A 144,179-nucleotide genomic window follows, 5' to 3' on the forward strand; every position below is an offset into this window, starting at 1 on the left:
ATCTACACACAAAACCTATAATAATAATAATAAAAATAATTTAGAAGAAGAAAAATCTTAGCGAAATCATACCATCTATATCTTAGACTAAAAGCACAATACAAAAGGTTTATTGGGGGGAGGAGAGGGGCGTGAATATTTTTCTTTACTTAATGAAACAAATAAATTCTCTGACGTGAATCAAGCATCTGATTTTCCTAATGCATATTGCTTCATAAGAGACATATGGTAATTACACGAAAAACACAAATGGCTTTTAGAATAAATCTCACAATGTGCAGAAATCTTTTGTAGACTGTATCCCACTGAGGGCAGCTCCGTTATTTTTTGTTATTTATGTCTCATTTTCGATGTTTTGTTAGCACACATTTGCCATACTAGTAACCATATGGACATGCAAACATTAATGTGGTAATTTTCTGATGATAACCAAATTATTTATTGAGCTAAGATGAGGATATACAGAGGGAGACTGGAACAACATAAGGTGTATCCTTCTGGACAACTAATTGTGAATCTGAGCACATTTGCACATCCTCCCGGGAGAGGCTTGTGTCAGGATATGTACAAATCACAAATATTTGCTTGGGGGCATATTATGAACAAAACACAGGACAAAGACAAAACATACACCTAAATAGCGAGCCTCCCAAAGCAGCATGGCGCTATTAAAATCTCAGTTTCTCTACGCTGTTTTCTTGTTTTACTGCACACTGGTAGAACATCAAGCTGAGCACAGAGAAGAAGAAGGTATCATGGCTTAAGTAATATTTATATTCATTTATAATGCTTATTACGCACATTCATTTTATTATTATTATTTATTTTTTTTAATTTGTATTTCTTTTGAATCGTTCTAGAAATAATGGTTTACATTTTCTATTAGCGCTGCTTATAAAATTTCTTACACCAGCTGAATCTTCTCAAGGAGATACACCAACTTTAAAGAGCTGTGGCTTCGGGATCTCACCCAGCCAATCAGTATCCTACTCTGTACTAATGAGGAGCAAATACTCCAAAACAGTGCTGTCTACCAATGGGTGTCTCTAGTTTGGCTGATATCCCGGTCATGTTTCAAAACACGTTAATGGGTCAGACATTGACTTACAGGGTAGCTACCTATAGTTGGCACGAAAGAGACAGTTCTCTTTCTTCTAGATGAGAGATAATTTGCATACATTTCCCAGGGAGCATTGCCTCTAAGACTCCCTACACTGGCTAAATCTCCGCAAGGAGTACTAGTAGCTTCCAAGAACTAATTGGGACAATATTTTTATATTATTTTACTCTACTATACAACAGTGGAAATATTTAGTAGGGAATATCAGTTTTCTTAACAGATACAGAGGCGGGGGAGCGCTCCTCTCATGAATGCAGTGACTTTTAACCGAGTCCGTTCTATTATTTCTTAAAGAGGACCTGTCACGTCATCTAACATATAAAACCAGCCGGATAGCCTACAAGCCTCTGCAGCGCTGAGTACAGCATTGGTTTTCAATTTCTGCTAGTTGCCCGCATTCCCCTGCAATTGGCCCTGTTCATTTCAGTGCCCTTTAACAGTAAACTGTGGGAGGTCCCCAGAACTAAGTGTCAATCTCAGTCATAGACATTGAGCGCCGGGTACCGCCCACTTCAATCATATAAATGTAATCCAGACATCATATAATAAAGATATTTTGCAACCAGACTTAGGGCATGACCAGACGTGGCAGAATTGCTCTGGAATTCCGCTGCGGACAGTCCGCAGCGGAAATCCGCAGCGTACACGTTTCTCCATTGCTTTCCACAGCTTTTTAGTTGGGTTCGTTTACACGTTGCGGACAATTCCGCTGCGGAGCATAGGCTGCGGTGCGGAATTTGGTGTCCGCAGCATACACTGACTGTTGCAGACGTGTAGCGGACTTGTTGCGGACTCATTGCGGAATTTCTCCATTGACTTCAATGGAGAGTCAAAATTCTGCAATGAAGTCCGCAGATGTTATGTGTGCTGCGGAGCGTATTGGTTTTACTAACTTGATAGTTATTCATTCTGGCTGGACCTATGTATGGGGCTCCCATAATTATGGGTGACTACGTGTGTGCACCCATAATTATGGGTGACTACGTGTGTGCACCCGTAATAACGGGAGCGTTGCTAGGCGAGGTCAGTAAATAGTCACTGTCCAGGGTGCTGAAAGACTTAAACGATCGGCAGTAACTGTTTCAGCACCCTGGATAGTGACTTCCGATCACAATATACATTAACCTGTAAAAAAATTAGAAGTTCCTACTTACCGAGAACTCCCTGCTTCTTCCTCCAGTCCGGCCTCCCAGGATGACGTTTCAGTCCAAGTGATGGCTGCAGCCAATCACAGGCTGCAGCGGTCACATGGACTGCCGCGTCATCCAGGGAGGTCGGGCTGGATGTCGAAAGAGGGACGCGTCACCAAGACAACAGCCGGGTAAGTAAGAATTTATTTTACTTTTACTAGGGAAAGGGCTGTCCCTTCTCTCTATCCTGCACATATAGAGAGAAGGGAAGCCCTCTTCCCCTCAATACGCAATGGCTAGTCCGCATCAATTTAATGCCCATTTTAGGCAGAGCCGCAACAGAATCTGCAACGCAGATTATGTGCGGCATTGATGCGGACAGTGGCGGAAGAAATACGCCATGTCTGGTCATGCCCTTATAGTGGTAGATAAGGTCTTGTCTGGAGTGCAGTCCATTTGGTATCCAGGAATCTAATGTGAAAATCCAGTAGGTTTCTCTGTTGAATATCACAATGACAAGTTACCTCAACGAGTGGGGGGGGGGGGGTGTTAGACGTACAATACTTAATAGAGAAGCCTACTGGATTGTAACATTAGATTCCTGGATACCAAATGGACTCAAATCTAGTTCATGGCGTAAATTCAAGTAAATGCCTCTTCCTCTAAGCCCTGGCAACTTTTTTGAAAAGCAAAAAAAGTGTTGCAAAATGTTTGCGTAAATATCTCGTTTTTGCACAAATTGCTAATTTTTAAGCTAAGATAGTTTAATGGATTCCCCCTTAATGTCTGATGATGACATGTGGAGGTCTGACCATTTAGAATAACACTTTAAGATATAAACATTTTTCTAGAACAACAGTCACAAAAGAAGGATGCATATATACAGTATATATATATATATATATATATATATATATCTATATATATATATATATATATATATATAAATATTTTTTTTTTCTATTATTTTTTATTATAACAAGTGGGGGTGCCAAAAGACAATGCCATCCAACATGAGGCCAGCCCTGAGGGGGAAACAAAGATGTCAAGCTTTTACCTGCTTTTTGAGATGTTCTGCGTTTGTTATATTCTTAGCCACAAGTATATGAATAAACATGAATAAACAATGAACAATCTTACATCTTAGACAAATTTATTTTTATTTCATATAAAAAACAGTTCTTCAGAATTATTGTGTAGAGAATCGGTCTCCAACCTGTGGTTCTGAGGACATGTAGGTTGTTTGGACATGCTGGGAGTTGTAGTTTCACAGCAAGTTAGCAACCACTGGAGTGGAGTATCAGTTCTCTGTTCTGATCGCAGTAGTATCTCAAGTGTGCGCTGTTATACCTTTAAAGTCACGTTTCCTGGACATAATCTGATTGTAGAGGATCTTACTGCTAAGAACCGCCCAAGATCTGCTACTATTGTTGGGCTAACCTCTGTTTCAATATCCATAACGCGTAATACGGCCTTCCATTGTTTTCTTTGAATACCAATGATTATCCAGAGCAGCAGAAAACCATGCTGCATGTGGCTCATTGCTCTCATTAAAGTGGTAGTCAACACAGGATAACCCTGTCCATCTGACCTATAAGGTGTTAAGGCCCTTTTACACTGGGCGATTATTGTGCAGAGGAGTGTTCATGTAACGCTCGTTGCCGATAATTGCCGTGTATAAACAGGGCAGCGATCAGCAGATAAACAAGCAAACACTCGATCATCTGCTGATCGTATCGTTTTAAAAAAGTTAAATATTATTGTTGTCAGCAGCACATCTCTCTATGTAAACAGGGAGACGCGCTGCCGACATGATAATAATGTATGGGGACGAGCGATCGGAATAACGACCGCTCGTCCCCATCCATAGCTCCGTGTGACAAGAGCAAACAAGCGCCGATCAACGATGTCTCGTTGATCGGCGCTCGCTGCACCAGCCGGTTATCGGCCGGTGTAAAAGGGCCTTTTCGGCGGACTGTATATTGATAAGGCATTTATCCTTTAAGTCTCAATTGTGCGTCATAAAAGTAGTTGTCTGGAGTTAGACAACCAGTTTCTCTAAGTAGGTTCTCGCCTTATGAGCACCTGTTCCAATCAAGAGTGTAGCTATACGTGGTGCAGATGTAGCAGTTGCACCCAGGACCTGTTCCTGAGGGCACCTAATGGCCCTTTGCCACATAAGAAGACACCAGTATTATAAATGGCACATAGTAGGCAAGGGATCCTGTAACAGATTTTGAATTGGCGTCTAGGAGCTTAAAGTTGCAGTTAGGGTATGTTCACACGCACTGTTTTCAGACGTAATCCGGGCGTTTTACGCCTCGAATTACGCCTGAAAAAACGCCTCTAATACACATACAAACATCTGCCCATTGCTTTCAAGGGGAATTACAATGTTCTGTTCCCACGAGCCTTTATTTTACGCGTCGCTGTAAAAATATGGCGCGTAAAATGACGGCTAGTCAAAAGAAGTGCAGGACACCTCTTGGAACGTTTTTGGAGCCGTTTTTCATAGACTCTATTGAAAACAGCTCCAAAAACGGGCGTAAAAAAACGCATCGAAAATGCGCGAAAAACGCAGCGAAAAACGCGACTTGCTCAAAAAATTTCTGAAAATCAGGAACTGTTTTCCCTTGAAAACAGCTCCGTAATTTCAGACGTTTTTTGCTAAAACGTGTGAACATACCCTAAATGTCTATAGGGCCCATAGGGCCCTTTAGGAAAGAATTCATATAAATCTTCGCCCGTGTGTTCTTCATATTCAGTTCTCACCCAGCATTATATAATTCCAGCAAAAATAAATAATGTCTTTTAATTCTCTAATTCCGGTCCTACGCATCAGATGAGTCGAGGATTTCTAGACTGGATCCACTGCACTAAAGAGAAATAACACTAGTCACGTAATGAACCCAGGGAACATTTATCTCTACATTAGAAATCAGTTTAAAAATACATTAGAGAATTGCTAAATGTAAATTCCCAGGGTAGTAGAAAGTAATGAAGTGGCCTGAGGGCAAAATTTGCATTGGAATCCACTTATGCTGTGGCCTGCCTTAACCCTCCACCCGGAGTATATTGGGGACTTGCATTACGAGCACTTACATCTATATACAGTGAAGGAAATAAGTATTTGATCCCTTGCTGATTTTGTAAGTTTGCCCACTGTCAAAGACATGAACAGTCTAGAATTTTTAGGCTAGGTTAATTTTACGAGTGAGAGATAGATTATATAAAAAAAACAAAAAAAAAAAAACAGAAAATCACATTGTCAAAATTATATATATTTATTTGCATTGTGCACAGAGAAATAAGTATTTGATCCCTTTGGCAAACAAGACGTAATACTTGGCGGCAAAACCCTTGCTGGCAAGCACAGCAGTCAGACATTTTTTGTAGTTGATGATGAGGTTTGCACACATGTTAGATGGAATTTTGGCCCACTCCTCTTTGCAGATCATCTGTAAATCATTAAGATTTCGAGGCTGTCGCTTGGCAACTCGGATCTTTAGCTCCCTCCATAAGTTTTCGATGGGATTAAGGTCTGGAGACTGGCTAGGCCACTCCATGACCTTAATGTGCTTCTTTTTGTTCCACTCCTTTGTTGCCTTGGCTCCATGTTTCGGGTCATTGTCATGTTTGGAAGACCCAGCCACGAGCCATTTTTAATGTCCTGGTGGAGGGAAGGAGGTTGTCACTCAGGAATTGACGGTACATGGCTCCATCCATTCTCCCATTGATGCGGTGAAGTAGTCCTGTGCCCTTAGCAGAGAAACACCCTCAAAACATAATGTTTCCACCTCCATGCTTGACAGTGGGGACGGTGTTCTTTGGGTCATAGGCAGCATTTCTCTTCCTCCAAACATGGCGAGTTGAGTTAATGCCAAAGAGCTCAATTTTAGTCTCATCTGACCACAGCACCTTCTCCCAATCACTCTCAGAATCATCCAGATGTTCATTTGCAAACTTCAAATGGGCCTGTACATGTGCCTTCTTGAGCAGGGGGACCTTGCGGGCACTGCAGGATTTTAATCCATTACGGCGTAATGTGTTACCAATGGTTTTCTTGGTGACTGTGGTCCCAGCTGCCTTGAGATCATTAACAAGTTCCCCCCGTGTAGTTTTCGGCTGAGCTCTCACCTTCCTCAGGATCAAGGATACCCCACGAGGTGAGATTTTGCATGGAGCCCCAGATCGATGTTGATTGACAGTCATTTTGTATGTCTTCCATTTTCTCACTATTGCACCAACAGTTGTCTCCTTCTCACCCAGGGTCTTACTTATGGTTTTGTAGCCCATTCCAGCCTTCTGCAGGTCTATGATCTTGTCCCAAGTTAATTTGGATCGTGTAATTGGTCTGGAGGAGGCTGAACTCTTAATGGTTGGTAGGGGATCAAATACTTATTTCTCTGTGCACAATGCAAATAAATATATATATAATTGTGACAATGTGATTTTCTTTTTTTTTTTTTATATAATCTATCTCTCACTGGTAAAATTAACCTAGCCTACAAATTCTAGACTGTTCATGCCTTTGACAGTGGGCAAACGTACAAAATCAGCAAGGGATCAAATACTTATTTCCTTCACTGTATATATTTTTGTCAGTATGTCTTCCTGAGCTACACACACCTCATCTCGTTGCTCAGCTTTTGTTGCTCAATAGTTTCACCTTATATAATGCTGCAGTGATATCTTGCTATTGGAGAATACAGAAACACAAAATATAAAGTGTAATCCCCCATCACTACCACTATTTGGCACAATTGTCAAGGAAAGATGCAGCTGGCTGTAAACTTCCCCTCCAGTGACCACTACATGTAAAATGTAGTATTCAAACGACCGAGTCTGTCAGAGGGAAAAACACTGCTTGTTAGCGGCTCTCCGCTCTGGCTCGTAGAGGGGGGTGTGGGCAGAGGACCCCCTTTATGATATCCATATACCATAATAGGGCATATCAAAAGGGGTTGTCAAGATGAGACAACTTAAAGGAACAGTGTCACCACAATTTTTTTTTAAATATGTTAAAGATGTTAGTGCTTTATTAAAAACGTTTGGATTAATTTGTGTGTTTGTGTGTTACTTTTTCTTATTTTTACACTTTTTCTTCCCTATGGGGGCTGCCATTTTTTTTTCCATTTCTGTATGTGTCGATTAACGACACATACAGACATGGAATACGGCAGCTCCAGTCCCATAGGGACTGCGAACGGTGCCCGTTCCATCCACTAACACGTACGCCGCTGTGTGGGAACGGCGCATGCGCTGCTCCCACACAGTTCAATTTGAAATGCGCGCCGTCCGGCGCCATTTTCCTGTGGACCGGAACTCGCGGCCGGACAGTAAGATTACTACTTCCGGTCGCGGCTTCCGGACTTGTGCACATGGAGCAGCAGACGGAGCGGATGGACCGGAGGGAGCGGCGGCGACTGGAGCAGGTAAGGGATTTCTATGTATGTTCGTGTTTTACTGTGTGTTTACTAGTGTATGTAAACCTTCTACACTGTGTGTTAGCTCAAAAAATGGCGACACACAGTGTAGGAGGTTAGACCGTTCAAACCCCTCGTTTCTCCCGGCACTAGCCAGGATAAAGGAGGGGGAGATGCTGAGAGCTCACTAGAGCGAGGGCTTTTTACCCAATTTTGCAGCATAAAGCAATGTGGTTGCTTTACCACATGCAATGCTGCAATTTTGGGAATGGCTCCATCTAGTGACCAGCAATGGGAAATATTATAAATTAGAATCCAATTGAATCCAATTTATAATATTTCCTGACTCGTGAAAAAAAAAATTAGAACAATGTTTAATCACCTATACACTAATTGTTTAACTAAAAAAAAAAAAAAAACATGTTTTGCTGGCAACACATTCCCTTTACATTGAAGTCCATTGGTGAAGTTTGACCCCTAAACCTTGCTGAGAGATTTCTGTTACTAAAAGGATATGTCCACAAGTAGCGTAAACACTGGATTTTCCATCACAAAAGACAACGGATTTCATTGCGGAAAACCTGCAGCGTATTACAGTAGCAGCCGAGTGGATAGGATTTGAACAACTGTCATCCAAACGCTGCGTAAAAAATCAGCCGAAGGAACATTCATAAATTGGCCTGCGGTGCGTTTTTTAATCCATAGCATGTCAATTTATACTTTGGAATCGCTGCTTTTCTGTTGCGAGTTTTACCCATTGATTTCAATGGAAAGGTAAAACCTGCAACAAATAGCAAATGTTGTGTTCACTTGCAGTGATCACATGGGATGAAACGTCATCCCAGGAGGCCGGGCTGCACAGACAACAGAGGGACGCGTCGCCCGTGTCGCCATAGCTATGGAGACCGTGGTAAGAATAGGCTTCTTTTTTTTTTTTTTTTTTTTTTTTTTTTTAAAAGCCACTGTTTTTGGCAGCGGACATTCCGTCCGAAAAACTGCACCACAATTTGGTGCGGTTTTTAGCCGGAATTCCCTGTGGGTTCCAAGGCGGATACAATGTGTACTTTTACGCAGCGCATCCGCCCTCTGTGAACATGGCCAAAATGTGACACAACATTCTAAGAAAAGGACTAATTGTAACGCTGCAGAATATGTGCGATCTTAATAGATAAAGATTATTATCAGGTCTCCAGTAATAGAAATCTCTCAGTAGTGAAATAGAAATTCCTCTCTCTCAAAGGTTTTAACCCTATATCACTACAGCCTGTTTTCGTTTTTAAATTTCCCTTTTTCCTCCCCACCTTCCAAAAGTCATAACTTTTTTTTTTCCGTGGCTATAGCCGTTTCAGGACTTGTTTTTTGCGGGACAAGTTGTAGTTTTTCACTGCACTATTTATTGTACCATATAATATACTGGGAAATTGGAAAAAAATTATTTGTGGAGTGGAATGGGAAGAAAACAACGATTCCTCCATTGTTTTTTGGGTTTTGTATTTACAGCGTTCACATTGCAATAAAAACAACATCTTAAAGTTATTCTGTGGGTTAATATGATTACGGCGATACCAAATTTATATAGTTTTCTTAATATTTTACCACTTCTACAAGGAAAAAACAAATTGTTAAAATTAAAATTAGTTTTGTGTCGCCATATTCTGAGAGCCATAACTTTTTTTGTTTTTCCATCGATTGAGCAGTGTGACGGATTAGTTTTTTGCAGGGGCGAGATGTCGTGTTATTCGTTCCATTTTGGGGTACTTGCAACTTTCGGTCACTTTTTATTCTATTTTTTATGGGAGACGAGGTGACCAAAAACCAGCAATTCTGGTGTTTTCATTTTAATTTCTGTTTATAGAGTTCACCATGTGGGTTTACATTTTTAGTTATAGTGATATTGTAATCGCTTGGACATTTACGGATGGGGGAAAATAGGAAAATATTTTTTTAACTTTTAATATTTGTAATATTTTAAAGAAACTTATACTGTATTTGAAATTTTTTATTAGTCCCTTTAGGGGACTTGAATTCGGAGTATATTGTGATTTTGACAGGCTCCAATTAAGCCCTGAGCCTGCCCCACACTTCCCCTATGACATAAGTAAAAGCCAAATGTCGGCAAGGGGTTAAGCACTTTACTATTAAGACAGGCAGCCAGCCAGACAATAAACGGTGAAAAGCGGTCAGTTTAAACAAGAACTACACAAAAACATTTATAAGGACATAAACCAAGATGAAAAATCCTACCGTTTTTCGTTTCAAGGCATCAACTGTTTTTCTTACTGTACTGAAGAAATGTTCGTGCTTTGGACCACAATTTGTGCCACAGTACATCAGGGCCTTTACTAGTGATGCTGCAAGAAGAATAACCATCATAATATAGGAGTGCAGAACACAGAATTCCTAATATATTATATAGTGCCTTGGGGGTTTGTGCCATTTGATTTACACAACGTTTTTATTTTTATACTGTGACAAAAACAATAATCAAGACCAAAAAAAACTTTATTGTGCATAAGTTTTCAGCCCCTGAAAGTCAATACTTTGTGACGTTACCTATTGCTGCAATGACAGATACAAGTCTCTTGGGATATGTCTCTATTAGTTCAGCGCATCTAGACAACTGGGATTTTTGCCCATTCTTCCAGGTAAAACTGCTCCAACTGTAGTTAGATAAGTTGGATTGGTGAACGGCGTCTTCAAGTCGTACCACAGATTCTCAATTGGATAAAGGCCTGAGCTTGGTCTTGGCCAATCAAGGACATTTATATTTTTCCCCTTAAACCCCTCCAGTGTAGCTTTAGCAGTATGTTGAGGGTCATTGTTCTGCTGGAACCCAGTCTCAAATCTCTGGCGGCAGACTGAAGCGGGTTTTCCTCAAGAATATCCCTGTATTTGCTGCCATCTTTCCTTCAAGCCAACCAGTTTTCAAGTTCCGGACGATGAAAAGCATCCACACAGAATGATGCTGCCACCACCACGCCTCACTGTGGGAATGGTGTTCTTGGGGTGATGGGAAGTGTTGGGTTTGCACCACACATTGTGTTTCCTATGATGGCCAAAAAGTTTCACTTTAATATCATCTGACCAGAGAACCTTCTTCCATGTGTTTGGAGAGTCTGCTACATGCTGTTTGGCGAACTCATATCATGTTTTCTTGTGTTTTTCTTTACGTAATGCCTTTTTTCATCGACTCTTCTATCACTGGGGTCTTTGTTGAATCTCGTATTAATGCCCTCCTTGCCCGGTCTGTGAGTTTTGGTGGGCAGCCTTCTCTTGTCAGGTTTGTAGTTATGTCATATTTTTTCCATTTTGTTATAATAGATTTAATGGTGCTCCATGGGATGTTTAAAGTTTGGAATTTTTTCATGACCCAACTCTGATCTACATTCTCCACCACTTTGTCTCTAACCTGTCTGGAGAGCTCTTTGGTCTACATGTTGCTTAGTGGTGTTGTAGACTCGGAACGGGTGTTGTAGACTTTCAGAACGGGTGTGTTTATACTGACATCATGTGACAGATCATGTGACATTGCACACCGGGGGACCAAATTCAACTAATTATGTGACTTAAAAAGTTTATTGGTTTGACCAGACCTTATTTAGGGACTTTATATCAAAGGGGGTCAATATATATGCACTCACAACTTTTTTTGTTTTTTGTTTTTTTTAAGGCCTCTTTCAGATGAGTGTATTTTACATCTGTCTTCCATCCATTTTTTGCGGACAGTAATATGGAGCTAATGTTAATCAATGAGACTATTCACATGGGTGTATAAAGCGCGCATATTTTTAAAACGCAGAATGCACCGCTTTCACCGCCACTCATTGAAGTTTTTAGAGAGCGATTGAATACGGATGCATCCGTATTTGGTCCGTATTTAAACTGTATTGGGTCCGTTTTTTAAAGGGGCAGTCTTATGTCGTTTAATTATCTCCCTAGAAGACAGTCCATCACTAATACGGATCTGTAATACTGATGAAATACTGATGACATACTGATGCAAAATAATTTATGATACATCCTTATTTACGGATCCGTATTACAGACATTTACAAATACGCTCGTCTGAAAGAGGCCTAAACAATGTATTTTTTTTTTCATTCCACTGTAACAATTTGAACTATTGCAATGGACAGGAAAAACACCAAGGGGCTGAATACTTTCGCAAGGTACTGTAATAATGGGTATTACTCACCGCTGCAGCCCGAGAATAGCACATTAGTGTCATATTCTCTCAGATCCTGGGAAATCTGAAAATAAATAGAAAAACTCATGTAGACAATAAGAGAATATATCTAATGCAAGGCAATCTATTTCTCGTAATGACCTGTTTGTGGAGGGAGTCAAGGCCGTATTCACTCGGTTTTGTTGCTGTGGTAAATCAACTGTAGTGAATTGGGTTTTATTCACACATAGCGGTTGAATACCACCCAGTGTTAGGGCATGCCAGTTGTTTTCTTCTAAGGGTATGTGCACACGATAACGTCAATTAAGGCTGAAATTATGGAGCTGTTTTCAGGAGAAAACAGCTCCTGCATTTCAGACGTAATTGCTCGTACTCGCGTTTTGCGAGGCGTCAATTACAGACGTAATTTGGACTGTTCTTCATTGGAATCAATGAAAAACAGCTCCAATTACGTCCCAAGAAGTGTCCTGCACTTCTTTGACGAGGCTGTTATTTTACGTGTCGTCTTTTGACAGCGACGCGTAAAATGACAGGTCGTCGGCACAGTACATCGGCACACCCATTGAAATGAATGGGAATATGTTTGCCGACGTATTGGAGCCGTGTTTTCAGGCGTAATTCGAGGCTTAAAATGCCTCCATTACGCCTGAAAATAGGTCGTGTGAACCCAGCCTTACTTTTAGCAGTTTTGTAGAATTTAGGCCATGCTTTTCCCTACTGACTTCAAATGTGAAAACTGCTGCAGTTTTTACATGCGCTACTGAGGTTTTCTATAAAATCACTTCTAGTAACATTTACCTAAAACTATGAATGTGATTGCGGCAAATGCACTCTAATGCATTAGGGCAGACTGATCCATACTGTACAAGGACACTTCCCGAAATGTCTGTGACATCATTTGTACAACATTGTGCTACCAGAATAGGATTCAAAAAATGTAAAGCATAAATCTTTCCCTTTTGTGCTTTATTTTTCATCTGCTTAGGATCCAATCCCGGTTTTGAGCTTATGAAAAAAAAATAACCAAGGCTGGGTTCACACATGGTGATTTTGTGATGTGTGGCATTGAGATGATGGAGAAAACTCACAACAAAGCCATGACATACAGGCGTGTAGTTATAGTGGTTGCAGATGTAGCAGTCACACCTGGGCCCTGGCCTAAAAGCCCCTCTGACACATAAGGAGAAACCAGTATTATAAATGGTGCATAGTGAGTGGAGGGCCCTACAGATTTTGCATATTTTGAGATATTTTGCAGATTTTGAGTATTAGGAGCCTGTCCTTATCCCAGATTTATGGCTGCAAAATATTTACCAATCTGCCACAATATATCTTTTTTTATTGTGGAATTCAGGAAGAAAAGACACATGACCAGTCCACACCACTCCACCCCAGCATGTGCATTTACAATGAGGCATTCCTAAAGTCTTGTGAGATTACATGACCCTAGTATACAAGATCCCATAATCCTGTGAAACTTCACTGTCCAGGTCTCATTAGCAAATTATATATTTCACTAGTAATGTCCTTTTTTTTAAAACAAAGTCTATTTTTCAAAATGAATTGCGTTTTCCATAGAGATAGAATCAATGGGTCCAACCTCAGCACCACTGCTGATGAGCTGTTTTAAAGGGACCGCAGCGCTCGTGCGTGTGCTGCTTTCCATTCATTGCTCACACTTCTCTGTACTGTAAATACTGACACTTGTAGTGGCGTCTCACAGTATAACAGCCGTCACTACAAGTGTGTCGACGTTTGAAGGTATGAAGCAGTAAAAGGAAGAAAGGGAAGGCAGCACTTGCACTAGCGACGCGGACCCTTCAAATAGCTGATCGGCAGGGGTCCCAAGAGACAGAGCCCCACGAATCAGATATAGATGGGCTGTCCTAAAGAAAATACCATTAACATACCTCCCAACCATCCTTGATTCAGCGGGACAGTCCCGAATTCCCAGGCGGCTGGTGGTATGTCTCGGTGTCAACTGTATCTGCATCTTTAGGAGGCAGATACATTTGAAACCAATGCTGAAGCAAGGAACCGTCATCTCCCTGCTTCAGCATTAGTACAGTGCGGAGGAGCAGAGGGAGCTCCTCCACTCGTCGAGGACTCCCCGGGCACAGCGCTACTTTAAGCGCTGAGCCAGGGGAAGCCTTTGAAGTCACTGTCCATATATGGAGAGTGACATCATTTGCCGACGCTCTGCCCGGGAATTCCACTCCTAGTCGGAACCCCTAACGTCAATGTCCATATAAGAATTTCCATTTGTATATTCCGTGTGCCAATTCCACAACGTATTACAGTAATAGCAAAGTTGATGAGATTTAAACAAATCTCATCCACAGGCTGCGGGGGGAAAAAAACACAGAAATCAGGTGCGGAAATTGTGGGGATTCTCAATCTGCAGCATGTGAATTTTTCTTGCATAAACACTGAGGAATTTCCGCAAGGAAATTCCGGATCGCAATACCAGAGCATTTTCGTCCTGTGTGCAGGGGGCCTTATAGTTTTACATACTGATTGTTTTGAAGTGGAATATTCCTCATACATTGACCAGATGCTGCCACTGGTAAGGAGTTTTTATTAAAAGCAAACTCTGATGTGGATAACAATCTAAATGCAGTTAATGATTTCTATGAATACCTGGGTGAGGGTAAGCACTCCTGCATAATCCAGAAATGGAATCCCACTGCAGTCTAAGATCCAGGTCATTTTGCCATGTCTCTCACACTGAAATGTCCCTAAAACAGAAATGACAACTTGTATCTGTAGCTAGCTGCTATTGTGCGCTCCACTGTAGTCAATTCATGCAACATATTCTGCGATATACAGGATTTCAGGTTGCTTTAATTTAACAAATACCATATTCCTTGCTATGCAAAGGAGTAGCCACAGAAACCTCTGTCTGCTATACAGTGCACTGCCTCTCCAAGTTAAACAGGTTTAATTTAACAGCTAATGCAGTAAACACTTCTCTCCAGACAGGTGGCATGTAGTGGCAGAGCCCCCCAACCCTTCTGATTTGCCATTTTCATTGGATCTGTCTAGTGGTTAGTGCTCAATAACTGGTGTACAATTGATTTGTAGACCACTCTGTTTTTTCTCCAGTTATTTGGTTAGTCGACTACGCTATTGTTTCCGCAAAAAAATGGAAACCTTATGGAACGGAGACAAACAGAAACCATTTGCAACAGAAGCATTACCATTGAAATAAATGGTAATGCACAAGAAAGCTATGGTTTCTGTTTGTCTTTCTGTTCATTGGTTCCTCCCACGAAAAGGTCTAACAGAACCCAACGCTGATGTGAATGCAGCCTTAAAGAGAAATCCAAACGTGTCCCTTATTTCAGAGTATACCAAGGCATGAATGTGCCGCTGTGATAATGGAGACAATTGTCAATTATTTTATAGAACTGTCTGACAATGCCATAATCAAAAAGGCCCAAAAAAAAATACAACTATTCTGGATCAGTACGATCTTTACTTTTACTGTTTTATTTGTGAGGGTAAAGCATCTTCCAGCACGTGATCCGTGGTTCAGACTGTGTAGACCACTGGTGGTCAACCTAACACATAATAGGGGCCTCAGATATAGCTCTTTAATCAGTCCACAGGCTGCACATTACAGTAATAGTCCTGCGGCCACTCCTTGCATTGAAGAGATGGAAACACCTTCATGGTCACTCTCTGTTATATGATGGATTTTTGGTGAAAGATATACCCAAGTGTGAGACTCTGGAGGACATGGGCTTCGCACAAGCCCTTAACACCAAAAAGCTTCTTATTCCTGAGAAATTAATATATAAGCGAGAATCTGGATTTTCAGTGGGATCCAACATAGATATAAGTCACAAGAACACATTTCTACACCGTGTTCCAAATTATTATGCACATTGGATTTAAGTGTCATAAACATTTAATTATTAGTTTTTCAATTAAACTCATGGACGGTATTGTGTCTTAGGGCTCTTTGGATCATTGTAATCAATCTCAGACACCTGTGATAATTAGTTTGCCAGGTGTGCCCAATCAAAGGAAAACTACTTAAAAAGGATGTTCCACATTATTAAGCACGCCACAGGTTTCAAGCAATATGGGAAAGAAAGAGGATCTCTCTGCTGCCGAAAAGCGTGAAATAGTGCAATACCTTGGACAAGGTATGAAAATATTGGATATTTTAAGAAAACGTAAGCGTGATCATCGTACTGGGAAAAGATTTGTGGCTGATTCAGAGCACAGACGGGTTCGTTCAGATAAAGGCATAATGAGGAAGGTTTCTGCCAGACAAATTAATAGGATTAGGAGAGCAGCTGCTAAAATGCCATTACAAAGCAGCAAACAGGTATTTGAAGCCGCTGGTGCCTCTGGAGTCCCGCGAACCTCAAGGTGTAGGATCCTCCAGAGGTTTGCAAGTGTGCATAAAGCTATTATTCGGCCACCCCTAAACAATGCTCACAAGCAGAAACGGTTGCGGTGGGCTCAGAAATACATGAAGACTAATTTTCAAACCGTGTTGTTTACTGATGAGTGCCGTGCAACCCTGGATGGTCCAGATGGATGGAGTAGTGGATGGTTGGTGAATGTCCACTGTCACGGACACAGGGTTTGTGGACCCACTAGGCCGCTCCGCCATAGTGGGGAGGCAGCTGACCAGGTTACAGTCTAAGCGGAAGTAAATGGCAGACAGTAATGCTTGGGTACCTGAAATAGTCCGGGCGGTGGCTGTGGCTTCAGCACGGATGGAGGCAGGTGCGGCAAGTGGCGTCAGACGTGGCGGGCAGTATCCGATGAAGCGGTAGACACTGGACGTGGCAGATGACACTTGACGTGACAGATGACACTTGACGTGGCAGATGGCACTTGACGTGGCAGATGGCACTTGACGTGGCAGAAGACACTTGATGTGGCAGATGGCACTTGACGTGGCAGAAGACACTTGACGTGGCAGATGGCACTTGGCGTGGCAGATGGCACTTGACGTGGCAGATGGCACTTGACGTGGCAGAAGACACTTGACGTGGCAGATGGCACTTGATGTGGCAGAAGACACTTGACGTGGCAGATGGCACTTGACATGGCAGATGGCACTTGACGCGGGTAGGCACAGGAACAATACGGAGTACAGGAACGGTAACAGGGCACGGGTAACAGCTGGAATGGGAGACACTAAGGGACCATTTGCGAGACAGACTGGGAAAGACTAATAACGCTCAGGCAAGGATTAGAAGGCCAGGGGCCTTCTTATAGACCAGGAAATCGTGGCAGTTGATGGTGATGACGATTTCCTAATTGCGCGCGCTGGCCCTTTAAGGCCGGGCGCGAGCGTGCGCGCGCACCCTACGGGACCCAGCCGAACGGAGCGGAAGTGAGCGCTGGCATCTCCTAGGAGGGAGACGGAGGCCAGCGCTCACAGATCCATGGCTGCGGGCGTCGGGAGGTGAGTAAACCCGACGGCCCGCGGCCATGGGCGCTACATCCACCATTTCCCAACAAGGCTGCAACGTCAGCAAGGAGGTGCCGGAGTCATGTTTTGGGCTGGAATCATGCGGAGAGAGCTGGTAGGCCCCTTTAGGGTCCCTGACGTTGTGAAAATGACCACTGCAAAGTACGTAGAGTTTATGACTGACCACTTTCTTCCGTGGTACAAAAAGAAGAACCGTGCCTTCCGTAGCAAAATTATCTTCATGCATGACAATGGACCATCTCATGCTGCAAAGAATACCTCTGTGTCATTGGCTGCTATGGGCATAAAAGGAGAGAAACTCATGGTGTGGCCCCCATGTTCCCCTGACCTCAACCCTACTGAGAACCTTTGGAGCATCCTCAAGCAAAATATCTATGAGGGTGGGAGGCAGTTCACATCAAAACAGAAACTCTGGGAGGTTATTCTGACATCCTGCAAAGATATTAAAGCAGAAACTGTCCAAATACTCACAAATTCAATGGATGAATGCAAGAATTGTGAAGGTGATATCAAAGAAGGGGTCCTATGTTAAAGAGGCTCTGTCACCACATTATAAGTGCCCTGTCTCCTACATAAGGAGATCTGCGCTGTAATGTAGGTGACAGTAATGCTTTTTATTTAAAAAAACGATCTATTTTCACAACGTTAGGAGCGATTTTAGTTTATGCTAATGAGCTTTCTTAATGCCCAAGTGAGCGTACTTTTACTTTCGACCAAGTGGGCGTTGTACAGAGGAGTGCATGACGCTGACCAATCGGCATCATGCACTCCTCTCCATTCATTTACACTGCACTAGCGATATAGATATATCACTATGTGCAGCCTCATACACAAACACTAACATTACTAGTGTCCTGATAATGAATACACTTGAAATCCACCCTGGACGTCATGTGTACTCAGAATCCTGACACTTCTGACTCTTTTTTGTGAGATTCCGGCAAGTGAAACCAAATCTCGTTTACCTCCGTGATCTCGCAAGATTTCGTATCCGTTGCTGGAATCTCAGAGAAAAGAGTCAGAAGTGTCAGGATTCTGAGTACACATGACGTCCAGGCTGGATGGTCATGTGTATTCATTATCAGGACACTGTAGTAATGTTAGGGCTTGTGTATGTGGCTGCACATAGTGATATAAGTATATCGCTAGTGCAGTGTAAATGAATGGAGAGGAGTGCATGATGCCGATTGGTCAGCGTAATGCACTCCTCTGTACAACGCCCACTTGGTCGAAAGTAAAAGTACGCCCACTTGGGCATTAAGAAAGCTCATTAGCATAAACTAAAATCGCTCCTAACGTTGTGAAAACAGATCGTTTTTTTTAAATAAAAAGCACTGCTGTCACCTACATTACAGCGCCCATCTCCTTATGTAGGAGACAGGGCACTTATAATGTGGTGACAGAGCCTCTTTAACATGTAACTCGGCCTAAGTTTTTTTTGATTGAAAGAGCTTTTGATTTCTGTAAATATGACCTCCTGATGCTGCAAATTCAACAAATTACCATTTTAGTTCTCTTTACAACCTTAAAAATGTTTTGATCTCTGTTGTGCATAATAATGTGAAACAGTGCATTTTGAGTTTTTTACTTCTAAAAAAAAATCTGTTATCATTAGGAGATTTGTTCAATAAAATTCGCATTATACTCCAATGGTTGATGGCTTGAAGATTATACTGACTGTCATTTGCATCGACTATTTAGGAAAATCAGCGAAAAATAACATTTGCATAATAATTTGGAATGCGGTGTAGTATACAGCTACCATATACATGTTTTGCCACAAATAACGTTTATGGCAAATTGATTAGATATGCCATAAATGTGTGCTAGGTTGAGGTCTGACCATTGGGACAGCCGCAGGTGCCTCGTCCCTGTTCCTTGTGGAGAAGTGGCCACTTTAATTATTCTGCATTAAAGTGATTAGGTAATTGGAAAAGTTAATGTGATGGGGGGATGCAGATTCAATGTCATAGCTAGAAATTATTTGGATTGGTAACATTCTTCATGAATTCATCAATTAAAGGAACAGTCTCAGTATTCGTTACCAGCTCTTTACTATGTATCATCCTTAAATGTTTCCTCATATACTGTAATATTTAAAGTTTGTTACAGTGAAAAATTGGAAGGCCATTGAAATTCCATCACACTAGCTGTTCTGTCTGGTATTATCCTTACTAGTGTGATTCCACAGCCATATAATCCACTGATGAATGACTACAGTAACAATAGAATTGTGTTATTTCTAAGATGAAAATGGCCGAGCCCAGGAGTCCTTGAAGAATCTTATAGAGCAATTCTTTGAAATGCAAGATATAAAATGATAACACCTTTACCCAAACCATGGGCATGCTATTGTGCTACTGTCAACACCTTAAAGGGGTATTCCCAACTCAGGCATTTATGCATATCCACAAGATATATTAATTAAAACACGTATAAAAATAAGATGCAATTTATTTTTAAGAAAAATATTTTCCTTTGTATTTTTCATGTAGTATACAAACAACACTACGACAATAGTGTATAAATGTACAAAATGTGTCACCAATATGCTGAAGTCCTTTTATTCAGTAAGTCCGGTTAGACATTTTCCCGGATGAAAGATTGTTAGGATTTCGGCAGAGACCCACGTGGAGGAACAGTCGGCGTCTTACTGCTTGCTGATTTTGTACTTTTATACACTATTGCCAGCGTGTTGTTTGTATACCACATGAAAAATACAAAGGATAATATTTTTCTTAAAAAGAAATTGCATCTTATTTTTATACGTGCTTTAATTTATATATTCCGTCTATCAAAGATACTAAAAGCATCTATTTAGCACTATACACCCCTATGCTCATCTAAATAAGGTCTGCTTATTACTTCCCTATATCCACAAGATATGCCATAAATGTCTGATAGATGTCGGTCCTAGCTCTGGAACCCACACCTATACCAAGAACGTAGGGTCATCTGGCAACCGTTTCACCTGGTGAGGTGGCCGGTCGCCAATCCTGAGATCCAGCAATATGGGTTAGTAATTCACTCTCCCTTTCAGATTTTTCCTGAAATTTCTGCACTAAGCACTTTATAGTTAGTACATGCGATTTAATGGAGTAGTGATAAAGGCTTTATACCAGATTCCCTGTGGGGACTTTTTAACAGGATAGGTCAAACATGTTTCTAACTGGGCATACAAATGCCTGATATTTTCTTTGCACTATGCACTTTTCTATTGTGTCCTGTATAGTACATATTTTGGTATATACTGATATTTGAACATTTGTGCAATACTTTCTTTTGCTTGGCAATTCTCTTCTCATCTGTGGTTCATTTTTTTTTTAAAACTCGTTTTATAGGTACATAAAGCTTACACATGAGTATATACATTACACATGATATGACATTGTACAAAAAGGAAAAGGAAGAAAATTTCCAATATTCAAAGAATTATAAATAGAAATACAACAGTAATTATTACATTACACGAAAACCCTCCTCCCGCCCCCCCTACACACCCTACATTAAATAATATGAGAGACAAGAACTCTTCACTAATTGCTTATCAACATGTAAGTACAAAATCAGTGATAGAAGAATACATGGAATGCAATGAACTAAGGGTCAAAGGTGAGGAAATCCACAGGCCCCAGATCTTTTAAAACTTCCATACACATTTTCTATTCCGATATACAACCTTTTCATAGGGCATTATATTATTAACTAAAGATTTCCATTGTTTCAAAGAAGGAGGCCTATGCGAAATCCAACGTATAGCAACTGCTTTCCTTGCCAGAAACAAGGACTTTCTCAAAAATATTCTGTCATAATGAGACCAGCGTTCCTCTGGCAAAAGTCCCAGCAAGCAAACCGCCGGAGTAACTAGTATCTCAGACGAGACAATCCGACTCAGCATTGACGCCCCCTCCCCCCAGAAGGAACCAATACAGGAACAATCTCACATAAGATGCATAAAGTTAGTATCCGGCGCGTGACACCTATGACACTCAGTATGTGGCAGACGACCCATCCTGTTGAGCTTAATTGGAGTAAGATAACATTGATGAGTAATAAACAATTGAGTCAATCTATTATTAACTGAAGTGGAAACATAGATATGGGACTCCAAAGCTTCCCCCCATTCCTCACCGGATATAGACAGAATGGCCACCTGCCAAGCTGCTTCAGCCAAAAGCGTTTGGGACTTCACCTTAGCATTCAACAGGTATGTATACAACGCTGAAATAATACCCTTGGGTCCCTGTGTCCGCAAAATCCCAACTGAGAGGCCAGAGCATGCCGAAGTTGCAAATAACGATAGAAATGCATCCTATCTAGACCAAATTGCTCCTGCATTTGCGTAAACGACAATAGAATCCTATCTCTATATATGTCATGCAAAGTAAGTACACTATAGGATATCCAAACCCCCGCCCCCCTTCAATTGCTGCAACTGTGAGAACATAGGGTTATCCCAGAGAGGGGTCTCCTCAGGTGGATCTACGATCTTATCCAGTTCTTTAGCCATCTTCCACACCTGACATGCCAATTTTTGCAATAGCAACAATCTCCCCCTAACAATAATGGTTGTTGCAGAATTGATCATATATCTCGAGATTCCACCACCTCTCCCAAGATGTATTCAGAAAAAAGGTAAGAATTTAGTTACAGACACCCATGTAGCCAAATATCTCAATTGGCCCCCCAAAAAATACAGATAAAAATCGGGTAACGCCAAACCCCCCTCAGCTTTGGGACGCTGCAAAATTGTTAAAGCTAACTTGTTCCTACCCATACCTTATATAAAGGAGGACATCAAGGAGTTCAGAATTGTAAAGAACGTCTTAGGGACAGGGCCATTGGCATGTTCCATTGCATACAATCCCTTGGGAAGAAGGACCATTTTTGTGATTCATTTTTAATGCTTTGTATTTGTAATTGTTTATAATTTATTAAATAAAAATTTATGTTTTATATCTGACTTATATACTCTGTGGGCTCTCTTTTTGGTAGTATATTATATATAAGGAGTACAGTCGTGTTACTTGGAGGATTTACTATGTAGAATGGTGCATGTGTATGCCCTGTGGATAGGTTCTATTATACTATTGCCAGCGTGTTGTTTGTATACCACATGAAAAATACAAAGGATAATATTTTGCTTAAAACGAAATCGCATCTTATTTTTATACGTGCTTTAATTTATATATTCCGTCTATCAAAGATACTGAAAGCATCTTTTTAGCTCTATACACCCCTATGCTCATCTAAATAGGGCCTGCTTATTACTTCCCTATATCCACAAGATATGCCATAAATGTCTGATAGATGTGGGTCCTAGCTCTGGAACCAAAAGCTATACCGAGAACGGGGGTCACCTGGCAATCGTTTCACCTGGTGAGGTGGCCGCTGGCTGCAGATTCCACATGAAGAAGGGGCTGTGTTAAAGAGCTTGGCTGTTTCCGTAACTCCCACAGAACAGAATAGAGGATGCCGATGCACGCGAACAGCTCTCCACTAATCGAATGGCCCAAATTATCTTTTAGTTTGACAGTAATAAAATATTTTTTTAGAGGGAAGTTGATGTGTCCTGGAGTGTGAGGAATGGAAGAATTATGTCTAAGGGAGAATAGGATAGACCGAGGAAATTTACCCTGGCAGTCTACTGCTCGAATAGGTTGGGTGTAGTGTGGGCAAGCGGAAAACATGGTAAACCAAAGACTGTTAATAGGCTGAGGTGAGCAAAAAGTTCTTTTTTTTACATATAGTGGTATTACAAGTGGTATTATTGGTCACTGTTTGGTAGTATTATTCAGTCACAATATAGTGGTATGATTAGTGGCATTATTGTTCACATCTGTTGATGTTTAGCAGGTGCAAGAAAGTTGTATATACAGTACATGTGACTGCTGTGGGATGTATATGCCCCAGTACTGCAATTGTGCAGTCGCTGTTAATAGTTTCCAAAAACCATGTGAGATTTGCTGTCATGATACCAATATTACTGTAATGCTCTCTCCTCTAAATGGTTTGGTAAATTGTTATTTATGACACAATAAGGATAGCTGTAATAAATGTTTTCTTTTTTTAACCACCTTAGTTTTTGACCTATGTTAGTTCTATGACATGGGATGTAACTTCTCTATTTATATCACTTAAAAAACTTTGAATTACTGTCAATACCATCAAAAAGCCTGGAGATCAGTTGACTACAAAGGAGTTGTCATTTCATCACAATGCAGTATAATCTGATGTCTCACTTCTAAACAGTGTATAAGGTTTTCTCTCATTAGACGGTTAACCAATCCTAATAAGATTATACATTTACATACCTTTGGAGACTCCTGCGGGAACTTCCATCAGTAATGCTCCTGCTTTTTGCTAAAATACAGATGAAGTAATTAGATGTTATGACTGAGAGAGTGACTGAGAGAGAGAGTTTCACAAGAAGAAAAAGGGAATACAAATCGGCGCAACCATAGGGCATTACCTACATAAGGTGTAAAATAGATGATGTGGTGATAAGTATGCTCACCTGGTGATGTGCTCGGAGCACGACACCCCTGAAAATGTAGACTTTGAATTTGTAGTTAATCGTCAGAGAACTGCAAGCTGCGGGTTGTACCGGAAACCAAAAACTTAGACCAGTTCTTAGTAGGATACTGGGATTGTGAGAATAACACCTTGTGTAGGTGAAAAAACTCAAAAATCAACCCTTGAAGCGGCGCTGGTCCCTTAGAATGTAATTCACTGTTGGTTCCTAGTGTCGCATAGTGAAGAAGCAGACACTGTGTAGGTCAAATTGTCTTTAATAGATACAGGCGACGCGTTTCGGAGCCGAACCAGCTCCTTCCTTTCTGGGCTGCAGCTGATGCCTCCATATAATGCATAGAGGCCGTGCTGCAGAACAGCAACTCTGCTCCTATTCGCTTGAATAGGAGCAGAGCTGCAGTACTGCAGCTTGGTCGCTATTCCGTGACCGGAGTCATCTGCATCCGGCATGGACATCCGGTGCTGGAGAAGCTGATCAGTGCGGGGTCCGGGTGTCGGACCCCCACCGATCATATACTGATGACCTATCCTGTGGATAGTTTATCAGTTGTCCGTGCCTGTCAACCCCTTTATTAAGTAAAACCATTCAAATATGACCTATTGAGGATACTTGAAGACTAGAGTTCAGAAACACTGGTCTAGAATGTAAAGAAGTAGCTGTGATTGACCTATCTCCAGGATGACCAACCTCCTTTTTTGTTTATTCTGGACAACTTAGCCAAAAATCAAGGACAGCCCAAATTGTTTTTGGGGAAAAAGCAAAATGAATCATAAAGATGATAAGTAATATATGTCCATAGCTCATATTACTAATATGAACTGCATTTACTGTGAACTATACAATAATAATAATTACAACCACAATAACCTGAAAAAACACCTCCAGCGTTCCAAAAATTAAAAGATAAGGAACAGCGCAAAAAAATCCCCTATTTTTACAGATTGTCAATGAATCAACTGACTGTTGGCAACCCCACCTATCACAATGGTTAGACTATTAAATATTGTTCTCACCATATAGGAACCTGTTCTTGTTATAAATGTATGGTTCATTGCCAAGATTTCAGTGTGGAATTTCTTGGCATTGAGAAAGAAAAGCGGTGCCCCAATTGAGACAATTTTCAGTTCCTGGAAAAAAAAAAGAATACCGTAGCATGTTAAAGAAAAGAAAATAAAGCATACTGGATACACACATCACACCTCTGGCAGCAATAATACTTGACTTGTGACAGACAAACCCTCCATGTCAAAACATATATTCATATATACAATATATAGGGACCAGCAGAAAGCCTGGTTGTGTGACACCAATACATGCCACGAGCACTTCTATGACCTGTGGATGACGATGCGGGTCACCACAGGAGCAATGTCTGCCAGTCTAGACAGCCTAGATTGTCTGCAACCAGGGTCAGGATACGATGCCTCTTTACCCCCACACATTACCAGAACGCATGATGCATGTTTGTATTCAGTGGCGTAGCTAAAGGCCCATGGGCCCCGATGCAAAAGTCCTTCTTGGGCCCCCCAACTTCTTCTCATGGACGACAGCCTGCAGCTTTCGACTGCATCTCTGGGTCTCCTAAATGACCCAACGATGCAGCACAAGCAGCCAGGGGCGTGTGCATGCATGTATATGTATATGTGTATGTATATATATATATATATATATATATATATATATATATATATATATATATATATATATATATATATATATATATATATATTTACACACACACTACACACTACATACACTACCATTCAAAAGTTTGGGGTCACCCAGACAATTTTGTGCTTTCCATGAAAACTCACACTTATATTTATCAAATGAGTTGCAAAATGACTAGAAAATATAGTCAAGACATTGACAAGGTTAGAAATAATGATTTTTATTTGAAATAATAATTTTCTTCTTCAAACTTTGCTTTAGTCAAAGATTGCTCCATTTGCAGCAATTACAGCATTGAAGACCTTTGGCATTCTAGCTGTTAATTTGCTGAGGTAATCGGGAGAAATTTCACCCCATGCTTCCAGAAGCCCCTCCCACAAGTTGGATTGGCTTGATGGGCACTTCTTGCGTACCATACGGTCAAGCTGCTCCCACAACAGCTCTATGGGGTTGAGATCTGGTGACTGCGCTGGCCACTCCATTACAGATAGAATACCAGCTGCCTGCTTCTTCCCTAAATAGTTCTTGCATAATTTGGAGGTGTGCTTTGGGTCATTGTCCTGTTGTAGGATGAAATTGGCTCCAATCAAGCGCTGTCCACAGGGTATGGCATGGTGTTGCAAAATGGAGTGATAGCCTTCCTTATTAAAAATCCCTTTTACCTTGTACAAATCTCCCCCTTTACCAGCACCAAAGCAAACCCACACCATCACATTACCTCCACCATGCTTGACAGATGGCATCAGGCACTCTTCCAGCATCTTTTCAGTTGTTCTGCGTCTCACAAATATTCTTCTGTGTGATCTAAACACCTCAAACTTCGATTCGTCTGTCCATAACACTTTTTTCCAATCTTCCTCTGTCCAATGTCTGTGTGCTTTTGCTCATATTAATCTTTTCCTTTTATTAGCCAGTCTCAGATATGGCTTTTTCTTTGCCACTCTGCCCTGAAGGCCAGCATCCCGGAGTCGCCTCTTCACTGTAGACGTTGACACTGGCTTTTTGCGGGTACTATTTAATGAAGCTGCCAGTTGAGGACCTGTGAGGCGTCTATTTCTCAAACTAAAAACCACAAAAAAGGCCATACTTACTAGGTAGGTGGGTGGGTGGGTGAAAACCCGTTCCCAGCAGGACGCAGACAGGTCAAAAAATGCTATTATGTATTACACATAGTACTGACACCCCATGTACTATTCACAGCACTGACCCCTATTCATCACATTTATTTATTTTTATTACATTATTACACAGTTCTGACACTTTCATACATACATATTTCTTTTTTACCATCCATTCACACCCTAGCACTACACTGACACTCATTTATCGCACACCTTTGAGCACTTAGTTCGCCACTCCCCTCAAGACTAGTGGGAGGGGCTATCACTATTTAATGCACACTCCTTCTGCAGCATTTTTTGACCTGTCTGCATCCTGCTGGGAACGGGTTTTCACCCACCCACCCACCTACCTAGTAAGTATGGCCTTTTTTGTGGTTTTGATGTTATCTATGTCCCATTTTTTTCTGCTTGTATTTCTCAAACTAGAGACTATAATGTACTTGTCTTGTTGCTCAGTTGTGCACCGGGGCCTCCCACTTCTCTTTCTGGTTAGAGCCTGTTTGTGCTGTCCTCTGAAGGGAGTAGTACACACCATTGTAGGAAATCTTCAGTTTCTTGGCAATTTCTCGCATGGAATAGCCTTCATTTCTAAGAACAAGAATAGACTGTTGAGTTTCACATGAAAGCTGTTTTTTCTAGCCATTTTGAGAGTTTATTCGAACCCACAAATGTAATGCTCCAGATTCTCAACTAGCTCAAAGGAAGGTCAGTTTTATAGCTCCTCTAAACAGCAAAACTGTTTACAGCGGCGCTAACATACTTGCACAAGGGTTTTCAAGTGTTTTCTAATCATCCATTAGCCTTCTAACACAGTTAGCAAACACAATGTTCCATTAGAACACTGGAGTGATGGTTGCTGGAAATGGGCCTCTATAGACCTATGTAGATATTGCATTAAAAACCAGACGTTTGCAGCTAGAATAGTCATTTAGCACATTAACGATGTATAGAGTGTATTTCTGATTATGATTATCTTCATTGAAAAAAACTGTGCTTTTCTTTCAAAAATAAGGACATTTCTAAGTGACCCTAAACTTTTGAACGGTAGTGTATATATGTATAAATGAGACAGAACATGTATAGCGCTACGACCCCATAGCTATGGATAGGATTAGATACAGTGGTTCAGCAGACAGTATCACACATGATAGGATTAGATACAGTGGATCAGCAGACAGTATCACACATGATAGGATTAGATACAGCGGCTTAGCAGACAGTATCACACATGATAGGATTAGATACAGCGGCTCAGCAGACAGAATCACAAATGTTTGGATTAGATACAGTGGCTCAGCAGACAGTATCACACATGATAGGCTTAGGTATAGGGCCCAGCTCACTGACATTGCAGCTCCAGCGCTGCACCAGGAAAGGTAAGTATACAAATTGATTTACTTATTTATGTGTTAATAATTTTTTAGGTGTATTTGTGTTTTTTTATAGATTTCATTGTTGGACTATCTCAGATTCGAGGACTACTTCGGATTCGAGGACTAGTTCGATAACGCCATTTTTTTTATTCTCAATAAAATGGTTAACAAGGATTGTATGGGGTTTTTTATTTCAATAAAATATTTTTTCTATGTCCTTGTATTTTTTTAAACTTTATTACTACCGCCATAGCAATGGCCGTTGGCTGATTGACAGCGACCATTACTAAGGTGGGGCTTAAAGTTAGCCGATAAAAAGGCTAGCACTAACCCCCAATTATTACGCCGGTACCCCAGGTGTATTGGGAAGAGCCGGGTACGATCCAGTACCAGACCATCTGTAGTGATGGATGCGCACTGGGGCAGCCGCAGGCTGGCATTATTAGGCTGGGAAAGGCCAGAAACAGTGACGCTTCCTGCCCTGGTAATGCTAGCCTGCTACTGCTATGTTGTATCTGGCTGGCTATGAAAAATAGGGAAGACCCGAGGTCGTTTTTTTAAATTATGCGGGCCCCCCCCCCCCCCCCCACACACACTTTTCATAACCAGCCAGATACAATACAGAAGCAGCAGGCTAGCATTACCAGGGTGAGATGACCCTTTAAACGACCTGGGATCTCCCCCATTTTTCATAACCAGCCAGATACAACATCATCAATCAGACAGCGGCCAATACTAAGGCGGTAGTAACAACGTTTAAAAGAATATACAAAGACATAAAAATATATTTTATTGACAACGCACAACCATTGTTAACCATTTTATTGAAAATTAAAAAAGCCATTATCGAAGTAGTCCTCGAATCAATCGTAGTCCAACATCTGAACCAGTAAAAAACAGCACAAGCACACTAACCCTGTATCTAAGCTTACCACATGTTAGGTTTAGATACGGGCCCCCAGCATACAGTAATCTTATACAATATAAGAGGAATTCGTGGGTGTTGGCCATAGACAATGAAGAACGGTGTATTCCTTGTGTACTTGCTGGTGTAATTATTTTATGAGAATTCCGCCCACGGGAGCAGCTGCACTCAGTCATCATGCTGCTTGGAGATGAAGTGGCGTAGGTAGTTCTCCAAGATCTGATTGATCCTCTTGACCTGACCATTGGACTGAGGATGGTAGGCTGATGAAAAGTCCAACTTCACACCCGAGGATTCCGCAGAGTGCTCTCCAGAACTTGGAGGTGAACTGAACCCCCCGATCAGACACAATATGCTGCGGCAAGCCATGCAGGTGGAAGATGTGTTGGATGAAAAGCTTGGCTCGTTGAGGAGCAGAAGGAATGCCGGTCAGAGGAACGAAGTGGGCCATTTTCGAAAATCGATCCACCACCACCCAGACAGTACTGCATCCTGCAGAGAGAGGCAGGTCAGTAAAAAAGTCCATAGCTATATGCTGCCAGGGAGCATCGGGCACCGGCAGTGGCTGGAGCAGACCAGCATGTCTGGAGTGAGCAACCTTGTTAGCTGCACACACTGAGCAGGAAGAAACAAAGTCAATAATGTCTTTGGTCAACGTGGGCCACCAGAAATTATGGGCAATCAGGTTTCGGGTCTTACGGGTACCCGCGTGACCTGCCAGTCTAGAGCAGTGTCCCCAGCAGAGGATTCTCCCTCTGTCAGCCAGGCGCACAAAGGTCCTCCCAGGAGGGATGTCTTTAACTTGCAAGGGGTTGACAGAGACAATGCAAGACGGATCAATAATATTCCGTGGAACCTCCATGGTGTCCTCTGTCTCGAATAACCTGGACAAGGCATCAGCCCTCACATACTTGTCGGCCGGGCAATAATGGAGCTCAGACTGGAACCTGGTAAAGAACAACGACCACCTGGCCTGACGAGGGTTCAGCCGTTGGGCCGTCTGGAGATAGGTGAGATTCTTGGGGTCCATAAAAATCAGGATGGGGTGAGCTGCGCCCTTTAGTAGATGTCTCCACTCCTCCAGAACCAATTTGATGGCCAGTAACTCCCGATCCCAAATCGAGTAGTTGCGTTCTGCAGAACAGAAGAGATTAGAGAAATATCCATATACCATTGACTTGCTTTTGGAACCTCTCTGGAACAGGAGTGCACCAGCACCGATGGAAGAGGCGTCCACCACCGACGAGAACTGTCGAGAGACATCTGGATGATGGAGGTTAGAGGCTGATGTGAAGGCACTCTTCAGGCTATTGAATGCGGACTCTGCCTCAGGAGTTCACACCTTGGCGTTCATGCCCTTCTTGGTGAGGTTAGAGATAGGAGATGTCAGTGAGAAGTTTGGAATGAACTGTCTGTAAAAACTGGCGAATACCAGAAAGCGCTGTATGGCCCTCAAGCCTTGACCGTGGCCATTCCAGGACAGATTTCACCTTTTCAGGATCCATCTTGAGACCTCTATTCGAGACGATGTAGCCCAGGAAGGGTAGAGCATCTTTATCAAACACGCACTTCTCAAACTTGGCGTATAGACAATTCCCACCGCAGCAAAACTTGACGGACATGTCTCTGATGAGTCATGGGATCTGGAGAAAAAATCAAGATGTCATCAAGATAGACCACAACACAAACATAGAGGAGGTCACGGAAGATGTCATTAACGAACTCCTGGAAGACCGCGGGAGCATTACACAGGCCGAAGGGCATTACTAGATATTCATAGTGTCAGTCACAGGTGTTAAATTCAGTCTTCCATTCGTCACCCTGGCGAATCCGGATTAGGTTGTAAGCCCCACGCAGGTCTAGTTTGGAAAAAATCTTGGCACCACGTATATGATCAAATAGTTCTGAGATCAGTGGCAACAGATACTTATTTTTCACCGTGATCTGGTTGAGACCCCGGTAGTCAATACAAGGATGCAGGGAACCATCCTTTTTCTTGACGAAGAAGAACCCGGTTCCTGCCGGGGAGGAAGACTTCCGTATGAAGCCCCTCTCCAAGTTCTCTTTAACATAGGCGGACATGGACATAGTCTCTGGCAAGGAGGGAGGATATACCCTACCACGGGGAAGGGATGCACCAGGAATCAGCTCGATAGGACAGTCATACGCCTGGTGTGGGGGCAGCGTCTCCGCCTCCCTCTTGCTGAAGACGTCCGAAAATGCAGCATAATGGCCAGGCAATCCTGCCAATGGCCGAGGCAGAGGAGGCTGAGCCGAACTAATCTGTACCAGGCCAAGGTAAGCGGAAGTGAGCGCTGGCTTCTCCTGAGGAGAAGACTGGGACCAGCGCTCGCAGACCCATGGCTGCACCCGTCGGGAGGTGAGTGAACCCGATGGCCCGCGGCCATAGACATGACAATCACACATGGGCCCTCTATCTAAGCCTAACATGCGGTAAGCTTAGATACAGGGCCCATGTGTGATACTGTCTGTTGGACCCTGTATCTAAGTCTGCCCCATGTTAGGCTTAGATCCACTGCCCCAGCAGACAGTAATCTTATACAGTATAAGATTACTGTCTGCTGGGTGGCTCTTGGAAGACGAGGAGTGAAAAACCAAAACACAAAAATGGCCTAGTGATGAAAGGGTTAAAGGGGTTGTCCCAAGATAAAAAGTTATCTACTAACGACAGAATATGTGACATGCTGATCGGTGGGGTCCGACCGCTGTGGTCTCGCTGTTTTATTCATTTTCTATGGCACTGCCAGAGATAGCTGAGTGCTTTACTCGGCTATCTCCGGCAGTCCCATAGCCAGTGAATAGAACCACAGGGCGCAAGTGGGACCTGCCGCTGCATTAATTTGGAGGAACGGAACCCCGATTACCCTTAATCAGTGGGGGTCCCACCGGTCGGGCCGCCACAGATCAGCATGTTATCACCTATCCTGTGGTTAGGAGATAACTTTTAATCTTGGGACCCTTTAAGCAGCAACCTGTCTTCTTCCTAGATCCTTACCATTAAATTGCAGGCCGTGCAGGTCATTACTACAGCAGACCCACTCCAGTCTCAACAATGAAGAGGTGGAGCAAGCGCCCCCTCATTGCCCCACCTCCCTACGCTTTAGCCAACCGGGTTAGCGCACAGGGACATCATGTACATCATGTACCCCTTCCTCCCAGGCTCTCATGGACAACGCAGCCTGTCCACAAGCTGGCCAGCTATCGTCCCATAGCAGTGGGACACCCCCGGAGCCCCCCCACTGGCAGCATTTTGGGAAACGTAGGTGGGACGTGGGCAGGCTCTTCTGACTCCAAGAGAGTGCAGACTGGGGGCAGAGTCAGGGACAGGGGGTGGAGTCAGTGATGTTCGATTGGCCATGAATTGTCCAAGGATCACTGACTCCGCCCCCCCCGCGGTACTAGGAGTTAGGAGAGAGTCCACTCACGTCCTGCAATCATCCGCTCTTGGTCCCCCCCCCCCCCCGGCCGACTTCCTCTGCTCCTGGTCCCCCCGACAATTCACCGCTGTTGGCCAAGTTAGGGACTTGGCTGCACTGCACAGTGTGGTAAGGGGGGCCTCTGGGCTATCCTGGCTAAGGGGCCAGGTTGCAACTGCGGCCCCTATAGCTATGCCACTGTTTGTATGAAAATTGCTTATGGTTGTCTGTTGTAGGAAACAGAGTTTTGTGAGTGAATCCTGTGCCCTGTATAGTTGGCTCTAACATAAATTATAGAATGTTCTTTATACAAAATATACTATCACTTTAAAACAGTTTTCCAGCTAAGACAAGTCCCTCTTCAAATGTAGTCCCCATGGCAAACTGCACATTTTGTAACACTGCAGGTTTGTTCATATTCTGCCAGATGTCCATATGCCCATCCTTTTATAAAAATGCCGCTAATAATGAGTGGTTAGCACTGGGGCCAGAGTTCTAATCAGGTAATAACAGGCGTTTGCGTTTAAGTCCTTGTGCCACAGACTATTTCTGCTGCAGATTTTGCAGCAATATTTTTTGTGATTGCGCCCTACGAAATGCTTGAAAAATTTAAATAGTGGGATCCGGCTGAGGTGAGTGGACGCGAGCGCTGGCGCCTCCTGAGGAGGACCTTACAGTATCCCCACTCTTACGCCCCCTCTTCTTGGGACCAGAGCGAGAGAGAAACTTCTTCAGAAGAGTAGGGGCATTGAGGTTCTCCTCTGGCTCCCAGGACCTCTCTTAAGGACCGAAGCCCCTCCAATCCACCAAATAAAAAGTCTTTCCTCTCACTCTCTTGGTGTCCAAGATCTCCTTGACCTCAAAGATGTCCGAGGGGCAGCTGGAGGCAACCGCAGGGCTGGGAGTCTTGGAATAGCGGTTCAGGATCACTGGTTTCAGGAGGGAGACATGGAAGGAGTTGGGAATCCTGAGGGTAGGAGGCAGCTGAAGCTTGTAGGCGACAGGGTTGATCTGCTGCAGGACCTCGAATGGTCCGAGGAAACTGGGGGCAAATTTACATGACAGTACCCTCAGTCGGATATTCCTAGACGACAGGCAGACCTTAGTGCTCGGAAGAAACCGAGGAGGCTCTTTTCTCCTTGTGTCAGCCTTCCGTTTCATGCAGTCCACTGCCATTAGGATGGAGGATCGAGTCTGCTGCCAGATCTGCAAAAAGTCTCTAAACGTGAAGTCAGCTGCAGGTACCTCGGAAGTATCAGGCACCGGAAGAGGAATTTGTGGGTGCTGGCCGTAGACAATACAAAACGGTGTATTCCTAGTAGACTTGCTGGTGTGATTATTGTAGGATAACTCCACCCATGGGAGCCGCTGCACCCAGTCATCATGCTGTTTGGAGATGAAATGGCATAGGTAGTTCTCCAAAATCTGGTTGATCCTCTCGACCTGACCATTAGACTGAGGATGGTAGGCAGAAGAAAAGTCCAACTTCACGCCAAGAAGTCTGCAGAGGGCTCTCCAGAACCTCGAGGTAAATTGAACCCCCTGATCAGACACAATATGCTGCGGCAAGCCGTGCAGGCGGAAGATGTGTTAAATAAATAACTTGGCCAACTGAGGAGCAGAAGGAAGACCGGTCAGAGGGACGAAGTGGGCCAGCTTCGAAAATCGGTCCACCACTACCCAGACAGCACTGCATCCAGCAGAGAGAGGCAGGTCCGTGATAAAGTCCATCGCTATATGCTGCCAGGGAGCATTGGGCACAGGCAATGGCTGGAGCAGACCAGCAGGTCTGGAGTGGGTAGCCTTGTTGGTTGCCAATACAGCACAGGAAGAAACGAAGTTCACAATATCCTTGGGTAGGGTGGGCCACCAGAAATGATGAGCAATCAAATCCCGGGTCTTACGTAACCCCGCGTGACCTGCAAGTCTAGAGGAGTGTCCCCAGCGAAGGATTCTTCCATGATCAGCCAGGAGCACAAAAGTCCTCCCTGAAGGAATGTCCCCAATTTGCAGGGGATTTACCGAGACAATGAAAGATGGATCGATAATGTTCTGTGGACTCTCAATGGTGTTTTCTGTCTCGAAAGACCTGGACAAGGCATCGGCCCTCATATTCTTGTCGGCCCGGGCGATAATGAAGCTCAAACTGAAAGCTTGCAAAGAACAGTGACCACCTAGCTTGACGAGGGTTCAGCCGTTGGGCCATCTGGAGGTAGGTCAGATTCTTGTGGTCCGTAAAAATCAAGATCAGATGAGCTGCGCCCTGTAGTAGATGTCTCCACTCTTCCAGAGCCAATTTGATGGCCAGTAACTCCCGATCCCCAATCGAGTAGTTACGTTCTGCGGAAGAGAAGAGCTTGGAAAAGTATCCACATACCCTTGACTTGCCCTTGGGACCTCTCTGGAACAGGAGTGCACCAGCACCGACAGAGGATGCGTCCACCTCCAACGAAAACTGCAGAGAGACATCCGGATGATGGAGGATAGAGGCTGACGTGAAGGCACACTTCAGGATATTGAATGCGAACTCTGCCTCGGGAGTTCACACCTTGGCGTTCATACCCTTCTTAGTAAGGTTAGAGATGGGAGAAGTCAGTCAGGAGAAGTTCGGAATAAACTGCCTGTAAAAGTTAGCAAATCCCAAAAAGCGCTGTATGGCCCTCAAGCCTTGAGGATGTGGCCACTCCAGGACAGACTTTACCTTCTCAGGGTCCATCTCGAGACCTCGATTCGAGACGATGTAGCCCAGGAAGGGTAGAGCATCCTTGTCAAATATGCACTTCTTCAACTTGGCATACAGACGATTCTCCCTTAACCGTAGCAGAACCTGACGGACATGTCTCTGGTGCGTCATAGGATCTGGGGAGAAAATCTAGAGGTCATCAAGGTAGACTACAACACAAAAATAGAGGAGGTCACGGAGAATGTCATTCACAAACTCCTGGAAGACCTCGGGAGCATTACACAGGCCGAAGGGCATTACTAGATACTCATAGTGTCCATCACGGGTGTTAAATGCAGTCTTCCATTCATCACCTTGGCGAATCTGGACTTGTATGTAAGCCCCACGCAGGTCAATTTTAGAAAAAATGTTTGCACCACGTATACGATCAAACAGTTTGGAGATCAGTGGCAAGGGATATTTATTCTTCACCATGATCTGGTTGAGACCACGGTAGTCGATACGAGGACGAAGAGAGCCATCTTTCTTTTTGACGAAGAAGAACCTGGCTCCTGCCGGGGAGGAAGACTTTCGTATGAAGCCCCTTTCTTAGTTCTCTTTCACATAGGAGGACATGGACAGAGTCTCCGGCAAGGAGAAAGGATATACCCTACCACGGGGAAGGGATGCACCAGGAATCTGTTTAATAGGGCAGTCATATGCCCGATGTGGAGGCAATGTCTCCGCCTCCCCCTTAATGAAGACATCCGAAAAGGCAGCATAATGACCCAGCAATCCTGCCAATGACCGAGGCAGCGAAGGCTGAGCCGAATGAATCCGCACCAGGCATCGACCTTGACACTGAGGGTCCCACTAGAGAACCTCTCCAGAATTCCAGTCCAGAACTGGGGCATGCAGACGGAGCCAAGGCAGGCCCAGCAACACAGGCTTAACAGCTTTGGGCAGGACATAGAAAGTCAGAAGTTCAGAGTGAAGAGCTCCCACTTGGAGCCTCAGTGGCTTGGTCACAGCTATAACAGGATCTGGCAGAGGTAGTCCATTTACTGAAGCAACTGTCAACGGGCTCTCCAGAGGGGTGGTGGGCAATTGCGGACGGTCCACCAGATCTCTGCGGATGAAATTAGCAGCGGATCCAGAGTCCAGATACGCAGAGACCGGATGTGTTCTCTCGCCGGACACTATGGTCACAGGTATGGACAATTTAGACGGAAGTCCATCTTTACCCAAGGTCGTCACTCCAAGCAACCCCAGGTTTTGGGATTTTTGGGGGCACAGGCGCACCAGATGGCCATCGAGACCGCAATAAAGACCAGATGTGCGTCTGCGTTGTCTCTCTTGGGTAGATAACTTATACTGATCCGTTATTACCGACTTCTTAGGAGGATCGACATCTGAGGACAGCAGGGGTTGCTGCAACGTAGGGACCAGACTAGGAAGGGCTCCCTCCCGTTGAACCTCTTGGAGGCGTTCACGGATCCGTATATTAATCCGGGCAGAAAGAAGGATGAGGTCATCCAGGGTAGACGGCAGATCCCGGGCGGCAAGTTCGTCTTTAATTCTGGAAGATAGTCCGTGCCAGAATGCAGCCACCAGAGCCTCATTGTTCCATAAGAGCTCATTCACGGAGGTGTCTCCTTGGCGCAGGTTAATCAGAGAAGCCGCTGCAGATGAGACCCGTCCAGGCTCCTCAAACACCATGCGAAAAGTCCGGAGGAAGGCTTGGAAGTCACGGGTCTCTGGTCCTTGTCTCTCCCATATAGGGTTCGCCCATACAAGAGCCTTTCCGGTGAGGAGAGAAATTATGAAAGCGACCCTGGCACCATCAGACGAAAATGTCCTAGCATACAGGCTGAAGTGGATCTGGCATTGATTAAGAAAACCACGACAGGTACTTGCTTCTCATAGCGGTCAGGAAGTGGCAAATAAACACGTGGGTCAATACTGCCAAGAGGTGTAGACTGAGGATCCACATTGCCAGGAGGTGTAGTAGGAGGAACGGCAGCTTGTGCTTCCTGCTGACGTGCAAGAATGTTCAACGCCTGGAGGAGTTGTTCCTGTCGAGACCGGAGGTCCAGCATATCCGCTCGCATCTCCTGTGTCGTCGTCATATAGTCTTGAACCGACCAGTGGGGTCCATGGCCTGAGCGTACTGTCACGAAGGGTCTGTGGACCCACTGGGTCATACCGCCTTGGCGGTAAGGCAGCTGGCCAACAGGGCGCAGGTCAGAGTCTATAGCTACATAGGGTACCTGTGGCAGCACAGACAGTAGCTTGGCAGGAACTAGGCAGTAGGTAGACGTCAGGTGTGGAGAAGCAGGACAGGCGTGGTATCCAGCACAGCACGACTACAGCTAACCACGGCACTAGATCAGGATACAGTTTACAGGAACAGGAAACACTGGGAGCAGGAAACACTAGGGGACCATTGGCATAGACAAACTATAGGGAACACAACAACGCTCAGGCATTAGGGGGCTGGACCCCTCTTATAGTCAGGTACTCACGGGTCAAAGTTCGTGGTCCGGTGCGCGCGCTGCCCCTTTAAGAGCGGGCACGAGGTGAGTGGACGCGAGCGCTGGTGTCTCCTGAGGAGGAGGCTGGGACCAGCGCTTGCCGACTCGTGGCTGCGGCTATCAGGGGGAGGTTGGAGCTGACAGCCCGCAGCCACGGACATTACAGTATTTTATGCGTTAAAAGTCAAGATATTCAGGGCTTAAATCTTGGTGCACTCCACAGCAGCGTTTGCCAATGACCTCCTAGTGATAATCACTAACCCGAGACAGGACTTCCCCCATATTCTACATCTTTTTAAACCTTTTTTATGGGTATCTAATTTTAAAATAAATTACTCTAAATCTGAAGTTTTGAATATCGCGATTAGCGACCGAGATGTAGGGGTGATCAAGAACTTGACTCCTTTTCAAAGGCCTGACTCCCACATTAAATATTTAGGAATACATTTACCTGAAAATATTTCTTTGTTTTATGCATTGAATTATGCTTCATTAGCCCACAAATTTTGCTCTCCCCTTGACTCACTCAATATCCCTTTTTTCTCATGGTGAGAACGGAAAAATTACTTGAAAACGTACATTCTGCCTCAACTGCTATATGTCATGCAAACTGTGCCAATCTGCCTCCCCAACTCATTCTTTAACACCATTAGGCAAATCTTCAAATACTTATGGGCCACCGAGAAGCCAAGGCTTCCCCACAGACTCATATTAAAACCCCCTAAAGGAGCCATGGAACTACTAGACCCACAACTTTACTACCAGGCCATCCTTCTGTGTAGATGGATATCCCTGATTAGAACAGGTGAGTATTTCACCGCCTTAATTGTAGAGAGAGCATTGTTAAAACCTGATATGATGTCCAACCTCTGTTGTAGGTCTACAGTCCATAAACTATCTAATGCGACTAGCCCCATTATTAGAGGTACTATTGAGGCCTTCCGTCGGTTCTTATCTTTCAAAGACCCTTCCAAAACAATTTCTCTTCTTTGCCCGTAAACCTGTTGCCCAATGTTATGGGTTGCCCTAGCCCTATTTACAGTCTATGGAAACTATTTTGTGATATGACAATTGTTAAAACCTTTAAGGGTAGGGATATTCCTGACCTGCCCTCTCTAATCCCAAATTCACCCGGTGAGCCATTGAACTTCCTGCAAATCTCACATTTTAATGACATAGCCAAACAATTTTTGACTAAATTCCCTAAGATCTCTCAACCATCATGGTTAGAAACTTTCTTACTTCTTCCCTCCCTTCCTAGGGGTCTTCTCTCTAGAGTTTATGACTTTAGGACGGACTTCTCCTTGAGAGAGCTCCTGACAAACCAAGTTATTTATTAGGCTGGGAACAAGAGTTAGGACTTCTTGAATCCTGTAGCACTCTTATGGGTTCTCCAGGTGTGTTAGGATCCAAGAGAATTCTTTCAAAACCCTTACCAGATGTACAAAACTCCAGATTTTTTATACAGAGCTCTATTACCCACTCAGACACGTGCTGGTGTTGTAATAACCAGAAAGTGACGATGTCTCGCATCTGGTGGGAATGTACTTGAGTTCAACCATTCTGGCTAGAGGTCCCTAACGTTATCGAGGCGCTCACCAAGGTCACTATTTCACTGTCCGCCCCTTTAATCATACTATGGGCCCCTTCTGCCTTCTGACTTCTGCTCTAGACATCATAACCTTACCACACAACTTCTCGCAGCAGCAAAGCTGCTCATCCCCTTGCACTGGCGTTCCGATGCACCCCCCAATGTCAGCGAATGGCTCTCCAAAGTAGACTCCATATGTAGGATGGAATAATTATTGAGCTGGGAGCTAAGAAGTCATGATAGACTTTGGAGGTTTAGGAACCTTAGCTGGCTTTCCGTAGATCGACCTGCAAGCCATCCCAACCCTCTCCTGATAATGGTATATCTAGTTAAGGGTGGGTTCCTATTTATCTTTCTTCTCATTTAGGTCTAATGCTAGTGATGGACATACCCCTCCACCTCTCCTCCCCTTACTATTTCCTGACTAAGTTGCCTCAACTACTCTGACACTTCTTAGCAATGTCCTAGCTGTTGTGGGATTCTCTTGTATGTACATAGTTCGTTACATTTATTTAATGTCTGTTATGATTGTAATCTCTTACTGGTATTACTTGTAAGGCCTGCATGCCCTTATTCTATTTTTGCCTCTTATTTCAAATATGATACGTTTTTTCTTATGAATAAATAAACAGAAATTTTCAAAAAAACAAAAAAGAACGTGTTTTTCCCATTATTAGTAATTAATCACTTGCATCTCAAATGAGAGTTTTCTATAATGAGATTCGGTTAGTGAATTACTATGTACAGTAAGTGACTAGCTAATAATTTTATTGCAATATCATATAAATATTAACCTTACATCCCACAGTAAATGAAGGCATAAATATTGGTTATACATCTCCAGGGTACGCCATCTATGTATTACTGGTGGGAGTCCAACCACTGGAGCTCCAATCTGTCACCCCGGGGGGTGGAAGAAACGTCACTCTGGCCATGTGCTGGGTCCAGTATTGTAGCTTAGCCCCATTTAGTTGAATGAGTTGAGCTGCAATACACAGATCCATCATATTGGCAAAAGTGGCGCTGTGTCACCAAATGTCAAAAACCCTTGTAAGGCCTAATTCAAACGAGCGTGGCGCATCTTGGACGTGAAAAACGGCAGTTTTTCACGTCCGAGAAGCATCCGTGCTCAGCGCTGCGGGACACAATGTCTCGCATCCCCATAGATGAGAGTCTATGGAGGGATGTGTGATGCGTGAAAAGTAGGACATGTCCTATTTTTGCCACGGACCCTTCACACGATCCGTTGAAACAACGGCTGTGTGAACGGCCACATTCAATAACATAGGTCCGACCGTTTAACACGCTCGTGTGAATTAGGCCTAGGAGTCTCAGTAGTTGAGCCCTAGCGATTTGCCACCAATGTTTAGGCCTATACAAAACCTTTCATTATGGATTTGAGTATAAATTACAAACTCCTTACTGGATATGTGTCTTCAGTCACTGTGTTATATTCTTCATGCATATATACTACATGCAGTATTTTTGCTCTGTGGAGTTAAAAAAAATTTGATTAATTCTTAGGCCAGTGTCTTTAAAGAGACTCTGTCACCACATTATAAGTGGCCTATCTCCTACATAAGGAGATGGGCGCTGTAATGTATGTGACAGCAGTGCTTTTTATTTAGAAAAACAATCTATTTTTACCACGTTAGGAGCGATTTTAGCTTTATGCTAATTTGTTTCCTAATGCCCAAGTGGGCGTGTTTTTACTTTAGACCATGTGGGCGTTGTACAGAGGATTGTATGACGCTGACCAATCAGTGACCAATCAGCGTCAGACACTTCTCCCCATTCATTTAGTCAGCGCCTATGGATCCTTTTAGATCAGTATGTGCTATCTTATACTGACACATTAACGTTACTGAAGTGTTTAGACAGTGAATAGACATTCCTTCCAGCCAGGACGGGATGTCTATTCACAATCGCGACACTTCGCTAATGTTTCTGTGGTACTTACAGCAGAGCAAGCGTAATCTCGCGAGGTCACGCTGTAAATGACAGGTTACAGCAAGATTACGCTTTGCTCTGCTGTAAATACCACAGAAACGTTACGGAAGTGTCGGGATTGTGAATAGACATCCAGTCCTGGCTGGAAGGAATGTCTATTCACTGTCTAAACACTTCAGTAACGTTAATATGTCAGTATAAGACAGCACATAGTGAATAACGCAGTGTCGCTATGCGCTGACTAAATGAATGGGGAGAAGTGCATGATGCTGATTCGTCTAAAGTAAAAACACACCCAGTTGGGCATTAAGAAAGTAATTAGCATAAAGCAAAAATCGCTCCTAATGTGGTGAAAATAGATAGTTTTTCTAAATAAAAAGCACTGCTGTCATCTACATTATAGCGCCGAAAAAAGTGTCTAACATGTCTAGCAAGATGGGCCAAATTTATTATACAGATTGCAATACTGTGATCAATTTGGTCTTCAGACTGCCTGGTCTAAGTTTACGCTGTCTAAATCTTAGACAGCTTAGTAATTCTGCCCCATTGCCTTAATATCATATAGTATTTGTAGAAAGGACATGTAACGCTAAGCATAAAGAGGCCCTGTCACAAGTTTAATACTTCTCTATCTCCTTCCTAACCTAATAAACGCTTTGTTGTAGATAACTACTGTTTTGGTGTTTTTGAAAAACGTTTATTAGTGACAAAGTTCTGATCATTTTTACATTTATGCAATTTTTTTGTAAAAGCATAACTGGGCGTTTTTTTAGTTTCACCAAGTGGGCGTTGTAAAGAAAAGTTTATGACGCTGACCAATCAGCCTCCAGCCATGCCAGGAAGATTATGCTCCTCAGCAGCAGTCCTGGCACGGCTGGAGGCGATGTCTGGACATTCTCCCGTCGCTCCGGTGAAGGAACTGTGGGAGTAAGTGACGTCACAGCGTGATCTCGCTTGATCACGCTGTGCTATGAATAAAGCAGGGCATGAATGAAGAGAAGTGTATGACGCTGATTAGTCAGCGCCATAAACTTTTCTTTACAACGCCCACTTGGTGAAACTAAAAAAAAACGCACAGTTGGGCTTTTACAAAAAATTTGCATAAATGTCAAAATGATCAGAACTTTGTCACTAATAAACATTTAAAGAAAATAAAAAAATAAACAGTAGTTATCTACAACAAAGCGTTTATTAGATTAGGTAGGAGATAGAGAAGTATTAAACTGGTGACAGAGCCTCTTTAAAGGCTATGTATACCTCTAACAGTATGTTTTCTGTTATTAAATCAATGTTTTATGTGATAATAAAAAAAAAATTCAATTGACTTTTATTTTTTATTTTTTTCGTTTTTACGATACAGCTTCTATGTATCCTCTATTCATAAAATCTATATTAGTCGAATCCGTCAGTGAAGTGACTGACAGCTCGGCTGTGAGTGTATCTTATCTGCTGATGAACTTAGATGTGAACAATATTATTGTGATCCTGGGTGTCAGAGACACACTGCACCCGCTCTTAGTCGAGCTGTCAGTTCACTTTACTGACGGATTTAACTAATAGCGAACGATACAACTTCTAAGAATAGAGGATATAAACAAGCTGTTTGTTAAAAACTAGAGAACATTTTTCATAAAAGTCAATTGAAAAAATAATTCTAATCACATAAAAAAAAACACATTTATTTAATAATAAAAAAAAGGCTTTCAAACATGTACATAGCCTTTGAAGAGTATTTACACGTAACAACTAGTTAGACATGAATATAAAATTTAGATACAGTGAACCTTATTCTATATATAAATGCAGCAAAGAGCCAAAGATGCTGTATGGGTAACAGCATCGCATCCACAGGAGTTATGACCTACCAAACAAGGGACTACTGCGCTGCATTGCAGACTTACATACTGCACAATAGACACGCACGCAGGTTTTTTTTCAATGGGGGGGTAAAACAAAATTAAGAATCAAGCTTTGGCTTGACAAACAATGTTGTGCACACTGCTCATCCCCCCATTCTCATAGCTCCTACTACAGCAGTCTGAGCAGAGGATGCGGCCTTATTTCTTACCCTTCCTCCGACAGTCACATCCTCTGCTCAGAAGAGTTTGAATAATACCACCATAATTGTAAAGGATATGCCAGGCACAGCTTCAGGGTTAACGCCCATAGATAATCAGTCTGCACCTGCTTCTATGTCTGTGAGACGGACTCCATCTTCCACCACTCAGGGTGGCAGGCTTAGGAGTGGGAGAACCTATCCCAGCCTGGCCAGACGGAGCTAGCTCCCGCCCTCTGTCTATTTATACCTGCCTTTCCTGTTCCTCCTTTGCTTGTGATTCTTCTCGTGTGGTTTCCTGGCCCTGCTGCAGCTTCTTGTACCATTGTCCTTGCTTCATATTGACCCCGGCTTGCTGACTACTCTGCTGCTCTGTGTTTGGTACCTCGTACACTCCTGGTTTGACTCGGCTTGTTTACTACTCTTCTGCTCTGCGTTTGGCACCTCGTACTCTCCTGGTTTGACTCGGCTCGTTTACTACTCCTGTTGCTCACGGTGTTGCCGTGGGCAACTGCCCCTTTCTCCCCCTAGCTCTGTGTACCCTTGTCTGTTGTCTGTCGTGCACTTATTGAGCTTAGGGACTGTCGCCCAGTTGTACCCTGTCGCCTAGGGCGGGTCGTTGCAAGTAGGCAGGGACTGAGTGGTGGGTAGATTAGGGCTCACTTGTCTGTCTCCCCACCCCCGTCATTACATAATCACAAGCCCATACCTAGTCTACCCTCGTCCCTGACACCACTATGGACCCCCTTGAGACCCTGGCTCAGCAAATGCAGGGTCTCTCCCTACAGGTCCAGGCCCTGGCTCAGAGGGTCAACAGCCTGATGCTACCATGGTAGTCCCCCTCACCTCACCTCTTGAACCCCACCTCAAGTTGCCCGACCGGTTCTCAGGGGACCGGAAGACTTTTCTCTCCTTTCGGGAGAGTTGTAGGCTCTATTTTCTTTTAAAGCCCCACTCCTCAGGTTCTGAGAGCCAACGGGTGGGTATAATTATGACCCGGCTCCAGGAAGGGCCCCAAGAATGGGCCTTCTCCTTGGCTCCTGACGCCCCTTAACTTTCCTCGGTTAATCTTTTCTTTTCTGCTCTCGGACTCATCTATGACGAGACTGACAAGACTGCTTTTGCCGAGAGTCAGCTGGTGACCTTACGCCAGGGTAAGAGACCTGTTGAGGAGTATTGCTCTGACTTTAGGAAGTGGTGCGTAGCTTCTCGGTGGAATGACCCTGCCTTAAGGTGCCAGTTTAGGTTGGGTCTGTCGAACGCCCTGAAAGATCTGCTAGTTAGTTATCCCTCTTCAAACTCCCTAGACCAGGTTATGGCTTTAGCGGTACGACTTGACCAACGTCTCAGGGAACGACGACTTGAACGTCATGATGTTTTCTCCTCTGACTCCCCCATGATGCCTTCCGAGGTTCCGTTGCTTCGTTCCTCCCCGGAAGACTCGGAGGTACCTATGCAACTCGGGGCCTCCGTGTCCCCCCAACAACGTAGAGATTTCCGCAGGAAGAATGGTCTCTGCTTTTACTGTGGGGATGACAAGCATCAAGTGAACAACTGTCCTAAGCGTAAGAATGCAGCCGGAGAACTTCCGCGCCTAAGTGATCATCGGGGAGGTCACTTGGGCGCACAGGTATTTCCCGTAAATATGAAATGTAATAAAATCTTGCTTCCCTTTCAGGTCTCTTTTGATGGTAGGTCTGCTACCGGCAGTGCCTTCGTGGATTCAGGGTCTTCTGCTAATATCATGTCTGTGGAATTTGCTATGTCTCTAGCTATGCCTTTGATTGATTTGCCTAAACCTGTCCCGGTAGTGGGTATCGACTCCCCTCCTCTTGCTAATGGTTATTTTACACAGCATACCCCTGTTTTTGAACTCCTTGTTGGCTCCATGCATTTGGAGCAGTGCTCTGTACTGTTAATGAAGGGATTATCGTCCGATTTGGTTTTAGGCCTTCCCTGGTTGCAGTTGCATAATCCCACGTTTGACTGGAATTCTGGGGACCTTACCAAGTGGGGTAATGAATGCTTGACGTCATGTTTTTCTGTTAATTCTATTTCTCCCCCTGAGGTGGTGAACAAGCTACCTGAGTTTGTTCAGGACTTCGCCGATGTTTTCTCTAAGGAGGCCTCCGAAGTGTTACCTCCTCATAGAGAATATGATTGCGCAATCAATTTGGTACCAGGAGCTAAACTCCCTAAGGGTAGGATATTTAATCTCTCTTGTCCCGAACGTGAAGCCATGAGAGAGTATATCCAGGAATGCCTGGCCAAGGGTTACATTCGCCCCTCTACTTCTCCGGTAGGTGCTGGCTTCTTCTTCGTAGGGAAGAAGGATGGTGGTCTTAGGCCATGCATTGACTACCGAAGCTTGAATAAGGTCACTGTAAGGAACCAGTATCCCCTTCCTCTGATTCCTGATCTCTTTAATCAGGTTCAGGGGGCCCAATGGTTCTCTAAGTTTGATCTACGGGGGGCGTATAACCTTATCCGCATCAAAGAGGGGGATGAGTGGAAGACTGCGTTTAACACGCCCGAAGGTCATTTCGAATGCCTCGTCATGCCCTTTGGGTTGTGTAATGCTCCTGCGGTCTTCCAGAATTTCATAAATTCGATTTTAAGAGACTACCTGGGGTTATTTCTTGTAGAGTACCTTGATTACATACTTGTGTTTTCAAAGGACTGGTCCTCCCACATTGAGCATGTCAGGAAGGTGCGCCAGGTCATTCGAGAAAACAAACTGTTTGCAAAGAACGAAAAATGTGTGTATGGGGTGCAGGAGATACAATTTTTGGGCCAAATCCTCACTCCCCATGAATTCCGCATGGACCCCGCCAAGGTCCAGGCTGTGGCGGAATGGGTCCAACCTGCCTCCCTGAAGGCGTTACAGTGCTTCCTGGGGTTCGCTAATTATTACAGGAGGTTTATTGCTAACTTCTCGGTCATCGCTAAGCCTCTTACGGATCTCACTCGCAAAGGTGCTGATCTCCTCCACTGGCCTCCTGAACCTGTCCAGGCTTTTGAGGTCCTTAAGAAGTGCTTTATCTCGGCCCCGGTGCTGGTTCAGCCCAACCAAATGGAGCCATTTATCGTGGTGGTTGACGCGTCCGAGGTGGGAGTGGGGGCTGTCTTGTCCCAGGGTACCAGGTCCCTTACCCATCTCCGTCCCTGTGCCTACTTCTCCAGGAAGTTTTCACCCACTGAGAGTAACTATGATATTGGCAACTGCGAACTCTTAGCCATTAAATAGGCATTTGAAGAGTGGCGCCACTTCCTGGAGGGGGCTAGGCACCAGGTAACGGTCCTTACCGACCACAAGAATCTGGTTTTCCTAGAATCTGCCCGGAGGCTAAACCCGAGACAAGCTCGTTGGGCGTTATTTTTTACCAGATTCAACTTTGTGGTTACCTATAGGGCTGGGTCTAAAAAATGTTAAGGCTGATGCACTGTCACGTAGCTTCATGGCCAGCCCTCCTTCGGAGGAAGATCCTGCTTGTATTTTGCCTCCAGGTATAATCATTTCCGCTATTGATTCTGATTTAGTCTCTGAAATTGCGGCTGATCAAGCTTCAGCTCCCGGGAGCCTTCCTGAGAACAAGCTGTTTGGTCCCCTGCAATTCCGGCTAAGGGTACTTAGGGAAAATCATGACTCTGCACTATCTGGCCATCCCGGCATCCTGGGTACCAAGCACCTCATTGCCAGAAACTATTGGTGGCTTGGGTTGCCTAAAGACGTTAAGGCCTACGTCGCTGCTTGTGAAGTTTGTGCTAGGTCAAAGACTCCCAGGTCCCGACCAGCGGGCTTACTATGTTCTTTGCCCATTCCCCAGGGACCTTGGACCCATATCTCCATGGATTTTATCACCGATTTACCTCCATCTCAAGGCAAGTCGGTGGTGTGGGTTGTAGTAGACCGCTTCAGTAAGATGTGCCACTTTGTGCCCCTCAAAAAACTACCCAATGCTAAGACGTTAGCTACCTTGTTTGTCAAACACATCCTGCGTCTCCATGGGGTCCCTGTCAATATTGTTTCTGATAGAGGGGTACAATTTGTTTCATTGTTTTGGAGAGCCTTCTGTAAAAAGTTGGAGATTGATTTGTCCTTCTCCTCTGCCTTCCATCCTGAAACAAATGGCCAAACTGAGAGGACTAATCAGTCTCTAGAACAATATTTAAGGTGTTTTATCTCTGACTGTCAATATGATTGGGTCTCATTCATTCCCCTCGCCAAATTTTCCCTTAATAACCGGGTCAGTAACTCGTCAGGTGTCTCCCCCTTTTTCTGTAATTTTGGGTTTAATCCACGGTTCTCTTCCGTTTCACCTGGTAGTTCCAACAATCCCGAGGTAGAGGTCGTTCATCGAGAACTGTGCACAGTCTGGGCTCAGGTTCAGAAGAACCTAGAGGCGTCCCAGAGCATACAAAAAACTCAGGCAGATAGAAAACGTTCTGCTAACCCCTTGTTTATGGTCAGGGATCTGGTGTGGCTATCGTCTAAAAATTTGCGCCTTAAGGTCCCGTCCAAGAAGTTTGCTCCCCGGTTTATAGGGCTGTACAAGGTCATTGAAGTCCTCAATCCTGTCTCATTCCGACTGGAGTTGTCCCATCTTTTCGAGTACATGACGTGTTCCATGCCTCCCTCCTTAAACGCTGCTCCCCGTCCTTGGCTCCCTCGAGGAAACCTCCGGTCCCTGTTCTCACCCCTGAGGGGCAGAATTCGAGGTGGCCAAGATTGTGGACAGCAGGATGGTCCAAGGCTCCCTCCAGTACCTGGTCCATTGGAGAGGATACGGGCCTGAGGAGAGGACTTGGGTACCCGCTCGGGATGTTCACGCTGGGATATTGGTCAGGAGGTTTCACCTTCGTTTCCCCAGTAAACCAGGTCCACTTAGAAAGGGTTCGGTGGCCCCTCATAAAAGGGGGTGTACTGTAAAGGATCTGCCAGGCACAGCTTCGGGGTTAACGCCCATAGATAATCAGTCTGCACCTGCTTCTATGTCTGTGAGACTGACTCCATCTTCCACCACTCAGGGTGGCAGGCTTAGGAGTGGGAGAACCTATCCCAGCCTGGCCAGACGGAGCTAGCTCCCGCCCTCTGTCTATTTATACCTGCCTTTCCTGTTCCTCCTTTGCTTGTGATTCTTCTCGTGTGGTTTCCTGGCCCTGCTGCAGCTTCTTGTACCATTGTCCTTGCTTCATATTGACCCCGGCTTGCTGACTACTCTGCTGCTCTGTGTTTGGTACCTCGTACACTCCTGGTTTGACTCGGCTTGTTTACTACTCTTCTGCTCTGCGTTTGGCACCTCGTACTCTCCTAGTTTGACTCGGCTCGTTTACTACTCTTGTTGCTCACGGTGTTGCCGTGGGCAACTGCCCCTTTCTCCCCCTAGCTCTGTGTACCCTTGTCTGTTGTCTGTCGTGCACTTATTGAGCGTAGGGACCGTCGCCCAGTTGTACCCCGTCGCCTAGGGCGGGTCGTTGCAAGTAGGCAGGGACTGAGTGGTGGGTAGATTAGGGCTCACTTGTCTGTCTCCCCACCCCCGTCATTACAATAATGTTACTGAATAATATTGCGACACCATGACCACTCATTACTACCACATAGTAAATGAATAATACCACCATACTGTAACTGAATTATACCACCACACCATGACCACTTATTACTACCACATAGTGAATGAATAATACCACCATATTGTTACTGAATAATACCGCCACACCATAACCACATAGTAAATTAATAATACCACCATACTGTAACTGAATAATACCGCCACACCATGACCACTCATTACTACTACATAGTGAATGAATAATACCCCCATACTGTAACTGAATAATACCGCCACACCATAACCACATAGTGACTGAATAATAATCCCCATATTGTTACTGAATAATACCACCACACCATGACCACTCATTACTACCACATAGTGAATGAATAATACCACCATACTGTTACTGAATAATACCGCCACACTATAACCACAGTGACTGAATAATACCCCGATACTTTTACTGAATAATACCGCCACACTATAACCACATAGTGACTGAATAATACCCCCATACTGTTAATGAATAATACCGCCACACCATAACCACATAGTGACTGAATAATACCCCCATACTGTTACTGAATAATACCGCCACACCATAACCACATAGTGACTGAATAATACCCCCATACTGTTACTGAATAATACCGCCACACCATAACCACATAGTGACTGAGTAATACCCCCATGCTGTTACTGAATAATACCGCCACACTATAACTACATAGTGACTGAGTAATACCCCCATGCTGTTACTGAATAACACCACCACACCATAACCACATAGTAACTGAGTAATACCACCATGCTGTTACTGAATAATACCGCCACACTATAACCACATAGTGACTGAATAATACCCCCATACTGTTACTGAAAAATACAGCCACATTGTAATATAAACAGCTCAGCTGGTGGATACGTGCAGACCAATACTTGTAGCATAAAAACCAGAGGGTAGCATGAGCGTGGCGAAAAAAAAACCTTGGTTTAAAAAGTATGCATTTGGAAACCCCCATTTAAAAATCTTGCGTTTGTCCCTGGTTTGTCCAAATACTGGCTGGGTGACGGATTCATGCAGTTGTATTTAAATTCCCTTTGCCAAGAGAAGGCCTGGTTCCCTGGATAAAATTAGCACTCTGTACCTATTGAGTCACTCCTCCCAGTACATTTAGATTGTAAGCTCTTATGGGCAGAGTCCTTGCTCCTTTTATTTCATTATTTGTTCACTTGTTTTGATTATTTGTCAAATATGTGGAATATGTTGGCGCTATGAAAAAAAAGATTATTATTTTTTATTATTGTTCTCGCAGGGTTCCTTGACACAGGCATAAGATATTAGAAAAATATTTTCACATTTTTAAAATACATTTAATATCTTTAGTTATTTCTCTTTTAAGAGTACAGGCTAGATAATCTGAATACTGACAATATATTTATATAGAGAACAAATGCAGGAGCCAACTCAAAAAGAAACACAGGGACAATGAAATATATAAATGGGTCTTACCTGGTTAATCTAAGTACTCCAACCGCAATGCTAAACACAACGCCAAATAAAAGACCAACATTCGCAGCAAAACAGATTGTAACTAGATAGGTGCAAATCCAGATTACCTACAAATAAAGTATGGAATAATAAATTCCATCCAGCATGGAAATAAAGCTATTATAAGTAGGGTTAAAGCCGACAAACTGCTCTGTCTATTTACATTCTAATGAGTGAAAGTGGTACAACACATTTTAGTTTTGCCTTATTTGGAATATGGTCAGATGGCTACAAAGAGAGCTTAACTGGTTGTATGCACTGTATATATATATATATATATATATATATATATATATATATATATATATATATAGCATGCTGTCCAGGTCCTTAAAGCCCGTTCCCAGCTCACCATCCATTTCCTATATATGAGCCTCGTAGCAGTTTCAGGGAATGCCCCAGTAATATGAACCTCACAAGAAGCTTTCTAGGCAATGGGATCCTGGGGTGGTCCCCTGGTTCAAATGATAGATCTTGAAACTTATGAGGATTAACCCCTTAGTGACTAGCATATTTTAGGCATTAATGACCAAGCAATTTTTTTTTTTTTTTCGTTTTACCATTCAAAGAACCATAACTTTTTTATTTTTCCGTCGACATGGCTGTATTTTGCGGGATGAGTTGTATTTTAGAATAGCACCATTTTGAGGTATATATAATTTTTGGTTAACTTTTATTAGCTTTTTGGGGGGGAGAATAGAAAAAAAACCAGCAAAGCCACCATTGTTTTATGCATTTTAAATTTACTCCGTTCAGCATGCGGGATAAATAACATGTTACCTCTATTCTATAGGTTGGTCAGATTACAAAGATATCAGACCACATATGTATAGTTTTTTTTATGTTTTACTACTTTTGCACATTAAAAAAGACTTTTGAACTTTTTTACGCCGTTGACCTTGTGGTTTAACCCGTTAGTGACCGCCAATACGCCCTTTCACGGTGGCCACTAACATGTTTTATTCTGATACATACAGCTTTTCACTGCGCTGCATCAGAATAAATAAACGGTGCTGTGAAAAGGAAAAACTCCATGCTCTCAGCTTCCTCCTTTTTTTAAAAAACATTTTAAAAAAAGTTTAATAAAGTTAAATAAATAAAAACCCCAAAAGAAAAAAAAATGAAAAACCCACTTTTTCCCTTACAAAATGCTTTATTATGGAAAAAAAAGTAACAAAATTACACATATTTGGTATCGCTTCGTCCGTAACGACCCCAACTCTAACGCTATTATGTTATTTAACCCTCTTGACGAACGCTGTAAAAAATAAAATAAAAAAACAATGCCAGAATTGCTGTTTTCTGTGAATCCCATCTTCACACAAATGTGATAAAAAGAGATCAAAAAGTTGCATGTACTTCAAAATGGTACCGATGAGAACTACAAGTCGTCTGGCAAAAAAAAAGCCCTCATACAGCTGCATCGGTGGAAAAATAAAACAGTTATGGCTCTTCAAATATGGAGACACAAAAACAAATAATTTTGAAAAAACTGTTTTTACTGTGTAAAAGTAGGAAAACATAAGAAAACCATATAAATGTAGCATCGACGCAATCGTAACGAACCGCTGAATAAAGTTATGTTATTTATACCACACAGTATACAGCGTAAGTTAAGGACGCAAAAAAAAAAAAAAGTGGTAAATTGCTGGGTTTTTTTCAATTACCCCCCAAAAAAGTTAATCACAGTTAATCAATAAATTATATGTAACCCAAAATGGTGCTATTAAAAAGTACAACTTGTCCTTCACAAAACAAGTCCTTATACAGCTATGTCGACGCAAAAATAAAAAAGTTATAGCTTTTGAAATGCGACGATGGAAAAACTTAAAAAATTGCTTGGTCATTTAAATAGGCTGGTCACTAAGGAGTTGGCCAGTTTACTATTAAATGCTGTTAAATGGTGTCTTGATGCAAACAAGACACTTACTAATATGATGTCTTCAGCCCTTCGGCCTTCTTTGCCAGTTCTGGCAAGCCACGCCCCCATGTAAAAGATCCGCTATCCGCCGCTGTCACGCCTGCCTCGTCCATGGCAGCGCGCGACATGGAGAGGCAGAAGAATATATATGGACAGTGATGTCTGTGGCTTCCCCAGAGACGGAGTCCCTGGAAGAGCGCTAGTATAGGCTTTGCTCCGGGTCTCTGTGGAATCCCCTGACATCGCTGTCCATATATGGTCAGCGATGTCAGGGGCTTCCCCAGAGCCAGAGTCCTGGGCAGTGCGCTAGTATAGGCTCTGCTCCGGGACTCTGTGGAATCCCCTGACATCACTGTCCATATATGGACAGCGATGTCAGAGGCTTCCCCAGAGGCGGAGTCCCGGGCAGAGCGTTTGTATAGGCTCTGCTCCGGCACTCTGCGGAAGCCACTGACATCACTGTCCATACATGGACAGTGTTGTCAGGGGCTTCCACAGAGCCGGGGTCCCAGAGCATGGCGCTAGAAGCGCCCTGCCCGGGACGCCGGCTCTGGGATTGTCCTGACATCACTGTCCATATTTGGACACTGATGTCAGGAGCAGAGCTGGGGTCCCAGGAAGATCGCTACTAGCGCTCTGCCCGGGACTCCAGCTCTGGGGTTGCCCCTGACATCTCTGTCCATATATGGACAGTGATGTCAGGAACAGAGCTAGAATCCCAGGCAAAGAGCTAAAAGTGGCTCTGCTTTGGGACTCCAGCTCTGGGCAAGCCCCTGACATCACTGTCCATATATGGACACTGATGTCAGTGGCTTCCCCAGAGTTCCAGAGCAGAGCCTATACTAGTGCTCTTCTGCAGGACACCGGCTTTAGGGTTGCCCCTGACATCACATTCCGGTCCAGGAGGATCCCCTGGACAGTCTATGGACTGTGACATCAGGGGCTCCTCCAGCAGAGGAATCCTTGGCCACAGCATCAGCAACGCTCTGGCTAGGGATTCGACTCCTAGAGGGAGACCCAATGGAGCTATCTACTGTGTGTGTGTGTGTGTGTGTGTGTGTGTGTGTGTGTGTGTGTGTGTGTGTGTGTGTGTGTGTGTGGCACTATCTACAAGGGGTGTGTGTGGCATTATCTACAGAGGGCAATGTGGCACTGGGGCTTGCCCATAGCTGGAGTCTCGGCACAGAGCCGCTTCTAACACTTTGCCTGATGAAAACTTACTTTCATCTGAAAACAGGACTTTGGACCACTGAGCAACGGTGTTGGTCCACTGGATATTGTAAAGAGGAAGATGAGACACACCAGACCTAACAATGTAGACGAGATGAAGACCGATATCAAAGCAACCTGGGCTTCCATAACACCTCAGCATTGCAACAGGCTGATTGCCTCCATGCCACGCCTCATTAATGCGGCAATTCAGCCGACCAAGTATTGAGGGCATATACCGTACATACTTTTCAGTACGCCAACATTTCGGTATTAAAAATCATTTTTGAAATTGGGCTTATATAATATTCTAATTTTCTGAAACACTAAATTTGGGGTTTTCATTAACTGTTACCATAATCATCAACATTAAAAGAAAAAAATGCTGGAAATAGATCACTGTGTGTGTAATGAGTCTATGTAATATATGAGTTTCACCTTTTGAATAGAATTACTGAAATAAATTAACTTTTTTATATATTCTAATTAATTGAGGAGGAATAGTATATATATATATATATATACACACACACACAGAAGATATAAATACATAAAAATGAGAGAGATAGAGATAATAAAAATGGTAAAAAATTCCCCATTTCCATCTCTGAATAAAGATTTACTATATCCCCCCCCATCAAAAAAACAAACAAAACTGTGATCACTATCTCTCTGTCTACATATGTGTGTATTATATATACATTTACACACAGGTGTATATATACTGTTGGAGTGTATAATGAGGTACACTTTATTATACAGCTGTACAGTGGTAGCTGAGGTGAAGCAGCCGCTGACTGAGGTGTTGTCAAAAGATGACAGGCAGAGAAGGATGTGCTGTGCTGGGAATGATGCATGCTGGGAGCTTGTCTTTCATTTTTAATATGTCCCTCCCACACCAGCTTGCGGAGAGAGCGCTGCTACTGGACTATGGTAAGGCGGGGAGGCTACATAAATCATATATTATTTACTTTATTTGCCCTCATAACAATTCATTAGGGCTTTCTTTATTGTCTGGGGCACTTTTGAAATTGTATGCTGATAGTGGCCAACCCCTTTAAGGGGTTAAATAACATGTTAATTTTATTGCTCGCGTTTATTATGATCGTGGCGTCCAAAGGGTTAAACAGTCGCAATTAAAGGAAAGTAAGTTAATTTTATTGCTTGGGTCATTACAATCGCGGAGATGCCATAAATATGTAATTTTATTGTTTTTTACACTTATACAAAAAATATATACTTTTTATAGAAAAAAAATGTTTATTTATTTTTTACTGTTCACTTTCTTAATACATTTTTTTCACATTAATATTTTTTTTAGTCCCATTAAGGGACTTCACTATGCGATCTTTTGACCGCTGACATGATGCTTTGGTATACTTTGTATTTCAAAGCATTATTTCATGTCGGTGTAGAACTGACAAGCCTCTATTAGGACATGATTCTGGCACGGCCTAATAGGCTTATAGCCAAGAAAGGACTAGGGGCTTTTGTTAGGCCCCAGCTACCAAGGCAAAATATCTGTGGCCCGTGATCGCATTTGCGGGCCGCCGATGAGTGACAGAGGGAGCCCCTTCCCTCTGCAAACCGCATAGATGCCGCGGTCGCTACTGACCGCGTCATCTAAAGGGTTAAAAAGTCGCGATTGAAATAAACTTAAATCGCGACCATTAGAGCAGAAGCCCCTGTCATAAGAAAGACAAGCACCCACTCCAGCCCGCACGGGACACCTGTGCAGGACTTAGACTAAGCCCCCGTGAAAAGGCAGCAGCCTTGCTTAAAGAGGCTCTGTCACCAGATTTTGCAACCCCTATCTGCTATTGCAGCACATCGGCGCTGCAATGTAGATTACAGTAACGTTTTTATTTTTAAAAAACGAGCATTTTTGGCCAAGTTATGACCATTTTCGTATTTATGCAAATGAGGCTTGCAAAAGTACAACTGGGCGTGTTGAAAAGTAAAAGTACAACTGGGCGTGTATTATGTGCGTACATCGGGGTGTGTTTACTACTTTTACTAGCTGGGCGCTCTGATGAGAAGTATCATCCACTTCTCTTCACAACGCCCAGCTTCTGGCAGTGCAGATCTGTGACGTCACTCACAGGTCCTGCATCGTGTCGGCACCAGAGGCTACAGTTGATTCTGCAGCAGCATCAGCATTTGCAGGTAAGTAGCTACATCGACTTACCTGCAAACGCCGATGCTGCTGCAGAATCATCTGTAGCCTCTGGTGCCGACACGATGCAGGACCTGTGAGTGACGTCACAGATCTGCACTGCCGGAAGCTGGGTGTTGTGAAGAGAAGTGGATGATACTTCTCATCAGAGCGCCCAGCTAGTAAAAGTAGTAAACACGCCCCGATGTACGCACATAATACACGCCCAGTTGTACTTTTACTTTTCAACACGCCCAGTTGTACTTTTGCAAGCCTCATTTGCATAAATACGAAAATGGTCATAACTTGGCCAAAAATGCTAGTTTTTAAAAAATAAAAACGTTACTGTAATCTACATTGCAGCGCCTATCTGCTGCAATAGCAGATAGGGGCTGCAAAATCTGGTGACAGAGCCTCTTTAAGGCCCGATAGTGACCACTGTGAAAAGACATATTGGTGGTCACTAATGGGTTAATTGTTCATATACTCTTTGGTAACTTCACTAGACCTGGATGAACCAAGGCAATTTCAATCTGTCAATCATTATATAATAACCACAATGCAAATGTGGTTTATAGATGGATATTTGAGTATAAAATGAAAGAGTATAAGAGAGGAAATCCGTTTTTACAGCACTTACCCAATCATATTTATCAACATTCCAATATTTCTTCAAATCTCTGAACTGTATGAGCATTCCTTTCAGTCCCACAACTATTATAGCTGCCAGGACACACTGCAATGGAAATGTGGGTTAGCAGCTTTAAATTGAAATGTAGGTTCAAAAAAATGTTTCTCTTACCATAATTTCCCTTACCATAGGTAGCCAGTATAAGAGCGGTGCCACAAAATAAATGACAAGCAGGACCAACATGCATGATATCAGACAGGCCACCTGAAGAACATAGAAAAACTAGAAAGAATTACAATGCATATTACTGTATATCTGAACTTTGACAGTAAAAGTGCATCTGTCACCAAAATGCTATTTGTTCCGCCGCTGTCCATCCTTTTAAGAATACAGAATATAGTAGCTAAATGGTCGATCGTGGGACCTGACATACTCCGCTTAGATGCACTAAATCTGATTGGTCAGAGCCCTCACTGTAGCACCGGCCTTTAGACTCATGTAGACAAAAGCCGATCCTTTAGACTCATTCATTTCAAAGTGAAAGTGACTAAAAATTGCACAAAGAGGCACTAAACAAATATAAGATATAATTTAATTGAATGTCCACAAGGGTATATATCATAAACCTCCCTTTCGGATCACAGAAAACTAAAAAATTACAATCTTTCTTGTTCCTGCATTATTTCCCCTTATCTTGTGCAATTGTAGCCTGAAGCTGCAGGTTGATTTTCTAGTGCTGCCTGAGTGGGAAGGACCTAAACCTAATCCAAACAAGAATATTATACAGCCCTGCAATAAAATACAGTACAAGTGAGTTTGAGTTCACATCTGCGTTATGATTTCTGTTCTGCTCCATCAAAAACAACGAAACAAGCTCATGTGAGTATGTAAAGTTTTTTCGTTTTTTTTCAGTTACCAGTGTGAGTGGCTGCAGGGGGATTTTATCAACAGGGGAGCTTTATCTACAGAGGGGCTTTATCTACAGGGGGCTCTAGCTACAGGGGGCTCTAGGGGGGCTCTAGCTACAGGGGGCTGTATATGGGGCACTATCTCCAGGGAGGCACTATCTCTCTCCAATAGACTCTATAGAGGCACTATCTACAGGAGGCTCTATGGGGGTACTAGCTACAGGAGGCTCTACAGGGGGCACTATATATAGGAGTGTCTACAGGGGGCTCTATGTGGGGCACTATCTACAGGGGCTATATCTACAGTTGGCACTATCTACAGGGGGCACTATTTACTGGGGGCCCTATCTATAGGGGGCTCTATCTACGGGGGGCACTGTGTGCATGTGTGGGACACAGTTTATGGTGCTTTTATGATCAGGGACACTGTAAGGTGTTATTATATTTAGGGGATTAGTGTGTGGCATCATGAGAATTTTATCTTTGTTTATAGGTGCGGAAATATTTGAAAAGTGAGAAGCGGAAGACATCGGAGGGACAAACTATAGAAATGGGTCATGGCCGGGAAAAGTCATCATAATGTCTGGACCGGATGGAGAAAAAAAAGAGACAAAGAAGGACTCCAAACTGTGAAAACGTAACCTGTGAGTCACTCAATATAAATGTTTATACTGCCTCTAATCAGTACTTTAGTCACTGTATGGTCTGCAATGAGTTGATGGGTGATATAATTTTAATTTTGGGGAAACGGCAACTCACATCATATCCTGACCATTGTTCGAGCCATGCTGGGAACTGTAGTTTTACTCTGTACAAACCTATACGGCAGGGATTACACTGAACTTGCAAATGATCTCCGTACCGAGCTATATTTGTGATGGTTCTGTAAATATGTACTGAGCTTTGTTCTAGTGCTGTATATATGTACTAAGCATGGCTGTGGTGCTGCATATATGTACTGAGCTCTGTTCTGTTGATGTATATATATGCACTGAGACTGGTTGTGGCGCTGTATATATGTACAAAGCTCTGTTCTGAAGTTGTATATATGTACTGAGCTTGGTTGTGGGGCTGTATATATATATATTGCAGCGTCCACGGCCGCGGACAGTCGGGATTACTCACCCCCCAATGGCCGCAGCCATGGATCTGTGAGTGCTGCCCCGCATCTCCTCCACAGGAGACGTGAGCGCTCACTTCCGCTCCGTTCTGCTGTGTCCCGTAGGGTGCGCGTGTACGCTCATGCCCGGCCTTAAAGGACCAGCGCGCGCACATGAAAATAATCATCAATTAAACCATGATCACCCTGGACTAGAAAACAGGCTCTGCCCTTTCACTTATTGCCCGAGCATTGTTGTGTTTACCCATGTTGGTCTTGCAAATGGTCTCTTAGTGTTATCCTGTTCCCAGTGTTCCCGTACCTGCTACCTGTATCCTGTGCTACCGTTCTTCCTGTGCCTTAGAAAGTTGGAGTCGTGTTGTGCCATCGGTCATGCCTGTTGTGCTACACCATGCCTGTGTCTGCTGCCAAGGTCCCATCTGAGCCTAGCCGTTACTATTGTCTGAACTGCTACAGGTACCCGTGTGCTTGGACTATATAGACATTGACTTGGCACACTGTTTGGCCAGCTGCTATCTCGCTACGGCGGTATGGCCCAGTGGGTCCACATACCCAGAGATCGTGACATATATATATATATATATATATATATACTGAGCTTGGTTCTGTGGCTGTATATATGTACTGAGCTTGGTAGTGGTGCTGTATATTTGTACTGATGTTGGTTCTGGTGCTGTATATATATATACATGAGCTTTGTTCTGGTGCTGTAATTATATAGGATATATTTATAATAAAATTGCAGGGCAGACGGAATTGTTGCAATTCATTGTATATTTAATTGGAACCTGTCAAGTAGTTTTTAACCACTTGAACTGCCAACATGATACATAACCTGACAATATTACCAAACCTTCCCCTGTATGTTTTTTCAGATGCAGCAAAATCTATAAAGTCAACTTTTAAAAACATTGCACGCTATATAATAATTACTCTTAAAAAAAAAGTCATGGGGTGGTGCCGCTATCCTGAAGAGTCACATAGTCCTGCCTTCAGGCCCACCTTTCCATGCTTGATTGATATTTTCCTGGCTGTTGTACATCACTACCAGTCTCATCCAGCTTTCTCGGATGTGCCATTGCTGTCTACTCCATGGGCAGGCACTGTGCAGCAAGATATAGGCCCCATTCACACGTCTGTAGATTTCATCCATCCATCCATAAATACTGTCCGTAAATATGGATCCGTAGTCATTTATAGTCATCCGTAAATCATTCGCAGATACGGAATGGTGTCCGTAAATATGGTCCGTAGTGCATTTGTAATGCATCCGTATTTACGGATCAACAAAAAATCAGGGAGGCTTCTTTAGGTAATCCCCTGGCGTCGCATAGCAACGCTTCCGTAATTATGGACGGCTATGGATGCACATCCAAAGCCGTGCGTAATTACCGAAGTGCCCATAGACTTCTATTGGTAGTCTGTGCCGTAATTACGGACAAAAAAAGGACATGTTCTATCATTTCTATGGCACAGACACACATCCAGAAAAATGCAGAAAGATGTCCGTGGCCCATAGAAATTAATGGGTCTGTAATTACGGTCCGTAATTACGGATGAAAAATACGGTCGTGTACATGGGGCCTCACTCTGCAATGGCGCATCAGCAAGAGTTGGAGGAGGTTGGTAGTGAGGTAGAACAGCAAGGAGGATGTCAATCAAGATCTTGGAGGCGTCATAGAAAAGCTAGAATTGGCCCTGGCTGTACGCCACTAACACTGCCTCTCCCAGAACTAAAAACAAGCTGATCAAAGCCATTCCTGATTGTAATATTTGGGAAAGAGTAGGTATCACATTGGTGGGACACGTGTTCAGGTGAGGGCAATTAATTAATTTTAAGAATTTACAAGTTACGATGATTAATTTGGATTTGTGCAATTCACCTAAGTTGAATATAGTCATATTATATATATATATATATATATATATATATATATATATATATATATCACATAAACACCAAAATTTGAACAGCACATTCCAACTAAATGATATAAAATGTGTATGCAGGTGCAGGAGCACCTGTGACTGCAAATATACAGCAGAAAAAGAATGGCGACAGCACACTGCGAACACTAATGCCACCTAAACCACTAAATATAAATAAATATGCATTACTGCTAAATCTACTTATAATAGGGAGGTTCTTAGTGCACATTTTGATCAAAAGGTGTTTGCCCACCTGCCTTGACAAAGCGACCATCCCCAGGTATATATGTAGGCTTAGTCCCAGTTCTGGGTGTATGTGCAGTGTAGGTCCCCACCTTACAGAGATCGCCTTGTCGTGGCAGGTGGGCAAACACTTTTCTGCTATATATATACAGACCATGTGGACAGGTTGTGGATGGGGTCTATATTTCCCCAAGATTTCTGTCTTCTACTATCTGAAAACAACCAGGGAATAAATTCAGCAGAGAATGTGGTTCTCCCTCTGCAATAGGTTTTATCTAAAACCTGGAAAAGGGCCTGGTTGTTGGAGTGGGGAGAGATGGGTGGGTCCCCACTCCATCCACACAGTCCTGGTCTTGGGCTGTCTAGCTATTAATCAGGGGTCAGGTGTGATAGCCCTATAAAAAGGCTGAAGTTCAGTCACACTCTCTCTCAGCCTGGGGAAAGGAGCTTGTGAGAGCAAACCGACTGCGTTCATAACAGGTTGTATGGTCTGCATGGTTTATGGTGCCAGGCATTAGGCCTGCACTGTGTTAGTTAGGATACCTGACTGTATAATTAGTGCCGGACAGGCATAGAGTTTTCTTTTATTTGTTTTCTTTTTATTTCATGTACAACCTGTAAATAAAACTGGCTGAGGCCAGTAGTACCACATCTTTGCTGTGCGGACTGAAATTTACTGGCGTTTTTGATACCGAGTGCCCGTCTAGCTCAGGAGACGACTGTCCCGCTACCTAATTCCCTTACTATATATATATATATATATATATATATATATATATATATATATATATACAGTGGAGGAAATAAGTATTTGATCCCTTGCTGATTTTGTAAGTTTGCCCACTGTCAAAGTCATGAACAGTCTAGAATTTTTAGGCTAGGTTAATTTTACCAGTGAGAGATAGATTATATAAAAAAAGAAAATCACATAGTCAAAATTATATATATATATTTGCATTGTGCACAGAGAAATAAGTATTTGATCCCCTGCCAACCATTAAGAGTTCAGCCTCCTCCAGACCAGTTACACGCTCCAAATCAACTTGGTGCCTGCATTAAAGACAGCTGTCTTACATGGTCACCTGTATAAAAGACTCCTGTCCACAGACTCAATTAATCAGTCTGACTCTAACCTCTACAACATGGGCAAGACCAAAGAGCTTTCTAAGGATGTCAGGGACAAGATCACAGACCTGCACAAGGCTGGAATGGGCTACAAAACCATAAGTAAGACGCTGGGTGAGAAGGAGACAACTGTTGGTGCAATAGTAAGAACATGGAAGACATACAAAATGACTGTCAATCGACATCGATCTGGGACTCCTTGCAAAATCTCACCTCGTGGGGTATCCTTGATCCTGAAGAAGGTGAGAGCTCAGCCGAAAACTACACGGGGGGGAACTTGTTAATGATCTCAAGGCAGCTGGGGCCACAGTCACCAAGAAAACCATTGGTAACACATTACGACGTAATGGATTAAAATCCTGCAGTGCCCACAAGGTCCCCCTGCTCCCCCTGCTCAAGAAGGCACATGTACAAGCCCGTCTGAAGTTTGCAAATGAACATCTGGATGATTCTGAGAGTGATTGGGAGAAGGTGCTGTGGTCAGATGAGACTAAAATTGAGCTCTTTGGCATTAACTCAACTCGCCGTTTTTGGAGGAAGAGAAATGCTGCCTATGACCCAAAGAACACCGTCCCCACTGTCAAGCATGGAGGTGGAAACATTATGTTTTGGGGGTGTTTCTCTGCTAAGGGCACAGGACTGCTTCACCGCATCAATGGGAGAATGGATGGAGCCATGTACCGTCAAATCCTGAGTGACAACCTCCTTCCCTCCACCAGGACATTAAAAATGGCTCGTGGCTGGGTCTTCCAGCACGACAATGACTCGAAACATACAGCCAAGGCAACAAAGGAGTCGCTCAAACAGAAGCACATTAAGGTCATGGAGTGGCCTAGCCAGTCTCCAGACCTTAATCACATCGAAAACTTATGGAGGGAGCTGAAGATCCGAGTTGCCAAGCGACAGCCTCGAAATCTTAATGATTTACAGATGATCTGCAAAGAGGAGTGGGCCAAAATTCCATCTAACATGTGTTCAAACCTCATCATCAACTACTAAAAACGTCTGACTGCTGTGCTTGCCAACAAGGGTTTTGCCACCAAGTATTAAGTCTTGTTTGCCAAAGGGATCAAATACTTATTTCTCTGAGCACAATGAAAATAAATATATATAATTTTGACTATGTGATTTCCTGTTTTTTTTTTTTATATTATCTATCTCTCACTGGTAAAATTAACCTAGCCAAAAAATTCTAGACTGTTCATGTCTTTGACAGTGGGCAAACTTACAAAATCAGCAAGGGATCAAATACTTATTTCCTTCACTGTGTATATATATATATATATATATATATATATATATATATATATAAAACAAGGTAAGAGAAGCACCATGACAAAGAAACTAAATTGGCTGGTGCTATGCTTCAGATAATGAGGAGTGATGTCTCCCCATATGATGTATAAGAAAAATAGCGCACGGAAGAAGCACTCAAAGCAAAAAAATTTGAAATGTATTCACCCAGCAGATGCAACATTTCACTTCCTCAATGGAAGTGTTTTCAAGCGGCTTGAAAATACTTTCATTGAGGAAGTGAAACGTTGCATCTGCTGGGTGAATACATTTCACATCTTTTTGCTTTGAGTGCTGCTTCCGTGCGCTATTCTTATTTATATATATTATACCTCCCAGGATCCGGCGGGAGAGTCCCGATTTCTCACCGCTGTCCCGCCTTCCCGGGCGGTCTGTAAATGTCCCCCTGGGCGCTGCATAAGAACAGCTGATTGCTGCTGACTGCAGCAGCGATCAGAGTCTTGCGGCGGTGTTCTCACTGGGATCGATGCCGGCCTGTGCGTGGACCAGTCCTGTCACCTGACCTGTCACCTGACCTCACCAGTCAGGTGACTGGACTGGTCCACTCCCAGGCCGGCATCGACACCAGTGAGAACGCCGCTGCAAGACTCCTACCTTCTTCTGACGGTGAGTGATGGGGCTATTCACACGACCGATTTTTTTATTTTTTTTTGACGGCCCGGAAACCTGGCCGTCAAAAAATGGGACATGCCCTATTTTCGGCCGTTTGCCCGGCTCCCACAGAAGTCTATGGGGTCGGGTAATACACGGCCATCACCGGATGTGTCCCGAGTGACGGCCGTGTCTTCTGTCGCTCGTGCTCTCTCTCCTTCCTCCTCCTCACAGTGCAGAGTGCATGTGAGGAGGGGGTGGGTCTTTTTTGCTCCCTGTAGGAGTTGGAATCCCCAATCCCCGGCCGGGGATTGCGCTACAGGAGAATTGAGTGACTACACTGTCCATATATGGACAAAGCGACGTCACTCACTTCTGAAGCGGAATCCCCGACCCTGTGGCCGGGGATTCCACTACAGAAGAAGTCAGTGACTACACTGTCCATATATGGACATTGAAGTCAGTGACTTCTTCTGGAAGGGGGGGATGGGTGCAACCTGCAGGGGGCTGTGTGGCATTACCTACAGGGGGCTGTATGGCATTACCTGCAGGGGGCTGTGTGGCAATACGTACCAGGGGGGCTGTGGCATTATCTACAGAGGGCTGTGTGTGGCAAAAAATTTAAATGAAATTCATCCTATTTTAAAACGGACAGGGAAAAAAAGGATGCAAAACGGGTCAAAATCGGCCGTTAAAAACGGCAACACGGCCCGAACAGAATCGGAACGGATGCAAAACAGCAGGGAAAAACGGCCCAAAAGGCCGTTTTTATCGCCCGACACTCGGACCCTGTCGTGTGAATAAAGCCTACCTCTACCGCTCTCCGCTCTGCCGGCAATGTGGCACCTACAGGGGGGCTGTGTGTGGCGCTATGTACAGGGGGGCTGTGTGTGGCGCTATGTACAGGGGGCCTGTGTGTGGCGCTATGTACAGGGGGCCTGTGTGTGGCGCTATGTACAGGGGGCCTGTGTGTGGCGCTATGTACAGGGGGGCTGTGTGTGGCGCTATGTACAGGGGGGCTGTGTGTGGAGCAACCTACAGGGGGGCTCTGGTGGATGATTTTTCCATTGACCGGTAGCAGAGTTACACAACTGGAAAAAAAAATCCCCATCGTGTAACTCTGCTACCTGTCAATTAAATTCATCCACCACAGGGTCTCCCTCTTGATTTTCATTGTTCTCAGCCTTTTGGTTTGTCCTGCAGCTGCTGCCCCCGTGATGAGCAAATGTTATACGCAAGATAGGAAAAGTAACAAAGACAATATAACCGGATCCATAATATCTGTGATATCCAGACAGACAGTCTAGAGATCTTCAGTGAGAATGTGCGCGCGTTATTTGCAGAAGGATCTGGCCGTGATTTTATGTGTTTATGCGGAATATTGGGCGTGGTTAGGGGACGTGGCTTAAAATGTCCCTCTTTTCCGAATTCAAAAGTTAGGAGGTGTGTGTGTGTTTGTGTGTGTGTGTATATATATATATATATATATATATATATATATATATACATATACATAATTAAAAAAAAGCTGATCAAAGCCAAAAGGGCACAGTGCTACGCTGAATGCTTCTGCCGCCTCTTTATAGCGATTGGTGGAGGTTTCAGCTCCCAGACCCCCCAATGATGATAACTTCTGACATGTCAAAAGTTTAATGAAACAAAAGTTACACTTTAAAGAAAAAATGTAATAAAAATTATCTTTTGCTTACTGTTTGTATGTTGTTTATTAACTGTACATTGAAAAGACATTGTCCTGCCTATATTCAGTATGTTTTGCAGCAGTTTGTGGGTGTTATCTCCATGACACATGTTTTCCCAAACCCGAAAATATGTCAGTTGTATGTTAAAGAGAAACTCCAGTGAACACCAGAGCCCCGTGTGATGTATTAACTGAAATCATAATGTCTGACATTGTTCTGATTTTTGTATATAAAGAAATTTATCAGAATTTGCCTAAGCAATGGGTGACAACAAAAATTCTCCATCATCCTATGTGATCTGTCACTGAGAGATCCCTCTAGTGAACCTTTTAGATGACCTACAGCTATTGCCATAAAATCAGGGATATAGCTATAGGGGATGCAGGGGTGGCAGTCGCACGTAGGCACTGGTGCATGAGGGGGCCAAGAGGCTCTTCTGCCATATAAGAAGACACCAGTATTATAAATGGCACATGCCATCAGTGTCTCATACTCCAGTACATATGGTCCATAATAACATAATTACTTTTAGTAAATCTTGTACATACGTGACATTATGTTACTATAGATGAAACATCACTGCAGCCTATTAGTTATAACACTGAACTGGCGAAGGGCAGAGCACCAACTACAATGCTAACTATATTAGAAAGTTGTTCTTTTTTTTGTTTTAGTTTTTACATTTCATACAAGTTTTTGGATTTGTTCTAAACCACACGTCCCAGAAGACCCCTTTTTTTTCAACACACAATAACGATAGTTCAGAATGCTAACCTGTGTTTTCGATCCAATGCCATATAACAGAAAAGAACGGGCAGGGGCTCCTGAATTTGGTATGCAAAAGAAAAATGATGGAATAATATTGCTGAGTCCATGGGCAAAGAGTTCCTGAAACACATAAATAGATGATTCTTTGACAATAAGATATAGGTTGTTTTCAAAATGTTCTATTTCCTATTAATATTCAATGGACAGTCTGTGCATCTTAAGGTGTTGCTACTTTATGTGGTATATGTAGGGTTAAGGAATAGGAATATATGGACATTTTGGGATGCATGGCCAAATCAGTGGACCAGACATGGTTGGCAAATCTATTTACAGTAGAATTTCGTTAATGCGGCTATTGATCATCCGAACATTCTGATAAACTGGCACGTCTCCAGCGTAGACTTGCAAAAAAACAACCCTCTGTAATTTCCCGGATCCAGAAGCAGTGGAATGAGCTGAACGAACTAATAAGAAGACTATGAATAAAAGCAATAGTTGAATTTTTTTTTTTGTTAGCATTTTATCTTCGACTGCTTTCCCATCCTTACAAGTATCGTGTATATACTTCTCTACGACTTTTCGATAATCCATTACATTTTATAATCCAGCACCTATCCCACTAATGCTCTATTAAAGACAATTTACTGTATAAATTATTTTATTTTTAAAGAAGATAGAGGACTTTTGGCATGTCCATGGTTTTAGGAATGATTTTTTTTAGAAGCTGGGGGTCATTCTGCAGATCCATACATGCAGTGTTGATTATGGAGAAGAGTTGTACTATTCCACTGGCACTATTTCTGGTATTGTATTGGCAGTGGCGCTATGCTCGAATGTGACAGGAATTAAAGTTGGTGCCATTTTATGGGCACTATTGATGGCAATAGTACAGTTAAAGGGAGTGTCTGCTTAATGCTCTCTTCACCTCTGCATCGGAGCCTCCATCGCAGATTCTGTCAAATGTAACGAACATTTTCCTATAAAAATGATGAGCACCATGCTGCAACCCGGTGACCCCTTTGTAAGACAAAGTTGTCCATCAGGCATATGGCGGATCCAGCAGAGTGTTGGGGCTACTGTTCTGAACAGAAGCCACAACACAGGTGTGAACAAAGACTTAGACAACCTCATTCCATATGCCCTATTAGAGCATATAATAGAGGGGGTCCCCCACTCAGGACTGGTGTATGAGCCAGAGCGGAACCATCACTACAGAGAGCAGCTCTTCTGAAGGACCAGACTCCTAACTGATTATCTATGTTCAATCTTCTACTTTTGGTTTTGTGAGGTTCCAGATTATTTAGAACCTCTGAGCTGGGACAAAGTGCCAGGCTACAGGTATTGTTATCTCTGGACTACTGGATGAAATTAAATTTACTGTAAAGACAAAATAAGTATGATTTTACCTGATTTTCACAAACAGGGTATCTGAACTTCTTCGACGAGTTGTAAGCAAGAAATATAGACACTGCATATCCAACTAAGGCCACCCCAAATGCTTCCACAACCACATGCTGGAGAGTATCCATTGGTGGTGCCTGTGGAATGGGTATTCTGAGAAGGTAAGACAAAAACAGCCTTCACTATAAGATGCAGCATTCATCTCAGTATTCATTAAGGAAACTTAAAGAGGCTCTGTCACCAGATTTTGCAACCCCTATCTCCTATTGCAGCAGATCGGCGCTGCAATGTAGATAAGAGTAACGTTTTTTGTTTTTTTTAAAAACGAGCATTTTTGGCCAAGTTATGACCATTTTTATATTTATGCAAATGAGGCTTTCTAAAGTACAACTGGGCGTGTTTAAAGTAAAAGTACAACTGGGCGTGTATTGTGTGTGTACATCTGGGCGTTTTTACTTCTTTTACTAGCTGGGCGTTGTGAATGGGAGTGTATGATGCTGACGAATCAGCATCATCCACTTCTCTTCGTTAACACCCAGCTTCTGGCAGTGCACAGACACAGCGTGTTCTCGAGAGATCACGCTGTGACGTCACTCACTTCCTGCCCCAGGTCCTGCATCGTGTCAGACGAGCGAGGACACATCGGCACCAGAGGCTACATTTGATTCTGCAGCAGCATCGGCGTTTGCAGGTAAGTCGATGTAGCTACTTACCTGCAAACGCTGATGCTGCTGCAGAATCAACTGTAGCCTCTGGTGCCGATGTGTCCTCGCTCGTCCGACACGATGCAGGACCTGGGGCAGGAAGTGAGTGACGTCACAGCGTGATCTCTCGAGAACACGTATTGCTGAGAAACAAAATGGAAAAGATCTGGAACCAGCGCTTGATAATAATAAAAAGAAGTCTTCCAACAGGATTTCATTTCTTTAAAAGAATTCCAGCTGCAAATTGGGTTGGTTACAAAACAGTTAGCCTACGCGTTTCAGATGTATTCCACGTCCCTACTCAACTGGACCAAATCAGTACACGTGTGCTTACTAGGCTATTTAGGGCTGTAGTGAATGCAGTCCAGTGTCAGAGCTTGGAAATCCACACAAGGCTGGTTTGGAAAGCCTGATCCAAGAAACACATAGTTCTCATAGATAAAAAAAAAAAAAAACTGTTGTTTATTTAGTGCGCAGATGTGTTTTTGTTTGTTTGTTTGTTTGTTTGTTTGTTTGTTTTTGTTTGTATGCTGCCAGTCTTGTATGTGGGATAAGCACTAGTTTAATTTTGGGCTGCAATAAAGTCAAGCATGAACTTTAAACTTGAATGGTATTGACATTTTCATTGCCAGTCATATCAGCCAACCCTTATACGCACAGATCCCGACACATGTGAGGGTATGTTCACACGTCTTAATAAATTACATCTGAAATTACGGAGCTGTTTTCAGGCGAAAACAGCTCCTGAATTTCAGACGTTTTTGCAAGTGCACGCGTTTTTCGCGGCGTCCATTAATTTTTCAATGGAGTCAATGAAAAATGGCTCCAATTATGTCCCAAGAAGTGACATGCGCTTATTTGAGGCAAGCGTCTTTTTACGCGCCGTCTTTTGACAGCGACGCGCAAAAATACACCTCGCCTGAACAGAACATCGTAAAACCCATTGAAATCAATGGGCAGATGTTTGCAGACGTAAAGGAGCCGTCTTTTCAGGCGTAATTTGAGGCGTAAAACGCCTGAATTATGTCCGTAAATAGGCCGTGTGAACATACCCTTACAGGGATATTTCATTAGATTAAAGGCATAACTTGAATCTATACAATCTGTAACAGTGCTCCCATTTACAGTATCTGTGCCTTTTAGGCCTCATGCACACGACCGTAGCCATGTGCACGGCCGTGAGTTTCGGGTCAGACAGCCGTGTAGTGTCACCTGCGGGCCACCCCGCAAATCGTGGGCCGTGCACATGGCTGCGTGCATTAATTTCTAGAAGCCTAGACCACAAAACACGGCCATAATAAGACATGTCCGTTCTTTTTGCGGTCCAGGCTCCTGGGCATTGCACAGGCTGTGGAAACCACGTGTGCATGGGCCCATTGAAATGAATGGGGCCGCAATTCACCCACAGATTTGCAGGTGAATTGTGGCCGCAAAAATACGTTTGTGTGCATGGGGCTTTACATGGTGTCTTCCCAGTTGGCAGAGGGGCCATCATGCACCAGGGCCCTTGATGAACTGAAACCTCTACATTCCCTATGAGTAAGCCCCTGCAGAAGATGCCATTGATATGTAGCTCTGAACCGCGTTAGAAGTCAGTCCAAAATTTCCATCAATGACACAAAACACAAATCTTACTCATTTACACTGATTTCAGATGATTATCATATAGCATCCCCAAACATGCCTAATGTATACATTAGAGGGGTATTCCAGGTCAAAGAGCTGTTTATAAGCAGCGGACTTGGGACATCCATGTATTACATGGTCACCATTCATCTGAAGGGCTCCATGTAATATTACTTTTCCCCTGCAGAAGCCACTGCAGGGGAAATATATAGCTGGCTGGATTTATTCAGGAGCCACAGTGGCTCTCATATTAATGTGGTTGTATGAGTTACGGTACTTAAAGGTACACGCAGCTGTATAAGATTTAGGGGCATGAAAATCATGTGCAAAATAGAATTTTTTTAATGCAAGTATCTACTTTGAGTCAGTTAGTTTCTAAAATAAAATGTTGCAAATTCAAAGAAAATAAATTACCCAATTGGAATATGTCCAACAACATCAATTTCATGAGTGTTAGGCATATCAGCAAAATAACAAGCAAGAGAGGTTGAAATTATCTGTGAGAGACAGAAAAACAGTTAGTATTATATCATACATTGGGAAAAAAAAAAACAACAGAAACTACATGACCACTAACTGTCAGTTTGTAGTCTGTTGCTAGGCAGCTTCTGACAAAATTTCAAAAGTCATGTGATAAATATCAGTGAAAGAAATGTTTTAATACATGTTAAAAAAACAACAACAGGGTATTGAGTAAATAGTTACAATGGAACAAAATAACTTAAAAGGGTTTTTCCCATAATCATTATTTACCATCTATTCACAGGATAGGTGATAAATATCTGATAGGTGGTGGTCCAACTGCTGGGACCCCACCAATCACGAGAACGGGCTTACCTTGTCGTTCCCGGGAGTCCCATAGGAATGGTGCCAGAGTGCGCTTGCTTGACCACCGCTCCATTCATTTCTATGGGGCTGCCGAGAGCTAACTACGAGACTTGATAAAATGAAAAAGATGGAACCACCGGCGCTGCTATGGTGAACAGTAATGTAAAGACTTGGACGGGCATCAAGGCAAGGGTTTTATTGACGAAGGCTACGCGTTTCAACACCGGACTGGTGTCTTCATCAGGCCAATAGAGAATGTGCGGTTCAGGCACATTTATATACACAGAAGGGAAGAAAAAACCGCCAAGGGGACAGGTCAAAGGTCAACCGCATTACAGAAGTAACATATATCATGTTTAGAATAAATACATAACGTTTGGGAAACATTTGTGACATTATAATTGACATAAATACATAAAAACGAGAGTAACAGGAGTAACGGTGGTACTCTAGCATCTCTGTACTTTAGTTGTTACATCAATTTAATTACGTTTCCTTGCCATTTTATACAGACCTGCAGAATCCATCGTCTAGCGTTACGTTATTAAACTGCGATAATTGGTAATAAGATGACTTTTATCTATGTCACAAACCGACTCACAAACGGCATTATAAGCCGTACCACCGTTACTCCTGTTACTCTCGTTTTTATGTATTTATGTCAATTATAATGTCACAAATGTTTCCCAAACGTTATTTATGTATTTATGTATTTATTCTAAACATGATATATGTTACTTCTGTAATGCGGTTGATCTTTGACCTGTCCCCTTGGCGGTTTTTTCTTCCCTTCTGTGTATATAAATGTGCCTGAACCGCACATTCTGTATTGGCCTGATGAAGACACCAGTCCTGTGTTGAAACGCGTAGCCTTCGTCAATAAAACCCTTGCCTTGATGCCCGTCCAAGTCTTTACATTACTGTTCACCATAGCAGCGCTGGTGGTTCCATCTTTTTCATTTTATCAAGTCTCAATTTGGACAACAAACTTTGTTTGCTGTGTTATGGACCTGGCAGCAGCTCCAATGCGTTTTTGACACATATCAGTGTCCACTGTTCAAGGTGAGCATATTCCAAACAAGTGTGCTCCCGTGCTTCACCCAGCCTTTATTTTGCACTATGTGGCGCCGTGTCTCTTTTTCTATCCCGTTTTAGAGAGCTAACTACGGCAGGCCCATAGAAATAAATGGAGAATGATCGAGCATGTGCAGTACCACTCCATTCCTATGGGGCTCCCAGGAACAGCAAGGTAAGCCCATTCTCGTGATCGGTGGGGTTGCCAGCAGTCGGAACCATCACCGATCAGATATTTTTCACCTATCCTGTAGATAGGTGATAAATAATGATTATGGGAAAGACCCTATAGTAAAATATGTACAGTATACACAGTGACATGAAAAAAGTATTTGCCTCCTTCCACATGTCCCCAAGTGAAATTTTGATTTTAAATTATAGGTAATGTTTAATTAAAGTGGGAATCCAAGGCACCGGGTTCACTCAAAACATACATTTTATTTTTTTAGCACGAGTAAAAGCGATAGACAGCAACGTAAAGCACACTGCCCGGTCATAGAGACAAGTAAGAACTGACAGTACTTTATATTTCCTGCCCTGTACTAATATCTATGATCACTTCGAGACAGGAAGAGGTCTCATGAAGAGAACCCCTTTTTGAATGTAAATCTTCTCTAGTCCCCAGCCAAATCTGGCTATACATGTCCGCTGCTGGGAAAATATATCATTACATTCTGGTTCTTCAAATGAATGGTGTTCTTGAAATTCATTGAAGCACCATGTGAGCCAGAGCATGGAGCCGCTATTACAGTTCTGGCTCATAGACGGGGTTCATATGGACAGGGGTTGTCTTCATGAGACATCCACTTTAACCCTTACACCATCCTAGAGCACCAAGGATGCTTCTATTACACTCTTCACTATAGCATACCACCTGGGATGTTACTAAAACCACCCACTTCTACGTACCATCACGGATAAAATGTATTGACCTCTAAAACACAAGATATACTTTCAAAAACATATTACACAGTTACAGAATGTAATATTATTTTAATAAGCTACACCCTTGTTAGGACTCACCAATGTCAGGTCAATAGGAATAACAAATCTGATTTTACTTTTAAACTTTTCATTGAGTTCTTTTGTCAGAATCAGTACCACAAGGGAGAGAATGGATAAGAGCAAAGCTCCTATATGAACCAGCTTGATGTTTTTAAAAATGTAGATATAAATCTGCAAAAAAAAATAATAGAAAGGATCCTAGTTATTACTGTGAAAAAATAAAATTCAGCAACATACAGAATGACAGCTGATTTGCAGAGATATCCAATGTTGGAAAATCCTCTTGGGCAATATTGTGAGCTTTCGAATAGTGGAAGAGCTAAATATCTCCACTGCTGACCAATCCTGTTTCATCATTAGAGTAGAACCTAAACATGTATGACCTGCATAATATATACAATAAAAGACATCTATGTACAAACACTAACAATAAGTGTACATTGGAGTGGATCTGCACTTTATACTTACGTAAAACATTCCCAAAGGTCCTGATATATAAGGTATCTTCATGCCTAGCAGGAACTTTACTTGTGATGTCACCACATGAGTGGCTGCGCCTGTTGTCATTGCACTAACTACCGGTTCTGATAATAGGATGGTTGTACAACCCAAATTCAACAAAAACATGGACATCTGTAATAGAAACAACAGCATTTCAGAGACATCTCTTTTGTCATCTACTCCATAGAGTCCATTAAAGCCAAGCTCTTAATAGATCTCTGCTCGGACTATAGTGTTCCAAGCAAGTTGTCCATAGTGGACAATTCCTTTAAGCAAATGCATACAAAAGATAACAGAGTCATGCACTATTTATAGTATGAAAGTAGAAAATATCATATTTTTATTGTATCACAAAAAATGGGAAATATAAAATATACAGGAGATCCAGACAAGATTTGACTGTATAGGGGCTACTTTAAATAAAAAAAATGCCAATATCACAACAGTCTATATCTCATACATAGGTATAGTACAATAGTAGAAACATGTGATATCATTTACATAATTACATGGGTAGAATGTACCTAGGCTACATTCACACAACAGCGGAAAAAAATTACCATTAAAAAGTGATCAACTGTCAGTTTTTGGCTTCGTTCACATCTGCGTCAGAGCTCCGTTCCGTAGTTCCGTCAGAACGGAGCCCTGACTGACACAAACGGAAGTCATCGCATCACCTTCGCAGAACCCGTGAAGACTAGAGACCACACTTGAAGAAGACGGCATCGGCGAGTGTGTAGGGCATTCAGCATCATCGTGCCGCCGATAGCCAGAAAGGGAACCTATAGTTCACTTGTCTCTTGATCCCCATGTCACAGATCCGTTTTTAATGGTTGTTACAAGTATTGACGGCCATTAAAAACGGATTCATTGACTTCTATGGGGGCCATCTGGCCGTTAAAACTGACAAAATTAGGACATGTCCTATTTTTGGATGGCCAGTATTCACGGGCCGTTAAAAAACGGCCATGTGAATACACCCACAGAACATCACTGTTCTGAAAACGGACATGTGACGGCAGTTGAAAAAATAGCCGTCGCATTGCTGTTTTTAACTGTCCTGTGAATGAAGCCTTAAGAAGCCAAAAAGCACACAGTGCAAACAGTAACTCTATTAGCAGAATAGTGAGTGCAGCTCTGGAGTATAATACAGGATGGAACTCAGGACTAGTACAGGAAAAGTAATGTCATGTATGTACACAGTAACTCCACCAGAGTGGCTATCACAGAGATGGTAATGTAGACCGTGCAAGGCAAATATTAGCATATCCACCGAAGGAAAGGGTGGGAAATGGTGTCACTAGGAACACTGTAGTTTCTGGCAGGAGAAAATAATCAATGTATGCACAGACGGAGGTCTGAAAAAAAGGCTGCCACTAGTGCAAAGCCCTAACCACTATGCATGTAAACAAAATCCCACAGGGTGCCACAATCAAATTGCCTTACCCATTAGTAGAGTATAGTCAGATAGCCCCAAGAACCAATATGGACTATTGCATGACCTGCCTAAGTAGAGTCGTGTGTTAACGAACCTTCCTTTACCCCATCCTATCCCCCCACCCCCACCTTTAGGAAAGACACGTGACACCGAGGTTGGATGTGAAATGGCCACAGCAGCCGTTTATTAATTTTACAGTTTTATAAAAACAATTTAAATCCGAAACCTTCGGATAACTAGTTAGGAATCCACCAGAGAATTCCTTCTAATAATTCACATGACCCAACATGGGTCAGAAACGTAAATAACAATTTAACGTTAACATTAACCCGAGCAGAGGAAGTCCTTGAAGCCCTTTCAGATATTCCTTTTTTAAGAACACACCGAGTTAGCCATCTGCAAACCACTAATTACCTCCAGCCGTAAACAAGCTCGGAAGCACCGTTCACCTCTGCATATGGCTCCAACCACTAGAAGTCCACTTCAAGGGGATAACACCCGATGAAGCCCTCAAGTGATATACCGACCACTAGAAGTCCACTTCAAAGGGATAACACCCGATGAAGCCTTCAAGTGATATACCTTCTACCAGAAGACCACTTCAAAGGGATAACACCCGATGAAGTCTTCAACCATGTACCTTTTTTGGGGGACGCATACCCCCGATGCGACCACCCCACCATTTTGTACTGACTGGCCTCAAGGACTCCCCCCGCCACAGCGAAACAGGCCTTGACCACCTTAAGCCTGTGAGTTCCTCCACACCACCACCGCCCTTTCTATGCCTTCTGCTATCGCCAAGCTCCAAAGATCAATGCCAACCTCGGTCAGATGAACCCCGTCACTCCTCCAGAAATTCCCCACTCCTGACTCCAAATCCCTATGCCTCACGCAAATGCCCCCGTTTTTTGCCACAAAACGGGACACCGCCCGATTAACTTTAATGCGAGCCTTATTGACTCTCTCCACAGATCTAGCTAACCGCCAATGCTTTCTTGGGACTATGTCCGACCACACTATCACCAACTTGGGATAAGATACCCACAAACACAACATATCATGTTTGATATCCCGCACCAACTCACGAAAGGGGCGGACTACTAAGTCATTCCCACCCACGTGCAACACTAAGACCTCCAGGAACCCTATCAAGCCGAGCATATGTCTGGAATTCCGCCAACACCCTGCTCCACGACATACCTCTAAATCCCAGCCAATGCACAACCGCATCCTGTCGCGGAATGCGCAACTGGCGACCATCCGGGCGGACGTCCGCCCTCAAAGCCCCCCAGTGCACATAAGAATGACCCATCAACCACACCAAACACGGAGGCGAATCTGAAACGGAAAAAACAATTAGGCACCACCATATAACATTTTTAAAGCGTTAACAACAAAAATTCATAACATATGGGGGCGGACATAGGACTTAAACCTGTTGGACTCCCAACGACCAATACGCCGCACCCCCTCATCATCCAGCCCCCAGCGCCCCGCTTCTGTTGCTGCGCCAATCCTGAAGGAATGAGATGAATATGAGCCTGCCGCAACACCAACCGCCATCAAACATTTTTTAAATACAGCTCCAAACTGAAACCTGGACAAAAACGACCCGTCCACATGACGTAACAAAGGCAAATCTGGAGACCCCCTTTTTGGCGTAAAACCCCGCATGCACTCTACTGGGCACATAACCGACCCCGGGAGGGCGAACAAAACTATCAGTTTACCCTTCCCTACTTGGTCAGTTTTTGACCGACGCAACCATACCTCCAGCCGATCTGCGAATAGGCTCACCTCCCCAGATCTCAGCCCCCCTGCCTGTTTGGTACTTGGCGACACCAACTCACCTATTCTAAATGCCCCAAAGAACGCTAACGAAAAAGCCAACCGAAACAAATCCATTTCGTCTGAAGAACGACAGACCGATGCTAATGAACCGCCCAACGAGCTAAGCAAAGCAAACGACACAGGCCTTCTACTATCCGCCTCCACCCTACCTCGGCGCAACCCCTTCAAAGCCTGCGATACCAGAAATTCCTTTGATACATCCTGAAAGCCCCGCAACTTAAACCCAAACGCCACCGCAGATATGAACCGGTTCACCTTCGCCACTGAAAACCCCGCCTCCCAGGCGTCCCCTAACCAGTACAAAAGTGCCACCAACCTGTCTCTATCCGTATTGACGTCAACCAACTCTCTTACCCACTCCTCCCACTGCCTCCAACAAGCAGCATAAGCACTCCACGTCGTGCGCGCCAAAGACCTTTGTAACAGTTGTCCTACGGGACCGATACCAGATCCCAAAGATGTTCCGGACAAGCCAAACCGAGACGTTCCGCTCCCGGTGCCAATTGCCGAAACCGGTCCCACTGCGAGCGAGAAAGAGCATCAGCGATACAATTCCGTACACCCGGGACATGCACCGCCACCACCCACGCGTTCAACGACAAACACACCAACACTAAATGTCGCAACAATTGAACTACCGGAGGAGAGGACGCCGTGATGTTATTAATGGCAAGCACCACCCCCATGTTGTCGCAGTAAAAACGGACCTTCTTATCCCTGAGCCTGTCCCCCCAAATGGTAGCCGCCACCACGATGGGAAACAGCTCGAGCAGGGCCAGATTCCGCGTGAGTCCACTGGACACCCAGCTAGCCGGCCATTGACCTGCGCACCACGGACCTCCCCCGTAAGCTCCAAAACCGCCTGCCCCAGCCGCATCCGTAAAAATATTCAAATCACTCGTATCCTGCGCTGGGGCCATCCATAGCGAGCGACCATTGTACTGGCCCAAGAAGTCATCCCAAACCTGAAGATCAGCTCGGTGCTCCTCCTTGAGCCGCACAAAATGATGCGACGCACGCACTCCCGCCGTTGCCGCCGCCAACCTCCTACCGAACACCCTCCCCATCGGCATAATCCGGCAGGCGAAATTCAACTTCCCCAGCAGCGACTGAAGCTCCCGCAGCGTCATTTTCTTCATTCTACAAGCCCGCCGTACCTCCAGCCTCAAAGCACCCAACTTATCCGCAGGGAGACGACACTCCATTGCCACCGAGTCTATTTCGATTCCCAAAAAACAAATCGTCGTTACCGGGCCCTCCGTTTTTTCTGGCGCCAAAGGAATCCCAAAATCCCTCGCCACCTTCTGTAGTGCATGAAGCAAATTACCGCAAACCGGCGAACCCCCCGGGCCAACGCACAAAAAATCATCTAAGTAATGGATCAACGAGTCGACCCCGGATACTCCCCTCGTTACCCACTCCACGAAGCTACTAAACGCCTCGAAGTATGCACAAGAAAGGGAACACCCCATCGGAAGGCACCGATCCACGTAAAAAGCCCCATTCCAAAAACAACCCAACAGCCGTTGGCTTTCTGGATGAACCGGCAACAACCTGAACGCCGCCTCGATGTCGGTTTTTGCTAGCAGCGCACCTGGACCCGCAGCCCGCACTAACCCCACCGCCTTATCGAATGAGGTATAAACTACGGAGCACAACTCGTGATCAATCCCGTCATTTACCGACGAACCCTTGGGATACGATAAATGTTGAATCAAACGAAATTTTCCGGGCTCGCGTTTAGGGACAATACCCAACGGGGACACAACTAAATCTTTTACAGGCGACTCAACAAACGGCCCCGACATGCGGCCCAACGAAACTTCTTTTAACAACTTTTCCGACACGACTTTTGCATGCAAGTAAGCCGATTTTAAATTCCTCCGCGTAACCGGAACCTCATAAGGAGGCGGAGGAATAACAAAACCAACACGAAACCCTTCGTAAAGCAACTTAGCCGCCGCCCTATCCGGATACTCATTTAGATAAGGGGCCATCTTTTCCACCCTCACCGGCGACACCCCCTTGACCAGCCGCGGAAGGCTGGTTTCCTGACCTCTTTTTTCGCAGACATTTTGCCGCCCCGTGTGAAGCCCCATTACACTCGGAACACACGTGCTTGAACTTGCACGTGGCCCCGAACTTACACTGGCCTTCATTAAATTGCCAGCAAAAACCCGCCTTTCCCCCGCCGCTTTGTCCAACCTGACTAGACTGGCCTCCCTGGCCGGCGCTCCCGGGAAAGGACTGCCTAACCGGAGCCGTAACCCGTAACCAGAGAGCAATATCCTTCTGGTCCCACCGAATCGCCGGCCGAACCGCTTTTCGCTGACGGAATTGCTCATCGTACCGCAGCCACGCCTGACCCCCATACGCCCTATGAGCCTCCCCAATGGCATCAAAATAACAAAACAACGCCGAACAATTTTCCGGCGCCTTTTCCCCTATCACACTAGCCAATATGGCGAACGCCTGCGACCAATTAACGAACGTTTGCGGGATAAGCCTATACCGCCGCCGTTCTTCCTCGTCCTTTTTACTCTCGTCCCGCTTGCTCTTATCCAAATTAAATTTAGCGAGCGGCAAGAGAGAAAAAAACTCCACATATTCGTCCTTCCAGATCCGCTCGCGCACCTCCTGCTTTAAATGCGCCCCCAACGGACCTTCGAAACAAACGTACACCTCCCCCCGAGCACGGTCATCAATATGCACCCGATCGCCATCCTTTTGTGCCTCGGTCTGTACCGACACCGCGACCGCCTCCCTAACCGCCAGCACGGGCCGCGCCTGTACCAATCCCACGTCCCTGGGGCCCTCCCACACTACCGCCGGGGACACTTCCGAAACTACAGGCGCCGCAGCCCTATCTAGGCGCCCGACCAGCTCCCTCAAGCAACCCACTAAATCTGCCAGACCCGCGCCATCGCGCCCGCCCGCGCCACTACCGGCCACCGATGCGACGCTAGCAGCCCCCCCGCTGACACCCGACATAAAAATCGCTGGATACGACAATGATGGAGTTACACACTCACCGGGCCGCACAGGCGCTGTGTTCCCGTCAGCCGGACCATCCTGACCTCGACGATACACGTCCAGTTCACCTTCCTCCAGCTCCTCTCTCGCAGACGACTGGCCATCCCACCGACATCTTCGGATCGGAGATGATGAAGCGCTGACTGATGGGCCGGCAACCTGCCGCCCGACCGATGGAACCCAGACTTCCGACTGGACCTGTTGCCTCAACGTCGCTGCAGATCTAGGCGTCCGTCTCGATGATCCTGAAGAGGCCTGCCCCCTGGCCGGAACATCACCAGGCGGGGCGGCCGTACCTCGTCCTCCAGATCTTCCATCCGATGGTGGAGGGGTGACAGGGAGCCCGGCCTGCGAATCCCTGCTCACCGCCGGACCCCGTCGCGGCTTGGGATTCCTGCCAGGACGCAGGGCCTGGGAAGGGGCGGTCCCCCCAGCTGCCTGGCCTGCAGCGTCCGAGATCGGGCTCCCTCTGCGACGCCGTGTCCGCGGGACTGTCTCAGGACTGAGGCGCTCTGGAGGTCGAGACCGCCGGGAGGGACGGGTCGACCCGGCCTGCGTCGCCGTCACCCCCGGCAACGCTCTCTGCCTGCTCCGGACAGGAGCAGTTGTTGCCGACTCCCCCCCCTGCCGCCATGCTAGGAAGGGGGCCGGGGGAGGGGAGCCTGTCCCCTGCAACAGACCCCGAACGCCGGGCCTGACGTGGCAACACGGCGTCCGGGATCCTCGCTAATGCAGCCACGGTCTCCTCCAGCCATCCGGGACCGTGGTGCACAGCAGCAGCACGCAGCTGCTCTAAAAAAAATGCCTCTGACATGCTGTACGAGCGCGGGCAACGGGGAGCTTGTCCTTACTGTGCTACTCCTTCCGCTGCTTCCGGCTCAATGCCGAAAACAGCGGAAAGAGCAGCAACGGCCCCCTGACTCCTCCCTGACCCCCTCCAACTCCCTCCAACTCTCCCTCACCAGTTAACCCTTTCCCTACCAGGGAGGTCATGGAGGCTTCCCCTTCAGCCCTGCAGGCTCCGTCCAGCCCCTTCTAGAAAGTGACATGGATATAATATAAAAAACTTATTCAATTAACAGTATAAGACTGTATATAGGTTCAGCAGCCATACTTATAATAACCCTGGATAACCTTCATTTTCTTTTCTGTCCTTTCTATTATCTAATCTTTTTCTGATTATATCAACTTCCACTCTATTAACGCTATTATATGTAGTGTGTCAAACATCTAGTTATGCTCATAGACAAAGCTTATATTATAGATAAGTTGTATAAAGAGATGCATGTAAGAAAAATAATATACAGTACGAAAAATAAATTGGGGAATAATTGGAAACAATTCTGGATATGCATTAGGGAAATGCTGTGAATGCAGACGTACAACTAACTTCTAGTGACTGTTATGAAGTCCAACCTTAAGAAAATGTACTATCCAATAGCTACAATATGAACTGACTGTAATATAATATCATCTAAGTATTTCATTTAAAGTAATATTCCCAATGGGATATGCCATAAATGTCTGATAAATGTGGGTCCTAGCTGTGGGACCTGCACCTATCTCTAGAATAGGGTCACCTAGCTTCAGAATGGGCGTCACCATACCCTCGGCTGCCACATTTAGGTGGAGAATGAATGGAGATGTGACCACGTGCTCAGCTGTTTCCGTCACTCTCTTAGAAATTAATGAATGTGTGCGGCCACCTCTTTGTTCACCTGGATGAGGTGTTTGGGGGCTGCCTCACTAGGGAGTCGGGTAACCCCCGTTCTGGAAAAAATTGTAATGGAGATAACAGTCACTAGTTGCTATAATGTAGAAACCATACTGTAACTTTGCATGTGATGTACAACAATAGAAAACATACAAACATTATGTGAGATTCCTGAATGGAGTTTTCCCATAAGCAACATATTAGAACATACTGTATAATATAAAATCTCTAGTATCCTCTCGCTTCTCCACTGCTCGGGGTATGTACATGTAATCTGTTTGGTACCAATAGGGTCGGGGTCACTGAAGTATATGAACCCTTTATGGGGAATGTATTATGCCTCATGCACACGACTTTAGAGGTGTGCGTGGTCCGTGATTACGGCACGGACGGGCCGTGTAGTGCCATGTGTGGGCCGTTCTCAATCACAGACTGTGCACACACAAGACGCGCATTGATTTTAATGAGCCCGGACCGCAATTGCGGACCGTATAATGACATGTCCTAATTTTTTTAAGGTCCGGGCTCCGGGCAATGCACAGACCGTGGAAACAACGGTCGTGTGCATTGGCTCATAAGGTAGCAATTGCGGATAACATATGGCCGCAAATGCATGGTCGTGTGCATGAGGTCTTAGACCGTTGATGCAGCCATTTTGCACTCCATTGACTTTATTGGAAAAGCAAAAAATTTTTTTTGAGATACACATGCTTTTCCCAAGTTTTGAAGGGGTTATCTTACTACAGACATTGATGGCATGTCACTGGGATATGACATTAATGTCTGATTGGTGGAAATTCGACCACTATGACCCCGTTGACCACTAGAACAAAGTGGCAGCATCTCGGCTTTGCTTTTTCAGAGGCAGCCCATTATAGTCAACGGCACTAATACCCATGCTCCTTCAAGGGCCCAAAGACCATCTAGCGGTCACTGCATGAATTAACTACTCTGTACATCTCTACTATGTCTGCCCCTTCAATGCATAAATCCTCTACTGTTGGGAAGCAAAAGAAAAAACATTACAGTAGCATGTAAAATGTATGGCTATTGGCTGATAACTGCAAATTATATACTAGTATATGAACAAATGTGAGACTTCTACCTGGATGACCCCTCCTAAAAATGTCACAGCTGCAGCAACTCCTATTCTTTGCATTTCAAAGTCAGATAAACCCAGGTCATTCAGCGAGGAATTGGTGACATTGCTGCTGTTTAATGGAACAAGCCGCTCAACGGCTGCACAAGATATCAACGATGTGATAGCGAAAGTCCCTGCAATACAAACAAATACAACATGCAGATTACGTCACCAGAAATACATAATTCTGAGGATAAATATGCGTAGGGGGTCATTTAAAAAAATGTCCTCCACTTTCTAACCCTCAAATGAAAGGTCAATATCTGATTCATTGTGAAGGGCTACAATACTATTGTACTAATGTCTTTTACACTCGTTTTTGTGGACCTTCAGCTCTCATTTCCTTTCAGACTTTCTGTATGTTCCCACGGTCTTAAAGGAGCACTCCCACAAAATTTTTCAGTGTCTCATGTGTGAACAGGAAGTCAGTTTCTAGCTGTGATTGTAATGAATAGAGACTTCCTGTCCAGACATGAGACGCTGTGGCAGTTGGAGAGTCCTATTGGTGGAGGCATGACACAGCTGAGGACAAGAAGGGAGTGGATAACTCACAAATACAGCCACCGGTAAGAATATTACCTTCATCTCAATATACATAATGTGCCTCTCTAATAGGCCAGAGAATAAAAAAAAATTGTGGGAGTGCTCCTTTAAATTGAGGCGGAAAAATCAGTCGCTGATTTCAAATTCCACGCTGATTTTGACACGTTTTTTTTTAGCGTTTTTTTAAAACAGCCCACTGAAGGTTTTGATTTTGAGGCGTATAAACAGCACACATTTTTTGTCGCTTTTTAGCGCACAAAATAGCGCTGAAAGCATTCTGCCCCCTATTGATTTCAATGGAAATTTTCAGGCAGATTCCAGGCCTAGATAGGTCAAGACGCCTTTTTTCTCAACGTCGCGGATCATGATTCAGTGCGCTAAAAATGTAGTGCCGTCTGAACTATGGTGCTGTTTCCTATTATAAACAATGGGAGGTAAAATAGAAGCGTTTCCCATGCTAATTCCGGTGCGGAAAAAGCGTCTAAATCAGAGTGCTGAAGACCGTCGTGCGAACAAACCCAAAGTGGGCTAGACCATATTCAGTTCCTATAGACCTCATTAGGCGGCAGTTTCTATTGATGCCTAAGGAGACTGAATACAGATTAGTTACAATAGTGTCAGCATAGGGCTGAAAATATTCTTCTACTTATGTGTGAAGGGGACTGGAGTATCAAGGTATGTATAAAAAAAATTGGAGCTCTGACATCTCATTAAAATACTTGTCTACTCAAATGACTTTAATAGGAGTTGTATAAATAACTATGAAGTAAGCTCCCCCTAGTGGCTGCTGCAGGCAGACAGAATTTTATCATAGACACTCGGCTGTCTCTGTTTATAGGGTCATTCTGATTGCGCTCTCAATGAAAGCACCCGGGACGTGGCCTGTACTTATGGGCAGGGTTTACATAGAATATAAATCTCAAATCATCCTAAAATTGATCCTTAAAAGTAGGTAAGTACACTTATAAAATATTAGCATAGAGCAGTACAGTTAAAGGCGTTTTCCAGCCAATAAAAATTGATGGCCTCCTCTGGATAGGTTATCAATAGCTGATGGATCTGGTTCTGACTCCTAGGACTCCCACCAATCAGCTGTTTTAAAGGGGCAGCAGTCATATCTTCTTGTTCGCTGTAAATCGTGGACATGCATTTAGCGCCGATTCAGGGAGAAAAGGCTGCAATACCTGTGAATTGCCACTAAGATTCACTAAGATGGTCGAAGATTCACAGTGAGCAAGAAGAAATGAAGGGGAAGAAGCGCTTGTACGAGTGATGCGGCCCCTTTGGAAGAGCTAATCGGCGGGGGTCCCGGGAGTCGGACCCCGACCCATCAGTTATTGATGGCTTATCCTGAGGAGGCCATCAATTTTTATTGGCTTGAAAACCCCTTTAAGGACTCTGTATAAATATAAATAGTAGCTTGCAGTGAACTTTAACCCTTTCCTGTTATCTGCCATAAGGTGCTGGAAGTCGTTCGCCACAAAATATAGTAAAGTTTTTTAATCTCACCCATTGCAACATGACGACTCATCCCAAATATGGCATATAACAACGGAGGAAAGAAGGAGCCATACAACCCAAACACAGGGTGAACTGATGACATGACTGCAAAGGCAAGACCTGCAAGTAATTATAAGTATGATCATTACTATAGAAGAATATTTCGGAATAAAGAGAAATGAGGCAATGTTGTGTCAAACGGGCTCACTACTGTCAGAATACTTGAAGGGTAAAACATAGTCAATGAAAGTCAATCATTTCTAGTAACAGTCCCATACTAAATGTATCCCTCAAATGGTTTTGTGTCACTGAAAGTTTTTTCTACATAATAATATTCCACTTTGTCACACTCAGGCTCTGTTCACAACATGTTTGAACCCTACATGTATACGCCAAAAGTATTCATAGGCCTCCATTCACCCGACGGGTGTCAAAAGAGGGTCCTATTGATCTTCGTCGGGCTGGTATACCTTTTTTTTTGCTGTATAGAAAAGCATAGCATCCTGTAAAAAAAGGTATAGAATGCAGTATACAATTTATTTACATGGGAACCTATCAGCAACGTATGCCACTGTATGCCTATGCAGCGGCATATGTCAGAAGTATTCATCGGGCAATATTCCCAACATATACATCTGACAGAAGGCTCAGGCATAATGTGAACAGAGCCTTAATTGACTGTGTCAGAAGTCAAAGTAAAATATTATGCATGGTGGCGCAGTGCCCAGTATGATGTAACTTTACCGTACTAATCCCAGTGACGCAAGGCATAATACATGGGTGTGAATGTGTTAAAGGGCAATGCTACAGATTGTGTCCAGTAATCTCTCAATTTAGCAGCACAAGATTCATTCACACCCCGCCATCAGAATCAGATGAGAATAAAGAAATCTATAGGGTGAGGAAATGTACAGCCTGCCCGCTCTTTCCTGGACATCACACATAATAGATGCCTGGTGTGTTCAGTTTAATTTACATACAATAGCAGGGACGCACAAAGAGGGGGTTATCTCCAGTGGCAGAAGCACCCACACACTTGTAGCAGCTAAAGTACATAGAAGTAACCGAAGAGAATCCTAGTGGTACCACAATATTTTGTCTCGATTTTTTTATAGGAATATAAAAAGTTAGATGCACAAAAATTAAATATGTTTTTCAGTCCTATATATTACAAGTACATCTATTTGTTACATATTCTCTGATTTACGCTTCGTTCAAATCTGCTTCAGGGCTCCGTTCAGGTGTTCCGTCAGAACGGAACCCTGACTGAAACAAGTCGACTACGGTATTGCTTCTGTCAAAACGACGGAACCCTTGCACAAGGAAGACAAACGTAAACCATTTGTACCGGATCCGTCACCATAGATATGAATGGTGATGCAAACGGAAACCTATGGTTTGTGCCCACACAGTATTATGCCCCCTAAGTGCCACACACAGTATATTGCCCCTTGAAGTTTTCTCATATGGTATTTTGAGCTGTGGATTAAGTTCTATCTGCTTTGCACCCAGGGCCGGCCTTAGCATAGATAGCGCCCCATGCAAAATTATCTTTCGGCACCCCACCCCATCATAAAAAAAATGACCCATAAAAAATTATAATGCCCCGCCACATTATAATGCCCTATATAGTGCCCCCTCAGTATAATGCCCCTTTAGTGCCCCCATACAGTATAATAATAATATTTCATAATACATCATAACCCCTTCAAGGACACAGTATTTTTTTCCTCTAATTGTGCCCACACAGTATTATGCCCCCTAAGTGCCACACACAGTATATTGCCCCTTGAAGTGCCCCTACACAGTATATTGTGAGCTTAGTGGCCTCCACACAGTATAATGCCCCCTCCCTTGGCTCCCACACACAGCCCCCCCTTGTAGATAGTGCCCCCCTGCAGGTTGTGCCATACAGCCTCTCTGTATATAGTGCCATACATCCCCCCCACCTCCCCCTTGTAGATCGTGCCATACAGCCCCCACCTCCCTCTTGTAGACAGTGCCCCCAAACAAACAAAAAATTGTACACACCTAGGCCCCGTTCCCATGACGAACTGAGCTGCTCCACGATGGGATCCTTTTGTAGGCTGTAGCCTAGTACAGAGTTTCCCAACATTTTCAGGCTGGAGGCACTCCCGGAAAAAAAAAATTCTCCAGGCACCCCTACCAAAAATTGTTTAGAGAAAAACGGAAAATGGCTAAAAACAAGCACTACACTCTTAGGGTATGTTCACACAGCGTTTTTTGTAAGGCAGAAAAAATCAGCCTCAAAATTCTTTCAGGAATTTTGAGGCAGATTTTGAATTGGCAGCATTATTTGACATTTTTCTTTGCATTTTTTTTACGCCATAAAAGATAATGCAAAATACGCTGGCAAAAAAGCACTACAAACGAGCGTCACAGGTATTTTCTGCCTCCTATTAATTTCAATTGGACGTCAGAGGTGGAAACCACTTGAAGACCATCAGCCCCCCACTCACAGTAAAATGACCATCAGCCCGCCGCCACTCACAGTAAAATGACAATCAGCCCGCCACTCACAGATTCCCACTGTAGATAGTGCCACACAGCCCCTTGTAGGTAGCGCAACACAGCCCCCTTGTAGGTAGTGTCACACAACCCCCTTGTAGGTAGTGCCACACAACCCCCTTGTAGGTAGTGCCACACAGCCCCCATATAGGTGGTGCCACACAGCCCACTTGTAGGTAGTGCCACACAGCCCCCTTGTAGGTAGTGCCACACAGCCCCCTTGTAGTTAGTGCCACATAGCCCCCCTATAGGTAGTGCCACACAGCCCCCTTGTAAGTAGTGCCGCACAGCCCCCTTGTAGGTAGTGCCACAAAGCCCCCATGTAGGTAGTGCCACAAAGCCCCCTTGTAGCTGGTGCAAGACACCCCCTTGTAGGTAGTGGAACACAGCCCACTTGTAGAAAGCACTCCCCCTTCCCGTAGATAGCACCACTGTAGATCCCTAAAGGAGCGGAACCCCCTGTGGCCAGGGATTCCACTCCTGGGCGGAGGGCTTGATGTCTCTGTCCATATATATATATTGACACAGATATCAGGGGCAACTCCTTCAGCGGAATCCTCGTCCACAGCGTTGCCGACACTGTGACTGGGGATTCCACTCCAGGAAAAGTCACTGACGTCTCTGTCCATTTATGGACAGTGATGTCAGGGGCTTCTCCCGGAGTGGAATCTCCAGCCACAGCATCGGGAATTCCACTCCAGGAGAAGCCCCTGACGTCTCTGTCCATTTATGGACAGTGACGTCAAGGGCTTCTTCTGGAGTGGAATCCCCGGGCACAGCGTCAGCAACGCTGTGGATGGGGATTCCGCTGAAGGAGTTGCCCCTGATGTCACTGTCCATATACAGAGAGATGAAGCGCTCCGTCCAGGAGCAGAATCTCCGGCCACACAGGGATTCCGCTCCTTCAGGGAACTACAGTGGCACTAGTAGATAGAAGAGCAGGGAGATATAGTGTTCATTTTATAGTGTTCAATAGTTTCTGCGTCCTAAGTACGCAGATACTAATGAATGTGGCGTTGCTAACGCTGTAGAAGTCGCAGCGGCTGCTAGCAGTGCCACTGGCCATGGGCGCCCTCATGCCCGGTGTCGCCACTGAGAGAAGCGCCCGGGCGGAAAGGCAGCTGCTGAGTCACTGGTTCCGGGCGCTTCTGAAACAAGCAGGGGAAGGGAGCCAGAGCAGCGCCCCCTTCCACCTGCTGGAGTGATGTGCCCTGTGCAATGGCACAGGTCGCACACCTCTAAAGCTGGCCCTGTTTGCACCCACTATATTATTACACGTGTGCTGTTTAAATTTAATATTTTTGGTAGTAGACAGATGATAGATAGATAGATAGATAGATAGATAGATAGATAGATAGATAGATAGATAGATAGATAGATAGATAGATAGATAGATAGATAGATAGATAGATAGATAGATAGATAGATACATTTCTTACCTTGTGCCACCTGCTGGACTCCCAACATCATTCCTGAGATAATGTCTGGCAAGATGTTTTCCCGTAGTTTATACCTGGGACCCCACTCCAGTATAGGTATTCTTCTTAGCCACCATCGTCTCACATCTGCCAAGGTGATAGTAGATACTCGCTTCCAAAGTAAACACAAATAACTTTTCCTGCATGGTTTCTTGCTGGTCATTTCTATTTTTCAGTCTGGTAAATTAATTCTGCTGCTCCATGTAACACCGTTCTCTAGTCCACCTATACTCTCCGCACCTGAATGGCTAAAGTACTGTGTGACAATCCCTGATTTGCATTGCTACCCGCCCAAGTACATGTGTCCTCTATGTATGAGGCAGAACACGTTGTGCAATACCTGTAACAGAGCCCTGTGAGAGGATTGACTTTATACACCTTGTATTTCTGCAGACATTATAATACAGTTTATTAGTAATATCTTAAAATGGTCACGTGGGAACCAAAAATTATTAGCAGTGTACTCACTGCAGTATGTGAGTACACTCGCTAATATACATTCCGGTCCTCCGTCGCGCAGAATATGAGATTTTAATAGATTTTTATAGTGCTGGCTCGGGACCGGAAGCGTAGTTGCACAGTCTTACTTCATGACGACACGACTCTTCTTTATGTGACCGGTCCCGCTGTAATCTATGTACTATCACATGAAGAAGAGTCGTCATGTCGACGAGCAGAGGTAATAATTGAGGAAGTGACTGCTGCATATTTTATTTTAGTAATGTTTATATTCTCTACCCTTAGACTCTGTTCACATCTGCATCGTGGCTTCCATTTATAACTGAAGCTACTGTGCAGTGGTATCTGTTGTATGACAGACACCACCGGCACCCAACGGACCTAATTGGCTTAAAATGGGCTCCATTGTGGCGTCCATAGTTTTGACAGGAAGAATTCTCCCCTTACATGTCTGTAAATAATTTTTGTATAAATATCATATTCGGATGTCAGAGCCTAATGATTACACAGAGATAAGTGGCGCCACATAAGGCCCTGTTCACAGCACATTAAGAGTCTACATTGGAGGTATATGTCGGGAGGATCTTCCAACCTACAGTGGATAAAGAAAGCAGGGGCATAACTAGGAAACACTGGGCCCCATAGCAAACTTTTTACTGGGCCCCCCTCCCCTGGGTGCCACACATAGCCCACCCTTGTGCCCCCTGTAAATAGTGTGACACAGTCCCCCCTGTAGACAGTGCTACACAGCTCCTCTGTAGAAAGTGCTATACAGCCCCCCTGTAGACAGTGCTATACAGCGCACCCTGTAGACAGCACTATACAGCCCCCCCCCCCCCCCCAGTAGACAGTGTTATACAGCACGCCCTGTAGACAGGGCTATACAGTCTCCCCATACAGTGCTATACAGTGGCGTAACTACCGCGGCTGCTACGGGGCCCGGGGCTTGAGGGGGCCCGGTGGCGCCGCTAGCAGCCGTTATGGCTACTACAGCGGTAGCGTCGCTACTGTGGGGCCTGCGACGCCGAGCCTTACACAGGCCCTCTCATGCCTGTAGGTGTCGCTAGCACCGGAGGGGGCCCCAGTGCTAGCGGCAGCCAAATACATGTATTAGCACTGAATGGCCGGGCATGTTCCGTGCCTGACCATCCAGTGCCTTACAATGACACTGATTGGCTAGCGGCGCGATGACATCATCGCGCCGCTTCCATGCTTGGAAGGTGCTGATTGGCGGGGCAAGTCATTCTGCCCCGCCAATCAGCGTCATTGGAGGACGCTCGTTCAGCCCCTGCAGACATGCTCAGAAGAGAGCATGTCTGCATCGCCAGTGAACAGCGTGGGAACCGGAGAATGTGAGTATGTCAAGTTTTTGGTTTTTTTCCCTCATAAAAATGTGAATGGCATTATCTATAGTGGGGGGGGGGTCATCTTTATGTGGGCTATTATATATAGGGGGTCTATATGTGGGGCAGTAGCTACAGGGGGGTCTATATGTGGGGCAGTAGCTACAGGGGGGGTCTATATGTGGGGGTGTGGGCCATTATATACAGGGGGCTCTATATGTGGGCCATTATATACAGGGGGGTCTATATGTGGGGGTGTGGGCCACTATATACAGGGGGCTCTATATGTGGGCCATTATATACAGGGGGCTCTATATGTGGGCCACTATATACAGGGGGGGTCTATATGTGGGCCACTATATACAGGGGGGTCTATATGTGGGCCACTATATACAGGGGTGGGTTACCTGTGGGGCACTAGCAACAGGGCGGCTATATGTAGTGCACAGTCTACAGGGGTGGGCTATATGTGGGACACTATATACAGGGGGAGCTATATGTGAGACACTATATACAGAGGTGGGCTATACGTGGAGCACTAACTATAGGGGAAGCTATATGTAGGGCAGCACCGTGGCTCAGTGGTTAGCACTATTGCCTTGCAGCTCTGGAGTCCATATGTCCATATAGGTCACTATCTACAGGGGCCACGTTGTGTGTTTGTGACAGTTATATTTAGATGTGTTGAGAATTTTAACTTTGTTTACAGGTGCAGAAATGTTTTAAAAGTGAGAAGCTGAAGACATCTGAACGGAAAACTGCAGAAATGGGTCATGGCCGGTAGAAATCCATCATAGATGTCTGAACCGGAGGGAGAAGAAAAGAACTAGAATCTGAGACGTCAACGGTGAGTCACTTAATGTAAATGTTTATTCTGCCTCTAATCAGTAATGTAGTCACTGTATGATCTGCAGCGAGATGATGGTGATAGGATTTTTTTTGTGAAACCGCATCTCCCAGCATATCCTTATCATTGTTCAGGCCATGCTGGGAGCTGTAGTTTTACGCCGTACAAACCTATACGCAGTGGCGTAACTACCGCTATAGCAGCCGTAGCGACTTCTACAGGGCCTGCAGCATGAGGGGGCCCGTGCCACCCGCCGGCACGGCCCCCTCCCATGGCCGCAGTCTCCGCTAGCAGCCGCTATGGCTGCTACAGCGCGACGCCACTGAAGGGGTTGTTCCTATATAAGACAGGATAGGGGATACATGTGTGATCGCTGGCAGCGATGAGGAGAACGGGGGACCGAAAGTCCCCCCAAGTTCTCCATGACAAACCTCGGACTTCCGGGGTCTGTGTCGGCAGCTCCGTAGAAATGAATGGAGTGCCGGTCGCGCTTGTGCGCATGCGTGACTAGCGCTCCTTTTATTTTTATTGAACTGCGCAGACGCCGGAAGTCCGAGGTTAGTCATGGAGAACTTCGGGGGACTTTCGGTCCCCCGTTCTCCTTATCGCTGCCAGCGATCACACATGTATCCCCTATCCTGTGGTTAGGGGATGCATGTCTTTTGTAGGACAAACTATAGGCCGTTTTTTTTGGGGGGGGGGGGCTATATGGCGTTATCTACAGAGGGGTTCTGTATGGCGTTATCTACAGGGGGGGGCTGTATGGCGTTCTCTACAGGGGGGCTATATGGCGTTATCTACAGAGGGGGTCTGTATGGCGTTATCTACAGGGGGCTGTATGGCGTTATCTGCAGGGGGCTGTGTATGGTGCTATCTATAGGGGGGCGCTGTGTGGTGGAATCTATAGGGAGGCACTATCTACAAGGGGGGGGGGTTGCGTGATACCCAGCAGAGGGGGGCCCCAGTCAAAAGTTTGCTATGGGGCCCAGTCTTTCCTAGTTACGCCCCTGCTATACAGTGCTATACAGCTGCTTCCCTGTAGACAGTGCTATACAGCCCCCCCTGTAGACAGTGCTATACAGCCTCCCCATACAGTTCTATACAGCCCTCCCTGTAGATAGTGCTATACAGCTCCCTCCTGTAGACAGCGCTATACAGCCCCCCCCCCCTATAGACAGTGCTATACTTTCAAGTATCACAAAGTGGAACAATCGATGCGGCGCGCAGCGGGAATTTTTTTCTTTTAAGCCACGCCTCTAATCCCAGCCAATCGCCGCCCATACACACGCGGTTCAGCACACACAGTATCATGCTCCCATAGTGCCCCCACACAGTATAATGCCTGCAGAGCTGCCACCATACAGTATAATGCCCCCATACAATATAATGCCCATACAGATGCCCCAATGCAGTACAATGCCCAAACAAATTCCCCCAGACAGCTTAATGCCCCATAGCTGCCCCGATGCAGCATAATACCCCCATAGCTCCCGCCACAGTATAATATCCCCCATAGTTGCCCCCACAGTATAATGCCCCCCTTAGCTGCCCCACACAGTATAATGCCCCCATAGCTGCCCCCACACAGTATAATGCCCCCCATAGCTTCCCCCACAGTATATTGCCCCATAGCAGCCCCCACAGTATAATGCCCCACATAGCTGCCCACACAGTATAATGCTCCCCATAGTTGCCCCCACAGTATAATGCCCCACACAGTATAATGCCCCCACAATATAATGACCTCCATAGCTGCCCCCACAGTATGTCACCCATAGCTGTTCCCACAGTATAATGCCCCCCCCCCATAGCTGCCCCCACAGTATAATGCACCCTCATAGCATAGTGTAATTGGTTCCGGAAAATAACCAGAATGTTTTTTAATTAAAATTCTTCAAAGTCACCCCCTTTTGCTTTGATGACAACTTTGCACTCTCTTGGCATTCTCTCAATCTGCTTCATTGCTGCGCAGAGAACTAATCGGCCCAGTGATAGTGATGTCATATGTGACGTCCCACATCTAATTTGGCACTGGCGGAAAGGAAGAGACTAAGTAGGCATGGGCAGCTAAGTCTCAGCTCAGTGGACTGAAAAAAAACAGCAGAAGGGAGGATTTCAGCTTTGGAGTAAAAGAAGAGAAATAAACAGTTTTAGCTAAGTAGGTACAGTACGAGTGGCTTCAGACTGTCTTCAGGCAGAGGATTGTTTCTATTACATGTGGACTAACCATACATTAGGCTATATATATAATTTTGTATATTTAAAAGTTACGGTTTCTGCTTAAAGAAAATATCTTCGTCACGTGAGGCACATACAAGTCTAGCTGGCCTGAGGTGATGGAGTCTTGTATTCTGTGGGTTGTATTGTAAGTTTAAACAACTATGTTTTACTTGATTTAATGTTAGCAAGGAAGAGGAAAATGATATACATAGGAGATGAGACAGAGATATTTGTTTATTGGACACTGTTGCAATCTCAGCCTCATGGATCCTTAGATTACCCATGATCATTTATTATATGGCCACTAGATCACCAATCGTCAATGTATACCATTGGACTTTATCAGGACTCGTCTAAGAGAAGAGTGTGCCAAAAACTCTGCTGTATGTTCATTTTCTGTGTTATTAAAATGAAACATGTTTGTTGGTATTTAATAAAAATTACCTGAATGAAAAAAAAATTATGGTTTGCGAACTACATTTACTTAAATTAAACCAACCTTAATCCAGCCCTACATAGACTCCACAAGACCTCTGAAAGTGTCCTGTGGTACCTGGCACCATGACATTAGCTCCTTTAAGACCTGTAAGTTATTAGGTGAAGCTTCCATGGATCAGACTTGTTTTTCTAGCATATCCCACAGATGCTCGAAAGGATTTGTTTCTGTCCATTGTTCTGAAGCAAGGATCTGATATGTTCAGGTACTAAGAAGATGTGCCATTAATAGGTGCCATGAATAGACTCAACATATGAAAAACATGTCATAAAGTATATAGATGCCAGTGCTTCTTCTTTTTCCTTTAAAGGACCAGTGTCACGGAAAAACAATTTTTTAGATCAATTTGACTTTTGTGTGTTATTAAACGTTTTTTTATTTATTAGTGTGTTTGTGTTTTACTTTTTTTATTTTTACACTTTTTCTTCCCTATGGGGGCTGCCATTTTTTTTTCCATTTCTGTATGTGTCGATTAACGACACATACAGACATGGAATACAGCATATACAGTCCCATAGTGAATGCGAATGGGGCCCGTTCCATCCACTATGCTGTACGCCAGCTGTGTGGGAACGGCGCATGCGCCGCTCCCACACAGTCCAAGTTGAACTGTGCGACGTCCGGCGCCATTTTCCTGTGGACCGGAAGTCGCGGCCGGACAGTAAGATTACTACTTCCGGTCGCGGCTTCCGGACTTGTGCACTTGGAGCGGCGGTAGCAGACGGAGCAGACGGACCGGAGGGAGCGGCGGCGGCTGGAGCAGGTAAGTTATTTCTATGTATGTTCGTGTTTTAGTGTGTGTTTACTAGTGTATGTTAACCTACTACACTGTGTGTTAGCTCAAAAAATGGCGACACACAGTGTAGGAGGTTTGACCGTTCAATCCCCTCGTTTCTCCCGGCACTAGCCAGGATAAAGGAGGGGGGATTCTGAGAGCTCACTAGAGCGAGTGAGTTTTCTCAAATTTTGCAGCATAAAGCAATGTGGTTGCTTTACCACATGCAATGCTGCAATTTTGGGAATTGCTCCATCTAGTGACCAGCACTGGGAAATATTATAAATTAGAATCTAATTTATAATATTTCCTGACTCGTGAAAAAAATAAAAAAATTAGAACAATGTCTAATCACCTATGCACTAACTGTTTAACTAGCGACACATTACCCTTAAGCATGTGTATACCATCTATGTGTACAGATGTAGCAGTTTATCTTGACTGTGATAACTTTCTGCAGCGTGATATCACATAACAAAAGCCATTGAAAAGTCATTGAAAAAGTCAAGTTAAAGTTTCTTGCCACTGTGTATTTAACGCATTAAGAGTCAAGATAAAGACAGATACATCTTCTTCATATATATACACTACCGTTCAAAAGTTTGGGGTCAACCAGACAATTTTGTGTTTTCCATGAAAACTCACACTTATATTTATCAAATGAGTTGCAAAATAACTGGAAAATATAGTCAAGACATTGACAAGGTTAGAAATAATGATTTTTACTTGAAATAATAATTTTCTCCTTCAAACTTTGCTTTCGTCAAAGAATGCTCCATTTGCAGCAATTACAGCATTGCAGACCTTTGGCATTCTAGCTGTTAATTTGCTGAGGTAATCGGGAGAAATTTCACCCCATGCTTCCAGAAGGCCCTCCCACAAGTTGGATTGGCTTGATGGGCACTTCTTGCGTACCATACGGTCAAGCTGCTCCCACAACAGCTCTATGGGGTTGAGATCTGGTGACTGCGCTGGCCACTCCATTACAGATAGAATACCAGCTGCCTGCTTCTTCCCTAAATAGTTCTTGCATAATTTGGAGGTGTGCTTTGGGTCATTGTCCTGTTGTAGGATGAAATTTGCTCCAATCAAGCGCTGTCCACAGGGTATGGCATGGTGTTGCAAAATGGAGTCATAGCCTTCCTTATTCAAAATCCCTTTTACCTTGTACAAATCTCCCTCTTTACCAGCACCAAAGCAACCCCAGACCATCACATTACCTCCACCATGCTTGACAGATGGCGTCAGGCACTCTTCCAGCATCTTTTCAGTTGTTCTGCGTCTCACAAATGTTCTTCTGTGTGATCCAAACACCTCAAACTTCGATTTGTCTGTCCATAACACTTTTTTCCAATCTTCCTCTGTCCAATGTCTGTGTGCTTTTGCCCATATTAATCTTTTCCTTTTATTAGCCAGTCTCAGATATGGCTTTTTCTTTGCCACTCTGCCCTGAAGGCCAGCATCCCGGAGTCGCCTCTTCACTGTAGACGTTGACACTGGCGTTTTGCGGGTACTATTTAATGAAGCTGCCAGTTGAGGACCTGTGAGGCGTCTATTTCTCAAACTAGAGACTCTAATGTACTTGTCTTGTTGCTCAATTGTGCAGCAGAGCCTCCCACTTCTCTTTCTACTCTAGTTAGAGCCTTTCTTTCAAAAATAAGGAAATTTCGAAGTGACCCTAAACTTTTGAACGGTAGTGTGTGTGTATATATATATATATATATATATATATATATATATGGACCTATTATATTACACCAGTATGTATAACAATTTATACTACCTATGGTCTGTTAATACGATTGTCCTTTAAAGAATAATGTTGTGTAAATCTGGGAATTTGGAGGCCAAGTCAACACCTTGAACTCTTTGTAATGCTCCTCAAACCATTAAGTCATTACTGAACAATTTCTGCAGTGTGGCAGGGAGCAATATCCTGCTGTTAGGGAATGCAGTTGCCATGAAGAGGTGTACTTATTCTTCAACAATGTTTAGGTGGGTGGTGCGTGTCAAAGTAACATCCACATGAATGCCAGGACTCAAGGTTTCCCAGCAGAACATTGTCCAGAGCATCACACTGCCTCGTCCGGCTTGCCTACTTCCTATAGTTCATCCTGGTGCCATTTCGTCCTCAGGTAAGCAACGTACGAACACCCAGCCATCCACATGCTATAAAAGAAATCATGATTCATCAGACCAGATCACTTTGTAAGCGCTTTTGGTGGTGGACAGGAGTCAGCATGGGTACTCTGACCGGTTTGTGGTAACACAGTCCCAAACGCAGAAAGTTGTGATGCACTGTTTGTTTAACACTCTTTCCATCACAGACAGCATTTACTTTTCAGCAATTTGTGTTAAACTGTCCGTTTTAAAATCGGATGAATTTCATTTGTCAATTTTTTGCCACACACTTCCTTCTGTAGATAATGCCACACACTGCCCTCTGTAGATACTGCCACAGCCCCCCTGTAGGTAATGCCACACAGCCCCCTGTAAGCAATGCCACACAGCCCCCTGTAAGCAATGCCACACAGCCACCCTGTAGGTAATGCCACACAGCCCCCTTGTAGGTAGTGCTAAACAGACCCCCTTGTAGGTAGTGCCACACAGACCCCCTCGTAGGTAGTGCCACACAGCCCCCTGTAGGTAAGGCCACACATCCCCCTGTAAGCAATGCCACACAGCCCCCTGTAAGCAATGCCACACAGCCACCCTGTAGGTAATGCCACACAGCCCCCTGTAGGTAGTGCCACACAGACCCCCTTGTAGGTAGTGCTAAACAGACCCCCTTGTAGGTAGTGCCACACAGACCCCCTCGTAGGTAGTGCCACACAGCCCCCTGTAGGTAAGGCCACACATCCCCCCTGTAATCAATGCCACACAGCCCCTGTAGGTAATGCCACACAGCCCCCTTGTACATAGTCACCCCCTTAGATGGCACCCCCCCTTCTTTTCTGTAGGGGACAACTCCAGGAGAAGTCCCTCACTTCACTGTCCATATATGGACAGTGAAGTGAGGGACTTCTCCTGGTTCGAGAATCCCCTGCCACAGCGGTGGGGATTCCGCTTCAGAAGTCCCTGACGTCACTGTGTCCATATATGGACAGTGAAGGCAGTGACTTCTCCTAGAGCGGAATCCCCGGCCACATCGCTGGGGATTCCGCTTCAGAAGTCCTGACATCACTGTGTCCATATATGGACAGTGAAGTCAAGTACTTCTCCTAGAGCAGAATCCTCGGCCACATCGCTGGGGATTCCGCTTCAGAAGTCCTATATGGACACAGTGAAGTCAGGGACTTCTGCTGGAGCGGAATCCCCAATCCCCGGCCACAGCGTTGCCGAAGCTGTGGCCGGGGAGTGGGGATTCCGCTCCTATAGGGAGCAAAAAAATACACTCCTCCTCCTCCTCACATGCACTTCGCACTGTGAGGAGAGAGAGCGAGCGAGCGACGGAAGACACGGCCGTCACTTGGAACATATTCAAGTGATGGCCGTGTATTACCCGGCCCCACAGACTTCTATGGGAGCCGGGCGGCCGGGAGAATGGCCGAAAATAGGGCATGTCCCATTTTTCGACGGCCGGGTTTCCCGGGCCGTCAAAAAATCGGTTGTGTGAATAGCCCCATTAGGGGTCTATTGTTCCTACTGCAGCCGTGTGATGGCTGTTTTTTGAACGGCTGTCACACGGCCGGGAAACCCTGTCGTGTGAATAAGGGCTTAGACAACGTTTGGTAGGTACTAACCACTGCATACCAAGAACTTCCCACAAGATCATTTTGAAGATTCTGACCCAGTTGTATAGCCATCACCAGTGGCGTAACTACCGCCGTAGCAGCCGTAGCGACTGCTACGGGGCCCGCGGCATGAGGGGGCCCGTGTCGCCCGCCGGCACGGGCCCCCACCATGGCCGGAGGCTCCGCTAGCAGCCGCTATGGCTGCTACAGCGGGACGCCACTGAACACTACGGCAGAGCAGGGAGGTATCTCCCCGCTCTGCCATTAAACATAAGACATGTATCCCCTATCCACAGCGATAGGGAGAACGGGGGACTGAAAGTCCCCTGAAGTTCTCCATCACAAACCTCTCCATGCGTGACCAGCGCTCCTTTCATTTTTATTGAGCTGCCGACACAGACGCCGGAAGTCAGAGGTTAGTCATGGAGAACTTCAGGGGACTTTCAGTCCCCCGTTCTCCCTATCAGTGCCAGCGATCACACATGTATCCCCTATCCTGTGGATAGGGGATGCATGTTATTTGTAGGACACACTATAGGTCGCATTTTTTTTGGGGGGGGGCTGTATGGCGTTCCCTGCAGGGGGGGGCGCTGTATGGCGTTCCCTGCAGGGGGGGGGCGCTGTATGGCGTTCCCTGCAGGGGGGGGTGCTGTATGACGTTCCCTGCAAGGGGGGGCGCTGTATGGCTTTCCCTGCAGGGGGGGCGCTGTATGGCGTTCCCTACAGGGGGGGGGCTGTATGGCGTTCCCTACAGGGGGGGGGGCTTTATGGCGTTCCCTACAGGGGGGGGACTGTATGGCGTTCCCTACAGGGGGGGGACTGTATGGCGTTCCCTACAGGGGGGGCTGTATGGCGTTCCCTACAGGGGGGCTGTATGGTGTTCCCTACAGGGGGGGCTGTATGGCGTTCCCTACAGGGGGGGCTGTATGGCGTTCTCTACAGTGGGGGCTGTATGCCATTCTCTACAGTGGGGGCTGTATGGCGTTAGCGCCATACAGCTCCCTCTGTAGAGAACGCCATACAGTTCCCATGTAGATAACGGCACACAGCCCCCCCTGTAGATAACGCCACACAGTCCCCCTGTATATAATGCCACACAGTCCCCCCTGTAGATAACGCCACACAGTCCCCCCTGTAGATAACGCCACACAGTCCCCCCTGTAGATAACGCCATACAGTCCCCCTCTGTAGATAATGCCATACAGTCCCCCCTGTAGATAACGCCATACAGTCTACAGGGGGGGCTGTATGGCGTTATCTACAGGGGGGGCTGTATGGCGTTATCTACAGGGGGGGAGCTGTATGGCGTTATCTACAGGGGGGACTGTATGGCGTTATCTACAGGGGGAGCTGTAAAAAAGGCACTATCTACAAGGGGGGGTTGTGTGACACCCAGGGGAGGGGGGGCCCCAGTCAAAAGTTTGCTATGGGGCCCAGTCTTTCCTAGTTACGCTCCTTGCCATCACAAATTGTCCCTTGTCACAGTCGCTCAGATCCTTACACTTTCCCATTTTTCCTGCATCCAACACATGAACTTCAAGAATTGACTGATCGCTTTCTGCCTAATATAGCCCTCTCCTTGACAGGCGCCATTGTAACCAGATAATCAATGTGATTCACTTCACCTGTCAGTGGTTTAAGTGTTATGTCTAATCGGTGTATACTATACCATACGTATAAATAGTAATACTGCCAGTGACACACAACTAAATAAACAACATATTTATATGAATATACTCTACATTGTTTAGATCATATAAAATGTAATAAAATGTTTCACAAAAATACATTAAGCCGCTCACTGGACTGCTACCCCAAAAATATCACTATGTCTCTGGTTAAAGCACTGGTATGAACATAGTAAGATCTTCACTGGCAACAGCTGTAAATTGTTTGAGGTCTTCATTTTCTGTTGATATGTAAAAGAAAAGTAAACATTTATTAAACACTTATAATGTATTTACTTGCATAGCATTGTGAATTGACACATATTATACAGATCTGTAGTATTTTCTGCTATGGTACACTTAAATCGGTTTTCCCATCAAAGACATTTATGACATATCCACAGGATATGTCATAAATGTCAGATAGATGCAGGTCCACACCTAACTCTAGAACAGGGTCCCCTAAACCCCGTTCTAGCTTTTTGTGCGCACGCTGACTCTTGGCCACTTACTGATTACATGGTTGGGAGTTACGGAAACAGTGACACTGTTTCCACAACTCCCATGGAACTAAATAGTAGTTACGGAAACTATGTAGCTCGCATGCTACGTTGCTTCTGTAACTGCCTGTAAAGGATCTGCCAGACACAACTTCTGTGTCGACGCCCATAGGTAATCAGTCGGCACCTGCTTCTATGTCTGTGAGACTGACTCCATCTTCCACCACTCAGGATGGCAGGCTTAGGAGTGGGAGAGCCTATCACAGACTGGCCAGACGGAGCTAGCTCCCGCCCTCTGTCTATTTATACCTGCCTTTCCTGTTCCTCCTTTGCTTGTGATTCTTCTCTGTTGGTTTCCTGGCCCTACTGCAGCTTCTTGAACTACTGATCCTCTGCTTGTGATTGACCTTGGCTTTTCTGACCACTCTTCTGCTCTGCGTTTTTGTACCTCGCTCATCTCCTGGTTTGACTTGGCTCGTTCACCTCGCTTGTTGCTCACGGTGTTCCCGTGGGCAACTTCCCCATTTCCCTGGCTTCTTTGTACCCTTGTCTGTTTGTCTGTCGTGCACCTATTGAGTGTAGGGACCGTCGCCCAGTTGTACCCCGTCGCCTAGGGCGGGTCGTTGCAAGTAGGCAGGGACTGAGTGGCGGGTAGATTAGGACTCACTTGTCTGTTTCCCTACCCCGACATTACATAATCACAAGCCCATATACCTAGTCTACCCTGGTCCCTGACACTACTATGGACCCCCTTGAGACCCTGGCTCAGCAAATGCAGGGCCTCTCCCTACAGGTCCAGGCCCTGGCTCAGAGGGACAACCAGCCTGATGCTACCCTGGCAGTGCCCCTCACCTCACCTCTTGAACCCCATCTCAAGTTGCCTGACCGGTTCTCAGGGGACCGGAAGACTTTTTTCTCCTTTCGGGAGAGTTGTAGGCTCTATTTTCGCTTAAAGCCCCACTCCTCTGGTTCTGAGAGCCAGCGGGTGGGTATAATTATGTCCCGGCTCCAGGACAGGCCCCAAGAATGGGCCTTCTCCTTGGCTCCTGATGCCCCTGAACTTTCCTCCGTTGATCTTTTCTTTCCTGCTCTCGGGCTCATTTATGACGAGACTGACAAGACTGCCTTTGCCGAGAGTCAGCTGGTGACCTTACGTCAGGGTAAGAGACCTGTTGAGGAGTATTGTTCTGACTTTAGGAAGTGGTGCGTAGCTTCTCGGTGGAATGACCCTGCCTTAAGGTGCCAGTTTAGATTGGGTCTGTCAAACGCCCTGAAAGACCTGCTAGTTAGCTATCCCTCTTCTGACTCCCTAGATCAGGTTATGGCTTTAGCGGTACGACTTGACCGATGTCTCAGGGAACGACGACTTGAACGTGTTTGTGTTTTCTCCTCTGACTCCCCCATGATGCTTCCCGAGGTTCCGTTGCTTCGTTCTTCCATGGAAGACTCGGAGGTACCTATGCAACTCGGGGCCTCCGTGTCCCCCCAATAGTGTAGAGAGTTCCGCAGGAAGAATGGTCTCTGCTTCTACTGTGGGGATGACAAGCATCAAGTGAACAACTGTCCTAGGCGTAAGAATAAGCAGCCGGAAGAACTTCCGTGCCTAAGTGACCATCGGGGAGGTCACTTGGGCGCACAGGTATTTCCCATAAATATGAAACGTAATAAAATCTTGCTTCCCTTTCAGGTCTCTTTTGGTGGTAGGTCTGCTACCGGCAGTGCCTTCGTGGATTCAGGGTCTTCTGCTAATATTATGTCTGTGGAATTTGCTATGTCTCTAGCTATGCCATTGATTGATTTGCCTAAACCTGTCCCGGTAGTGGGTATCGACTCCACTCCTCTTGCTAATGGTTATTTTACACAGCATACCCCTGTTTTTGAACTCCATGTGGGCTCCATGCATTTGGAGCAGTGCTCTGTACTGGTGATGCAGGGATTATCGTCCGATTTGGTTTTAGGCTTTCCCTGGTTGCAGTTGCATAATCCCACTTTTGACTGGAATACTGGGGATCATACCAAATGGGGGAATGAATGCATGACGTCAAGTTTTCCTGTTAATTCTATTTCTCTCCCTGAGGAGGTGAACACTCTACCGGAATTTGTTCAGGACTTCGCTGATGTTTTCTCTAAAGAGGCCTCCGAAGTGTTACCACCTCATAAAGAATATGATTGCGCAATTGAATTGGTACCAGGAGCTAAGCTCCCTAAGGGTAGGATATTTAATCTCTCTTGTCCCGAACGTGAAGCCATGAGAGAGTATATCCAGGAATGCCTGGCCAAGGGTTACATTCGCCCCTCTACTTCTCCGGTAGGTGCTGGCTTTTCTTCGTAGAGAAGAAGGATGGTGGTCTTAGGCCGTGCATCGATTACCGAAACTTGAATAAGGTCACTGTAAGGAACCAGTATCCCCTTCCTTTGATTCCTGATCTCTTCAATCAGGTTCAGGGGGCCCAATGTTTCTCTAAGTTTGATCTACGGGGGGCTTATAACCTTATCCGCATCAAAGAGAGGGATGAGTGGAAGACTGCGTTTAACACGCCCGAAGGCCATTTCGAATACCTCGTCACGCCCTTTGGGTTGTGTAATGCTCCCGCGGTCTTCCAGAATTTCATAAATGAGGTTTTAAGAGACTACCTGGGGGTATTTCTTGTAGTGTACCTTGATGACATACTTGTGTTTTCCAAGGACTGGTCCTCCCACATTGAGCATGTCAGGAAGGTGCTCCAGGCCCTTCGGGAAAACAAACTGTTTGCTAAGACCGAAAAATGTGTGTTTGGGGTGCAGGAGATACCGTTTTTGGGTCAAATCCTCACTCCTCATGAATTCCGCATGGACCCCGCCAAGGTCCAGGCTGTGGCAGAATGAGTCCAACCTGCCTCCCTGAAGGCGTTACAGTGCTTCCTGGGGTTCGCTAATTATTACAGGAGATTTATTGCTAACTTCTCGGTCATCGCTAAGCCTCTTACGGATCTCACTCGCAAAGGTGCTGATCTCCTCCACTGGTCTCCTGAGGCTGTCCAGGCTTTTGAGGTCCTTAAGAAGTGCTTTATCTCGGCCCCAGTGCTGGTTCAGCCCAACCAAATGGAGCCATTTATCGTGGAGGTTGACGCGTCCGAGGTGGGAGTGGGGGCTGTCTTGTCCCGGGGTACCAGGTCCCTCACCCATCTCCACCCCTGTGCCTACTTCTCCAGGAAGTTTTCGCCCACTGAGAGTAACTATGATATTGGCAACCGCGAACTCTTAGCCATTAAATGGGCATTTGAAGAGTGGCGCCACTTCCTGGAGGGGGCTAGGCACCAGGTTTACGGTCCTTACCGACCACAAGAATCTGTTTTTCCTAGAATCTGCCCGGAGGCTAAACCCGAGACAAGCTCGATTGGCGTTATTTTTTACCAGATTCAACTTTTTGGTCACCTATAGGGCTGGATCTAAAAATATTAAGGCTGATGCACTGTCGCGTAGCTTCATGGCCAGCCCTCCTTCATAGGAAGATCCTGCTTGTGTTTTGCCTCCAGGTATAATCATTTCCTCTATTGATTCTGATTTAGTCTCTGAAATTGCGGCTGATCAATGTTCAGCTCCCGGGAACCTTTCTGAGAACAAGCTGTTTGTTCCCCTGCAATCCCGGCTAAGGGTACTTAGGGAAAATCATGACTCGGCACTATCTGGCCATCCAGGCATCCTGGGTACCAAGCACCTCATTGCCAGAAACTATTGGTGGCCTGGGTTGCTCAAAGACGTTAAGGCCTACGTCGCCGCTTGTGAAGTTTGTGCTAGGTCCAAGACTCCCATGTCCCAACCAGCGGGCTTACTATGTTTTTTGCCCGTTCCCCAGAGACCTTGGACCCATATCTCCATGGATTTCATCACCGATTTGCCTCCATCTCAAGGCAAGTCGGTGGTGTGGGTTGTAGTAGACCGCTTCAGTAAGATGTGCCACTTTGTGCCCCTCAAGACACTACCCAATGCTAAGACGTTAGCTACCTTGTTTGTCAAACACATCCTGCGTCTCCATGGGGTCCCTGTCAATATTGTTTCTGACAGAGGGGTACAATTTGTTTCATTGTTTTGGAGAGCCTTCTGTAAAAAGTTGGCGATTGATCTGTCCTTCTCCTCTGCCTTCCATACTGAAACTAATGGCCAAACTGAGAGGACTAATCAGTCTCTAGAACAATATTTAAGTTGTTTTATCTCTGACTGTCAATATGATTGGGTCTCATTCATTCCCCTCGCCGAATTTTCCCTTAATAACCGGGTCAGTAACTCGTCAGGGGTCTCCCCCTTTTTCTGTAATTTTGGGTTTAATCCACGGTTCTCCTCCGTTTCACCTGGTAGTTCCAACAATCCCGAGGTAGATGTCGTTCATCAGGAACTGTGCACAGTCTGGGCCCAGGTTCAGAAGAACCTAGAGGAGTCCCAGAGCATACAAAAAAATCAGGCAGATAGAAGACGTTCTGCTAACCCCTTGTTTGTGGTCGGGGATCTGGTGTGGCTATCGTCAAAGAATTTGCGCCTTAAAGTCCCGTCCAAGAAGTTTTCTCCCCGGTTTATAGGGCCATACAAGGTCATTGAAGTCCTTAACCCTGTCTCCTTCCGACTGGAGTTGCCCCCGTCTTTTCGAGTACTCGACGTGTTTCATGCCTCCCTCCTTAAACGCTGCTCCCTGTCCTTGGCTCCCTCGAGGAAACCTCCGGTCCCTGTTCTCACCCCTGAGGGGGTAGAATTCGAGGTGGCCAAGATTGTGGACAGCAGGATGGTCCAAGGCTCCCTCCAGTACCTGGTCCATTGGAGGGGATACGGGCCTGAGGAGAGGACTTGGGTACCTGCCCGGGATGTTCACGCTGGGGTATTGCTCAGGAGGTTCCACCTTCATTTCCCCAATAAACCAGGTCCACCTAGAAAGGGTCCGGTGGCCCTTCATAAAAGGGGGGGTACTGTAAAGGATCTGCCAGACACAACTTCTGTGTCGACGCCCATAGGTAATCAGTCTGCACCTGCTTCTATGTCTGTGAGACTGACTCCATCTTCCACCACCCAGGATGGCAGGCTTAGGAGTGGGAGAGCCTATCACAGCCTGGCCAGACGGCGCTAGCTCCCGCCCTCTGTCTATTTATACCTGCCTTTCCTGTTCCTCCTTTGCTTGTGATTCTTCTCTGTTTGTTTCCTGGCCCTGCTGCAGCTTCTTGAACTACTGATCCTCTGCTTGTGATTGACCTTGGCTTTTCTGACCACTCTTCTGCTCTGCGTTTTTGTACCTCGCTCATCTCCTGGTTTGACTCGGCTCGTTCACCTCGCTTGTTGCTCACGGTGTTCCCGTGGGCAACTTCCCCATTTCCCTGGCTTCTTTGTACCCTTGTCTGTTTGTCTGCCGTGCACCTATTGAGTGTAGAGACCGTCGCCCAGTTGTACCCCGTCGCCAAGGGGGGGTCGTTGCAAGTAGGCAGGGACTGAGTGGCGGGTAGATTAGGGCTCACTTGTCTGTTTCCCTACCCCGACATTACACTGCCATTCACTACTATAGGAGTTACAGAAACAGCATAGCTCAGCGAGTTATGCTGTTTTCGTAACTCCCGACCAGGTAATCAGGAAGTGGCCGGCAGACAGTCTAGCAAAAATCTAGAACAGGGTTTAGGGGACCCCGTTCTAGAGATAGGTGCGGAAACCCACATCTATCTGCCATTTATGACATATTCCGTGGATATGTCCTAAATGCCCTATATGGGAAAACCCCTTTAAAGTTATGGCTTCTACAGAGTAAACAATATGTTAAAATAATCAAAAAAAGAGAAGTAGTGTGAGCGCTCAGCCACTTCGTGTCTGTTCGGCTTTTTCCGGAAATAAATGTATCAATTTACGGACTCAATAGAAAGCCTATGAGCCCGTACTCCAATACATCGGCTTTCCGGAACAAAACTAACAGACATGAAGCAACTGAGCGCTCACACGAGCACTTCAGATGCTTCGTTCTAGCGATTGGTTGGGGTCTCACTGCTCGGACCCCCACCAATCCAAACTTCTGACATGTCACTATGACATGTCAGAAGTTTGTCAAGCGTTTAGCTACACTTTAAATCCACAAGCATACTGTATATTATATCTAAAATATGTTGTCCTTCTTGCACACATCAATATCTTGACGTTTCAGGTATGTCAAAAAGACTGTAACCTATAAATCCAGATGAAGGGTGTCAAACTGTATTAAGATGGCCACAGACATTAGATAGACGTCAATGATCAGGTATTCAGACAACAGCAATAGATCCAGATGACTTATTAACACATCTGTTCAGTTTCGGCAAGTATGCAAGTTAGTTCAAAACAGAGAGATAAGCGGCTACCAGGCAGATATGGTACTGCTAATCTTAGGAGGAGACATAGGAAAAAATACAGTTACAGGTTAATATTCAACAAGTCCAATCTGTTTGGCATCTCTTATCATTGGATTTTGATAGGATTAGATATAGATAGATAGATAGATAGATAGATAGATAGATAGATAGATAGATAGATAGATAGATAGATAGATAGATAGATAGATAGATAGATAGATAGATAGATAGATAGATAGATAGATAGATAGATAGGATTTGTCGACAGAAACTCATTACCGTCTTTGGTAGGAACGTTCCAGTTACCCGTGATGTGGGTTTGTACCATTAGCCTGTATCACCTTTCAGACTTTGACAAGTTCTATATTCATACACTATCTGTTGTAGTACCTTTTTAACATCCACAAACTGTACACACTCCAGCCACATATCTAGAAACCACTTTCCACACAGGGCACAAACATTTCTACTGGAGAGCAGTCTTCTAGCATCCGGATAATACTTGATTTGTTCCCGTAATGATAAGGCGCTTCCATTCTGCAGAAGGTTTAATATATGTCTTGCTGTTATTTCCTGGAAGATGATGATAATACAAATTGTAAATCATCAATATAGTGCAGACATTCTAGAAAAAAATAATAAATCAATTTAAAGGGGTATTTCCAGAATCCACATGATAGGTAATCATTTTCTGATCGCTGGAGGCCCCACCGATGGGACCCCCACTGATCGTGAGAACAGGGGTCCTAACCCCCACCCCCTTTTCCTCCTCACTGCTCGAATGCAGTGAGGAGGACATTGAAAGGAGCAGCGGTCGAGCATGCGTGCATCTGCCCCATTCATTCTCAGAGACATTAAATGGAGTGTCGGGCACATGCGGGGGGTGCAGTAAGAAGGATCTGGGTGTTCAGGAACCCAGTTCCCATAATCGTGGTGGTCCCAGCGGTGGGGCCCCCATCGATCAGAAAATTATCATGTATCCTTTGAATAGGTGATAATTTATGGTTTTGGGAAAAGAACAGATAAGTAGCAAAAAGATTAATTCGATGAAATCAGTAATGAACCATGCGGTAGAGGTATGTTTATTAAAGATGAATAGTACATTTTCAGACCACATGTATATTGCTCTGTTGTCATGTCTAATGCATGCAATTTTGAAATACAATCCAAAAAGTCTAATAATCTGACACTTGTTTCCAGCTTGAAACTAATCCAATTGGTAAATTCTTCAATGTTGCATGACTGATAAGACAGTTAAAAATATAATACAAAAATCGTAAACGTTTTATATTTGATGGATAAAACTTCTCGCTGGAACATATATTAAAGTGAAAGAAATACTGTCAAAACACATTCACTGTGTTATGTCTAGTGCAGGACCTGTGGGGGCCGGTGCATGACACAGGGATTCAAAGAACACAGATGAGAGAATCCCTGTGTCATGCACCACCCCTCAGGCCCTGCACTTGGCATAAGAGTGTATCCTTTTTGCCCGGAGTGTTCCTTTAAGGATTGTTATGGAAGTTCATGTGCTAAACTTGCCATCTATTTTTACATTCAGTCAGCGCAGTCTCTTCTGTCCTCCACTACAGGGAATGGATCACCTAATAAACATCTAGTGTCTGTGGTTGAGCGGACTGTAAATCTTTGTCTCAAACTTAAAACATAATAAAGTGTAAAAGCTCTGCTCATGGGACTCACCAGAAAATCATTGCAATATAGGACTGACTGAGCCAATTCAGTGGCCAAATTAAAGGGGTTTTCCTGGAGTTGAAAAAATTACCCTGACAGTAGAAAATATAATAGTACAAAAAAAACAACAAATACTCACCTGTTAAAGGGAACCTGTCACCAGCACTTTACCAATTTGAACTCTACTCACCCCTCGCTGACCAAACTTCATTAATGTTATCCCCTCACCTAAACTCCTCCAATCGCAAATAACGGTCTGCAAACATTTGGAGCCTTTTATGGTAATAATCTGTCAGTCTTGTTTGTTCCTCTTCTTATGCCCACCCACCTCCGAAAACTGCCACTCCCTGAATGCCAAAATCTCGTGTGGGATAGCGCACATGCGCCTGTCTTGTATGGTCCGATACCCTTCCCTGCTCCGACCGGGCCTCATATCTAGTTACTGCGCATATGCCACTACGGTGTCCCGTTGTGCGCATGCACCAGAACAGAACATCGATGCGCAATCACAGAGTTTTCTCTCTGATTGGGGGAGGTGAGGAGTAGTCAATCAAAAGTAAGGAGACGGGGTAAACGAGGAAAGGCTTGAGGAATGAAGATATGACTCTTTTCGACTGAAAATATGACTCGTATGCTCATTAGCATATAGCACGGGAACACTAAAAAACTGAATACTAAAGGTACAAAGCTACTTAGAAGATAATTATAAGTTACATAAAAAATATTTTTCACCCCCTACCACCGGGTATTGCTGGTTTAATAGGTGAAATGCTGGTGACAGGTTCCCTTTAAATCTCCCAACGCTCCAATGCCAATGCTCCGGTGGTCTGTACTGGTCTTCGTTTCCTTGTCTTGTAGTGATGATGTCACGCACATCCACATGATGCAGCTAATCACTGGCCTCAGCGGTCTCGTGCCATAATAAATGCCTCAAGCTGAGGCCAGGGATTGGCTGCAGCGGTCACGTGAATGTATGGCACATCGTCACAGCAGCAAAGCAAACAAAGACCTAGCGTCAGTGCTGGAGCGGGTGGGATTTAACAGGTGAGTATTGATTATTTTTTTATTGTCACATTTCCTACTGTCATTTTTTAAACTCCTGGAAATCCCCTTTAGCATAGACTTCAATGTTTGCTGCTTGCCTATAGACTGGCTGAAGAAACTGCTAAACATACACAGCTCCTCCATGCAGTTTCTAACTTTAAGATCTCAGCTCCGGGACCACATGAGCACGTAATACCCATTACAAAGTTAAATAACATTTTGTGCTCATTTATCTAAAACCGTACAATAGAAGTTAATTAGAGATTTCAGACAGCCGTTTTCTGAACGACTTGTTGTTCCTGGTTGGTCTGTGAAGGTTGTAGTTTTGGATGGCAACTTCATAATCTGCTCTGATCTGTTGCCTCGTCTGGGCTTCTATTGAACGACTTTACAAGACTGCACCTGACAATGACCTAAAAAATCCAACAGGGCAGATTAAATTTTCCACAGAGACTTGTTTTGAGTTGACGTCTGTCTCGCCCCTTCCTGTTACGAAAAGGCAGAAAATAGTCTAGATCGTCATTTTCGGCCAGCCAAAATCTCTAGTGTATGGATAGTTTTACACTTCAAGCACTCTGTTATTTTGGGATCACCTGCATAAACTACCCGCTTCAGCAGTCTATGGGCATGTACACCAATTGCTCGGCTTTCCGAGAAAAGCTGATCCGAAATGAAGTGGTTCAGCACTCACCCAAGCGCTTCTGCCACTTCATTTTAGCGATCGGTGGGGTCTCATTGCTCCGACCACAACGATCAAATCTTCTGACATGTCAAAAGTTTTTGAATGTTTAGTTACCCTTTAGTTACCCTTTATGTAGTAGATTGTAGGTGCATTTTTACCTTCAGTGACAATATTTCCTCATCCTGAATGGCAGACACAGGTTCCCTTTGAAGTAGTGGATTTTCTTCACAGTACAATTCTAGTAAAGGCATTTCATGCATCTGTAAAATACGTGAACATACTAACGTAACACACAAAATATGGTATTATAGTATCATAGTTTGTAAGGTGAAAAAAACAGTCCATATGTCCATCCATATGACATATGTCCATCCAGTTTAACCTATTATTCTGCAATGTTGATCCAAAGGAAGGCAAAGCCCCCAAAAGGCAAAAGCCAACTTTCCTCATGTTATGGAAAAATTCCTTCCTGACTCCAATCTGGCAATCAGAATAAATCCAAAGATCAACAACCCATCTACAGTAATCCAGTTATTATAACTTGTGATATCATTACACTTAAAGGCAACCAGGCCTCTTTTAGTGAATTCACCATGACAACTTCCTCTGGCAGAGTTCCATAGTCTCACTGCTCTTACAGTAAAGAATCCCCTTCTATGTTGGTGTACAAACCTTCTTTCCTCATGAGAGAGATCTCTGTAATGACTTTTGATATATTTATACATATTTATTAGGTCACACATCAGCCATCTTTTTTTCTAAACTAAATAACACTAAGGGCCTGTTCACATCACCGTTCATTTCCGTTCCGGAATTCCGTCGAAAGGTTTCCGTCGGGTGAACCCCGCAACGGAAAATGAAAGTGAAAGCACAGCTTCCGTTTCAGTCACCATTGATCTCAATGGTGACGGAAACATCGCTAATGGTTTCCGTTTGTCACCATTCCGGCAGGTTTCCGGTTTTCCGACGGAATCAATAGCGGTGTCGACTTGAAAACCCGAAACCTGCCGGAATGGTGACGAACATAAAACCATTAGCGATGTTTCCGTCACCATTGAGATCAATGGTGACTGAAACGGAAGCTGTGCTTTCACTTTCCGTTGCAGGGTTTACTCGACGGATACCTCCGACGGAACCCCGGAACGGAAATGAACGGTGATGTCAACAGGCCCTTATTCTGATAATCTTTCTAGATCCTGCAGTCCACCCATTCCATTTATTACTTGGTGCATGTCATGATGATGATGACATAACGTACAACAGATCATTGTCTCAATAGGAAAGATGATCCCAACCCAAACCACATAAAGTCCTAAACCATTGTGTGCAGGAATTACAGTATGAAGTGTGAACTTATTGCTCAATAACAGACAGATCCCCACAGACGTCACTTCAGCACAATGACTCATTGTCTGGACTTCTAACAGCGATTTGCTGCTGAAGTTTTGGATACTATAACCATTTTCATCTCTGGTAGAACCGGTATCCAAGCTGTCTGACTGGAGCAAGGCAGTAAGAACTACATTACATTCATTAATGGTTCCTTGTGAACTGAATGGATGCATTCATGTGAACACTTTGCTAGAGCAAAGATTAGGCTTTAAAGAAAAATGTTAACCCCTTGACAAGATTTGTCGTATCTGTACGTCATGGTCGGCAAGGGGTTGCCGCAATTTGTCGTACGGTTATGACAAGTTGATGGCTCGGGCTCAGAAACTGAGCCTGCGTCATCAGCCGTGGGTGTCAGGTGTATATCACAGCTGACACACTGCTGTAATGGTCAGGACGGGAGCTATCTCCGATTCCGATCAATTAACCCCTTAGATGCCCGGTCATCTAAGTGTTTTTTTGCGCATTGGAACCCCTGCGATGCCATCACTGGGGTGCCAATGGTTTCTATGGCAGCTGGAGTCCTAACAATGGCCTCCAAGTCTGCCATGTACGGAAGCCTATTAGGCCCTAATAGGCTTCCTGTCAGTGTAAAACTAACAGTTCTAATTGCACTACATAAATAATTTAAGTAATAAAATCAAAACTCACCTTTTCTCCCCTTATCAAGTCCTTTATCATGAGAAAAAATATAAGTAAATAGATAGACTATACAAAATTGATATTGCCGCGTCCCTAATAACCTCAACTAAAAGGTATTGTTATTTGTGAATGCTGTAATAGAAAAAAACAATGCCAGAATCGCTGTTTTTTAGTCACCTTGCATTCCAAAAAACAGAATAAAAAGTGATCAAAAAGTCACGTGTATCCCAAAATGGTATCAATAAAAACTACAGCTCCTTCCACAAAAAAAGCCCTCACACCACTCTGTCGACAAAAAAAAAAAAGTTATAGTTCTTAGAACATTACATATACATTAATTTTACAAAAAAAAGTAGTTTTTATTGTGTAAAATTAGTAAAAAAAAGTCCTTTCTAATAGCTTGAAGGTGGCTACATCTTAACAAACCAAGGTGGTGTCACTCTAATGCGCATTGGCGCATTAAAGGATACATAATATATATATATTAATAATAGCCTCCAAGAGGAAAAACTGAACGAATTGTAACCAAGCCTCCCAAAAAATGCAATAAAAAGTTATGAAAAAGTCACATGTTCCTCCGAAATGGTCCCAATAAAAATGAAGGATTCTACTTCAAAAGCTCTCATACCACTACGTCTATGGAAAAATAAAATAAAAATAGGGAAGAAGTTATGACTTCCGTAAGTCAGGGATGAAAAAAAAAAAGCCCGATGTGAAGGCGAGAGGGGAAAATGTTTTCTGTTTTAGAGGTGATTGTCAAGACACTAATATTTGGTAACCAGGAAGGGGAGGGTGTAAGCACATCTGCTAGAAGTGGGAGTATTATACCAGGACAACACCTTCCCAGCGAAATTCCCCAAACTGCAAAAGTACAGAGTGTACCAAAAGGAAAGACACCGATTATCAGTGCAACACCTGCCCCAAAAAACCTGGCCTGTGCATAAAGGATTTCTTCAAAGCGTACTAAACATCTATGGATAGTTTTATTATTTACCCCATTATTATAACAACTTATTATGCCCTGATGTACAATGCACAGCTTACATATGTCCCCACTTTATAAACTAAAATACCAGTAAAACCCCAAACAGAACTACTACCAAGCAAGTTCTGTGCTCCAAATGTCAAATGGCGCTCCTTCCGTTCTGAGCTCTGCAATGATCCATAACCACAGTCTACGTCCACATATATGGCATTGCCATACCTGGGAAAACCCACTCAATTTATGGGGTGTGTGTCTCCAGTGGCACCAGCTGGGCACAACATATTGGGCACTACAATGGCACATCTGAGGAAACTTTGCACCATGCGCAGCACATTTATTTTTAGAAAACACCTGTGTGGTCAAAATGCTCACTCTCCTTAACAAATGCCTTGAGGGGTGTAGTTTGCAAAATAGGGTCACTTCTTAGGCACCTTGCACACGACCGTAGCCATAAGCACGGTCCGTGATTACGGGCAAGGCCAGCTGCGGACAGTCGTCTGCATTGGCAGGTCACGCTCCCATTATAGTATGGGAGCAGGGTCTATAAAATAAAGAAATGGGACATGTCCTATTATTTACGGAAGCGTAAATATATGGAAAGGTGTCCGTTGGCCATAGAAATGAATAGGCCCGTAATTACGGTCTGTAAGTACGGATGAAATCTACGGTCGTGTGCATGGGGCCTAATGGACTTGTTTTACGATTTGACTTCAGAGCCTCTGTAATTCTGAAACAATACTTTGTAAATCGCCAAATTAGGACTCTATTACGCATGGTACTCTTCACTCCTAAACCCTGTCGTATGTACAGGCAAAATATTAGGGCCACATGTAGGGGGTTTCTAAAACCAGGAAACATAGCAAGTGGGCATGGACAATTTTTTTTTTTAACTCTGTAGCATTCACTGTACACCAATTTCAAGAAAATAAACTGTGGAGTCAACATGCTCACTACAACCCTATGTGAATGCCTTGAGGGGTGTAGTTTATAAAATTAGGTCTTCTGGGAGTGTTTCTTAAAGGGAAGGTGTCATGATTTTTTTTTTTTATAATATTGCTTTTAGTGTGATATTAAAATAAATTTTATTTATTTGTGTTCTTGTGTTCTACTTATTTTTTTTTCTTACATTTACTTGTCTATGGGGGCTGCCATTTTTTTTTTTTTCATCTCTATATGTGTCGATTAACGACACATACACAGATGGAATACAGCACATACATCCCCATAGAGAATGCGAACGGGAGCCGTTCCATTCACTGCAGCGTACGCCGTCTGTGTGGGAACGGCGCATGCGCCGCTCCCACACAGACCAAAACGAAGCTCGTTAGCAGAGCGAAATCTGGAGCCATTTTCATGTGGACCGGGAACTGCTACCGGACAGTCAGATGACGCCTTCCGGCCACGGCTTCCGGCCACGGCTTCCGGCCATGGCTTCCGGCCATATGTTCAAGGAAGCGAGGGCGCAAGGAATAGGAGCGGCAGCAGGAGCAAGTAAGTTATGTTTGTGTATGTGATTTGTGTATGTTAGTGTTATACTGTCTGCTTAGCACTGTATCTAATCCTCCTACACTGTGCATTCGCTCAGAAAATGGTGGCACACAGTGTAGGAGGTTTGAAGATTCAACCCCCTCCTTTTCCTGGCACTAGCCAGAATAAGGGAGGGGGGATTGTGCGAGGACACTAGAGCGAGTGTGTCTACCCCAAATTTGCAGCATAAAGCAATGAGGTTGCTTTACCACATTGACCATGCTGCCATTTTGGGAACTGCCCCCTCTAGTGACCAGCACATGGAAATGTTATAAATTAGAAACTAATTTATAATATTTCCTGACTTGTGAAAAAATAAAAAAAATTAAAACAATGTGTTGTTTAACTAAAAAAAAAAAAAAAAATTCTAGCGACACATTCCCTCTAAGTCTGCCACCTTAAGGCCACTACGAACCCACAGTATAGTGGTGCCCGGAAAACATCCTAATAAAATAGAGGCCAGAAAATACACAATGTGCTCCTTCAATTTTGAGGCCAGTGTTGCAGTCAACATTTGAGGCCACATATGGATGAAAAAAAAAAAATAATGACGTTCAAATTTCACCTTCACTTTGCTTTAATTTTTGTGAAATACCTGAAGGGCTAAGAGACAGAATGCTGTTTTGAGTACTTTCAGGGCTGTGATTTTTAAAATGGGGTGATTTGTATGGGTTTCTAACATTGAGAACTGAATTGGTCCCTTGAAAACAGGTTTTGGAAATTTACTTGAAAATGTGAAAAAAATTCTAAGCCTGCTAACGTCCTAAAAAAAATGAAAGGATTTTTAAAAAATGTTGCCAACCTAAAGCAGACATATGGGAAATGTTAATTAGTAACAATTTTTTGTGGTATAACCATATGTCTTACAAGCAGATCATTTTTCCACATTTTTGATAAATTTTGGTGTTTTTCACAAATAAACAATGAATGTATCGACCCAAATTTAAAACTAACATAAAGTACAATGTGCCACGAGAAGTGATTTTGATAAGTAAAAGCACTACAAAGTTATAATAACCACATAAAAGTGAGACATGTCAGATTTGAAAAATATGTCTCTGTAATGAAGGTGAAACTGTGGCGGCAAGGAGTTATGGGGTTGTCCGGGATTTTTTCTGAAACAGCCCCACTCTTGCTCACTCCGATTTGCAATACCAAACACAGCCCATTGACAAGAGTGAAGATGGAGCTGAGCAATCCATACTAGACAACACATCCCCAGACACCTTTTTTCCAATTCAGTACAACCCCCTAATTTGGAGGACTTAATACTTACTCTTGATGGAAATGTCTGTACTTTATTTCCTGCAATATCCAGAATCTTCAGCTTCCTCAACCTACATAGGCCCTAGAGATGAGATAAAGTACTGTATGTAAGATGGATATTACACAATACAGAGAACTAGGAGAAGAACAGGCTTCAGTGGCTTAGAACATCTTCCATTTCCCAATTTCCGCTACTTACACACAAAAAGAAGACCGCATCTTCCTACACAACGACAGCCCTCTCGGCCACTAGGCAGAGCTGAGAGGGCTCATATATGACTTATATTTCAGAAAATGACAAGGTGGGAAGTATTACATATGAGTACTCCTGCTGTTGCTCATTAGTAAAGATGGTTCCAAGAGTGTGGGCACATGGTTATTGACATAATAGTACCTGTACCTGGTTGGCAGCTTGGGAAGGTGCCTTGTGGATGCAATTGGCCCTCATTAGTTTCAACTTAAAAAGGTGTCTGAAGATGACCTATTCTGAAGACACCTGCCATACGGACAGGTTCTCTTTATCGGTCTTACAGTATGTTCCCATAGTATTTCATTTACACGACCTGATCTAGTCAAAGACATTGCACACGATGTGTTCCTCACCTCTGGAAGACCAATCAGTTTGTTCCGATAAATTCGCAGCTCCTTCAGATTGCTCAGATAGCCGATCTGCTCCGGTAGTGTCTCCAGTTGGTTATTTCCAAGGTGCAACTCACAAAGATTTTGTAGGACACACAACTCTTTGGGAATGTCTTGTAGGCAGTTATGGTTTATGCTAAGCTTTTCAAGACATTGCAGCCTACACAAGTCACATGAATAGGTAAAGGTATGCAGGTTAATTATTACTTTTTTTATTTTTGCAAAAACGCTGAGGCATTAAAGACCACAAATAATAATGTCAAATGTCAGAAGTAAAAGTAAATCTGTAGCCAAAATTGTTAGAAAAGAATCTGCTCACTTGTCTGCTTTAATAAATACTTGCATTCCTCATGAAACAATAATTCTGGAGCAACTTTTCTTAGAATTGGGTTTTATTGTGCGTGTCAATGTGCCTGGCTTTGTTGGCACACTAAGGGGCAATATGTCTGGCACTATTACGTAGGGATTATGCATGCCCTGTGGGAGACTGTGGCTGGCTCCATTACTGGGGTGCTGTTGCTGGATCTGTTATAGTGGCTGGCACTTAAGGCCCTATTACACTGGCCAATAATCGGACAAACGATCGTTCTTATGAATGCTTGTTCCCGATCATTGCCCTATTTAAACAGGGCAACGATCAGCCGATGAACGAGCAAACACTTACTCATCGGCTGATCGTATTGTTTATGCAGCAATAAATATTATTGTTCTCGGCAGCACATCTCCCTGTGTAAACAGGGGGATGTGCTGCCAACATGATGGAAATGCATGGGGACGAGAGATCGTAGTAATGAGCGCTCGTCCCCATGCATATCCAATCATAAGGAGCAATAAGCACCGATCAACAAGCTGTCTCGTTGATCGGCGCTCATTTTCAGGGCCCATATTGGCCGGTGTAGAAGGACCTTAATGCTGTCTATTTGATATCTCTTGGGCATCTCTATTATATGATTCTAGTTGATGCAGATGACATCAGAGCCTAACATGAGAATCTAATGATACATTTGAGAAATCAATTGAAATTCAGTGAAAAAATAGATACATACAACTCCACTCCTTCAATGTCTTTTGTGCCAACTAAACTCTGGCAATGGAAATTAACAAGAGCTACACGCATTAATATCCATGTCATCACAATCCCATAATGTGAGACTGGAAATAGCCCTTCATTAATGCTAAGCCAGCTTGAGCTATTTTGACACTATTATGAAATGGGATCTACACTGTGTCCTTGTATTTTTATTAGGTCTTATTCCCTCTGGCGTTTAAGACTATTTCAAGTCCAAGCTATTTTAAGGCTAATGAATAGTTATAACATTTTATGCATCATTTATGCTAGCGGCTATTTTTTCCTCAAAAGAGTATATGCTGGTGGTTACATTTGCTATGGGGCCCAGCGCTTTCTAGTTACGCTGCATAAACTTACTACTAGAAATAACATAGAAGACCACTGATCCCTGCAGTTGAACACAACATTCAACCACAGGGTCAAGGAAAAGAATGTATACAATATACTGGAGACAGGAAGTTCACACCGGTTTGTTCAGACAACTTTTTTACTTTAGCGTTTCCTTGTCCTAGCGAAGGGATTGATACGCACAGTACTTGTGTAGATGCCTTAGAGCATTGTCCAGCCATAAATTCCATACATACAACACACACTTGACCCTATCGGGAGATATGGCCGTCAGAGAAGAGGCTGCTCCACTCGGGACTCCCCTCTATTAGTCAGATTAGAGAGCCGATACAAAGAGTGTCCCTCGCTTTTGGAGACCTAGATTGTTCATTTGAATGACTAGAATGTTATAATATATGCAGGGAAAGTGTATGACTGACAACCGACCCATGTCAATAAGGATATGTTCATACGCTTAGCAAATGACGTCTGAAAATCCGGAGCTGTTTTCAAGCGAAAACAGCTCCTGATTTTCAGACATTTTTGTAACCACTGTTATTGGAGCTGTTTTGCAATGGAGTCAATGTGACATGCACTTCTTTTTCGTGGACGTCTTTTTAAGTGCCGTATTTTGAAAGCGACGCATAAAATTAAGCCTCGTGAGAACAGAACACTGTAAATCCCATTGCAAGCAATGGGCAGATGTTTGGAGGCGTAATGGGGCCGATTTTGCAGGCGTAATTCGAGGCGTAAACGGCCCGAATTTCATCTGAAACCACTGCATGTGAACATACCCTAAGAATCATGAGAGACAGATATATTAAAGGGGTTGTCTTATCTCAACAACTTCTTTAAGTGAAGCTGGCTGATCGCCATGGGTCCGGCCTTAGAAATTACCTGTGATCGGTGGAAGCTGCATGTAATATTACATGCCAGCCAATTAATATATGTACAGGTATGAATTCCGCTCTTTATTAGGGATTTTCAACTCTGGCTCATAGTGAAGGACCCCCTTAATTAACCCCTTAGTGACCCCCAATACGCCTTTTCACGGTGGTCACTCGCGGCAGCCTAGTCTAAGTCCTGCACGGGTGTCCCATGCAGGCTGGAACGGGTACTCAGCTTTCTTATGACAACCGGGCTCCTGCTCCAACGGTAGAGATCGAAGTTTACATAGATTGCAGCCGTTTAACCTCTTAAATGATGCGGTCAATAGCGACCACAGCATTTAAGTCATTTACAGAAGGAGGGAGCTCCACCTGTCACCCATCGGCGGCCTGCAAATGCAATCGCAGGCTTCTAATGGGATGTCATGGCAGCCGGGGGCCTAACAAAGGCCCCCAGGCCTGCCCTGGCTATATGCATAGTAGGCCGTGCCAGAGGCGCATCCTAATAGATTATCTGTCAGTTTTACACTGACAGTATACCAATGCATTATTGCCTAAGTATACCAAAGCATTATAGCAGCGATCAAAAGATCGCATAGTGAAGTTCCCAATGTGGGATTTAAAAAAATAAGTAATAAATGTTAAATAAAAAATATTAATAAAGATTACAGTTAAAAATAAAAATAAAATTCCATTAAAAAGTGGTTTTATTTAGTAAAAGTGTAAAAAGGAAATAAAAGTATACATATATGGTATCGCGGTGACCATAACGACACAAACAATAAAGTTAACATGTAATTTAAACTGCAAGGTGAGCACCGTAAAATAAATACATGTTATTTACGATGCACGGTTAACGGCTTAAATTTAAAACGCATAGAACAATTGCTGTTTTTTTTCTATTCTACCCAAAAAAAGTTAATAAAATAGTGCCATTACAAAATACAACTAATCCCGTAAAAAAAAAGTCCTCATACAGCTATGTTGACGGAAAAATAAAAAAGTTATAACTCTTTAAATGTGACGATGGAAAAACGAAAAAAAAATGCTTGGTCATCAAGGCCTAAAATAGGCTGGTCACTAAGGGGTTAATATACAATAAATTAACAAACCGCTAGAAATATCATGTTAAGAAACATTAACAATTCAGAAGTTGAGGAACCTGAACTTACTTTTGTATTTCCGCAGGAAGCTTCTCAATTAAATTGTTGTTCAAATTTAGAGACGTCAAATTTTGTAATCCATCTTGAAAATTAAAAAAATATATATTTTTTAATAAATAATAAAGTGAACCTCTGTTCACATTACATATGGCCCATATAGTATATGATTTGTAAACACATTTAAAGGCTAGGCATGTTTTTGGAATTAACTATTTAAAAGATCTGTCGAAAACAGTATATAGTTCCAGGACAACCTTTGGAAACATAAAAACATTTATGTGAATATTTATAGCAGCTTGTTTTATTAGCTGTACTTTTAATAAGCAACTGTGAACTAGGAGTGGAGTCGTCATGTCTGGATGATCAAGTGTTTGCCCAAATGCGATTTTATGTGTATGGCTAAAGGGTGCCACTAAAAGGGTGGGGCTCAATTTATAGATTAATTTTACTGATTAGTCTTTCCCTGTATAAATTATTTCGCTGGGAATTGGTGAGGAAATGTGCAACAGGGGGCAATTAAATAAATGATTCTTGATCCAACACCTTTCAAGCTGAACTTCAGGGGCCGAGGGTGGTGGGACACATTTTGAAACTACCGCCTTGGGCACCAAGAGGGCTTGACCCACCCGTGGTACAGTATGGTTGACTTAGCAGATCAAAATGGAAAGCATAATGGATGCTATTGACTTTATGGAACGGAGGCAAAATTATGCCAAATGATGCCATTTGCCATGAGGAAAATCTGACTTAATCAACGAGGACATTAATAGAAACATCTCTCTTTGTTTTTCTGTAAAAACAATAGACAGATTAACGTAGGGAAATGCGCCAGTGTGAACAGAGCTTAAGGCATTCAGACTTGTGTGTGTTGGCTCTGTATACTGTCTCGATGGAGTAGGGTTTAGAATATGGAGGCAATGTTATTCTATGAAGGTGATCAGGCCTCAGATATTCACCACGGATGTTTCACCCCATGCACTGTGTATTCTTCAATATGCCGCTTGTTTGGATGCAGTATAACAAACAATATTCGCTTATAGCAGCGATGGTACCAGTACTTCTAGGAGAGAATACAATGCATTATACAGTACTGGCTGCAACATAGTGGATAATATGTGTGAATCACCTCGAAGACTTGCCCTACTATTGACTTAGTAGTACTAAAGATTTCCTTAACATTTTTACCATCTTCGGTAGAAGGTATTTGGTCTGTTCAAGTTAAAAATAAAGGAATTCAGATGTAGTAAAAATGCTACAAAAGGTGAATGAATCACAAATGCTTCAGTGACACAAAAGATCCAACTAAATTCTGGAGCCAGGTAACCATTTGTAAGTACCAAGGGAAGATGGTTGCAGATCCGAGCACTCAAGCGCAGATTTCTAGGGGAGTACAAGATTTGATGCTTTATGGCTGAAGGAAGTCTGGCATTGTATATATAAAAAAATTTATTGCACATGTAAAACAAACAAAGTTTAAGAAAAAAATTAATATGTCAAGGCAATAAAGACTTTAGGTTAATACATGGTATAGCAGGATAGACTATGAGTGCTGGTCAAAAAAATGAACTAAGTATATGATAGAATAACATCTATCCATAGAAAAATAATATTTAGTACATGGACGGCTGAGTTCAATTGTACATGTTTCAAAAACAACCCTTCAATTCCTTTCCATGTTTCGCGATGACATGCACCCCCTGAGGAGGCAGATCATCACAAAATGCGCGTTATGGATGACGTTTCATCCATGTCACCGCTGCAGCCAATCAAAAGCTGTAGTGGCAGTCACGCACATCAGGATGTCGTCAGAAGTCAGAAGGCCAGCCTCCAGGGATGACGCTTCATCCCACGTGACCGCCTCTGCAGCCAATCACAGGCTGCAGCGGCCTCTGCAGCCAATCACAGGCTGCAGCGGCCTCTGCAGCCAATCACAGGCTGCCGCGTCAGAAACGAAGGTCGGATTGGAGGAAGAAGATGGACTCGTCACCAAGACAACGACCGGGTACGTATGAATTGATTTTTATTTTATTTTTAATCAGCAGCCTCTTTTCTCTATCAGTGATTGATAGAGACAAGTGGCTGCCGATTAGTGTAATATTTCTGTTATCTTTTTCTGCCCGCCCGGCTGTTGCTAGGCAACGGCACCGTCACACACGGATGGCACACGGATGCCTTCCGTGTGCCTTCAGTTTTTTTGACGGCCCCATTGACTTGCATGGGCCTCACGGTCACGGAATCTCGGACCAAAGTAGGACATGCTCCACTTTGGATCGGAACGGAGCAACGGGACCGTCAAAAAAACTGAAGTGTGCATGGCCCCATTGAAATGAATGGGTCAGTGTGCTAGCCGTCAGAAAAACGGCTAACACCCTGAAGGAAAAAACTGAAGTGGGCATGGGGGCCTTAGACTGGCCTTTAAACATACTCAAAAACATTTATATGCACTAGCAATCTCCCCTACTCTATTTACATAGATTTGTCAGGGATAGGAGCACTTTATGGAGAATAGATTAAGGGTTGTTTTTGAAACATGTACTAAATGTTATCTTTCTATGGATATATGTTATTCTGTCATATACTTAGTTCATTTTTTTGACCAGCACTCATAGTCTATCCTGCTATACCATGTATTAACCTAGTCTTTATTGCCTTGAGATATTACGTTTTTTAAACTTTGTTTTATATGTGCAATAAAATTTGTTATACTTATATATATATATAAATGGCTATATACTCCTTTTTTACCTGCCATGGTTTAATCACCTGGCATTGTGCCCGCTATGTACAGGTGAATGGCAGCTACCTTTGCCAGGTTTTCTGTATTGTGGTTTACAGTTTATATTGTCACAGGTTAATCTCCTGTATCTATATAGATTTAGTACTTTGTTTCCACAACTAATTAGTGTTGAACTGGTTTATCTAGTTCTGGCTGCTTCAAGAACAATTGTGTCAATATATTATATAATGTTCTTATTCCAAAAGCTACGTCTCCCCTCTTCTGGCCGGAGGTTTAATGTATAAGTATGAGATATAATAACATTGGCTCTGCTACTTTGCCCGTTATGCTTGGCAGTTAGTGCACTAAAGATGGGCCAAGGTCCTCGCCAGAAGCCAAAGAGGATCAGTACCCAATAATGTTCCACCAGTAAAGGGGAACGATGTTCACAAGGCTGAGTGCATCCACTCCGTGTTATTACAGATAAGTGATCTCAATACTGAGGCCTTATGTAATACTACGTCAAGAAAATCTAACATTTCTATTGATTTCTTTCTACAATATAAATAAAGTTACTGCTACTGTTACTTTCGCTCCATGCTTGAAAAAAATGTCAAGAGGCTCAAAGAGTCTCAACAACGGAGAAAAAAAAACTATTGTTTGATACTCCATCCACGGTGTGCTGCGTCTTCTTCACATTAAGTTTATATAGACCTTTGAGTGATGTCAGGCGGGAACCTCTTGAGAGGCATGCACCCCACTTCCAAACTTTTACTAGTCCGTACTGTACATTTTAAATTGCACCAAAATACCTTAAATCCCTTGAGGGCACTGTTAATATTGGGCATTTGGATGGAACAAAATCTATTATTCTTTATCCTCCCATCGTGCCAGAGGTGATAACTTTTTTATTCAATGCATCTTATTTTGCAGGGAACATTTTTATATTATTAGGTAGTTGATTGAGATACGTATACATTTACTTAATGCTGTTATCACAGGGAAAAATGACAGTATAAAAAAAATTGGAGAAAAAAAATAAATAAAACAATTTATTGAAATTCCATTAATAAGTTGTTCAATTTATTATACAGGTTATTATGATAGTTATAATGATATAATTTGTTTGTATGTTAATTACTGTGACATATGCATAATTATTTTATTATAATAGAATTAATAATAATAGTAATAATAAAGTATTTTTAGACATTTTTGTATTTTATATTTTTTTTCTATACTATTTAAGATATAATAATGGCACAGATAGAAAGATAGATAAATAGTTTTGTGGAAAAAGATTCAGCATTTTATTCATTTAAAACCCTGCTCACTCTGGGCTTAGGAGTCCAGTCAGGTCCACCATCAGGGCAATACAGGTAGGACAGTGGTCAGGGGCCCCAAGGTAATGAATTGAAAATAAAAGGGCTCACACTAACCTACCAGCTGCCTTCTAATGCACACTGGTCACTGCATGGGACTTACTTATTTATATTTCTACTAAATAAATGGTCCCTATTTAATAGGTAATGACATGCAAAACGTGTTCTGTTAATTTCACAAGCCCGTTACACTCCACTATCAGCAAACAATGGGGCCACAGCACTGTCTAGATAGAAAGTACTACACTCACTGGGGTAGGAACCCCCAGTCATTTATTGATGGACTATCCTAAGGATTGGACATTAAAGGGGTTTTCCAATATTTTTTTTAAATTATTTTTTTAATCACTGCAACGCTTCTCAATTTATCTATTAATGCCCACTGAATATCATTACCTAAATTTTTATTATTTAACCCCTTCCCGACATTTGTCGTAAGTATACGACATGGAAAGCCACTGCTTCCCGCAAAATGTCGTATACTTACGTACATGGTACGCTTTCACTCCGGAGCCTGGTCGAATGTCCTGGCAAAAGATTAGTGCCCCATGTAGGGTGTTTCTAAAACCCGGAAACACAGCATAATAATTAGAGAGCTGTCTTGTTATGGTGGCACAAGCTTGGCACCACATATTGGCATATCTATGGAAAAAATCCCACTTTCACTCTCCAACATTGAGAGCACACTAATTTCTACAAAACATCTGCAGGGTTAAAATGCTTACTACACCCCTAGGTAAATGCATTGAGGGGTGTAGTTTCCAAAATTGGGTCACTTCTTGGGGGTTTCCACTGTTTTGGGCCCACAGGCACCCAGAAACCAATCCAGCAACATCTGCACTCCAAATGGCGGTCCTTCCCTTCTGAGCCCTGCCGTTTGCCCAAACAGCAGTTTATGACCATATATGGGGCATTGCCGTACTCCGGAGAAATTGCTTTACAAATGTTGGGTTCTTTTTTTCGTTAAGAAAATGAAACATTTTGCGCTAAAGCTACGTCTTATTGAAGAAAAAGGATTGTTTTTATTTTCACTGCCCAATTCTAATAAATTCTATGAAACATCTGTGGGGTCAAAATGCTTGCTACACCCCTAGATGAATTCCTCAAGAGGTGTAGTTTCCTAAATGGAGTCACTTTTTGGGCGTTTTCATTGTTTTGTCCCCTCAGGGGCTCTGCAAATGCGACCTGGCCTCCGCAAACCATTCCTGCTAAATGTGATCTCCAAAAGCCAAATAGCGCTCTTTCCCTTCTAAGCCTTGCCGTGTGTCCAAACAGCCGGTTATTACCACATGTGGGGTATTGTTTTACTCGGGAGAAATTGCTTTACAAATTTTGCGGTGCTTTTTCTCCTTCAGTCCTTGTGGAAATGAGAAAAAATTAGCTAAACCTACATTTTCTTTGAAAAAATGTTGATTTTTATTTTCAGGGACTACTTCCAATAATTTTTGCAAAAAACTTGTGGGGTCAAAACGCTCACTATACCCCTAGATAATTTCCTCAATGGGTTTAGTTTCCAAAATGGGGTCACTTGTGGGGGGTTTCCACTGTTTTGTTCCCTCAGGGGCTCTGTAAATGCGACATGGCCTCCGCAAACCATTCCTGCTAAATTTGAGCTCCAAAAGCCAAATGGCGCTCTTTCCCTTCTAAGCCCTGCCGTGTGTCCAAACAGCCGTTTATTACCACATGTGAGGTATTGTTTTACTCGGGAGAAATTGCTTTACAGATATTGCGGTGCTTTTTCTCCTTTAGTCCTTGTGGAAATGAGAAAAAAAAATCGCTAAACCTACATTTTCTTTGAAAAAATTTAGATTTTAATTTTCACGGCCTACTTCTAATAATTTCTGTAAAAAACCTGTGCGGTCAAAATGCTCACTATACCCCTAGATAATTTCCTTGAGGTGTGTAGTTTCCCAAATGGGGTCACTTTTGGGGGATTTTCACTGTTTTGAATACTTTGAGGGGTGAAGTTTTTAAAATGGGGTGACTTATTGGGGGTTTCTAATATATAAGGCCCTCAAAACCACTTCACAACTGAACTGGCCCCTGTAAAAATAGCCATTTGACATTTTCTTGAAAATGAGAGAAATTGCTGCTAAAGTTCAAAGCCTTGTAACGTCCTAGAAAAATAAAAGGATGTTCAAAAAACGATGCCAATCTAAAGTAGACATATGGGGGATGTTAATTAGCAACAATTTTGTGTGTTACAACTGCCTGTCTAACAAGCAGATACATTTAAATTGAGAAAACTGCTAATTTTTGCAATTTTTTGCTAACTTTTGGTGTTTTTCACAATTAAATACTGAACATATCGAGCAAATTTTGCCAGTAACAAAGTCCAATGTGTCACGAGAAAACATTCTCAGAATCGCTTGGATAGGTAAAAGCATTCCGACGTTATTACCACATAAAGTGAAACATGTCAGATTTGAAAAATGAGGCTCTGTCAGGTAGGTCAAAAGTGGCCAAAGAGGGAAGGGGTTAATTTACCATTATTCTCTTTTGTTTACATTGCGATGTTTGTTTACCTCTGTGTGTTCGTTGTCTTGCTCTTCCGGTCATACAGTTCCCGGCATGCACCGCTTGTGTCCCAACATGCAATGCGCCGGCAGCAGGGACTCATCACACCTACTACACCCAGCTATAAACATTTTCTAATCTCCGTTGCCATTTTATTGCTCTCAGATCAGTGAGAGCTAACGATAAACGTGAAACATAGAAGGGCTGTACCAAACAACACTCTCTTACATAATGGTAAAAAAAATTATTTATTTGACCCCAGAGCCGGAGTCCCAGAACAGGGTGTTAGTATAGGCTCTGCTCCGGGACTCTGGAATCCCCTGATATCACTGTCCATATATGGACAGTGTTGTCAAGGGCTTCGCCAGAGTCCCGGGCAGAGCGCTAGTATAGTCTCTGCCTTGGGACTCTGTGGAATCCCCTGACATCACTGTCCATATATTTACAGTGTTGTCAGGGGCTTTCCCAGAGCCGGAGTCCCGAGCAGAGCGCTAGTATAGGCTCTGCTCCAGGACTTTATGGAATCCCCGAACCCCAGCACCGGAGTCCTTGTCAGAGCTCTACTAGCAACTAGCTACTGGCTGCTGACATCACTGACATAATTTATTTTGATAGTTTCTGGTCCGCTACTAGGGGGGAGAAAATGACGCGCAGGCTCTGTGATAGCGCAGGAATGGGCATGCATGGTAAACACTGCTAGTGTAGAAACCACTCATGCTCAGAGACTAGCAGTCTTTACCACGCATGCCCACTTCTGCGCGTCTTTTTCTCTCCCCTAGCAGCAGACCGGAAACTATCAGAAGAAAGGGAGTATCCTGGCTTTGGCGCCCAGTCGCAATTACAACCGCTGCGACCCCTATGGCTATAGTGGCAATCATCAGGGGATCCGGGGCACCGGGCCAAAAGTCCAGGGCTTGGGCCCCAAAAGCCCGATGCTAGCGACACCACTGATCTAAACCTCTTCTCATTCTGGGCTTAGGAGTCCAATGGACGGTCCTACTCAGTGCTTGACCGCTATTTCAGTATGTGCACAGGGAAGGCTGTCAACCAAGTAGGACCGCCCATTGGACTCCTAAGCCTAGAATGAGCAGAGATTTAAATCAATAAATGACAAGTTATATTAAATATTTTCCCACAAAACAATATATCAATCTGCTCGGCGCCTCCTGCTCTATAACATGCTGCCCGCAGACAGAAACGCATGTCTATTTAAATCGGAGAAATAGATATATATATTATCAAAATTGCGCTTTACATGTAGGTCTGATCCGATAAGTTGCTTAGTTGTAGGCACCTGAAACAATAACCTTGAATGGTTGAGGAAAAATGAAATACTCTGAAGTCACCATCCAAACTGGTCAGCAGAACAAAGGCTACCTTTTACTAGTAATGGCCACCTGGGATCTGTCTACACCACAGTAGATACCAGTTATGGTAAAACGTTCTTGAGTTATTATACAAATCGTTTTTTTTGTATAGGGACAATTTAAAGAAAAAGAGTGAATTACGATATTTCTCACCACTAACAACTTATACATAAGCCATCTCGTGACTAATAAGACTAACCCCTCTTGTACACGACCGAGATCGGGCCGTGAAAAACTGGCTGGATTTCCTAGCCGGACCGCGGTACAGGTGATCGGGACTCCTGGCATCATAGACATTTTATGATGCTAGGAGTCCCTGCCTTCCCGTGGGACTGCTGTTCTGTACTGTATAATTGTGTTCAGTACGCAACAGCAGTTCCGTGGGGAGTCAGGGACTCCTAGCATCATAAATGTCTATGAAGCCAGGAGTCCCGATCACCTGTACCGCGGTCGGGCCGGGAAATCCAGATGACACTTGGACCGTTTTTCACGGTGCAATCTCAGTCGTGTGAAAGAGGTAATAATGGGTCAAGCATTGACATTTCTGTTTGAATACATACCAAACACACATGCTGGTATATCGGTTATTTTATTACCAAACATGTGTAATATCTGCAAGGAATGTAAATACTCCAGTTCTTCAGGAACTTTTGCAAACTGGTTGTTCCCCAGGTTTAAAACGGTGAGCTGCAGAAATAGATCAGAAGAAGGGACAATGTGAATAAGAAACACGTTCATTTAAAGGAGTTGTCTTATAAATAGAACTTCTGTCTATATGGCATATAGACGTCATAGAGGAGGTTACATTCTGGCGTTCCCAAGCGCAGCATGCTCTGGGTATGGCGCTTTTTTCAGGCGTTATTCCCATAGGCTTCTCTCTATAGGACTTAAAAAACACCAGAAAAAAAATTGTATGATGCACAAAATGACACCAAATCGAAAAACGCCACTAAAACACCTTAAGCCCATGTTACATTTTAATAACGCTAGCGTTTTCAGAAGCAATTTTTGATGCAGATTAAAACGCCAGAAATTTTCTGTGTGAAGGAGGCCAAGATCACATGTGCAGTTTTAACGCAGTTTTTGTTTCTTTTTAAAACAAACACAGTGGACACAAAAGATGGGAGATGCATCAGTCTTTTCTTATATATTTACTTACTTTTGGATCCACTGCCACAAAAACTGCATGTGTGATTTTGGCCTTTTTACAGGAAAACGCTTTGTTGCACTTTTTGCAGTGTTTTTTTTAAAGAAAGAAATATTGCGGCCAGATGTTTGCAAAAAGTCAAACACACTACAAGCAAATATTGCTTTATTTTGTGCCGGTTTTCCTCACTTTCGGCTTTTTTGTGTCCATTTTCAAAACGCAGCATGCTCTAGGAGCAGTATGGCTTTTTTTTAGGCATTTTCCCATAGGCTTTTCAATAGTACTCAAAAAACACCTAAAAAAAAACCTTTTAAAAAAACATGAAATTCATGGCGTTTTTTCCCATCTGAAGTAAATGCGTCAAAAAAACTTTTTTTCATTCATATTATTTAGCGCTAATTAAAATATTGAATTTAAAATTCTGCCGCTAGGTAAACTACTGTGGCGCTGTCCTTCCAGCTGCACGGAGCGCCAGCCACAGTTAATGCCATAAAAACCAGACTTTCCGATGTTCGGCTGTTTTATTTAGTATTTTTACATTCCTGTGGTAATGGCTGAAGAAGTTTGAAATTTTGGTTTTGAATTAAAATACAAATTTTAGATTAGCTGCATGTTGTAAAAAAAAAATTTGTGAATGGTTTTACAGGTGGATGGAGGGTCAGTGTAGTCACCCCCTGGTGGTGGCACCTGTTGCTGGGCAATGACCTGGATTTATTTGGGAGATACCAAACCAGCTCCATAATTATGCATAATCCTATAACAATATCCTCCATTTATAACCCTGTATTTTATATAGTGAGAAGCATGAATCTCACATTGCTCAGCGCGATCACTTCTTCAGGCAGTTGGCACAGAGAGTTACTCTTCAGGTGCAGGGACGTCAGCTGGGTGAGGCTGCCCACTGCCCTCGGCACACGCTGCAGCCTTTTCCCATTCAGGTTTAGGGTCCTGGCTTTACCCCGGATAGCCCGCAGTACCAGCACATCAGCCATGAGCCTGGCGCTGTCACCATAGTCCCACTCGCTATTATACAGCTAAAGAAGAAGACGCGAACCAGTTGCCAAGACAACGACGTTTACGCATGATCGAAGCGGCCATGTTAAGTAATGGCAAAGCCCATTCCGTTCATTTAACAAGCTGCATGAGTAAGCTACATACTGATTGGTCAGAACATAGACACATGATCGTAAATTCCTGATTCTTATTTGTTGGTTTATCTAACAGCCCCGTGCTGATTGGTACCATGATGACTGTATCTCCTCCCTTTCCGTCTGGGAACACTGACAGAAACATGGCGGCGCCCTTGGCTAGGGTTTCTGTATGGCCGGTGGCCGTGAGGACTCTCAGTACGGCGGGTAAGGAGGCGGGAAGTGAAGACATTTCTATTGGGCTGAAGACTGACCTAGTCGGCAGCTACGATACTTGTAGTAACCGCCGTAGTCACGTGATCGGAAACCCCAGGGTCTGTCATTGTCAGATCTCCCGCACATGGAGGACGAGAAAAGGGGCATCCTGGTACGGCTGTGCTGGTGTCTTCTGACGTGCCTGGTACCGCTGTGCTGGCGTCTTCTGACGTGCCCGGTACCGCTGTGCTGGCGTCTTCTGACGTGCCCGGTACCGCTGTGGTGGCGTCTTCTGACGTGCCCGGTACCGCTGTGCTGGCGTCTTCTGACGTGCCCGGTACCGCTGTGCTGGCGTCTTCTGACGTGCCCGGTACCGCTGTGCTGGCGTCTTCAGACGTGCCCGGTACCGCTGTGCTGGCGTCTTCAGACGTGCCCGGTACCGCTGTGCTGGCGTCTTCTGACGTGCCCGGTACCGCTGTGCTGGCGTCTTCTGACGTGCCCGGTACCGCTGTGCTGGCGTCTTCAGACGTGCCCGGTACCGCTGTGCTGGCGTCTTCAGACGTGCCCGGTACCGCTGTGCTGGCGTCTTCTGACGTGCCCGGTACCGCTGTGCTGGCGTCTTCTGACGTGCCCGGTACCGCTGTGCTGGCGTCTTCTGACGTGCCCGGTACCGCTGTGCTGGCGTCTTCAGACGTGCCCGGTACCGCTGTGCTGGCGTCTTCTGACGTGCCCGGTACCGCTGTGCTGGCGTCTTCTGACGTGCCCGGTACCGCTGTGCTGGCGTCTTCTGACGTGCCCGGTACCGCTGTGCTGGCGTCTGCTGACGTGCCCGGTACCGCTGTGCTGGCGTCTTCTGACGTGCCCGGTACCGCTGTGCTGGCGTCTTCTGACGTGCCCGGTACCGCTGTGCTGGCGTCTGCTGACGTGCCCGGTACCGCTGTGCTGGCGTCTGCTGACGTGCCCGGTACCGCTGTGCTGGCGTCTGCTGACGTGCCCGGTACCGCTGTGCTGGCGTCTGCTGACGTGCCTGGTACATGCCAACCAAAGCTCTGAATGTTACGCCTCTTGGCGGCTATCTGTTACTGGACATTGGCAGGTTGTGGTAGATTTGTTCTCCATTACCGGTCTATTTAATTAAAAAAAAAAAGTTGTAGTAGTGAGAAGCCATGAGGAGACCCCAGCAAGCCATAGTAGATAGCACGAAAAGGTGGTTGGGTTGAGCATTGCACCTGTCACTTGGCTGGTAGCAGGTCCGCCATGAGATATTTCGGGGCCCCATACAGCCAAGGAAGGTAAAGTAAAGGGATGGGAGGTAAGGCAGCGGTGAAAAGCAAACTAGTAGGAGATCTCTTTGGAGGGGCAGGGCAGAGCTAGCTGGTGGGTATCAGGGGGCAAGGTTGAGAGACTAAGTGCCAGGGCTTAGCGGGGGGGAAGGAGGGGATTTTTGAGAACAGAATGTGGCATAGGTGACGACACCGGGCATGAGGGTGCCCCTGCTGCCCGTCGGAACGGGCCCCCCCATGGCCGGCGGCGTACTATAGCAGAGCAGGGAGGTATCTCCCTGCTCTGCAATCTACTAGGGCCACTGTAGCTCCCTGAAGGAGCGAAATCCCTGTGTGGCCGGGGATTCCGCTCCTGGAGCGCTCCGCTTGATGTCTCTGTCCGTATATGGACAAATAAAGCTTTCCTGATGTGCTGTGCACTAGTGTAAAAGTGCAAGTGACAGTAATAACTTTCATTTACAGTGGGATTTTATTTTATAGAATGTGTTCATTGTAAATCTGGCATTTAATAATGTTGTTTACCTCCTTAGCTGCTCTGTGCCGACGTGCGGCCCCTTTGGGCCCCCTCCCCAATGAACAGTTTATGGGTAAGGATTTGGAGTCTTTGAAGAAGTATCGTTGCTTTATAAAGTATTACCGACAAGCCGACAAAGAAAGCAAGAAGACGAACTGGTGGAGGACGTACAGACAGTTTCTGCAGCCGGACTCAGGTAACGTCCTATTATCTGGCCAAAGACCCTGTGTACCTGGCTGCTGCCTGTGTGAGGCCACGGTCTTTTCCTGTATCCAATGATTCATGCTAAATTGATAGGATTGCTATTATACTGCAGGGAGATGGTGAAAATCATTTATGACTAAAGCCCTCCTCAGATCTAGGGATGCATCGAAACTTCGATACTCTGCATCCCCAAACGGTTCGATACCGTTATTTCGATACTAAGCTGTGCGGCCGCACAGCTCCGTATAGTAGCACATGAATGTATGAGAGCGGGGCTGCGGCTGTGTGATAGTCATTGCCCCGCTCCTGAGTCCTGACCACAAGTGCGCGCTGTCAGGATGATGTGATGCGGCAGGCGCTGCACTAATGATTGCTGGCAATGAAGACAGAACATGGCGGGCGCACTGCAAAACACCCCTATGTTCTGTCCTCCGTGCCGTTACTGTTGGCAAAGTATCGTTTTGGTATTGAAATCACAATACTACACAAAGTATCGGTATCGAAGTCCAAATTCTGGTATAGTGACATCCCTACTCAGATCTAAGGATTAGATCATCCGTTGACTGATCTTGCACAATGCAATCCAAGTGAAGAGCAGAAGAGGGTTCAGAATAAAGTCTATTGTTGTGGGCCTGATGACAACTCTGCTTTCGATTTGGTATCAAACCAGCTCGGACGAAGTCGACCTATAACAAAGTAAACTCATGAGAAAAACGGAGTCATACACGAATTAATGAAAATATGAAAAATATCAAATCTTTATTTATACTAGATAAAATCGCATAAAGAGGATCCTATAAATAAACTGCTATACGAAGGTTAGACTATCCGTGTCCGAGTTAGATGCAAAACAATGGTGTATTCCATGTCCGCAAATGGAAAGCACGATGCGTATAGGATAAGATTGGCACTATATTGTAACTTATACCCACATGAGGAGAGTGGCAGTCAAATGGTTTAGGTATCAGAACCGCACAATTAAGCTGCTATAGTTTAATGTCCAATAAGACGAGTATATAAACAATGAGTGACCTAGAGAAAATATCCCACCATCTCCTCAGAGGTAGATAAAATGCGTCCTACTGATGTAGCTTACCCATATATGCTGAGGTGTGACGTGAGCCCAGGTATAGCCTCGACGCGCGTCTCGCGTTTAATCGCTTTCTCGAGGGGTACTGAAAGTTCTGTTCGCGTGCGTGTCTTTTAAGGGACGCTAAGGATGTCATGTGATGACAATTTGGCCAATAACCATCCCGGTCAACGGCACATGCGCGAGATCAATCGGGATACCGCAAGACTGTCACCCTAAGCCGTCCGGGCACTAACTGCGCGTGCGCCAACTTCGGGATGCGTCACCAAGGGGTCGGAGCATGCGCACAGCGCCCGTAATGGAAAACCAGGGCGGCAGCTCCGTACACCGGACCTACATACAAAGCGCACCCCAGGTAATTATTAAAGAATTTGGAGTAAAGTATAGCGTTTAAATATAGCGAAAGCTATGTAAAGTTTAAAGGTGACTGTCAATGAAAAACCTGCCATAATACCCGTGTGGATGTAAATAATGTTATATCAAATTGCATTCATACAGTTATCATAACCCAAAGTGAGAATCATAAATTTATGCGATAAACCGTGTAGCATAGGTTCTAAAATGGGATAAAGTAATAACAAGTGTAGTGGCAAACTTCTCCAATACACGCAGGTTAAACAGATCGTTAAATGGTCAACAGACTTTGCATAAATCAATAATACAAGCGAATATAAGAAACTTTGTAATACAGTGGATATAAGAAGTCTCCACACCCCTGTTAAAACGCCAGGTTTCTGTCATGTTACAAAATGAGCCCAAGATGAATAATTTCAGAACTTTTTCCACCTTTTAATGTCACCTATGATCTGTAGCGTTGTATTGAAAAACAAACTGAAGTCTTTTAGGGAGGAAAAGTAAAAATGTGGTTGCATAAATATGCACACCCTAAATCTAATACTTTGTTGAATTCCCCTTTGGCTTTATGACCGCATTCAGTATTTTTGGGTAGTCTATCAGAATGGCACATCTTGACCTGGCAATTGTTGCCCGCTCTTCCTTGCAAAAGCGCTCCAAATCTGTCAGATTGCGGGTCATCTCCTGTGTACAGCCCTCTTCAGGTCACCCAACCGATTTTCAATGGGATTCAGGTCTGGGCTCTGGCTGGGCCATTCCAAAACTTTCATCTTCTTCTGGTGAAGCCATTCTTTTGTTGATTTGGAGGTTCTGCTTTGGGTCGTTCTCATGCTGAAATGTGAACTTCATCTTCAGCTTTTTAGCAGATACCTGCAGGGTTTGTGCCAATATTGACTGATATTTGGAACTGTTCATAATTCCCTCCGCCTTGACTAAAGTTCCAGCTGCAGAAAAACCGTTCCAAAGCATAATGCTGCCTCCACCGTGCTCCACAATGCTGCCTCCACCGTGCTCCACAATGCTGCCTCCACCGTGCGCCATAATGCTGCCTCCACCGTGCTCCATAATGCTGCCTCCACCGCGCTCCATAATGTTGCCCCCACCATGCTTCACTGTAGGTGTGGTGCTCTTTTGATGATGTGCAGTGTTTGCTTTGCGCCAAACATACCTTTTGGAATTATGGCCAAAAAGTTCAACCTTTTTCTCATCAGACCATAACACGTTTTCCCACATGCTTTTGGCGGACTTGATGTAGGTCTTTGCAAAACATAGCCGGACTTGGATGTTTTTCTTTGTTATAAAAGGCTTCCGTCTTGCCACCCTACCCCACAGCCCAGACATATCAAGAATACAGGAGATTGTTGTTACGTGCACTGCACAACCAGTACCTGCCAGAAAGTCCTGCTGCTCCTATAATGTTGCTCTAGGCCTCTTGGTAGCCTTGCGGGCCAGTTTTCGTCTGGTTTTGAGGGATGTCTAGTTCTTGGTAATGTCAATGTTGTGCCAAATGTAATCCACTTCTTGATGACCATCTTCACTGTTTCATGGTATATCTAATGCCTTGGAAATGCTTTGGTACCCTTCTCCTGACTGATGCCTTTCAACAATCAGATCCATTTGATGTGTTTTGAGCTCTTTACGGACCTTTTGTGGTCACATGCAACAAAAAAAATGTCAGGAAAATCCTAATAGAACAGCTGAACTTTATATAGGGTTACTCCGAATCACTTTAAATAATGGCAGCTGTGTCCTGAGTTTTTAAATATGATCTGCTAATTCTGAACACCACTACATCCCCAACTACACTCTTTCTATAGAGATGGGATAGGAGGGAGCAGGAGGAAAGTGAAAGAGAGGTGGAGAGAGACATACAGACACCTGCTGCAGCTTCTAGTTATGCCAGATTCACACGAGCGTGTTCGGTCCGTGATATACAGTCTGTATATCGGCCACATTTCCCGGACCGAGCACACTGCAGGGAGCTGGACTCCTAGCATCATAGTTATGTACATAGTTATGATCACAGTACGGGACAGTTTTCCCGCAGCGAGGCCGTGACAGCTAGCGTCCTAGATAACTATGATGCTAGCAGCCCGGCTCACTGCAGTGTGCTCGGTCCGGGAAATGTGGCCGATATACGTACCGTATATCACGGACTGAACACACTTATGTGAATCCGGCCTAAATGTTGTATCTCACCCCAGTGCTGGATTATCAGCTCCACAGCTCATTACTGCTGTATAATGTCCTTCATTCTGCAGCTTCTATATATAAAGATGGGGGAAGAGGACATCCTGCTCTCCTATGTGTGCAGTGTATAGAAGACATGATAGCCATTGGGTTCTGTCCACTAGTTCAGAGAAAACTGAGAATTAGAGGTAGAGCCTGCAGGGGAAAACTGCTAAATAATGCAAGTCATATAATGGCCAGAAACCATGCTATGCCTCATGTACACACAGTTTATTCTGAAATGTTAGGTACGCTTAAAACGGACCTGTTACCTCTTCTATCATGTCTGTTTTAGTAGATATTTGTATTATTCATGAAATGATGATGCTGAGAACCTTTTCTGTGTTTCGCCTTTCCATGGTTGTTCCTCCAGGAAATGTATGGATAAATTCGCATCTGGGTGTTACCTTATTCATATATTTCCAGGAGGAATAACACCAGGGCACAGTGTAGAGTTCTTAGAAAAGACGATCCAGAATATTTTATTGAGATTGACGGTTACTTACGGAAAATGACATGACTGGAGGTGACAAATCCTATTTAAAATGAGTCAAACTACTAGCTGCATTCCCCAACAATACCATATGGCACCTGAAGAGTGTGTGTGTGTGTGTGTGTGTGTGTGTGTGTGTGTGTTTTTAGTTCGAGTGTTCGATGCACCAGCCTCTAAAACCATCTTAATCCTGTTGAATTTTTCCACTGGTCTTTTGTCCCAAACAAATGAATTAACTGTTTGTTTTTGTATGTTCTATTTTTCTTCTAGATAAAAGCTTGCAGAAGGTGGACATTGGGTTTCCTTATTATTCCTCTTCTATGAAAGAAAGAATAAAAGCTCACAAGGAAGTGCTAAAGGCAAATCACAGAAACCCAGAGCTAGAAAGAGCCTCACGTCACCGCACATGTACGACCTCCGGTTTGGCTTCTGCCCTTTGTCGATTTAGTATCTCTCAAATATGCAAGATCTTGTTTTAAACAGGATTGTACAGAAAGGTGTGAAAGTGGTTCCGAAGGGGAAACTCCTAGTTATTACCAGGACATCTTCTTGGAGTTTCTATGATTTACTTGTATTTTAATTGAATTGATAGTATTTGAATGTTCTAGTAAAATGTTACATCCACCTAGTGTTAGGCGAGTATAAGAGAATTTCCAACTATTGGATTCCCTTCCACCACTGCAATCTTTTTCTTCTGGTCAACACTTCAGTGTTTTTCATAATAGATTGAATGACCATCTAAGTTAATAGATTAAACATAGAGGGGGTAATGTATCAAACTTTCTGTCGCAAAAGGGCCCAAAAGTCTTTTGGCCCTTTTACACTGCCATCGCCACTTGTGTGGAAAGGGGGCATGGCTTTGGGAAAAGGGAGAGGTCCGACAAATGTATAATTTATGCAAGAAAACAGGTGTAAATTATAGTTTAAAGCTATGCCCGCTCCTAGCTAGCGTAGATTTCACTCTATGGGGCGTAGCAGGGTAGGAGCCAGTGCTGGTGAGGTAAAATTTAACTTAACTCCCCGTTCCTCTTCTCTCCTCGGGCTCCCTCATCACTCCAGTGCGGCTCATAAAAGGTCCGAATACCGGGCAGCACCAGGACGTTGCATGTGGCGCAGCGCTGATGTAGTTGAAGTGCTGCGCCGCGTATAAGGCCCCCCGATGCTGCTCCGCGCTAGGACCTGGCATGAGCTACGCTGGCGTAATGAGGGAGCCAGAGAAGAGGTGAGTGTGTGTATTTCTAACTTATTTTATGGCCGATCGGGGGAATGGATGGCGCATGATTCGGCTGTAAGAATCAACACATTTATTAAGAAGCTTTTGCCTCTTAATCAACTTGTTGCAATTTACTCCACATTTTCTTACTATTAAGACTAGTGTGTGAAACGCCAGTCTTCATAAATTGCCCCTGAAGTGCATAGTCCTATCATAGATCTACAATCAAAGAGGACCGGTCAGCGCTCCTGACTTGTCTATTTTTAGTTAGTACTTAAATTTCATAAGAAATAAAAAAACTGAAGCGTCTCTTCTTAGAACTCGGCTTTGTGTTGTTCCACTGTTATTCTTTCTGGAAGTCTATGGATAATTAGACAACTGGGCATTTACATTATGCGTGTCAAAGGGACGCCTCTCTACGCACTCCGACACTGACTAATAGCTAGTTGCCAATTTTATTTATACATTTCTAGGAGGAATAACAGGAACAGCACAAGACAGAGTTGGAAGAAAATATGTTCCAGAATTGTTTCATGGGGAATGAAAGTATTTACTAAAACAGACCTGTCAGGAGAGGTTACGGGGCCCCTTTAAGATTGGTCTGACTGGTACTTATAGAAAATAGAGTGAAACAAAAAACACTGTCTAATGTACTTACCGTCAGAATTCTTCCTCCATCCCATTGACTCGGCTACACGGATGTGTCTTCTATAATGTTCCAACATCCTTTGGTAGCAATTGGACGACCTGGTCACGAGACAATACATTGCAGCCTAGTCAAAAGGGGGTGGATGAAGATCTCATATAGTAAGTTTATTAAAAACAATTTTTTTGTTTTTTTATACAGGTTCCTGGGGGGCGGCTTAAACACAAACCCTCTTAACTACTTTCCTCTTTTCAGATATTGCAAATAGCTTAGCTGATATGTAAAGTGATCACATAGTGACCTCTGTAACCTGATGTATATGACTTCAATGTTTTACCATGCGTCGTGTTGAGTAACGGTAACTGGTTCTTGGTCTCGTTCTAGTGATCATTCCCTTGGATGAAGTTCGAGCAGAGTGGGAAAGGACATGTGGCCCCAAACACATCGAGAGAGTGGCAGAACATTATGGGGTGTACAAAGATCTTTTTGGCGAAGCCACGTTTGTTCCCAGGGTCACACTGAGAATCCAGTATAATACAGAAGAGCACGCAGTGATGCCGGTGTATTATGGGAATGTGGTTACTCCATCAGAGGTTCACTTCCATATCCTACACTGATCCTAGAACCTAACTGGGAGAAGTTTCTGACCAATGGTTTATCTTCTTGTAGGCTGCAGCGGCCCCAGAGGTTTTATTTGAGGCAGATGAAGGTTCCCTGTGGACCCTACTACTAACAAATCCAGGTTTGTAGCAGAAAGCTTTGTACGCTTCAGTCTCAGAGGCCGTATTCTGTTTGAGATATTCAACAATATTTATTATCCAACAGTCCTAGAAAACTTCGGAGAGCCCGACAGGGCAGACTATTTAATAAAATCAGCCTCTAAACTAATTTTGGGAAATTCACTCCTCTTTAGTCAGGCGGTAACTTAAAGGAACACTCCAGGGAAAACAGATACAGTGTCTTGTACCCAGTGTGGAGCTTATGAAAGGAGGTGAATAACCAAGGGATGCTCCGATGTTCTTTGAATCCCTGTGTTATGGACGACCCCCCATGCGACCTGCCACAAAGTGTAGCAAATACTGTATGTCTGGAGTGTTTCTTTAAGGTGCGGATACTTTTCAAGAGAAATTTGTGATACCCCGATGCACCTCTGAATGTGACAAATTAATCTCCCTCAAGTCTTAGGTATTTTCATGTGGGAAGCGAAGAATGCACATCCTCTAGATCATGTATGCCCTGGACACGGCACTGAATTCAATTGAATATTGTGAATGGGATTTCAAAGAATTAGATTTAGTAGTTTAACATCGGGCCACTATGGCAACTTACTACAGCGCAAAACTGATACATGTGTATATGGCCTTAGAACTGTCGGTAGTTCCTACACATCTAAATGGTAAACTTTTGGGAAAGTAAAATTTGTATTTTAAATATGACTGCTCATGGGCCAGTTTAAAAATGAAGTCTTCGCTCGCAGGCATGACATGAAAAAAAAAAAAAAAAATTAACTTTTTTTAAAGCCTTTTTTGTGTGCCATTTTTTGGTATGTACATCACATTAGACCCTTAGTGGGTGGTGAGGCATATTACCGGTAAACACTGTATTTACAGATCGTCCGCGGACAAAAAGATTGCCGATTATCCACCTTACTACTAACTGAACAAAACGTATTTTTTTTTTTTTTTTTTTTTTTTTTTTTTTTACTAGAATAACTAAAAAAAAACAAAAGCTTTACCATAAAATGTTTTTGTAGTCACATTTTTGTCAATGCGTTTTTAGTTTTTCTTCTTCTATAAAGGTGGAAAAAAAATACCCCATGCTGTGATTTCAAGACAAAAAAACACGCTGTAGTTCATTTTATATTTGTCTATTAGACCTCATAGAAAACATCTGGCTGCAGCGTAAAAAAAAATAAAATAAAAAAACACCCCAATAAACCCTGCATGTGAAGCGACCCTTAGGCTATGTTCACACGCTTAATAAAAAAACGGCTGAAAATATGGAGCTGTTTTCGATGGAATACAGCCTCTGATTTTTAGGTGGTTTTTTTTAAGCAACTTGCGTTTTTTACGGCCGTTTTTCTATTGAGTCAATGAAAAAATGCTCCCAAAACTACTCAAGAAGTGACATGCACTTCTCCTTACGAGGCCTTTTTAAAAATGGCCGCATAAAAAAAAAACCACGTGGGAACAGAATGCCGTCTTTCCCATTGAAATCAATGGGCAGATGTTTAGAGGCTTTCAGCCCCTGCATTTTTAGCTGTTTTTCCAGGGCGTTTACGGTCCGAAAAACGGCTGAAAATAGCCCGTGTGAACATACCCTTAGTCTGGGGAATTTCCGCAACAGAATTTTGTGCGGGAATTCCGCAGCATTTACAGCACAAGCAAATCTAAACCACGTGCTGTGGGAAAAAATACACAGAAAAGTGTTGCGAAAAATGTTCTGCGGTGCGACTTTCATATCCGCAGCGTTTATTCTGTGTATTTGGGCCATAGACTTCAATGGGGAGCATAAATTCCGCACTAAAAATCGCAGGTTGAGTTGTGCTGCGCAGCAGAATCGCAGAAAATGTGCAGATGCGCATAACATGTTCTATAGTCGCGGCTTCACACTGATCCAAAGATTGCTTTGTGTGTCGTGGATTTCTGTGACTGATTTTATCTGTAGATTTTTAAGATTCCACTGCAGCAAATCTGCAGCGTATTCTGCCTGTGCGAACATGCCCTAATGCTACATTTAAATGTGTGTACATTTATCGTTCGCAAAACACGCTGTTTGACGCGTGCGTGCATCTCTGTGTGAGTTCTGTTTGTCCGTGTTTAGTGCGCGTATGTTCTCTGAGTTGTTTACGTATTTCACGGACGCCCAAAAAGTTTTTTGTTTTCCCAATCTCCTTCGCCACTATGCGTGATAAACTCACCGCACATTTATGTTGTCCGTGTGCTGTTTGTTGTTTTCACGTAACCATTGATGTCAATGGGTGAATCTGATCCGCAAACACGGATAAAAATAGGACGTGCAGTGAGTTTTGCGCAAATTCACAGATGTGTGAATAGTTTAATTTGATTGCATGGGTCTGTGTTCTGTCCGTTGTTCAAACGGACCGCACACGGATGCGGAACACACTTGTGTGCATGAGCCCTTAGTAAAGCATCTAGACCACTAGAAAAACTGGTAACGTTTGGGGGAAACTTCCATGAGTAACCATATTTTTGTTCCAGGTGTTTTTGGACTTTACAGCAGTGCCTTAAAGCGACTATTTGCATTTCTAGTGATGGGATTGATTTGTATTTTCAAATTAATGCCAAATACACTTTAATTCTGTGCTATACTTCCAGATGGCCACTTGAGGGAGACAGACTCAGAATATGTGCACTGGCTGGTGTAAGTACCATGGTCTCTCCCGCTACATGGCCCTTGTTATGTGCTCTACCGGTTATAGACTCAAATATTTTTATTTATATTTTTGTCGCTTCTTTTTTTTTTTATTAGAGGTAACATTCCTGGCAACCAGGTACTTTCTGGGGATGAGGTCTGTCACTACTTCCCCACGTTCCCTGCTAAAGGCACCGGATACCACAGACACATATTCATCCTGTTCAAGCAAGAAGAACTCATTGATTTCACGGATGATCTACGCCCAAACCCTTGGTAAAATAAATAATTTATAATCTAGATTTCATGATGATTCTTGTTTGATTTAGCTGCAGATCTTTTTATTTAGTTCCATTATTATGTATTATTTCTATACATTTCTTACAGCCATAGTCTGAAGCTGAGAACGTTTAAAACGTTGGATTTCTACCGAAAATACGAGGACAAAATGACTCCAGCGGGACTGGCCTTCTTCCAGTGTACGTGGGATGACAGCGTGACCCGCGTGTTCCACAATATACTGCGTGAGTGCAATGTGCGCAGCGCAGAACCGATTTTACTTTCTCTCCTGTCTAATGTGCAAGAAATGACTCATTTCAATGAAGTTACCGCGTGTTTTACTTTTATACCGCGTGTTTTACTTTTATACCGCGTGTTTTACTTTTATACCGCGTGTTTTACTTTTATACCGCGTGTTTTACTTTTATACCGCGTGTTTTACTTTTATACCGCGTGTTTTACTTTTATACCGCGTGTTTTACTTTTATACCACGTGTTTTACTTTTATACCGCGTGTTTTACTTTTATACCGCGTGTTTTACTTTTATACCGCGTGTTTTACTTTTATACCGCGTGTTTTACTTTTTTATACCGCGTGTTTTACTTTTTTATACCGCGTGTTTTACTTTGTTGCTTTGCAAGTCGTTTATTGCTATCAAAAATCTGAACTGCGCTTCTCTGCTTTTCTTCTCTCCTCCTAGATATGAAGGAGCCCGTCTTTGACCACCAGTTCCCACCCATTTATCATACACCGCAAGTGAAGTTTCCTCATCTTCAGCCTCTAAGATATTTGGACCGCTACCGGGACTCTGATGAGCCGACATACGGCATTTACTAATACAGAGAAACTGACCAGAGTTTTCTCTCTTTTACAACCCGATATGATTACCTGATTAATGGTCTTGTGAACAAAGATCTGTAGATCATTGAAAATGTCTGTATATGGACGCACAATAAAACGAGGACGCATCCTACGCTGGATGGATTGATGCCCAGGAAGAAAAATAGTCCGATCAGACGGTTTTGTGTAAAAAAAAATAAAAAAAAAAAAAAAAAAAGTCTGTGTTCCATCGTCTGTTTCATACTTCAGGTGTGCCTATGTCTTTTTTTTTTTTTTTTTTTTTTTTTCCCCCTTGTATAAAACCGAAAGTTCACTTTGGTAAAACTTCAGACTTTTATATTTATTTTTTTTTGCCAATATTTATTTTTGTGTGTGTGTGTTATACATAGTCACTTAGTAACTTTGCATCCCTGTTCCGTCTAGAATTTTGAGGCAGATTTTGATCTGCCTGCACCCCGTCTGCTGCATTTTTCACCTGTGGCCATAAAGCTGCGGGCAAAAACGCCACAGAAAACGCTTTCTCTGCCTCCCATTGAGATCAATGGGAGGCATTTTTGGCACGTTTTCCCATATCAAAAAACCTCAGTGTGAACAGGGCCTTACTGTCCTCGTGAGCATCTTGTCATGTTAAATAGAAACCTCCACCCACTCACTTCTGCTCGGCTTCCCAGGCAAAACCATAAGGGCTTATTCAGACGAATGTATAATTTTCACGTGCGTCGCACGGATCTATGTTAGTCAATGGGGCCGTTCAGACTGTCAGTGATTTTCACGCAGCGTATGTCTGCTGCGTAAAACTCACGACATGTCCAATATTTGCACGTTTTTCGCGCATCACACACCCATTGAAGTGCATAAAACCGGACACGGAACACAGAAGCACTTCCGTGTGCCGCACGCTACAGTAGTCAAAACTATGAATGAAAACAGAAAAGCACCATGTGCTTTTCTGTTTCCAAACAGTGTCATAATGATGGTGGCTGCGTGAAAATCACGCAGCCACGCATCATATGCTGCTGACACATGGACATTTTGCATGCGCAAAGAGCATACGCTCGTGTGTTTGCAGGTAAAACTTTCTGCAACAAATCTACAACTCATCCATACATCTGAACAGGATATGTAACCTCAGCTGAAAAAATTCACACTTTTGGCATACAGTTTGCAACTAAAGTCTTTGGTTTAATTGGCGTATGCACAAAGTTAATCACAAATGTGGTGTGAATAATGGCAAAA

At 44.0% G+C, this 144,179-nt stretch overlaps 3 protein-coding genes across 7 annotated transcripts; 1 reads left to right on the forward strand and 2 right to left on the reverse strand.

The window, feature by feature from the left end:
- Window positions 1-4,932: 4,932 nt before the first annotated feature.
- SLC26A7 (solute carrier family 26 member 7) lies at window positions 4,933-88,431 on the reverse strand. Its single transcript, XM_075828067.1, has 18 exons — window positions 88,230-88,431; window positions 84,271-84,381; window positions 82,183-82,352; window positions 73,009-73,173; window positions 72,559-72,711; window positions 70,048-70,130; window positions 67,309-67,456; window positions 65,909-66,022; window positions 56,391-56,468; window positions 56,214-56,309; window positions 50,250-50,356; window positions 40,596-40,662; window positions 24,872-24,985; window positions 23,638-23,686; window positions 14,503-14,600; window positions 11,872-11,926; window positions 9,921-10,027; window positions 4,933-5,126 (listed from the first exon to the last, which is right to left on the reverse strand). Exons 1-18 carry the CDS (start codon window positions 88,429-88,431, stop codon window positions 5,082-5,084), a joined length of 1,962 nt encoding a protein of 653 aa, XP_075684182.1. The 3' UTR covers window positions 4,933-5,081.
- An 11,418-nt stretch (window positions 88,432-99,849) lies between these two features.
- LRRC69 (leucine rich repeat containing 69) lies at window positions 99,850-130,183 on the reverse strand. Of its 3 annotated transcripts, XM_075825996.1 has the most exons (9): window positions 129,895-130,175; window positions 128,493-128,619; window positions 119,960-120,032; window positions 116,469-116,664; window positions 115,876-115,947; window positions 112,097-112,117; window positions 110,215-110,316; window positions 107,029-107,211; window positions 99,850-100,051 (listed from the first exon to the last, which is right to left on the reverse strand). In XM_075825996.1, the coding sequence occupies exons 1-9, from the start codon at window positions 130,069-130,071 to the stop codon at window positions 99,941-99,943; spliced, it is 1,062 nt and encodes a 353-aa protein (XP_075682111.1). In that variant the 5' UTR covers window positions 130,072-130,175; the 3' UTR covers window positions 99,850-99,940. The 3 variants fall into 3 exon arrangements, with proteins under 3 accessions (XP_075682111.1, XP_075682112.1, XP_075682113.1); XM_075825997.1 differs by lacking the exon at window positions 112,097-112,117 and having other exon boundaries at window positions 129,895-130,172; XM_075825998.1 differs by lacking the exons at window positions 99,850-100,051; window positions 107,029-107,211 and adding an exon at window positions 109,662-109,787 and having other exon boundaries at window positions 129,895-130,183.
- On the forward strand, window positions 130,146-143,107 carry MRPL38 (mitochondrial ribosomal protein L38). 3 transcript variants are annotated; one of them, XM_075825993.1, is made up of 9 exons: window positions 130,146-130,224; window positions 132,236-132,415; window positions 136,860-136,997; window positions 138,833-139,041; window positions 139,118-139,190; window positions 141,787-141,832; window positions 141,941-142,099; window positions 142,211-142,347; window positions 142,804-143,107. In XM_075825993.1, exons 1-9 carry the CDS (start codon window positions 130,161-130,163, stop codon window positions 142,938-142,940), a joined length of 1,143 nt encoding a protein of 380 aa, XP_075682108.1. In that variant the 5' UTR covers window positions 130,146-130,160; the 3' UTR covers window positions 142,941-143,107. The 3 variants fall into 3 exon arrangements, with proteins under 3 accessions (XP_075682108.1, XP_075682107.1, XP_075682109.1); XM_075825992.1 differs by lacking the exon at window positions 130,146-130,224 and adding an exon at window positions 130,306-130,434; XM_075825994.1 differs by lacking the exon at window positions 130,146-130,224 and adding an exon at window positions 130,511-130,594.
- Window positions 143,108-144,179: the final 1,072 nt, after the last annotated feature.

Source organism: Rhinoderma darwinii, chromosome 5 (genome assembly GCF_050947455.1).
Source record: "Rhinoderma darwinii isolate aRhiDar2 chromosome 5, aRhiDar2.hap1, whole genome shotgun sequence".
NCBI lineage: Eukaryota > Metazoa > Chordata > Amphibia > Anura > Rhinodermatidae > Rhinoderma > Rhinoderma darwinii.

Bases quoted from the DNA above. Each gene is read 5' to 3' on its own strand.
- MRPL38 (XM_075825992.1), top strand. From the start codon at position 130,323: ATGATGACTGTATCTCCTCCCTTTCCGTCTGGGAACACTGACAGAAAC. The intron at 132,416-136,859 runs GTAACGTCCTAT...TTTTTCTTCTAG, and splicing joins GTTTCTGCAGCCGGACTCAG to ATAAAAGCTTGCAGAAGGTG. The intron at 141,833-141,940 runs GTAAGTACCATG...TTTTTTTATTAG, and splicing joins GAATATGTGCACTGGCTGGT to AGGTAACATTCCTGGCAACC.
- SLC26A7 (XM_075828067.1), bottom strand. From the start codon at position 88,431: ATGACCAGCAAGAAACCATGCAGGAAAAGTTATTTGTGTTTACTTTGG. The intron at 56,469-65,908 runs GTTAGCATTCTG...TATGTTCTTCAG, and splicing joins GCATTGGATCGAAAACACAG to GTGGCCTGTCTGATATCATG. The intron at 14,601-23,637 runs GTATGTAAATGT...TTTCTGTTTTAG, and splicing joins TCCCGCAGGAGTCTCCAAAG to GGACATTTCAGTGTGAGAGA.
- LRRC69 (XM_075825996.1), bottom strand. From the start codon at position 130,071: ATGGCTGATGTGCTGGTACTGCGGGCTATCCGGGGTAAAGCCAGGACC. The intron at 116,665-119,959 runs GTAAGTTCAGGT...TGACTTGTGTAG, and splicing joins CTTCCTGCGGAAATACAAAA to GCTGCAATGTCTTGAAAAGC. The intron at 112,118-115,875 runs GTAAGTATTAAG...CTCATGATAAAG, and splicing joins TACAGACATTTCCATCAAGA to GACTTGATAAGGGGAGAAAA.